The sequence below is a fragment of the Phaseolus vulgaris genome, chromosome 6 (genome assembly GCF_000499845.2).
Source record: "Phaseolus vulgaris cultivar G19833 chromosome 6, P. vulgaris v2.0, whole genome shotgun sequence".
NCBI lineage: Eukaryota > Viridiplantae > Streptophyta > Magnoliopsida > Fabales > Fabaceae > Phaseolus > Phaseolus vulgaris.
The window spans coordinates 16,444,045-16,588,223 of NC_023754.2; the positions used below are offsets into that span (position 1 = coordinate 16,444,045).

General features: G+C 31.3%; 13 protein-coding genes across 22 annotated transcripts in view; 7 read left to right on the forward strand and 6 right to left on the reverse strand.

Annotated features, from left to right (window-relative positions):
* Positions 1-747: 747 nt before the first annotated feature.
* On the reverse strand, positions 748-1,350 carry LOC137833466 (uncharacterized). The gene has a single exon (XM_068641813.1). The coding sequence runs from the start codon at positions 1,348-1,350 to the stop codon at positions 748-750; it is 603 nt and encodes a 200-aa protein (XP_068497914.1).
* A 5,354-nt stretch (positions 1,351-6,704) lies between these two features.
* LOC137831359 (fasciclin-like arabinogalactan protein 1) lies at positions 6,705-8,459 on the forward strand. The gene has a single exon (XM_068639000.1). It carries the CDS (start codon positions 6,966-6,968, stop codon positions 8,226-8,228), a length of 1,263 nt encoding a protein of 420 aa, XP_068495101.1. The 5' UTR covers positions 6,705-6,965; the 3' UTR covers positions 8,229-8,459.
* A 4,043-nt stretch (positions 8,460-12,502) lies between these two features.
* On the reverse strand, positions 12,503-16,509 carry LOC137831360 (nudix hydrolase 2-like). 3 transcript variants are annotated; one of them, XM_068639004.1, is made up of 9 exons: positions 16,306-16,509; positions 15,274-15,470; positions 14,729-14,794; positions 14,285-14,422; positions 14,075-14,152; positions 13,936-13,986; positions 13,798-13,832; positions 13,372-13,480; positions 12,503-12,942 (listed from the first exon to the last, which is right to left on the reverse strand). In XM_068639004.1, the coding sequence occupies exons 2-9, from the start codon at positions 15,460-15,462 to the stop codon at positions 12,748-12,750; spliced, it is 861 nt and encodes a 286-aa protein (XP_068495105.1). In that variant the 5' UTR covers positions 15,463-15,470; positions 16,306-16,509; the 3' UTR covers positions 12,503-12,747. The 3 variants fall into 3 exon arrangements, with proteins under 3 accessions (XP_068495105.1, XP_068495104.1, XP_068495103.1); XM_068639003.1 differs by lacking the exon at positions 16,306-16,509 and adding an exon at positions 16,140-16,259 and having other exon boundaries at positions 15,274-15,465; XM_068639002.1 differs by lacking the exon at positions 16,306-16,509 and adding an exon at positions 16,140-16,259.
* A 24,165-nt stretch (positions 16,510-40,674) lies between these two features.
* Positions 40,675-52,830, forward strand: LOC137831361 (NAD-dependent protein deacetylase SRT1). Of its 2 annotated transcripts, none has more exons than XM_068639005.1 (14): positions 40,675-40,951; positions 42,399-42,428; positions 42,537-42,629; positions 43,558-43,677; positions 43,799-43,899; positions 46,851-46,959; positions 47,827-47,906; positions 48,584-48,662; positions 49,686-49,739; positions 50,402-50,498; positions 51,062-51,144; positions 51,586-51,653; positions 51,884-51,986; positions 52,247-52,830. In XM_068639005.1, exons 1-14 carry the CDS (start codon positions 40,853-40,855, stop codon positions 52,541-52,543), a joined length of 1,413 nt encoding a protein of 470 aa, XP_068495106.1. In that variant the 5' UTR covers positions 40,675-40,852; the 3' UTR covers positions 52,544-52,830. The 2 variants fall into 2 exon arrangements, with proteins under 2 accessions (XP_068495106.1, XP_068495108.1); XM_068639007.1 differs by having other exon boundaries at positions 40,679-40,951; positions 41,080-42,428.
* Positions 52,831-63,433: 10,603 nt separating this feature from the next.
* Positions 63,434-63,808, forward strand: LOC137833467 (uncharacterized). Its single transcript, XM_068641814.1, has one exon. It carries the CDS (start codon positions 63,434-63,436, stop codon positions 63,806-63,808), a length of 375 nt encoding a protein of 124 aa, XP_068497915.1.
* A 1,429-nt stretch (positions 63,809-65,237) lies between these two features.
* Positions 65,238-67,498, forward strand: LOC137831362 (probable L-type lectin-domain containing receptor kinase S.7). The gene has a single exon (XM_068639008.1). The coding sequence runs from the start codon at positions 65,338-65,340 to the stop codon at positions 67,276-67,278; it is 1,941 nt and encodes a 646-aa protein (XP_068495109.1). The 5' UTR covers positions 65,238-65,337; the 3' UTR covers positions 67,279-67,498.
* Positions 67,499-72,006: 4,508 nt separating this feature from the next.
* LOC137831363 (poly(A)-specific ribonuclease PARN) lies at positions 72,007-76,067 on the reverse strand. Of its 3 annotated transcripts, XM_068639009.1 has the most exons (7): positions 75,572-76,067; positions 75,299-75,429; positions 74,488-74,807; positions 74,205-74,318; positions 73,639-73,765; positions 73,287-73,557; positions 72,007-73,146 (listed from the first exon to the last, which is right to left on the reverse strand). In XM_068639009.1, exons 1-7 carry the CDS (start codon positions 75,919-75,921, stop codon positions 72,321-72,323), a joined length of 2,139 nt encoding a protein of 712 aa, XP_068495110.1. In that variant the 5' UTR covers positions 75,922-76,067; the 3' UTR covers positions 72,007-72,320. The 3 variants fall into 3 exon arrangements, with proteins under 3 accessions (XP_068495110.1, XP_068495112.1, XP_068495111.1); XM_068639011.1 differs by lacking the exon at positions 74,488-74,807 and having other exon boundaries at positions 75,572-75,919; XM_068639010.1 differs by lacking the exon at positions 75,572-76,067 and having other exon boundaries at positions 74,488-74,788.
* A 5,629-nt stretch (positions 76,068-81,696) lies between these two features.
* LOC137831367 (protein NOI4-like) lies at positions 81,697-84,877 on the forward strand. Its single transcript, XM_068639016.1, has 3 exons — positions 81,697-81,909; positions 83,587-83,775; positions 84,503-84,877. The coding sequence occupies exons 1-3, from the start codon at positions 81,904-81,906 to the stop codon at positions 84,539-84,541; spliced, it is 234 nt and encodes a 77-aa protein (XP_068495117.1). The 5' UTR covers positions 81,697-81,903; the 3' UTR covers positions 84,542-84,877.
* A 510-nt stretch (positions 84,878-85,387) lies between these two features.
* LOC137831366 (transmembrane emp24 domain-containing protein p24beta2-like) lies at positions 85,388-93,872 on the reverse strand. 2 transcript variants are annotated; one of them, XM_068639014.1, is made up of 12 exons: positions 93,358-93,872; positions 92,909-93,230; positions 92,189-92,329; positions 91,842-91,973; positions 91,538-91,750; positions 91,187-91,417; positions 90,579-90,926; positions 89,174-89,674; positions 87,271-87,474; positions 86,654-86,840; positions 86,428-86,535; positions 85,409-85,660 (listed from the first exon to the last, which is right to left on the reverse strand). In XM_068639014.1, the coding sequence occupies exons 1-12, from the start codon at positions 93,627-93,629 to the stop codon at positions 85,536-85,538; spliced, it is 2,784 nt and encodes a 927-aa protein (XP_068495115.1). In that variant the 5' UTR covers positions 93,630-93,872; the 3' UTR covers positions 85,409-85,535. The 2 variants fall into 2 exon arrangements, with proteins under 2 accessions (XP_068495114.1, XP_068495115.1); XM_068639013.1 differs by lacking the exons at positions 89,174-89,674; positions 90,579-90,926; positions 91,187-91,417; ... (3 more) ...; positions 92,909-93,230; positions 93,358-93,872 and adding an exon at positions 87,885-88,092 and having other exon boundaries at positions 85,388-85,660; positions 87,271-87,486.
* Positions 93,873-108,989: 15,117 nt separating this feature from the next.
* Positions 108,990-118,824, reverse strand: LOC137831365 (cellulose synthase-like protein E1). Its single transcript, XM_068639012.1, has 8 exons — positions 118,238-118,824; positions 117,789-118,110; positions 111,903-112,043; positions 111,516-111,647; positions 111,214-111,426; positions 110,899-111,093; positions 110,289-110,636; positions 108,990-109,703 (listed from the first exon to the last, which is right to left on the reverse strand). Exons 1-8 carry the CDS (start codon positions 118,501-118,503, stop codon positions 109,146-109,148), a joined length of 2,175 nt encoding a protein of 724 aa, XP_068495113.1. The 5' UTR covers positions 118,504-118,824; the 3' UTR covers positions 108,990-109,145.
* Positions 118,825-121,700: 2,876 nt separating this feature from the next.
* On the reverse strand, positions 121,701-126,878 carry LOC137831368 (cellulose synthase-like protein E1). Of its 3 annotated transcripts, none has more exons than XM_068639018.1 (9): positions 126,555-126,878; positions 125,816-126,336; positions 125,009-125,336; positions 124,356-124,496; positions 124,098-124,232; positions 123,776-123,988; positions 123,275-123,502; positions 122,605-122,952; positions 121,701-122,385 (listed from the first exon to the last, which is right to left on the reverse strand). In XM_068639018.1, the coding sequence occupies exons 2-9, from the start codon at positions 126,088-126,090 to the stop codon at positions 121,795-121,797; spliced, it is 2,259 nt and encodes a 752-aa protein (XP_068495119.1). In that variant the 5' UTR covers positions 126,091-126,336; positions 126,555-126,878; the 3' UTR covers positions 121,701-121,794. The 3 variants fall into 3 exon arrangements, with proteins under 3 accessions (XP_068495119.1, XP_068495120.1, XP_068495118.1); XM_068639019.1 differs by having other exon boundaries at positions 126,658-126,793; XM_068639017.1 differs by lacking the exon at positions 126,555-126,878 and having other exon boundaries at positions 125,816-125,957; positions 126,026-126,313.
* Positions 126,879-129,930: 3,052 nt separating this feature from the next.
* On the forward strand, positions 129,931-135,254 carry LOC137831373 (WEB family protein At5g55860-like). Of its 2 annotated transcripts, none has more exons than XM_068639025.1 (3): positions 129,931-130,377; positions 131,469-131,679; positions 133,254-135,254. In XM_068639025.1, the coding sequence occupies exons 2-3, from the start codon at positions 131,503-131,505 to the stop codon at positions 135,036-135,038; spliced, it is 1,962 nt and encodes a 653-aa protein (XP_068495126.1). In that variant the 5' UTR covers positions 129,931-130,377; positions 131,469-131,502; the 3' UTR covers positions 135,039-135,254. The 2 variants fall into 2 exon arrangements, with proteins under 2 accessions (XP_068495126.1, XP_068495125.1); XM_068639024.1 differs by having other exon boundaries at positions 129,941-130,372.
* Positions 135,255-141,756: 6,502 nt separating this feature from the next.
* LOC137831369 (altered inheritance of mitochondria protein 32-like) overlaps positions 141,757-144,179 on the forward strand; it is a 3,568-nt gene continuing 1,145 nt past the window's right edge. Inside the window, exons 1-4 of the mRNA XM_068639020.1 lie at positions 141,757-142,221; positions 143,154-143,239; positions 143,351-143,656; positions 143,813-143,896. Of these exons, the coding sequence (XP_068495121.1) occupies positions 142,048-142,221; positions 143,154-143,239; positions 143,351-143,656; positions 143,813-143,896 (650 nt within the window). The 5' untranslated portion in view covers positions 141,757-142,047. The remainder of the gene's footprint in view (positions 142,222-143,153; positions 143,240-143,350; positions 143,657-143,812; positions 143,897-144,179) is intronic.

Consider the following 144,179-nt stretch of genomic DNA (forward strand, 5'->3'; position numbering starts at 1 on the left):
TTGAGTAAGCTGTAATTTAGGGTTTCAGCCAGTCACCACACACCACATTCCATATTTAAATTTTGAATTAGGTTTTATTAGGTTAAAATTGAAATGGGCCTTTGGCCCAAAGTTATATCTCTTAAAAATTAGGTTTAGGTATGTGCCAGCATCATCTTCCTTATGGGCGGCGCCGTCGCAGCTCCTCCTTTCTTATGTGCGGTGGCGCCGCCGCAACTCCTTCTTTTTCATGCTTCGCCATCGTCACAACGTGCGTTCCCGGCAGCGTGAGACGGCGACGACGATGTTTGCGACGGTACGCGAAGGCGGCAACAAGCACGACGACGCATTAGGGTTTTTTTTGGACCCGCGTCATGGATCGCGGAGGCCCATGGATCGCCCGATCCAACCCCTGGATCACCGGATCGCTCCGATCCGGTGAGAATCCGATCCAACCACTGATCCAACGCGTTTTTTGCCTTAAAGATCGTAAGATCGCGATTTTTACGATATAACTCACGATCTTAACAACACTGCTCTGCCTTCCTCATCTAAGACACCAGCATCATCTCGAGCATCAAAATCCTCAATTTTCTTTTTTAAAATCTCCCCTTTCAGATTAACATCTCCGAAGACGTCTCTGTTCCATACTTTTAAATCGGATTTTAGCTTCTTCAATTTTTCTTTGAACACAAACAAACCCCTACCGTAAACTTCAAAACTAAGCCATTTACTTCGAACAAACTCCCTGAACTTGTTGTCTTTTTGTCAGACATCCAGACTGCGAAAAGGTTTCGAACCCCAATCTGGACAGGAATCTTTAATTACCAAAGCACAGTGATCTGAAACAAGGACTCTATCAATTCTACTTTTAGCAGTACCATTTGGTTTATACCAAGTGAATTTCCGACCAACCATCAGAATGTCCATTAATTCAGCCTTTCCAATAAACTCATTAAAATCCCGCATTTCTCTATTATAATTCAAGCCCATAGCCAAACTTTTCCTCTCTTCCTTTGTTCTGATTGAGTTGAAGTCCCCTACTACACACCATATCCTGTTTAACTGACACGCTCTATAAGCATTAATCTCATCCCAACTCGCTTTCTTTTCCTTCAGAGAACCTGAGCTATAAACATTCACAATAGTTACTCTTACTCCGTCACCAACCTTCCATACTCCTTCAATAATCGAGAAATTATTCCTATTAACAGAACTTAATAAATGGAAACAACTCCTCCTCCATAAAGTAATAATCTCAGCAGCATTATTGATAGCCCCAATTTCAATCCAGTCTATTTCATTAGAACCCCACATATTGAAGCAATTCTCTTCTCCGAACTCAAAACACTTAGTCTCTTGAATACACATCATTCCTACCTGTTCTTTGAAAATCAACTCCTTTAGATATCTTCTTTTGTTACTTCCTCCTAACCCCCTCACATTCAAACTAATTATTTTCATCATCAAACACTACACTCTCCTTCCTTTTGAGCAACATGTTATCTCTATTCCGAGCTTCCAAGGCTTGCAAATTTTTAACTACCACTTCTTCCTTCCCAGCAAACGAAAACCCCAAAACTTTTCCCATGTTCCAAATTTGTTGGCCTTTCGATTCCTTATTTTCCAGCCAATAACGATTATTACAGTTCCTTACATCATTGTCAGAAATAGAAGAGACAACAGTTTCTAACCTTTTACCCGCCAACGAAGACGGAGCGACTTTCTTTCTCATATTCTTAAGGCTGGTTTTAAAAGAAGTCTTGCCAAGTCTTTTTCCACCTGTTGCCTCCGCCGAAAACAACATCTCAACCGCCCCTATTGACTCCTTCCCGACACTCCTATTAGCGTCGTCAACTTTTCCTCCGTCCGCCGCTTCAGGCAAGCCCTCCACCGCTGGCGAACCACCCAAATGCTCGTCGTAACCTAGACCTCTTCCGCCAGTGACCTCGAGCCCTTCGTCTCTATAAACGGGTGCCGCTTTCACCTCGTCACACGGCGACGCATTCAGTAGGTGCCCAAGAGGCGTCGTCACTGTTATCATTGACGTAACTAACACGGTATCGCCGTCAACCTTCATCTCCGCTTTATTCGACCACCCCTCCGTAGGCAGAGTATTCGACATTGTCGGAGCCACCGCGTCGTCGCTGGCTGGCGTACCACCAAGGACAACGCCGCTTGGATTCACTTCTCCGCCCACCCCAAAGTCGCATGTTGCAGGGAAACCTACATGGTCTGCCACGTCTGCAAATGGGTCTGAAACCAATGGCTGCTCCGCCCCACCAACCACGTTTACTTGGGCCAAAGTAGGCCCAACACAGAAAAACTCATCAGACCACCCCCCCTCTTCTCCAGAACTACCCTCATTTACACCACCTGACACGTGGTTTTGGACCCCATTAAATGCGCCGCCCATCTCCATTCTTTCCCATGCACGGTTTTGGTTTCCCAACCTTTCCCACTCATTGTTTTTACTTCCCAAAACAGGCATTACTCCCTCTTTTAGGTCTACATTTAGGTCTACACCAACTTTAGAAGAAAAATCTACCAACTCTGGATCTTCTAATAAAACTAAGTTGCCCTTAGCTCCATCATCTTCTCCTCCAATGTCCGAAAACACGGACTCAACCACATCTTCATCATCAGTGACTAAATAGCGTGCCTCCGAACTCCCCTCAGACAGCTGCCCCCATTCCATGCACTTACTGCAACCAAGCTGAGAAAAACGAAGGCACGTATCTTCTTCAAAGGTTATCCGACACCGATAATCATTAATAATAATACTTTTTACCACATTTGCATTCCCGCCCGCTGGAATCTTGATCCGTAATCTAGCAAACTCAAGAATCTCTCGTGCCTCCGTCGCCTCATCCACCTCAATAAACTTTCCTACTAACTCCCCAATAAGTTCAAAGCATTGTCTATTCCAAAACATCAATGGTAAACCCCTAATTCGAACCCAAGCAACTTTACCAGAGACGGAGAACGAATTATCCCATGGGACAAGAGAATCAAAGATATCCCCAAACCACTCTTTGTTATCATCAATGACCTTCGCGACAGAAATCTCACCATCACCAGCTAACAGCATAAAATTCTCTCCAAGATAGCTAAGACTTAATGAACCATAACCACCCACCACAACACTCTCCTTAACTGCCTGAAAATTAGACAGTTTCGAGAACCTCCCAATAAAACAACTCTCGAGCCACAATGATGGCTCCACATCCACCTTAAAACAAGGCAAATCAAATTCGAGCTCCTTTTGTTCACCATCACTCTTTTTTCCCTGAGACAAACTCGCACTCCCAGACATAACCACTTCTGCGAATGAACGGTGCATCTCCTTCTGGCTCCAAACTTTTTTAGAGCCCTCCACCCTCCGGTTTTGATTACGCGCTTCCTTTGGCTGTTCTTTCTTACGGTATCTGGCTATGTTCACACGTAATTTCCATAACCCAATCCTAATAGCATCCAACCTTCTTTTTAACTCACAAACATTCCTCACCCCTTGGAACCTCACAAACCCAAAGCGTTGTTTTCTATAATTAAGTTTTTTTGGGTATAAAAACATTCAGAACTCTACCCCATCTTTGAAAAATATTCCAAAGCTCCTTTTCTTCATGACCAGACGGAATATTAGTGAAGAAAAACGAAGTATCAGAGACAACCCTACCTTTCCCTCTCTCTATAACTTCTCTCTATAACCTCTCGAAAACTACCCAATTACCTAAGTGAATAAAAAAATATTGGTTTAAGTTGTGTTTCGCATTTCTTTGTAAGATTTAATCTAACTAATTCACCTTTAATCTTATTAATTGATTTGGGTTAGTCATAGTAAATTTTGGAAAGTATATTTTTTTTTTTAAAAAGTTCTCAATTTGATTTTCGTTAATTTTTTTAAAATAGTTATTTTAAAATAGACTATATAATTGTTGCAAGTAAAATTAAATATCAAAATTAAACATCCAGTTAAGTCCGAAATTAATATACATAATCTCTTAACACAGAATATAAGAAATTATATCAGTTCCAATTAAATTGTATGTAACTTAATTACAACTAAAATTTAACTAAATTCAATAGGGTTAGGTAGAATTTATGAAAAATAAACACTCATGTGTTTTATTTTATCTATTACTCTTTGAGTTTAGGTGTAGATAAGAAGTGAATACACGAAAATGAAAAGCTTTCTTATTCCCTTGAGATGAAGCTTTAAAGCACGATATCACATGGTGCTGTTTTTCCAAATTAGAATATGATTTTAGGTTACATTGCACCAAATGCTGAAGTAACATCCTCATGAAGCCACCCAGGAAACGTAGAACACAATCTTTTGTGGCATTGTGAAGGAAGAATATGATAAAAATATACATTTTCTGACATTTTCAATGCAAGATCTGTGTTCCTTCATTGGATTACAGCACTCAAATCAATGCTCATTTTCAACATTTTCAGTAAAATTGCTTCATTAACAACTCCAAAATCACAGTTATGTTGTTGTGTCCCTACCATCTGCAGAGCAAGAGAAAGTCATGGATGAGACATGTTTTAAATACAGAATCTTGTACTTTTGCCCAAATCTACATATCAACATCACAACAACACACTTATAACAAGTAACAATTTTATAATCTTATATTGCATTTGCCAGCCAAACAGGCATGATCCTTTTACAAAGGAAAAAAAAAACAATACAACATTATGCTTGTTTATTCAAAGTATAAATAAATTTCTAATAGACTTTGTGAAAACTATGCCTAATATTTATTTTACATCGGTTAACTTTTGGAGTTCAGTTTGACTTAAAATATGTATAGTCATTATAGATGTTGGTATTTGATCCATACAACTTGTTTTAAATTGCAATCTCCAACTTAAGACTATATTTGTTAAAAAAATACATTAATTAATAGTTTTAGTAAATATATATAAATGAGAAACTATTCTTATTTTATGAGTTTTTTTTTAATATAAAAAAAGGACTTTTATACTATTCAATAAATTCAAATTTAAATTATAAGATACATAAGCCATATTGTAAAATGAAAAAAATAACATATTAATTTTACCTAATTAAAAAGTTACATATTACATTTACTTTTTTTTATAAATATTATATATTGTGATATAATTTATTTAGCTTATCCCATTTGATTTTTTTTTCTTGAAACACAAGCAATGGTCCTTCTTCTCTTGAGAACACAAACAATACTTTGGAATTATTAAGAAGAAAGAACACAACCACAAATCAAGCTTCCCACCAAAACTAAACCTTAAATAAAAACTAACAATACACACAAAAGAGGTTGTCGGTGGTGCATGTTTTTGCAACATCACATGCTCCACTCCATCCACCGTCCACGTGGCACCTCCTGCACCGTTCCCCCAACTATGTTTAGTACCCCCACCCGTCATTATTCTTCTACTTTCACCTTTCAATATTGCCTTCCTCATTTGCTTTATCTACGATCGCTGCCATTCCAGCATCCACGGCTGATATTCATCCATGCATAATCTTGTTTTGTTGGTCAACGTGGAGTATTTTAAACGGTCATGATTGCGCTATAAGCTGCAAGTACTCTTATTCTATCATATTCACTTTACAAAAACACTCCCAAAAAGTGCGGATTTTCAGCTTTACAGCCACTGATTATGATTCTGTGTGCTGTTTCATATGTTCTACCTTCTATCTTATAAATGTCTCTTTTCACTTAAATTTATGTTTATATTATAAAGGTACTATTTAAGTTTTAAATATATATTAAATCTATCAAATATTATAATATATATTTTAATTTTTCAATTTTAATGGAACGTTAAAAATATCATAATTTTATAATTTTAGGTTATTCATAACTTAAAATTTATTCACATGATATTAGTTTCTTATATGTCTCCATGACTAAAATCATAAAATGTTCAGAATTAAAATATTATATATAAAATGTTGACCTAATTAAAAATGGGAAGAGTGATCTTCAATGAAGTTATTGTTTTAGATTATAAAAAATGTTAACATGATGTAAATATTATAGGAAAGTGTTAGTTAATATAAATGGTTTGTTAAAAAGATAAATTACATACCTAAAAATGTTGTTGTCTTTATAATACAGATGTTACAAATATTAATGAGGAAGAATAGTAATTAAAATAAAAACACAAAAGTAATGAATAGTTATTGTTTTTCTTTCTCCAGCGAATAAAGAACTGCTGAAGTCGCGTGACATGCTGCCTCGGCCTCTTCCTTTACTCCAATTCAACAGAATCTTCTAGAACCTCACCAGTACACGCACATCACCTTCTGTATATATTACTCGCAATACACGCGCGTGTGATTTAAATAATAAATAACATGTTTAAAAATAAAAACAAACAAATAATAAAAAGTTGAAAATTTTAGGTTAAAACAAATCAAAACTTTTAATTTTTTTTATATAAACTACATTTAAATTTAAGAAGTAAAGCAAAAATAAAATCACAAATTTCATGAACCTTTCTCTTTTTTTAAAAAAAAATATAAAAGGTGAAATAAACTAAATAAGAAAACGTGTAAAATAGATCATTTCCTATCTTTTCTCTTCCAAAATAGATCATTTCCTATCTTTTCTCTTGAACAAAATCAGAACCATTGATTACGTTGTCCCTTCTTCATTTGTATGGTAAATTAGTCAATCCAAGGGATTAGATCTTATAGTGTTTTGAGTGGAGATAAAATTAGCTTCAGAGAATCTATTATTCATTTTTTAAAACAACCATTTATATTTCTACAAAAAAAATTGGTAAAATTAGACAGAGTTTGTTACTACTGTTTGTGAAAGAATGGCAGAAACCGTAATAATCTGAAACTCGATGCCCTATTCTCTCCACTATTCTTATTAGTACCTCTGTGTCTCTGTCTCTCTCCTTCTCTCTGCTTCACTCTCCACTCTTCACTCCACTCTGTTTATCTGACGCCGCCAGATCTCAGATTCTCACACTTCACAATGCACCATCACCTCCGTCCGGCAATGATGCCGGTGCTCGCGGCGGCGGTCCTCCTCCTCGCAACCCTCTCCCAAGCGCACAACATCACGCGCATCCTCGCGCAGCACCCGGAGTTCTCCACCTTCAACCACTACCTCACCCTCACGCATCTCGCCCCCGAAATCAACGGAAGAACCACCATCACCGTCTGTGCCGTCGACAACGCCGCCATGGACGAACTCCTCTCCAAGCACCCTTCCATCTACACCATCAAAAACATCCTCTCCCTCCATGTCCTCCTCGACTACTTCGGTGCCAAGAAGCTCCACCAGATCACAAACGGCACAGCCCTCGCCGCCACCATGTACCAGGCCACCGGCACTGCCCCGGGCTCCGCTGGCTTCGTCAACATCACCGACCTCCACGGTGGTAAGGTCGGATTCGGCGCCGAAAACAACGATGGAACCCTGACCTCCACCTTCGTGAAATCCGTGGAAGAAATGCCTTACAACATCTCCGTAATCCAGATCAGCAAAATTCTCCCCTCGGCTGCAGCGGAAGCCCCTGCACCGGCACCCACGCAGCAAAACCTCACCAGCATTATGTCCAAACACGGTTGCAAAGTCTTCGCCGACACTCTTTCTTCCTTTGGCGACGCGCTTACCACCTTCAACGACAACCTCGGTGGTGGATTAACCGTTTTCTGCCCCCTCGACGACGCCTTCAAAGCTTTCCTTCCCAAATTCAAAAACCTAACAGCTTCTGGCAAACTCGCGCTTCTCGAATTCCATGGCGTGCCGGTGTACCAATCCCTTGCCACCCTAAAATCAAACAATGGACTTCAGAACACCTTGGCCACCGACGGAGCTAACAAATTCGACTTCACAGTGCAAAACGACGGTGAAGATGTCACTCTCAATACGAGGCTCACCACGGCGAAGATCACCGACACCATAATCGATCAACAGCCTCTCGCGGTTTTCGCTATCAATAAGGTCCTTCTCCCTAAGGAGTTGTTCAAGGGTCAGGCACTGGCTCCGGCTCCCGCGCCGGAGCCTTCTGCCGCTGACGCTCCTGCGCCGGCGAAGGGGAAGAAGAAGAAGAAAAAGGCTGCTGACGCACCTGCTGCGGATTCGAATTCCGACGCGCCGGCGGACTCCCCCGGGGACGCCGCCGATGACACCGCTGACGATAGTAACGGCGCCGTTATACCTGAAGGCAGAAGCTTTGGTAATGTTGTTATTGCCTTGGGTTTGGTTTTTGGGTTACCGTTAGTGCTGTGATGTGACCCTGTTGTTTTAAAAAAAGAGGGCTTTTAGGGTTTTTTTTCTTCTCTTTTGTTTTTGAAGGTAGGAATTAAGGGGATTCGAAGTGATTCTCCTTTTTTTCTCTCTTTTTTGTGTGTGTTTTAATATTTTTATTTGATTATTATTATTATTATTATTATTATTATTGTATTTGATAATGTTGTAATTTTGGTGGTGAGAGAATGGAAATTGATACCTTGTTCTGAATGTTATAATGTAACATTTGTTTAATTTTGTCCAATGAATGATGAAGGTGTTCAATGTTTATCATTATAGATTTGGATGATAATGTAGATTGTTTCTGATAAATCAGTGTTTGAACTTTTAACTTCCGTTTCTTCAACTAAGTTTGTGTTTTTCTTAATGTAAGTTTCTTCTATTGATTTAGTTTTTTAATGTGTAAATAGTTTGACTTAAATTATATTTTTTAAAAAACTAATTTGTTACCGTTGAGGGCTTGTAGTTTTTTGTTTAATAAGATTTGATGAAATCAATGTGATTGAGTGAAGCAAAGAGTTAAACCGACACCAAACGTTGTATAGATTTTTAATACCAAACGTTGTAGAGCTGAAGTTTTGTTGTTATGTATGCAATGTTGTGGAAATCCTTTGGCCATGCAAGCTTTTTTGTCTTTATTGTGTTTGGTTGTAGCAGTGGCTTGTGGTTATTGTGTTTCAAATTTAAACTTTCGTCAAATTTAAATTGCTTGTAAGAATAACTCTTTCAAATTTAAACTTTCAAAAAGCACTTATTATTTTACACATAATCTATATGAACTTCTTATATGAAAAAGTTTCTCTCTGCACCCACTTATATGAGTTTGGTATTATTTTTTCATGATTTCAAATGAAAACCTATTCCTAATTGATGGAATTATTACAAAATTATATGTTATATGTTTCATAAGATCATGTGAGTTTAATTCTAACATTTATCATTGTGGCATGTAACTTTACTTAAATTAATATTGTTTTTACTGATTTCTTTTAATGTATTGATATTGGATTTGGGGTGTCTCAATTGTTAATAAATTGTATTGTTTATATTTTGGAAAGTTTGTATTTGAAACTTTAAAGTTAATTTTATTTTGTTATGTATTTAACATTGAGTGGACCTTAATTATTTTTTATCAATTATCTCTATGATTTGATTTGCTTTATGTAAATAATAAAGGAGTGAGTATCGACCGTGATTATATTAAATTTAATTTTGAATTATCTAGTTCAACAATTTGATAATATTAATATCTTCTTTAATTATAATAATTAAATAGGAAAAACTTTAGTTACTAATTAAATACCAATTTAAAAATTATTTAATAATAATAGAAATTATTTTAAAAATCAAAATTATTTTAATCTCTAAAATATCTATAATTTAGTTACTATAACAACTAATTATTTTTTTTCTAAAAATTAATTTTTATTTTATGATTTTAGTTGTGTGTATATATTAATTTATATTTTATGAAATTTCAGTTTATTGCATTATATATTGATCTCCATTATATATTTAATTAATTGTGGTTAAATTTATGTCTTTTCTCATTTCGTGTTACTTAAAATTTATTGTGAATATTGAGACCATTGAAGATCTATGTAAAACTCTTACATCCTTATCAAGTTATAAGGATGGTAATTTATTGGTTTAGGGTTAATAAATGATATTTAATAAAAAAATGACCATTTTTTTTGATATAGTAAAGATGAAAAGTGATTTTGAAGAAGAGAGAGAAAGAAGAGTTGAATTGTGTGAAGAAGTGGTCCTTTCCAAACGTTATTAATTGCATTCGGTGGCCTAGCTCCGGACAATCATGCTCTTCTTTCTCCCACCAACTAAACCACATCTTTTCCACAAATTTACAAAAACCTCTAATTCTCATTCAAATTTATAAAAAATATCCAATTTTAAAATTTGAATATAAACTATTTAAAAACACCACTTCAAAATAGATAAATAATATAATTTAATTTTTGATTTTTTTTAAATTATACAATAAAAACTAATTTTAGAAAAAAATAATTATTATAATAACTAAATTAGACATTAATTTTAGAAAAAAAAAATTATTATAATAATTAAATTAGACACTATTTTATAAATTAAAAAAATTAACTTTTAAATTAGTTTTTATTATTATTATTATAATAGTGTTTATTTCATCTAAAATCATGCTTCATAGTAGAATTTCATATAGTTTTTGTTCATTTTTTACACGCTAACGTCTTCGATTTAAAAGAAAAATTAAATCATTTTTACTAACACGGTTTTTTCTTTTTAAATATTTTAAGGATTCATGATTTAATGCACAAGTTTCAGCAAGACTTTAGAAGGTAGGAGTTTTTCAATGTTGTTTAATTTTCAAGTTTTAAAAGTAATTTTTTTATGTTTAGTCGTGATTTTTAATTTACAAGTTTTAAAAGTAATTTTTGATGTTTAGTTGTGTTTTTTTTTTTTAATGGGTGTAATATTTTGAATTTTTTTATAAAATAATTGAATATAATGTTGTAATTTCTTTTATATAATTTAGTTAATTTAATTAATTAATCAAATACAATTTAAAAATAAAATAACAGCATTAAAATATATGTTTTTATTATAATAAAATAATTTTAATATTAGAGAAACAAATATTATAAAAATTATTTATGTTTATATGGAAAAAAAATCGATTATAATCTTTGTTATAGACAGTAGAAACAGAATGTAACTCTATTGATCCATTTTTTATGAATAGAAAAAATACTTTGTATTCCTGACTGTGTTTAAAGATTTTGACTTGTGAGGAAACATTGAACTTCATTAAAGATTCAAAGTATTTATGGTAATCTATCCCAATCAACCACATTTGTAACAATAATTCTAAGTATTTATCTTGAAAAAACATAACTAATTTGGAGCTGCAACAAAAAGTTGAATATTACAGCACAAATTTATATGAATTGACATGTATGATATTATTGCAGATGATATCCAATTGAAAGTGACGACTACTTCTTCTCCTAGACTTGAGCATGATAAACAAATGAACACCAACCAAATTCAGAAGAGAAAAATAAAGGAGGAAAAAAGCATCATGAGTGGCACCAGAACTTGCAGAAGCATTAAAGCAGAGCGTTGGCCTTCACCATAGGGCACAGGAGTGTAGGGATTTGGAGGAGCAAAATTATAAGGAGGTGCAGGAGTGCAGCACTCAACACCTGCAGGAGGAGAAGGAGGAGGAGGAGGGCAGTTGCTAGGGTTTTTCTCTTTTAGGGGAGGAGGTGCTCCATATATAGAGTAACCATAAGGTGGTGGTGGAGCACATGAAGGTGGTGGTGGTGGTGTTGGTGGTGGTGGAGGCTCTTGTTGACAAGGGTATTCACATTTGGAGCAAGTGAGACATGGTGTTGGGGTATTCACATTTGGAGTGACATCATCCCCTGAAGCTTTGAAGGCATAATTGGATAGATGTAAGCAAAGGGTAATAAGAACTACAAGAAACTTTGTTGAAAACATTTGGTTTTCCATTTGAGTAAGTGCTGGGAAAGGTTTAGAAGAAAATGAGTTTTTTCTTGATCCATTTTTGTAGATACCAAGTTCAGATATACATGAGGTGTGTAACAAGGTTCTAGATTTGTCACCCTTTTGCATATCAGATATAATGGCACATGGCAGAACATTTGTCATTATGATATTGAAGTAGTAAACAAATTGCAATAAGCTTCCATGACTCTCAATGCAGACAAATTGTTAAACTGTTCACATTTGTCATTTTTTTTTATTTCTTTTCCTTTTCAGAGTTCTTAAAACTCATCTTCCAATGCAGTAACTCTATGGTAAACAATGGAGTTTCATAGCACATGTGATAACAGATAGATGAGTTTCAAATTTTATATTTCTTTGACTGTTATGAAAATTTGAAATAATAAAGATATAAATTTTTTAAAATGTTTGTTTTGAAAAAAAAAATGTAACAATGGAGTCATGTTTTGTTTGATGGATTTTTTTACGTATTAAAAGTACAAAAATATTCACAATTTTTTATTTCCAAACAAGATAACAAATTCAGATTGCAAAATTCTCGAGTTCTGATTTTCTACTGGTATGAGTGAAATCAATTAACCAACCAAAACCCTAAATCAATTACTTGAATTAAATCACAAATATAAGAGAATTTAATTTAATTTAATTTGGTTTATTTTGAAAATACTTCTATGCCTTATGACCACTCAATTTTCTAACAGGAAATTATAAAAAAAGGACAACAGTTTAATAATCATCAACCAAGAACAACAGAGACTCTTCATTTAAGCATAAGATGAAAGACTAATCCATAATAGATGACACATACAACTTCAAACAACTAATCATCAATGGTTAAAATACCATTAATCTTGATAATTAAAATTTAATTTAATAATTAGAAAATGCTGATGCAGGAATTCCAACATTTTATACAAGAAAGAAATATCAAAATCAACTTTCATGGATGACAAAGGTTGATTTGGAAAACTTAAGAAGTCTTGTCGAGGTCATGGCTGTTCAAATACAGACAATTCAACTCCTCCACGAAATATGATGAGACAGGCCTTGGAGAGAATCCATCATACACATTTTCCATCTTTGCCAAGCATAATTCTATCATGTACTTGAAGGGTTCGTGCATCTGATTGAAAGGTTGGTCAGCAAATTCCTCGAACGGCATCCACTTTGTCAGAAAATTCAAACCACAGCAAAGAAAATTTTAGCATCAGCAACACAGATTCAAATATGGTCACAATAGCACTAGGGTGATGAGGTAAACATGCAATACCAATGAATTATATGTCAATGGTGTGGAAAGTTAGTGTTGTAGAACACCAAAATAGACTGCGTACTTACAGAAACTACAACATTCATTGGAACCAATGGAGTATGTTCATAAATGAATGTTTGAACATGTTTATTATGTAGATAATGGTCATATAATGTGTCACACTAATCAAGTGAAGTGGTTGTTCACAAGTTTTTTTGTCCTAAACATGTGTTTTCTGTTAATATTTTGGCAGTGCTTGTAGAATTGGAGTTTTGAGGTGTTTACAGTAGGAAATGCAGAAGAGAAAAAAAAACATGATTTGGCACAGTCAAATAAAAATACCTGAGCTGCCTCAATTTCCAGATCTTGCTTTTTGATGTCGGAAGAAAGAGGACGCAGCATGCAAACAAAAGATAGATCTGATTTTCCAAAGAATGAATTGTGTGTGTGTCTGAAAATCATAAACATGCGAATGTCAAAAGAAAAATTATAAAGGAAGAAAGAGAGTCAGGTGAAGAGATGTTGGAAAATTTCAATTTCTTTTATTATGACTTAAGTTTGTTAGGATGTTAGATTCCAAATCCAACTTAATGATTAGAACAGAAACAGAAAACAAGTGTCCTTAGTGTTTCCCATCAACTTAAATGCAATATAACTCAGTAAATTCTTTATGGTAGGGGATTTCTTTTCCAAATCCATGGATCTATATGAAATATCTCCTGAAAAAGTATTAACAAGACTTTTCTTCACAAATTAGAAAATTCATACCTGAATGCTAGTACTTCCACAAATTCTGTATCAATCTGAACAAGAGTAAAACAGACCAAAATTATAGACATGACTAAAATGCAATAATACTAACATTCTACAACATATATAGGAATTCAATTTTGTACTGATACTTACTCCTGTCTCTTCTTTCACTTCTCTAATAGCTGCTTCAAAAATCTCCTCACCCTGCAGGTACCAATCCAAGTTTCAATTTGCTAACAAAATAAAATTATTCTGAAGAATAGATGGATTTTGTCTTAAAAAGTGTGCATACTGCATCAACCACTCCAGTGGGTATTTTCCAAACACCAATCCCATGGAATCCACCTCTTTTTTCCTGGACCACAAGCACCTACAAGCCCACCACACCCAAAACAAAGGTAACAAACAAAGAAAAAGGAATAGAATGCTGGCATGAAACAAGGTTGATTATTTGTAACAAAAAAGTTGATCTACATAATCATTCTTTGATCTCGTTTCAGACCTCTTTCTTATCATTCAAGACAATAGCGCCAACTCCTACACAATGGGAAGCATTTGGAGGTATTGTGCAGCCAGTTTTGGGAATCCAGTAAACTAGCATTAGATAGTTTGGTTCTGCATGGTGGTACCAAAAACCCTCCTGCCAGTAGCATAACACAAAGCACATTTATATTAGATCTTACTCTAGTAGCTACCCCAAATGACAAAATTTGACACAAGATGCTTTGAATTAGAATTGGGCTAAATAAGGCTAACACACCCGATGCATTGCAGATAAGAGAATAGAGAATATTAGATCAAAGGTAAAATTTTGTTATGAAGGGTTTGTCCTATTTTACATTATAATAAATAAAAAAATCTTAGTATTGAACCTGAGATGTTGTATGCATGATGGGGAATCAAAAGTAGTTTACAACAAAACCTTAAGAAAATAGGGGGAAATTACCTTAACAGCAGTTTCGACAAGATTAACAAGCTCAATAGGTAACTTGATCCAAACACCATCTTTTCCCTGAAATGCATACCAAACTTAAATAAAGGCCAACTACAGGTCAGAGGTTTACATTTTTATGACTGAATAAATTTTAGGTAAGAAAATTACAATGTGCATGAAAAGTATGTTTTTTTTGTCTTTTTTTGGATAAAAGCATTCATCCAAAGAGAAGATTCATCTTGAGTTGAAGCGTGTGTTTGCACATTAATCAGCTCACTTCATATTGTATTATTTAATGGTTGGTTTTAAGGTGTATGGTCAACAGAATCCCTTAGAAGAACTACATTGGCTTCAAATTTTGACTCGTGTAAAGAGGTGCTCTCTAGGCAAACATATGATATCAGTCAACCCTGTCAACTAAACTATCTATTGCACCTAAAGAAAGAAAGTGGCCAACTATTACAAGTGGAAATAGGCATCACAAAGTGGATAAACCTTTTCAGATGAGAGCTTAATGCAAGAAAGTACCATTTTAGGCTTTAGATGATAATCTTCACCTGTTTTTTCCAATGTAAAAGTGAAGATCTAAGCAAAGTAGCAAAAACTTCAGAGTCCATAGCCTCCTTTAAGTCCACAATGACTCCTCCATGTGCATCATTGGTGGCTCGGAGAATTTTAACACATTCAAATCCATTCTCACACAGTCGATCCCCTAATAGTGGCGCTGGACTGGCTGAGACTGACATGGACTAAACTGCACAATAAATGAAAAAATGATAAAAGTCCAAAAGGAAGTTCTAATAAAATAAAAAATTTGAGAAGTTGAACACTAATACCACATCTAGATTCTAGAAATAGCTGCAGAATTGTTGAATCACAAGCCTATACATTGTCTAAAATTCACAAACTTGCACAACTGTACAGGTGGCTCCACCTATGCTTAATAGGAAAACTTTTGGTGGAGATTTCCTATAGAGTGGCAAGATTGTGAATCCATGAATCATACAATGAAAAATAGACTCACTCTTTATCCAAACCACTGAAACAATTTCAAGCTGCATCTTTTGTTTTGACAGTTCTAGATAACAAACAAACTATATTCAAATCAGTGCTTAAAATTGGATTCAAGGTAGTTTAACTGGGTCTGCTAATTCTAAAAATCCATCACCGAATTTGCACACTTCATGTGACAACATACCATTTTAAAATCTTTTTATATCAGTTTACTCTAGAAGTACTCACTAAGATAAAACAAAAGAAAAGGCAGATTCTAGAAAACTCTACTGTCTCAACTAAATCATATTCAATCTGAGACACACAGCACCAAAGCCAAGATGGCATGGCACAGACAAGTTCCACAGATAACTAGAATCAGCTAGCACACAGCAGTGTGACCAAGAAAAACCACACCAAAGAAGATTACCTTGAGAACAAACTCAAAAAAGAGATTGAGATTAACTGAAAACTTGAAGATTCAAAGGCTAAAAGGAGACCACAGCCACAGGGAACATACACAAAGAGAGAGCACTAGCTAGTGGAACTTGGAGAGTTACAAGTAATGAGGTTGCAATTTATAGAAGCTGGCTTACTCTGAGTTTCATAAGTGCGTAGTGACGTGTACTGCACCCCTTAGTGAACCAAGGCTTTGCCATGTCTTCAATTCATTAGTAGCCGCCCGCACTATAAACTTGGTAACTGGTCAGAGTATTAGCTGATTGGGTAGTCTTCAGCAACTCCTTGCATCAGTATGAACAAGGTTATCTCTTAGCCACATGATTTTGAAATCCCTCTATACACACACACACATATATATGTATATATATATATATATTTCAAACAAGTCCGTGTTCGTAGTTCAAACCTTAGAAGACCATTGACCCTTTGTGAACTATTTCACGACTTTACCCTTTTCTTAGGCACATGATTTTGAAAATGCTATCCCTCTGTATGTACACTTTTTTTTAGCAAGATTGTTTTCAAAGTTCAAACCTTAGAAGACTCATTGACCCTTTGTGGTCTCATTCATGAATCATGAGGCTGTTTTGTCCTCAAAATACTGTTCCTGCTCTTATTTATATGCACAAGAACAAACACACCAGGTCAAGGTGGAAGATTAACAAGCATATTATAAAATACATATACTAAAATGAATCAAGCATTAAATTAACCACCGAAGCATCTGTAGGTGTGGTGAACACTTTTTGGGACCCAGCACTTGTCCCATAATTTTCATATATAAAACTGAAGTTACTCTTGTTTTTCAGAGATGCAAATTTATTATCAGTAAAACCGTTAAAGTTTCTATGAATTAGCTGAATAAACCAGATAAAATTAGTTAAAATTTAGGTTTACATTATACATTAATTTGAGTGTCTGTCATTTGTACCACGTTTTATTACATATACACACAGAAAAACTTTAGTTTTTCATAAATGCATGATACTAGAAGTAGCAATACCACGAAATTCAAGATCACTCTTAAAAAGTTGAAAGCCAACATGGTGGCTCCTTGAACAGAAGACGGTGGTGACAGTGACACCAACCATGTCAATTGAATGTAATCCTCAATTTCTACATAATGGGTAGTATGGCACCACTAAGTCAAGAGATGGTAAGACACCACCACCTCCTCATAGTCAAGAAAAGGAGAGATGATGAACCACCACCAAGTCTAAGGCATCATAACTCCAGACCTCTTTCATATTCAACCAGATAAAACCTAATTATGGAATAGGTATTTGATAGGACTTTTTTACCAATTACGGTAATTAATTCGTAAAATTGCATCTATTTAGTAAAATATCATATTTTATAAAAGACTGAATGAAAAATTAGAAGTTAAAACTACCATCAATATCAACATAAAAATAGCCATATCAACATAAAAATAGCCATGTTTGGATTTTGTTCAATCAAAGTGTTCTTAGAAAAGACTAGAATGATATTACAAGATTATGTTGTATTGAGATATGAACTTTAAGCCTAATTCAATCTTATGAAATCAGTTTATTAAGATATGAACTTTAAGCCTAATTCAGTCTCATTAAATCAGTTTATAAGAGAGGTTTATACTCACTATATATTATGAAATATATTATGAAATGTCTTAATATCTAGTTGATGTGGGATCTTTAACACACTTCCTCGAGTGTTGTGCCTCTCCCTCTATTTATACTACTATGGATGGACTCTGACTGTTATGGGTCTGCTTTTGAGTCCAGTTGGATGTCCAATTGCACTTTAATCATGTTTTGCGCTTAACCTAGTTTATTCTCGTCTAATCATGTATTTGATTGTTACTAGTCGGCTTTTCGGTCATCCGGTAGTACACAAACGACTTACCGTACAAAACATAAATATAAATAAAAGTTTGACTAATTCAACACGTACAAGTAATGATTACAAGAATAAGTAAAAGAATTCATACATACAATTTATGCAATGTAACGTTGATAATGGTGATAATGTAGTAAGGTTTAAATATTATTGTGTGACATGTTTGAATGATAAAATATTGCATGTTACAATAAATAAGGAGCATCTTTTGTGTGATGAATTTCTTTGAATACAACATGCATGTGACATGATAAATCATTAGGTATGTCAAATGGAGTAGTTTTCTAATTCAACCATGGATGTTATATTGAAAAACATGATTTGCGATGTTATAGCACAATATTTTGCTTAAGCGTATGCGTATGAAATATGTATAGTGATGTAAAGACTTTATTGTATTTTTGTTCAAGTAAATTCACACGATCAACAATTGTGATAAGGTTAATGAATTTAAAGACAATTAATGGGTGAATGGATAAAAGACACATGTATTTTGGTTGTTGATGGACATGTTGCAGAAGGAAATACACTATCCAATTGAAATTATTAGGAAAAAATGTTTTACATAATCGGTAAAAAGTATAAAAGGCACATGCATAGTGTAATATTTATATTTTATAAAGAAAAAAGTTTGAAGAGTTAAAAAGATGTCTCAAGTGTCGATCTTCACGTTACAGGGTAAATGATAATGACTAAGACAATAATAAGGAGGTGACAAAGGACATTTTGTCTATGAAAGTTGTTTGATATCTTTCAATGATTTAAGTTTGGTGTTTGCTTGTGAATCTAGGTGTTGCTAAAAATCTTTCATGGTATGCAAATAGGAGGAAATGTGATAAGGGTAGCCATACAAATTGACTCACCCCATTTTGACACACTTCACATTTGATATGCTAAAAATGGATTAGGATCGTTGGCTTACATGAAACTTTTGTAGGCTAATATGTTTGACTCGTCTTGCATAGATGTGGCCTTGTGGGGTGACCCACACACATTTTAAAAAAATTGGAAAAAACAACCTTCATTAGCAATCTTTTAATCCTTTTAAGTATCTCATAAAAAAATTTAGACGTCATATGTGTGAATATTAAATGTTTGGATATCGTAGATTTGTAAAAAGGTTTCACCCATATGATAGATTGAAAAAAAAACTTATAATACACAAAAATGATGACATTTGCCTTACTTCATTAATTGGTTTTGAAATTTGTGAAAATGTCAAACACAATAGTGTTGTTTTTTAAACAACAAAGAAGAAGACAATTGTGATTGATATATGAAAGAAAAGTTTAATATTCTTCTATCTTATCTTTTGTATTGGTTCATGTTAGATGTAAGTACTATACAAATGCAATGTATGCGAAAAAAAAATGGTGTTTATTTGAGATATTTCTCAACATAGAAAACAATATGACATATAGTTTGAATGCTCTCATTTATATTTGATTGGAATTAATATACGGGAGGAATTTACACTAAGTAAAGTTGGTAAGCATGCACACTTGATTCCGACATGTTACACTTTGTCTAAAAAGGAGAAAACAAATTTCATTCAAGGTCTAAAAAATGTGAAAGTATCACAAGGATACTCTTCAAATGTTAAAAGTTTGTTATCTATGCACAATCTAAGTCTAATGATTGTCTCATCTTGATGTCATAATTATTTTACATGGTTTTTCATGTGAAATTTTACCTACAAATATGAAACATATTATAAATTTATTATGCTTGTTTTTATATGCACTGGAGTTATTGATCTCCAAAAGTTAAATAAACTTGAAAAAAGATTGTTGTTATTTTGTGTCAACTAAATATTTTTTTCTCTCTCTATCTTGTTTTGTCATCATGATTTCATTTCTTGTTATTTTGGAAGAAAAATAAGATTATATGAATTAGTTTATCCAATATGAATGTATTGTGTTTAAATATATATATATATATATGAAGATTTTAGAAAATCATATGAAGAATCAATATCATATTAAAATTTCTATTGTTGAAAAATACATTATAAAAAAAGATATTGAATTTTATTTAAATTACATATAAAAAACAAAACATAAAACTTCCTATAAAATGTTTATAATTTTGAGGATGACTCATGAGATATACCTATGATAATCAAATATTGAAAAAAAATTATGTGTATATTAGATAATAAAATATTAAGAAAAAAAATAATTAAAACAATTTGAATGTTGATGTAACGTAAGAAAGCTTTAATAACATGTTTAAATAAAAATAATAAAAGCTCACTTAACACTTGAAGTAACTCAAATATATTTTATGAATATAGATATATTAACATATTGTATAAATATTTATAATAACATTTGTAAAGTAGGTATAGTATAAGCAAAAAAATAAGATGACTGAAATGGTAAAAACAAAAAAAATACAAAATGTATGATAAAGTTTAGTTTAAGAAGTGAATGAGAAATTGACGAAGTGGGTTTTTCCACTTCCCTCCCTCTCTTACAGTCTATTCGAGTTCCAATCTTGATCTTTTTCAGATCTCTCTATGCACTCATCACAATCCCAATCTCGATCTATCATCTTCTTCTTCACGAATTCACCAATCTCATTTCGTTTCATCATATTGAATTGTGAATTGGAGCTCAATCCAATCTGATGATGGCTTTCCCAAACAACCACCACCCAAACACCAACACCAACACCCACCCTTCTCCTCCTCCCTTCGACATGCACTCCTTCTTCAACCCTCCGCCCCCTTCGTCAAACCCTAACCCTAACCCTAGCCCTTCATCCTCATACCCTCTACCCTTCCCAGCTGTCGCGCCCTTTCACTTCCCGGCCTTCGATCTCCCTCTCCTACCCACTCAGCCCATCCCTCCGCTCCCTCTCGGGTATTCAGTTGTATTGTGATGAGTAGGAGAAGAAGGTTGGTTTGATGGAGGTTCAGGTGCATTGTGATGAGTAAGAGAAGAAGGTTGATCGAGTGAATGTTGGACAGGAGTGGGTAAAATACCTTGTAATGGAGGTGAGGATTGTGTCTGTGACTGGCAGAATGGGAAAACACTTTCATGGAAGATGACATCCCGACTTGTATAAAAAGTGTCTACATCTATATCAAATAATTTATATGCTTTTTGACTGTGAGGATAACCAATGAAGATGCATTATCAGGCGCGCATATCAAATTTTTGCTTAGGTGAAACAACAATAGTTTGCGTAACAGAGGCAACCAAAAGTGAAGGTGATTTGATTATATAGTAGCTCAAAAGGTGATTTATTTTTTAGTAAAGGTGATGACAAGCGATTAATGATATATGTGGCGGTTAAAACGCATTTTCCCCAAAATTCTAATGGTAAATTGGATTGAAATAGGAGAGCTCGTGCTGTGTTTAGACGCAAGTGCGTTGACATTCAATACTTTTTTGAGAAAAAAATCATACATTGAAATAAATTCCAGTCCGTTGTCAACGCGGATGGTTTTAATAGATGCCTGAAATTGATACGTGCAAATGTAATGAATGACTCTAAGAGATGTTGGGTTTCAGATTTGTGATTCATAAGAAATTGAGAAATAGTCAAGTACATCTAGTATAGTCATCGACTATAGTGAGAAAAAAAACGTTTTCCAATATGAGTTGGGGTTTTATGAGGACCCCAAATGTCACAATGCAATAGATTAAATGGAGAATGAGATTGTATTGTGCTTAAAGGAAAGGGTAACCTTGTCGTTTAGCTTTGGGACAAATACTACAATTATTATGAATGGTAATGAGATTTTTAATGATAGGGATAGGTAGTAAGGAAGATACAAGTTGTAGACACGCGAGAGAAGGATGTTCGAGGCGCTTGTGCCATAAATCAGGATCGGGGTCGATATTTGAGATGCGTGGGCTTGTTTTGGAAGAGGGGTGGAAGAGGGGACATGTAGTATAAGTCTGCGTGTTGTTTACCCGAGCCAATCATCCTCCCCGTAGCCAAGTCCTGTAAAACGCAACCGTAAAAACGACACAACAATTTAGTGAACTGATTATGTTACTAATGGACATGAGATTTAAATTAAAAGAAGGAACACAAAGAACATCTTTGAGAGTGATTTTGTCATTGAATTTAATAATTTAATTGTGTCGGTAGATGAGATGGGCGCAGTTGAGTACGTGGGCAAATTAACATTTGAAATAAATGATGATGGAGTGCGTGTGAAAAATTGTGAATCAGATGCAATGTGATCGGTTGCTCCGCTATCCAAAATCCATGGTTTCGTAAAAGCATAATTAGGAGAGGAGTTATGGGCAAGCAGACCTGCAGAGCTAACAAATGTGTCACTTTTACCGTTATTGTTGAGCGAGTAAATAGACTTTGCCAATTGCTGAATTTGTTCGGCACTGAAGCCTTGTACGAGGTTTCTATTGGACTCGTTACTGATGAGTTCTTTTTCAGACATGATTTTTATTTAGGGGATAAAAAAAATGGAAAGGTTGTCAGGACACCAAGATTGGTGCTCTGATACCATTTAAGAAAATGATAAAAAATAATAAGAAGAAGAGATGTTTTTATTCTCTTATGTATATAATTACATCACTTGATGTATAGAAAGGAAAGGAGTTTCTCTCTACAAATTACAATTTAATTAGGTAGGATACTAATCATGAGATTCTATCATTATTAAATTAATTACATATAATTGGATACAATATTACATACAATAATTACATATAATTTGATAATTATTATTTTCTTAATATTTTTCTTTCAGGTTATTCTTGCAACTTTTGGGTCTTTCATTATGTGAAAGAAACATACTTGTCAAAAATAGGCTAAAAAAAAACAGATAACCACCAGCAAAATATGGTAGAGTCTTCCCGAAGGGCAGAAGAACATTGATAAAAATTTGAATGGCCAATTGGCTGGAGGCGTGAAGTAAAAGCGCGGGTTTGGAATCACCGTCCTTGCTATATGGTGATAAATGTCAAATACCCAGTTTCTGCTTTCATTGTGAAACTAAGACAAACCAGAAAAGATAAGAAATATCGCTTAAGATTCATGTATTTATTTAAGTCGTGGACACTATGATTACCGTATTTACCCAGTAATTAATCAAAGACAATTTATTTTTTATATTTCTATCTTATGAATTTTGTACATTATAATACCGATTATAATGAAGATATGAGGGATAAAAATATAAAGAGTTACTTAGATTTAGTTAAAAAAAATGATGTGTTTTATAGAAATATAATTTTAAAAAAATAGTCTTATTATATATATAATTAGGATATAAATCTTAAATTACAAATAGATTTTTTAAGATTGAATAAAAAAGTTTTTAGTGAATTAACTTTGAATTTTTCATTAAAGTAGTTTTTTATTGGACTTAAAAGGTGTGGTCCCTGTGATTGGAAATTGAATTTTAAAACTTCAAATCAAATAGCAAATAGCAAGTCACCCTAAAAAATATAAGCTTCACCAAAAGGCCTAAAGAAAAAAAAATAAAATCCAGCACATAACCTTATATGACTTAACACGATTTTACTTCAAATTTTACAATAAAACTACAAGGAATACAACTAAAAGAAATGCAAGCATTACAAGATATAAACTTAGATACCACACATTATTTTGGCTTATTTGATTACAATAAATATAAGGATTACATCATATCATCCTATCAACTTATAAAACACATTGTCAAACTGGTGGTTGTTCTTTCCAAAATGATTTTTTAAATGGAACACATATTATTAAGGAAATAATAATTATTATATGTAATTATTGATTATTGTATGCAATATTGTACCCAATTATATACAATTAATGTAATAATGATAGAATCTCATGATTAGTATCCCTATCTAATTAGATTGTAATTTGAAGAGAGATGATGATGACCATGTTTACTGTATATATAGTTATTTCTTTATGTTTTTTTTACGTAGTTTGTTATCATGGTTCAATTATGAGTTTTGAAATCACCACACAAAGAGATTGAATATCAAGTAACGCTAGTTCAAAAGAAGTAACTTTTTATATCATTAGCAAACTAAATGACTCATGATAATACTTTATACCATTTATGATTTTGTGTAAATGTATGCATATATGTGTAAATAGAGTAAATAATAAATTTGGTAGAAACATTGTCACTTCAATATTTGAAAGTCACTTTAGTCCAATCTCAAAAAGTCACATGGCTTATTTATAATAATAACAAACTTTTGATGACTAAAGTGATGATGAAGTTAAATTTATCAATAAAATCTTGAGATAAAAACTTATTTTAAACTTTTTTTATTTTCAAAAATTAATATTACAAGGCTTTACACTTTCAAAGATTAAACCATGGTTTTATCTTATGCATATGTGCAAGCTTCTTGTAATGCAAACTATTGATTTTTGTTTCTAAAATTGATTTTTATTTAAAGATTTTTTTATGAACTACCTAATATTACAGATAAATATAAAAGAAAATTCAAGTATTTAAATAAAATTTAACTAAATCTAACTCTTATTTATATTGTAAAAGATAAACTAATCATGGTTGTTTTATGTGCATGATATTAACATAAGACAAAGAGAGGTCTATATATTAAAGAAAATTAGAATAGTTGACTTATGTTAACGTTGATTATTATAAAAGTAAATATATTATTTTTGGTTACGAATTAATGGTGACTTTCATCATGTACCATAATCAATGAATCCTTTTTTCTATTACACAAATCATAAAGCAAATTAAAAAAATATTTTAAAGTTTACAAAGCATATGCATTAAAAAAAAAATTGATCTTAGAGTAAATAAACTACAATAATCTTATTATATTTCTTCTTTAAAGAAAATATACCTATAAGTTTATAAAAGAAGGATAAGTGAAGAAGGGAACCAATAATACAAGGTTCCGCACTGCAACTGGAGAGAATATTAATGGTGAAGGAGGAGAACTATTCATCACACGTCATAAGTGCAAACTAGTGGACTTTCAAATATTTTTAATTCTTTTTATTAGTGTCTAAGGTCTACATAAACACAAAATAACACATTTTACATCATATAATCTAATAACATAAACTTCATAATATTTTTAAAATTGTGTAGGTAATTATTATTATTATTATTCATCTTAACAATTTTTTTTAAAAGAGTATATGTATATACGGTTTTGGAAGGCGAGTATCCCTAAAATGATATGATCGTTATAGTCTCCATATATCCCATAAAGACTCATTAAGACAACATGAGTAACGTAATTATGACACATAATTTTATCTAAAATTCAAAGGTTAATTTGGTAACCTAACTTAGAGATCAAAGTACCATTACGATTTTATAAATAGGTTTACTAACTAAGACAAAAGTACACATTAAATCATATTTATTAGACTCACCTGCCTCACACCGAGCATTGACTTAGACATCAAAGAACCTTTTGTAGGTACACCACCCACACTGATTTAAGATCAAAGATCACACGACATCATCAATCAAGATCAACAACAACTTAGACAATAACTTAAGGGAAGATCGAAACTTTTCTAACCTTTTGTAAGTACAGTATCAAATCCATATCTCACGAATAATATATTACATTATAAATTTATAATATTAGAATTTTATTGAATTAATATATAATGTAAATTTATAAATGTTATTACAAATTTTAATATATATATATATAAATAAAACATTAATTTAAAGTTTAATAATCTTTTTGTAACAATAAATTCTTTTTATTAATTAAGAGAAAATAATTAATGTTCATGTGTCTATTTAAATTGATATACAATTTATTAAAAGTAGTTTTTTTATAAATAAAATTATTTATTAAATTATCTATACCTATATATAAAGGGGATTCTCCTCTTAACTGCTCTTAATTTTTTTTCCTATTTTATCCTTATATTAATATTTAATTTTATTATTGTATTATGGTCATTGTGTCATTTCTTATTCCCACTTTAAATGCTCTAAATTGTTTTCCTACTTTATCCTTGCTTAATATTTTGTTTTATCAATTTATTTTGGTTATTTGGACATTTTGGATTCTCCACTTTAACTGCTCTAAATTGTTTTCCTATTTTATCCTTACTTAATATTTTGTTTTATTAATTTATTTTGGTTATTTGGACATTTTATAATTTTAGAAGTTAATAAAACAGTTTTTAGAAGTTCCAAGCTGTGATGCTCAGCGTGAGCAAACGCCTTCATTGTTTACCCTTCCAACATCTAAATGCAAGCGCACAGAGTCTTCCTTGACTGCCACTATGCCTCCCGCCTCCTCAAAATTCATCACCGCCACTGTTCCTCTTCACATTTCATCACCGCCACTTCACCATATATTCCGTCTCCTCAATGCTTCAAAAACTCTAATTTTTAGATTCTGAAATGTGTATTGCTAATTTTCTTTATTAAAATAATATTACATTTGATTTATTGTGATAAAAAAATATAATTATTTAATTATTTTTAACATATTTAATTATATATATATACCTATATATAAAGGGATTCTCCTATTTAACAGCTCTTAATTCTTTCCCTATTTTATCCTTATATAAATATTTGATTATATTATGGACATTGTTGTCATTTCTTATTTTCTCTAAAATATGTAATATATGTGGAGGAACGATTTTAAATTGAAATAGAGGTTGGAGACGATTTTGAATTGAAAAGTGGTTACTTTTCAAACAGTTGCATAGAAAGAAGAATGTCTCTTCAAAATTGACAGTGGAAATACGGGAGAAGATAAACAGTTTTGAATTGCAAAAGTGGTTAATGTGTGTGACATTCCTAGGAAATAAAATTTGTAAAGAATAAAACACTTAGAATGATGATCAATTACTTGCATTGGTTAAGCCAATTCACACAAAGTATAATAATTTTACATAATAATGATAATGTCATTTTTTATTTATAATATACTATAAATTTATATTGTTAAGATAAATGTGCAAATAATAATATTATTTATTCAAATTTTAATATTAAACATAAATATATATAAATGAAAAAAATAAGAAATGCGGATACACAGGCGCGTGATCGCCACGCGCCTGTGTTCCCGTAGTAAGAATAATGACAATGGAGTATATTATATTTTTAAAGGATAAGTTATATATATGTAATCGTTATTATTTCTAAAAGAAAAAGTTATTTAATTACTTTTTTTTAAAAGATGAATAGTTGCATTCTTTTCTTTTGATAAAACATTATTATTATAATAATTATTGAAATAAAAGTATATTATTAAATTATAAATATACTTTTATTAAGCATTATCATAAAAACAAATATTTTTTAAAATTTTGTTGTATGTAATTTTTTATTGTGTAGCTTATTTTTAATTCAGAAGAATTATTTTAATTTAAAAAAAAATAGTTATTTAAAGTGTAAAATTATAAGAAATTGGATTCTTTATTTTCTTTAATTCAATTTTTTATAAATTTTTAAAAATTCAAAATTTCAATTTAAAATAAATATTTGTTAAATTTGTTATATTTTAATATTATAAAAGATAAAATTGGAAAACAAAATGTGTAAAAAAAATCCTTTTTATATTGTTATAGAATATTATCATCATTATTACTAATAATAATAATAGTATAATTAAAATTACTACTAACAGTAATAATATTAGTACTATTAATATTACTAATTATTATTATTAACACAAATATTATTATTAAAAATATTATTTTTAATATTATTACTAAAAATATATATTAATATTATTAATAATAATAATATTAGTAGTAGTACTATTAATATCAAAGTAATAATAATATTATTATTATTATTAAAACTAACAATAAAATTCATATTAAAAAATAATATTCATAATAATAATAATAATATTAATAATATTAATAATAAAAATAATATTAATAACAGTCTACGTAGTTCCACTTTCTACACTTACTTTATTGAAATATTTTCAGTATATTGAGTTGGTTCTGAATAAAAGTATTCAAAGGGAAGTTCTTTATAATATAGCTTCAATTGTGGATATGAATTTGTGTATGTTTTTTCTGATGTTAAATTATACATATACAAGAAGTTCTTTATAATACCTAATCATGTGTTTGATGTTGTGTATACACATGTGGCAATCAAACACAAAAAAGCACATTAAAGCAACATAGAATAATTTCAAAGATGTGTTCCCCTAAAAGTATGATGTTGAACAAAACATTACTCTAGTATGTCGTTTAAGTCAGGTTGAAAAAGTCATAATGCTTGAGAAAATATTTCTTTAATCTCATTAACTATCATATGTTTTGAGAAACATTTTCATAAATGTTCTAGAAAAGGAAAACATAACACAATAATAAATATAAAAATTATTTTTAAAAAATGATAAATGATATAAAATCTAAAAAAATAGATGTTAAAATTATTATTGTAAGAATTTCTTGTTATTGATCTACTTTGTTAAATAATATGTCGAGGCGGACAGATGTTAATTTTTTTCAAATTTTTTGTTTATGTACATTAATTACTATTATAATAAATATTTTTTATTTTAATAGGAAGATTTTGAAAGTAGATTCTTTCAAGCATTATTTGAGTCACAATCTGCGTCTACCTCAATATCTACTCCATTAGATCATCTTAAGGAGGAAAAATTAAGAAACAATTGTTGGTTACAAGTTGTAGGTGGAAGGTACAAGGAACGAGTGTATAGGGTTGGGCGTGTCGATCGTTAGGACGACTGTGTTGATCTACCTACAAGAAACACAACCATCTTTTAGTAAGAAAGTTGGTTCATAAGAAATTGTTGAACTTAGACAATGACTATCAACAAGTGAGGAGCATATTCGACACATGAATTCTCGGTTTCAATCTTTTCACAATCTTATGATTCAATATCTACCACCTGGAGTAGTAACAGATGTACAACATATTTTTCAACAACCAAATACCCTGCAACTAATGACTCAACATAATCAGATGCGAGATAATGATGATAAGCAACAAAATTCACCTAGTTAAGATTATAATAATTATTATAGTTTTCTTAAAAACTTTGTAATGACTTGAATTTACTTTTATTAGATATTTTTTGTTTGTTTTAATGAAATACATTTAGATATTTTGAATATTTGGAAATAGTATTGTATTCTATCATACTTTTCAATTTATGGGCAGGTCTGAATGTTGATGAATATTTGTCTTTGAATAAATTCTATTGAAAACATGAATGATTTTTGGTATATGCAGGCGTGGAAATGATTTCCATTGCTTTCAAATATATTTAAAAAAAAACGAATTACAGTTACATACGGATATATCCGTATGTAAACTTGCACACACTTACATACGGATAAATCCGTATTTAATTACATAAGAATCTCAAATTCGTATATAAAAGTTACCTACAACCGTTTTAAATACGGATTTTTGTTGGTATGTAACTATGTTTTACATACAAATTTAGTGTCTTACATATAAATTTTAGTTATATGTAATTCCAAATTTTTTTTTAATGTTTAAATTGGAGGAGAGACACTATAAAATTGAAAAGAGAAATTTAAATTATTATCTTAATATTATATGTTGAGAACTTTGATTAGTCAAAATTCTCTTATAACTTAATGGAGCTAATACAACAATTCATAGACATTATACATAGCTGTTAGAGCATTTTAATGATGTGTTATATTTTTTTGTCTGATAATTTTTTTTATCAGTGTTGAACGCAAGCACCAATACACAATAACTTCTTGGTAAAATTGGATTTATGAAAGTGAAGTTAATGAAATTCAAGTATATGTGCATTAATTTGGAATAACTTTTGAAAGGCTGTTTTGCAGGAGAGAAGCATAAAATGGAAGTGGGTGATAAAGTTGCAGTGGATGCAATCATGCTACATATATAATATAATTCAAATTATTATAGCAAAAAGCTAATAATGCTCATCACTTAAATCTGTTACTTACCCATTGAAGTAAAGTAATCTTAATTCTTTATTTATTCACCATGAGATTGGGTCCACTTCTGAATTCACAACAAAGTGAATTAATATATGACTTATAAATAATAGAGTAATTAAGAGAATATCTATAAGAAATGAAAAAAAAAAATTGAGTGTTTTAAAATTTTATATGCATCTTATTTTTCATGTTTTAAAATTTTGTAAATTTTAGCATTTGGCTATTTTATTTACATATTTTATCATTTATATCTTTAGGTTAAATTATTTCCTAACTTTATAATTTATTGACAATATTTAATTATAACTTTGAATGATATATTTCCAACTAATTCTTTAAACTTATATAAAGGATTCTACCACATGAAAGTATAATAATTAAAAGTTATTAGTTTAGGGTTTGGTGTGACATTAGTGGTTTCAATGTTTTTCAAGGTTTGGTCACTCACCATTAACACAACTTTCTCACCATTGAACAATATAATTAATATAACTTCAACTTTCAAAAATATCTCAAATACTTTCTCTCTCTATTACATGTCATATATATTTAATATATACTCATTTTCTTACAAAAACTGCAACAATTCGGCTTAAGGTCTAACAAATATTTATTAGTTATCAATTATTTAATATCTATTATAAAAGATAATTGGTAATTGAGAAAATATTTTGAATTGGCCCTGTTAAGAAGTATCTTTTTTTTAATTTATGAATAAAGCAATTCAGAATCATATTATGTAATAATCTATTCAAAACTTTTTTATTATCCATAGTAAATGGATTGAGTAATTTTACTAAATTGTGATTTGTTCAATATTTAACAAATGTTTATATCTTATATGTTATATTTGGCTTATAATAAATATAGGTGTCGTGTTAACTCATTAGATATTATATTTTAATTTTAATTTTTTATTGTATATTTGTTTTATGATTGTTGCATTCTTTTTATAATAGTCATATGTTTAATCAAATTTTTTATTATATTATATAGTTAAATATAAATTTCTTATTAGTAATTAATTTATCGATATTTGGAAGACCAATCAATGTATATGTTAATTGTGATTGTGACTTCCACACATTATCTTCAGATTCTATTCTCCATCATCGTTGTTTCTTGAGTTTTCTCGCAAGTCAAATGGATAATCATATTTTCGAGTTTTTGAAACAATTGATTATAATTTTTTCTTATATTTTCACCTTTTTTGTTTTCGGGTAAAAAAAACTTGACAAATATACTTCACTTATAAAACTTCTTGAAAATATATTAACTATAAAAAAAATGTTTTACCTTAGTCTTTAAAAAATATCATTAATATTTCTTTGAATTTTTTCATCTTAGTAAACTATAATTGATATAATCATTACAAGAAAAACATGAAATAGAAACTAATTTTAGAAGAAAAAAAATAGTTACTATAGTAACTAAATTAGAATTTTTTTTTTATTATAAAGTTTTCGTGTTAGGCATCACTATGCAACTTGACATCTCAGCTAACCTGACACCTCAAGAAACAACAATCATCTGCCATCACATGAAAAAAAATATTATTAAAAAAAAGAAAAAAGAAAGAAAATACAAAAATATGGGGGACTAGACCAAAACCCATATGTTAACACAAACGATACATAGGTAGATTATACCTATTCATAAAGAATTCTAAGAACAGACTAGCTGGGAGTCTATTATACCAATGAAAAGATTCTCTATGAATAAATCCTAAATTAGCCAACTTATCAGCACACGCATTCCCTTCACGAAAAATATGAGTTACCCTAAACCTGATTGTCCCACAAAAATTAAGACAAGTATTCCATCGATTCTGAAGCATCCACGGAACATTAGTCCTAGCAGTAAACGCAGCACAAACCAAGGCAGAATCACATTCAAGCCAGACATTAGTAAGTCCCATTTTTTGAGCTTCCTCCATAGCATGTATAACTCCATAAAACTCAGCAACTAAAGCAGTTTGAACTTCAAGAAACGCTGAAAAAGCACCAATAAATTCTCACATACTCCCACGAAAAATACCTCCACAAGTAGCAAGACCAGGATACCCCCTAGCAGCCCCATCAGTATTAATTTTGACCTAGCCTGGTGAAGGAAATTCCCATCTAATAGGAAGAGGACGAAGAACTTTACCACTACGAGTCTTAATACCGAAAGACTTAATCACGTTGAAGTCCAACATATCATTCTTCATTGAAGCTTTAGACGAATTTCCCACTAGACAAGTTAAATCTTTAATTATCGAAATAGCCTTAGAAATCCCAATCTTATCCTGAAATCTAGCATAATTCCTCATACGCCATATCATCCATATAGAAAAGGTTATCACCGCAAGCTTAATCAATTTAACCAAAGGACTACCATCACTCTTAATAAAAGAAAGTAGATCATCCTTATTAGAGAAATGAGAAGTAATAAAAATTTGTCGTACCCAACTCCAAATATGCAATGCGTTAGAACATTCAAAAAATAGATGTTGAATAGATTCCTCTTGCTTTTCACAAAGCGAACACATAGAACATATATGCAAACCCTTATTCTGAATATGTTGATCTGTAGGAAGTCGCCCATGAAATATTTTCCAGAGTACTAGAGTTTTGGAAGGCGGAATAGATGAAGACCAAATGAATTTACCCCAACCACCTGGAACTCCTGGTTCCAAGAAAAAAGTCCTAGCCGATTTAAGAGTGAAACGACTAGACTCATTTAGAATCCAATTAGGAATATCCTGTTCCTCTCTAATCATGATATGATTAAAAAAAAAGAGGCATCTGCTGTAAAGAGAAGGGAATATTCCAATCACAACCTGTCCAAAATTGAGAGACTGTATCCGGAATGCTAACACCATCAGATAACCCTGCAATATTTGCTAAAGAAGTAGTAAAGCACCATTTATCATTCCAGAAATTAATAAAAGAACCTGTACCAACAGTCCAATAAGTATAGTCAAGTATGGTAGAATAAAATTGCTTAATTCCAGGCCAGAGAGAGGAAGATCTATAAACCGTTCGAAATTCATATTTTGATTTAAGAACCCTGGCTTTCAAGAGTAAAGACCAAGGTTTGTCACTATAAGCAAAGTTCCAAGCAAGCTTAAGAAGATATGCATTATTTTCATGATGAAGATTAATGATATTCAAGCCTCCATCCTCAAGAGGTGAACAAATTTTCCCCCAATTAACGGTAGCAATACCTTTTTTCATAATATCACCAGTCCAAATAAAATTCCGACACCACTGCTCAACTTGCTTAATAAGTGAAACAGGCCACTTATACATATTAAAACTATAAGCTAGAGATCCAGTAATCACTGTATTGACTAGCTGAATTCGACCCATCATGCTAAGAGATTTACCTTTCCAAGATGCTAGCTTCAATTTAACTTTATCAGCCAAAGGTTGAAGAAACCGACACTTTGGAGCACCAACAAAGATAGGCACTCCTAAATAATGGAAAGGCAAACAACCATGACTAAAGGAAAGAATATTTTGAATTTTGGTGACAAATCTTGGAGAATTATCCATGGTGAAGAAACTACTTTTAGAGTTATTAATATATTGACCAGAAAAATCACCATATGTTTTAAGAAAAGAACTCAAATTTCTAAGAGACTTAATATCCCCCCTACAAAAAATAAATATGTCATCAGCATACAAAATATGAGAGGGAGTGAGATAACCGTGCGGACTGACCATATTTAAAATCTTCTTATCATTCACAAGCTTAGAGAGACCTCTACTAAGAACTTCCTCTGCAAGACAGAAAATTAAAGGAGACAATGGATCACCTTGTCTTACCCCTCGACTGCAAGGAAAAAAACCCACCAAACTACCACTTATTCTTATAGAAAGCATAGCTGAACGGAGAATTGTACTAATCCAACCGACAAATGAGGGGTGAAAACCAAAGCGTTTTAAAACTAATAATATGAACTTCCAACTTAGAGTGTCAAAAGCTTTATGAATATCAACTTTGTAAGCCACATTACCTCCTCTAACCTTTTTAGAAAGCAGGTTAATAGTTTCAGAAGCAATACCAATGCAATCCTGAATCTGTCTACCCTGCACAAATCCATATTGATTAGGAGAAATGATTCTAGCAGCCACAAGTGCAAGCCTATCCGCCAGTATCTTGGAAATAATCTTAAACTTGAAATTAGCAACAACAATTGGCCTGTAATCTTTAATGGAATCAGCACCCTGAACCTTTGGAATAAGAGATACCACATTACTGTTCATTCCAGGGAGAACCCAGTTTTGTTTAAAAAATTGTTGAACAGCATTGCAAACATCTGTCCCAATAATTTCCCAGCAAGAATGATAGAAAACACCACCAAAACCATCAGGACCAGGAGCACTATTACCGTTAAGATTAAAAACAACATTTTTAATTTCAGAGAAATCTGGACACTTAATCAACATCATATTCTCCTCAGAGGAAACCATCGCAGGAATATAAGTACCAATAAAATCTTCCATATTATCAGTATCCAGAACATTAGAAATAGACTCAGCATAAAGATTTTTATAAAAGTCCAAAATATGATCCTCAATGATTTTAGGATCCTCCGTAACCTCATTATCAATCCGTAGACGATGAATCCCACTAGAATTATATCTCCTTTTGACCACCGCATGGAAAAAAGCAGTATTTCGATCTCCATCCTTGAACCATAACATCCTAGCCCTTTCTTTCCAAAACAAATATTGACAGTGAAGAGCATGATCAAGCTCCTCCTTAGCAATCTTTTCTTGACAGAGAAGTCCATCACTATCAGACAAACTAGCAGTCTCTAAGCTTTTTTGAATACCAAGAAGGATGCCCTGCTTAAGAAGAACTCCATTATGAACATTACCAAAAGAATTTTTATTCCAGTCACGGAGCTCAAGTTTCAACCTTTTTAACTTATGTTGCAAGATAAACATAGGACAACCAACAACCTGATTAGCCCAAGAATCATGAATAAGCTTTAGACACGAAGTGTCCTGAAGCCACATCGAAAAGAAACGAAAATTGATAACCTTCCGCAAAGAATTACTAGCAAGAATAGGGGAATGATCAGAACAATTTTTAACAAGAACCTGATAAGAACAAGATTCCCATTCATCCAGACACACTCCATTACATAAAGCCCTATCCAGTCTTCTGTGAATTCTATGCAACCCTCTTTCCATTACACCAAGTATAACAAGATCTAGTAAAAGGCATACGAGAAAGATCATTAGTATTAATCCAGTCCAGGAATTCATTACAAGAAACCTGATTAGGAGCCGCCACCCCTTTACAGTCATCCGCTGAGAGCACAACATTAAAATCTCCCAGAATACACCAAGGCCCTGTGAAGAAACTAAGATCCCTGCATAAAAATCGTCTAGACAAGTATGTGTTAGCACCATAAACACCTGCAAAGCTAAAACTTTTATCCTGCAGACGACAAGTTACAGAGATAAATTGATCATTAACCAAGAAATTTTGAACAAGATTAGGAACCGACAAACACCAAAGTTTAGCAACTTTATTAACAATAGGAGACGTAGCCACCAAATGCATATTAACAGATTTGAAAAGGACGTCGAAAGCATTAGTGTACGACATCATGGGTTCAGCAAGAAAAACCAGGAGAGGTTTATGTAGGTTAAGTAAACTAAGCAACATCTCCACAGTTTTGTGGTTCCCCAATCCTCTGACATTCCAAAAAAATAAAGAGACCTTCATTGCGACGTTGTAGAGAGAACTGCCTTAGCAGTTTTCCTGGATTTACCAGTCCCCTTAGGTGGTCTCCCTGGTTTTCTTTTAGTGCAAACTGTTTCCTCCCCATTATCATTGTCATCCTCCTCCATGTCATTAGAGTCAGTCCAAAATTTTGAAACAACCTGATTTTCAATATGATCAGATTAATTCCAACAATGGTAGGCGGAATAGTTGACGCTCCAATATGAGAATCAACTCCCACATCTGTAGTTTCCAAACCATCAAGAGAAGAAAAGTGATTTTGAAGGACCAACGATATTGCTTTAACATCCCCAAGATATTTAGCCTTTCAAGGGGAGGGATGAGGCGACTGAGATGGTACAGTCACAATAGCAGAGACCTCCACATTAGGAACTGGTGCATTAGTATCCGCATGTGATTTAACCCTCCGAGGAGAGGTAGTACGCAACGGAGAAAAATGTTTCTAAATTAGTTTTTATTATTGTTAAATGATTTCTAAATTGGTATGTAATTAGCAACTCAGGTTTTAACTACCAATTATTTAGTTCCTAAATTGCTTATTATATACCAATTTAGAAACCATTTAAAAATAATATAAACTAATTTAAAATCCAAAAATTTTTTAGTCTCTAAAATGGTCTCTAATTTAGTCACTATAGCAACTAATTATTTTTTGTCACTAAAAATTAGTTTTTATTTCATGTTTTTCTTGTAGTGAATAATGAATTCCATCAACTTCATTCATAGCATGAAATATGCATACTTCCTTTGATAAATTTGTTCAATACTCCTCGTCCATTTGTTAAGCTCACTAACAATGGAAGAGGAAAAAAATTGTTGGCAAGATACTAAGGGTAACCTTCTAGTAAAATCTAAAGCATGATTTGTTAAGTAGCTAGAAATAATGGCTCAATCAAACAAATTCTTATACATTAAAAAAATTATTAAATAAAAATTAATTTTATAAATAAAAATTAATTTTATAAATAAAAATTAATTTTATAAATAAACATTAATTAATTATTATATTAATTAAATTAAATGTTATTTTAAACATTAACAAAATTATTGGCTTTTAAAATATTGTTATTATTAATAAAATTTATAAATTAGTTTCTAGATTGATATCTAATTAGCTACAAAGAATTTAATTACTAATTAATCTAAAATCTAAATATTTGATAGCTAAAACTTTGGTTTCTAATTAGATACAAATTTAAAAACTATTTATCAATGATAGAAATTAATTTAGATATAATAATTTTTTAATTTCTAAAATAGTATATTATTTAATTAATATAACGATAATAGTCTCACTATGTTAAACATGTTAGACGATCTTTACATGTTAGACTCACTAGACAGTCTTAGTGGAGTACAACTTGTGGATGGTCACAAAAGACACATCAGGTTAGATATTATATGCTTCATGTACACATTAGACGATCTAATCTTTATTTTTTCGATAGACGGTCTAATGTAAGAGAGTTTACAAACTCAATTTTTGTGTTAAAAAAATGTTTATTAATGATTATGGAATATTTTCTAAACTCGTTTTAATATCATATAAATCAAAGTTTTAGTGAAACATCCTGATTAAGTTTTTCTAAAAAGTTTTTGAAGTACAAAATTAAAATAGAAGCTTTCAAAAACTTAATATCTTTGTATTCTTTATTCTATCTTAATGAAATATATTCTCTAAATGAAATATATCCCATTCAAATCACTGATATGCATCAACGTTTAAAAACCATACCAATTTAGAAGGTTTTCAAAAACAAAGTGTTAAACAAGAAAGGTTTAGAAAAATAGAGACATATTTGACTACAGATGCTACTCGAATTTGAGACAATGTTTTGTCAAATTAAATCTTAAATAAGGACTGATATACTTTAGCGTTTAAATTTATATTGCGAAGTAAAGTTTTTGAATTTATGTTCCTAGCAGTTTTCTGATGTAAAAGGTGTTTAAACAATATTAAATATGAAATTAGTTTTGATTGAACCTAATTGATTATTTTAATTATGGTATATTTCAATCATATTTGAATTATTTCTAGAAGTTGATTCAACACTTAAGATGCGCAAAAAAAAATCAAAGCAAAAAGTTTTTTTTACCGTCTAATGAAAAAGCGAAGAAAACTATGCACAAACTTCAAAGTATAACGTATTCAAGCTTCAACATTAAAAAGTGTACCAGTATAGAAGGTTTTCTAAGTTCAACGTTAATGGATAAACGCTCAGATGCACAAGAAATATTCATATTATAAGTTTTCATTCATTTGGAGTGTTCAATGCCAAAATGAAGAATTGGAGTTTTAAAAACTTGCAATTATGAGCTTCAACAATCATTATTTATGAGTACTATATAAAGAGCTTGAAGTTGTAAAAAACCACAAAAAGAACGATTCAAAAAATCATTACTTATAGAAAAGTTTCAAAACACAAGATTCACATCAACATCTAGTATGTTGGGTTGTGATCAAAACATTATAATTCTTTCACTTTGAGAAGTATATCTAATGAGTTTTTATTGCTCTATCTTTTAGAGTGTTTTTCTCATATCTTGCGAGATCTTAGTTTTTGGGGGAGATTAAGATTGGTGTAACTGAAGATATCTAAATACTTGTTGTAAATCCAAAATTAAAAAACATACATTTCAGAAAAGAAAATTCAGAACAAAAAATATGGAAATGCATTATGGAAAATAATTTTTGAAATTAAAAAATGTATTATGGAAATCCAAATCCATAAATATATTCCGGAAAAAGGTTTTAGAAGTAATTTTTTTATCAACACCCTTCTTTCATTTACGGCGTGTTTGGATTGAGGAAGGGATGTGTTTGAATTTGAGGGAGTGAATATATGAGGATTTTAGATAAAAGTGTGAAGAAAATAAGTGTGTTTGGATTATGGTATGTTATAGTAGATGTGTGAGGAAAGTTTATTGAAATTTTTGAGTAATGAGATTTTTGGTAAGAAAATTTTGAATTTTTTTAAAGATGTAAAATGTAAGTTTACAAATTTACCATTGTCTTTACAAATATTTGAATAATTAAATATGAAATATTTTTGTGTAAATTTGAGTTAATTAAAATTTTGTAAATTTTTTCTAATACCATTGACTAATTATTTTTAAAAGAATATTAGTTTCTTATCATTAATCTAGGGTAAATTAGACAAATCATCAATGTTGATGTATCTTTCTTCAACATCCTCTACATGTGAAAAGGACAAGATTTTTATTGTTCACGTGAATCTTCTTCCTCACATTTCTGCATACATCTCTAAATCCAAATAGCTGATATCGTGTTCAACCTCTTTCGTGAATAGTCTCTCCATTAAAACAAATTGAGACTTAACTTGATTTTAAGGAAGATTTTCGTTATTTTATTGGAAAATGAGGGTGAAAGTTTAATGTGGAGGAGAATTCGCCCTTGGTATTTTGTTATCCATAGTGAAAAGAAACTTTTCTATTGATTATCTAAAGAACTTGCAATGTACCCGTCAATTTCTTTGACATAAAGAGTTTTATAAGATAAAATTGATGGTGTTGGATGATTTCCTTTTTCTATTATATGTTTAGTGCATCCTATTGTTTTATTTATTGTTTGATATTCTTTAGAACCTATTATTATTTATATAAGGAAAAATTTATTCGAGTTTTTTTATTCCAAAATAAATAGGGATTAACATTCTTACATTATAAGTATTTTAATTTTTTGTTTTAAATATACTTTTTTTTCTTCTACTAAAAATACTTCTTTACTTTAATTTGAAATCTATTTCAACTTTTTCTAAAATTATCCTTTACATAAAATTATTTACTAAAGTACGAACACATACAGTTATGAAATACTTTATAAATTTTGAAGTGTTGAAAAATGACTTTATTTTTGTGAGATCAATTCTGTAGCAATCAGAATAATGACTTGACATATAAAACTTAAATTTGTCACTGACAAACACTGAATGGATACTTATTTTTGTTCAAGGTAACTGAAACATCGTATCAAATAACATGGTAAGTGTCTTCAATCCCATTTTGGGTACTTTGAGGTGGATAAAAAACACAAATAAAAATAAAAAGCATAAACTCATGAGACTTATACATACGTAATATAATAAATGTCTAAGACAAATAAAAAAAAAATTAAATAAGCTAAAATTTCCAGGAAATAAATTATTATAAATAAATAAAATCTTGGTAAATAAGAGAACACGTGATTCAGTATTGAAAATAGTTCTTAAATATATATTGATCCAGCATAAGAATTGAATTTATAATATATTTTTTATTATGATATTAATATGAATTAATCCTCCGACTCAAAACCTTTATACTTTGTTTGATAGAAATTATTTATTATTTGTACAGACATAGGAGAATTGAGTTGACATGATTTGTGAATATTGTATGTATTTAATTTAGATGATTTGTTAGATTTATTTGTAGGAATGAAAGATAAAATAAATAAAAAAGTGATGAATTTGTACACATTATTTAGTAAATTACTAATTTATTTTTATATTTAAATTTGATTTTTGTTTTCATCTTTTTATAATTATTATCAGAACTGAATAATAATATTTTTAAATAATTAATATTTTTTAAAACTAATTTATTTTCATTTTTTGAACCATTTTTCAACCAAAAAATATTTATATTTTAAAATTAAATTTAAGGATAATTTTAATAGTATACATAATCTACTACCCTTAATTAATTTAATCAAATTAATTAAATAAACTTTCTACTCAAACTCATAATCTTTCCATTAGATGAAATCATCCTAAAGTAAAATGATAATTTTTATCACAAAATTTGAAGAGGAATTGTTTTGTTAAATCTTTGTCTGTATTTGATTTTTTTAATGAAAAAATTGAACACATAGTTGTTGGTTGTATTTACAATAGTGAATTTTAAGAAATATTAGAAAAAAAAGATTAAGATTTGATGTGCTTTTATAACGTTGCAGGGGATGATACATTGTGTATGAGAGTACATTGGCCTTTTGGGGTCTCCTTAAAAGAAACAATGCTTCTCTCTTTCTCTCTCTGTATTTGAAGAACACAACACATTTCTTCTCAATTTCCTCTGAGAGGGAAAGAAAGCGAGGGACTTGTACTGAATTTCTGGCTGCACAGCACATTGACTCACCAAACAACTATGTCTCTTGGGTATGCCGAGAAGCTTTCCTACATAGAAGATGTGGGCAACGTTGGAATGGTCGAATACTTCGACCCGTCTCACGTTTTGCGAGAGAAAGTGTGTTCCTTGTCTCCATTATCCTTCTAGAATATTCTATGCCTTGTAATTGTTCTCACTGTTGCTTGCCCTTCTGCCCTTATTACATGTGATAGCTTTGTTGGGTGATGTTGATCTCTCTTGTGCAGCTTTTGTGTCTGTGGGATGCTACTTGGAGAGGCCCTTCTCTGCCATGAAATTGTGCTTGTGTTTTTTGTTGTTATGTGGTGCTAAAAATAATGCTTTAATTTAGTGGTGCTTGTTGATTAGGCTGAAATGGATGGAATTTGGAGGTGTTTATGTGATTACATGCATGATTGAGTGTTTGTAATACTGTATTAGGGTGACAAATAATTTGGAACAGAAGTTGAATTGTGGCTGCGGATGCGATTTTGTCTCGATCTTTGTCATTGCATGAAATTGCAGGTAAATGCGGCTGCAATTGTGGTTGCGGTGAGCCCAAAAACCTTGATGTTGCGGCTGAGATCGCCGTTGTAGATCATTTTTTAAAACCATGCTTTGGAATAGTTAACCTGTATGAGGATTTTGATGTAGTGAATATGCTTTGAAACGTTTATCAGGAGGGTGCTTAGGTATTTTTGGGATTGTGTTTCACCTCAATGCGGGAAAGCTTTTTCATAGACATTGGTTGATACTCTGAAGATGATTAATAATGGTGTTGCTATTGTGTGTAACTATTAGACATGAGTTGTTGTCTTGCATAAAGTTGTATGTTTACTGATTACTTTTCTCAGTATGGTTTTCATCAGAAAGGGAGGTGCCATTTGGAATGTCATGGCCAAGGGGATTTCAATTTTCAACCTCCTACTTAAGGGTTGAATTTCATTGAAATTTTGTCATTGATGATATTGCTGGGGGTTGTTTAGGCTTTTCATTTCTGTTTGCATCGTTCCTCTTTTTATTAAACAACTATGGCCTGGCAGATACAAGGGTTGTCACCATAGTTTTCACCAGCTGGGCTATTACAATATATATAGTTTCATTATCAGGTGGCTTTAGTACCATAATCATTAGAATTGTTAAGCATGAATACTTGTTTTGATGTGTGATGTTCCTATTCTTTGTGGATTTTCTGTGGTATTTATCCACATTGTGTGCAGTACTTTGTCGATGCAGATATGTGTAGTCAAACATTTGAGTCATTTTTTCAATATTGTTTTCTTTTATTATGCTGGATGGTCATTAAATTTTATGGCATGATTCCTTATGTTGTTTCTTTCAATCATTTCCCTTGATATATACTTTCATCTGCTAGGTTAATTTTCTTTCAAATTTTCAATTGTTTTTCTTATTTTAAATTAAAATATAGCATACCAATTTATCACCTAGTGAGAAGTTTCCTTCATTTAACTAAAATAGTATACATTGGGTAAAAAAGAGGAGTCATTACCTACCCTCAACCAAAGTCGATGCTTCATATGCTAACATAACTTTTCTTTCTTGGCAGATAGATCAACTTGCTATAATGATAAAAAAGGTATTGCTTGCAGCTACTAACTAATGTTGATATTAGAGAGTTTTCTTTCTCTACTTTAAGTTTTTATATAATCAGTGTTTTTTATTTGTTTTCTTTTCCTACTTGCAGAGTAAGCATCTAGTGGTATTTACAGGTGCAGGAATATCAACCTCATGTGGTATACCGGATTTTCGAGGTCCCAAGGGAATATGGACGCTTCAGGTGATGATTTTTTAAGCTTGGAAATGCTTCTACATTAATAAAATTTAAAATTTTATTCGTTTTGGTGATTCAGAGTGTGAATGTATGTTTGACTATCTCAGCAATTTCTATCATTTCGAATGTAAATACCAGTAAGAACAGTGTCATTAATTTTTTATAGTTACAATATATTTACTATGAATTTTTTTCTCCAATTCTTTAATTTAGGATTATAACTCTCATATTATTAGTAGAGAAGTTGCTTAACCAGTTTGAAGTATACATATATTTTTTTGTATTGATGTGAACCGAATAATAAAGTGCATCTGTCTAGAAGTAACCGCTTCTTTTATTCCAATACATACATAAAAGATCACAGTATATTCTAACAATTTCGACTAGTATTTCCTAGTCAAGAACATAATGTTTCCAAGTTTCTATGAATTGAAGTAAATGTACAAGAGCGTATCCCATCAAGAACTTTTGTACAACTTGAAATTTTGTTGGGAATTGGTATATGAGAAATTTTAACTTATGTGCCCATTATTCTTGTGCTTGCTTAAATGAACGTTTGAAGCAGTAAATATAAGTATTTATTGTTGTAGCTGCAGTTGCACTTGATTATCCTCTCTACAGTTTACATGAATTTGTCAGCTACCCTTACAATTAATGACACCAATATTGTCTTCTATAGTTTCTGTAAGGAATTTGTTCTCCAACAGAAAGAAAGATGCTGGTGTGTTTGAACTTTGAATTTAGATTTTTCTACCACAGCAAGAGGCACAACATAATATAATAACTGATATAATTGTGGCACTGCTATAAAAAGGAAAGTCAGATTCTATTACATTTGCTAGTACTCATTCTTTCAGAAATCAGAATCTTCTTTTCTTGATGTTTATGAATTTCACATGGGGATCTGCTCATCTTATTATATTTGTTGCTGCAGCGTGAAGGTAAAGCCTTGCCAGAAGCATCACTGCCATTTCATCGTGCAGCACCAAGTTTGACACACATGGCTTTGGTTGAACTAGAAAAGGCTGGCATTTTGAAGTTCGTCATCAGTCAGGTAGAGTCATTGTGTTTTTTCTTTTCCTATGTATATTCTCACTTTCTTTAGATGTGAATTTTTTTTAGGTAATAATTTGTTGAATTGTTGTTTTAGCCATCTTTTTATTTTCTTATGATAGAATGTTGATGGTCTCCATCTTCGATCCGGAATACCAAGGGAGAAATTAGCTGAGTTGCATGGGAACTCCTTCATGGAGACATGCCCTTCTTGTGGAGAAGAGTGAGTTTTGATTGCTCATTAAATTCTACTTTTGCATAAGCTTTCTCTCAGTAGGGTTTGATTACTCTTGCACATTCAATCATATTTGTCCACAAAGCTATGAATATTTATAAAGAAAATGCTAGTACTAGAGAAAAATATACAAGAAAAGGTACTTGAGAGATCTTTTTTAGATCTCTCCGTGTGTGTATGTGTATCTTGCAAATAGAATTACATAGAGAGAGATTAGGAAACAAAATAAAGTTTGCCCCTGGGACTATAGATATGACATATAGGTACAACATAAAACAACTTTTACAAAGTTGCTCAGTAGCTAATATCGACTATTCTAACACTCCCTCAAGTTGGAGCATATAAATTGTATGTACCCAGCTTGAAACATATAAATTGAATATGAGGTCCGCCTAAGGATGTTGTCAAAATATCTGCAAGTTGATTATTGAAGCTAATAAACTAAGGATAAATTTCCTTGAATAATAGTCTTTCTTGAACAAAATGATAATTAATTTTTGTGTGTTTGATCTTCTCATGAAACATAAAGTTGGAAACAATGTTAAGCAATTGCTTGATTATGACACATCTTCATTTGCTTTCATCAAATTTCAGTTTTTGATGAAATTGTTTTATCCAAACAATTTCAGAAGGGAGTATGCCAATGCTCAATATTCAACTTCAGCACTTGATTGGACAACTGCATTTCGTTTCTTGCTTTTCCAAAAAATGATATTCCCTCCTATGAAAACTCTATCTAGTAGTGAAGCATCTATCTATGAGAGATCCTATCTAATCAATATCAGAATACCCAAAGATTTGGATATCTTCTTTATCTTCATATAACAAACCTTGTCCTGGAGCCTTTTTTAGGTACTTGAGGATGCAAATGATGACATTCCTGTGATTATTATGAGGAGTTTACAAAACTGACTGTTTACACCAACTGCAAAAGGCAGGTCAAGTCTAATAATAGTGAGATAAATAAGTTTTCCTAAGATTCACTTTGTTTTGCCATTAATTTTTTATTTGGATCCATAGAACTATATGTGAGTCTATAATCAATCATGTGTGTTTCTTTCATGAAATCTAAGGAATATTTCTTTGAGATATTACAATATACCTTCCTTTGATTGAATCACTTCAATGCCCAAAAAGTATTTGAGACGACCAAAGCCTTTGATCTGAAAGTGGTAACATAAATGCTTCCTTAGGTGAGAGATTTTAGCTACATCATTTTCTGTAATGACTATGTCATCAACGTATTCAATTAAGTAAACCCATTTTTTAGGAGAGACATGGCAGGAAAACAAATTATTTGATTCACTGTGTCTTTGTCCTAAGATTTGAACAATGCGGCTAAGTTTTCCAAACAAAGCACGTGAAGACTACTTGAGTCTTTAGAGAGACACATGCAATCTACAAACTAAACCAGATTTCCAGTGAGCAAAAAACCTGGAATGTTGTTCCATGCAGATTTTCTCCTCCATATCACCATGAAGAAAAACGCTCTGAATATTTAATTGACAAGGAGACCAATGGCGAATAACTGCCATGTCAAAGAAGAGTTTGACTAGTCATTTTTGCCATAGAAGAAAAGGTATCACCATGATCAAGGCCATATATCTAAGTGTATCTTTTTGGCCACTAGTCTAGCTTTAAGGTGATCAATTTCACCATTTGGCCCAACTTTCATGGTGTAAACCAATCGACATCCAATATTCTTTTTCCCAAGTGGAAGAGGAATTAATTCTCATGTTCTATTATCTGCAATTTAATAATCATGGCTTGTGACCATCTAGGATGATCAAGTGCGCTTTTTAGGAATCATAATAGAAGACACAAATAAGATAACTGACAAATAGAAAGAGATAACTTATGATAGCTTAGAAAATTGTATATATGATTTTTCAAAGAGCAATGAGCCAACCTAAAATCTTCATTATTAGGAACCATGGTATTGAGTGATGAGGTGAAGGATTTGATGAAGAGGACTTACCATGTAAGATTAGATTAGCCATTTGTGTCATGTGTTGGTAGCTGATAATAGGTGGCAATGATGGTTTGGTGGACATAGAACTTTGAGCATTGCTTTGATTTAGGGTGTCATGGACAAGTGATACCAAAGGTTCAACTAAAGGGATAGGGAAGACTTGTTGGACAAAGTCATCATCATGTATGAAAGAAGGAAAGAAAATAGTCTTTTCAAAATGGTGACACTAGCAGACATGTAATACCTTTCTTATTTTAGAAGAATAACATTGATTCCCTTTTCGGAGACTAAAATATCCTAGGAAGACGCATTTGATGGCTCTTGTCGAGAGCTTGCCCAAACTTGGGGACACATCATGTAAAAACAAACAGATAACGGGGAGAAATATGAAGAGGTTCATTTGGAAATAAAATGAAATAAGGAATTTTATATTCAAGAAAAGAAGAGAGTTCTATTGAAATGAAAATAAGTAGTTGGAATAGCAATACCCTAGAGTAACGAACTGGTGTATTAGCACCAAGTAATAAGGTATATGTAGTTTTAACTAAGTGTCTATTTTTTTTTTCTGCAATACTATTTTGTTGAGATGTGTGAAGACAAAATAACTATTGTAAAATGTCATTTAAGCTTAAAAGGTGGAAAAATTAGAGAAAAATGTTTTTTTAGCGTTAACATACTTTAACATTTTTAATAACTTTGTCCAAATTTCTTTTTGATTTTGTTAAAGAAAACATCGAGATAGACAAAAATTTAGAACCATCATTCATTAAATATACCTAATTACATTTGGAATTTTCATTATTATTACGTGTTCTTCTGGTGTTTATGTGTGTGATCTTTTATATTATGCTTTTTTCTAGGTTTGCTTTTTTGGTGTTTATTTTATGTAAACTATCACACTGTCATTTTCTAAACATTATGTCTTAAAAGAACTGTAATCTAATTTTATAATTGGAACCTCTTTAAGGTACTTTCGTGATTTTGAGGTAGAGACTATTGGTTTAAAGGAGACATCAAGGCGTTGTACAGTTGCCAAATGTGGGACAAGACTTAAGGATACTGTCCTTGACTGGGAGGTACTAGACTGTTCGTTTTCTTGATGGTAATTCGGTTGATTCCCAACAATTATAATTTTGGCTGCAATTTGTGTCACATGGGGCACTTTGTTAGAGACACGAATAGGTGTTTTTACATGTTTATTGGGCCCTTGCTTCATCTATAGACAATGAAAGAGAGTATTATGACTTCTTTTTCTTCAAGATATGACACTGAGACAAATGCTTTTCTGCTGTTTTTTTGCTGAGACTAGATACAATTATGTCTCCCCCATTTGATCTTCCCTGAACTCAATGATGAATAAAAATATGCATGTGGGTGAATTGTTGATCATGCTGTTGCGAGGAATATTGATTTGCTAACTGTTGTAGTATTTTTGAAAACTTAAATATAAACGAAAAGTGGTTTCTGTTTAAAATCATCCAACTATGAAATAGTCTGTCTTTTCTCCGTTTTTCATGTTGCCACCATTGTCCTCTTCTAGGCTGCTTTAAATTTGGAATCATGACGAAATGTTTTAGTATTTTGGCTTGATTTTATATCATTGGTTGTTGGTTCTACTAGCATTCTGGTTTTATTGATTTGTCATGATGGCTAGTGTTTCACTACCAGGTCCCAATGATATAATAATAAGTAAGAAGGACAGATAACAGAGTCTCTTGCTGAAAAAGAAAAGATTTTATTTCGGGGGTCTAGTTGAAGTTGTACATTGAGCCTTCTTGTCCTTAGCCAAGTTAACCATTAAGTGGAACTGACTAGCTGTTGATTCATTTGTTGATGTTTTGGAAGTTATTGTGCCAGGGAGATGATTATGGACACGTTGATAAACTTTTTTGGCTGCGTAGCCATGTTTCCCTTTAAACAAGTCTATATCCTTGTACGTGCAGGATGCATTGCCTCCAAAGGAGATGAATCCTGCTGAGAAGCACTGTAAACAGGCAGATATAGTGTTATGCTTGGGTACAAGGTAATAACATGACTTTTTTTTTTATCACCACAACATTTTTTATTTTTATTATTTTCCTCTGTTTTTTTCAGTACTTTGCCATCATTATGCCTATTTCTCTCTCCTCGCTTGTTTGTCCACATTGTAGGAGCCTAATTGCTCATTATTAAATGGGTAAAAATGGAACAAGTCTTTATTTCTTAACATACCTGATAAACATTGGCTTAAGTTTTGTGGCAAAAGCTTTACTGCTGTAGTAATTCCCAAGTGTACAGAGAAACTGAGTTCTTGCATTAGAGTGGTAAGTGAAAAAGATCTTTAGGTTTTGCTTAGTCTTTTCCAAAATGAACAGTCCCCGATACCCTTTTTTAACATAGTTATATGTAGAATCCCACTTGGTATGTCTGGTTAAGTTCAATTGGTATCTTACTACTTTGGAGGGCCTTTTTGCAGCATGATTGGAATTTACTGCAATGGATTTGTATTGTTAATTTTATCACCACCAAATGGCTAATTATGCTTGCCAGATTATGTTGTGATACGTTTAACCAGCTCAAAAATAAATCTGTGGGAATATTTCATGTCTTTGAAGGGAATATCAATGAGTCGTGCATGATCAATTTTCCATACCTTTCAAAAATGTATTGCTATGCTATATTTTTCATGTGATATATATCCTGGCTAAACTCTCAATGCAGTTTACAAATAACTCCAGCGTGCAACTTGCCTCTGAAAGCACTTCGTGGTGGGGGTAAAGTTGTTATTGTAAATCTCCAGGTATGTCGCTCATTTTTTTTCTTAGCTTACATGTTAATTAATTTTGACACCATCTCCTAACTTCTACCGTGAAAATTTATTTTCTGTTTAATGAGATTAAGAGCACTTACTTTTCTACCCTTTTTTTTTTGCAAATATGAAATTATAATAGTTAAAGAAAAAATATCCCGCCGTTTTGCTTTAAGGGAACAAAAGCTCTACTATTCCACTTATGAAATTACCTATTGAAATCTCACGGTAGAACATGTTAGTTGGTATTTAGTTCATTCTATTTCGGCAAAAACTGGGTCATTGGATACAAAGGATCAGCTGCTACATCACATGGGTCCAAGGTTTGGAGAGTTTACACGAGGAAGAATAGAGGGAGGAAAGGCAGAATGTTAAGTTGGCAGATAGGGAGAGGGAGAAATAAAGGAAGGTAGTTACTGATTTGTGGTTTACACTAGTATATGGGTGGGAATGTGGGGTAATAGGGGTATTACAGTTTAGTTATGACTGGAGAGAAATAGCTCTGTATAGTAGCTTGGCTCTGTGCAGTAAAGGAGTTATTCCACTGTATTACGTTTATTAATTCTCACAGTTAATACTTACTCATTTCTTTCTGGTTCAGTTAATTGCTGTTGAATCTATCTGTGTGGTTCTAGTTTGCATAATTCTCTCTAGAATAATTTACTTTATGTTAAATTTGATCCTTATGATTGTCTCATCTGTCACTGCAATCGAAGTTCTTTTTAGTACTATGTAATAGATCTTTGGCTTACAATCAGCGTATGCATGTTGTAAAAGTAATCAAGAGTGCCCTAATTTACTGGAAAATTCACTAATTCAAAATCAACTATGGCCAGTGGTCAAGATATGCTGCCTTAAAATTCTGGGATGTTTATGGTTGTTAGTTAGAGCTATTATGGTACCAAAACTTTAAGTATGTGTGTGGATTCTAAGTTTCAGAGCTTTTTCCTTCATACTTATGATTTTTTGTCCACTATTGTTTTCATCTAAACTGTAAATGCTTGGACTCTACAGAAAACTCCAAAGGACAAAAAAGCCAGTTTAGTCATACATGGGTTTGCAGATAAGGTATTTGTTCTGAATCGTTGCTTATAGATGTTTTCTTTTCCACTGTTTTTTGTATTATAGTCTTCACTGATGTTAATGTTGCAAAAAAAGAACTGATAGAAACATGTACATGTAATAAAATTGCCTGCATTATGACTTGTATTGTCAAACACTCAAACTACAATTCAATTCATTTTAGTCTTTGAGTTCAATGGAGTTGTATGTTATGGGCTTTATTATAAAATTAAACTAACACAGACATGTACAGACTTAGCAACAGTTTATCCTTTATTAAACTTCTATTGATATAATTTGTAATCTTTTTATAATAATTCTACAGAAACTATTATCTAGTGACATTACTAGCATTCCACGAGAATAACATTAGCAATACAATCAGCGAGCACTATTTTCCTTCTTTTTAAAAAAAATAAATAAGTATCATTCAGCTCCTTTTGACCATGTTTATGAATTCCTTTGTGGTCTAGTTTCTTAATGTACATGACATGTCAAGTTATCAATCCTTATCTATTTTCTTTATTCAAGAATTTTCTTTTGTTTTCATATCCTAAGATTTTCAGGTTGAGGTAGATAAGTGGTTTGGTTTTTGAAATTGCCATGAAGAATAAAAATGCAGATATGCTTTAATGCATTTTGACATGCATTAATTCTAACTGGAGCAGGTAATTGCGGGTGTCATGGACCATCTTAATATGCAGATTCCACCATTCGTCAGGATTGATCTTTTCCAGATTGTTCTAGTGCAAGCTTTGAGCAATGGTAACTGAAGTTTGATTGTTACTTTTAAGCTACATCTCAGCATGTTCTTGAATTCAAATGCATTCAATATGTTAATTTACATTCACACTCTTGATTCTTCAATGCTCCATGGTGCTAGCAAAGCTGTGAAAAATCATGAGTTGTATTCTTGGATCTAGCTAGCAAACTCTTGGATAAGTTTCAATTCATTTCATATTATGATGGGAGAATATTAAAGTTGTTAATAAAGCTTTCAAGCTTCAATAAGAAATGTTCTATTGTTTTTTATTGTAATTAACATCAGTTTTTCTAAACTAAAACCAACTGCCTCCCTGATTTCTTAGTTGTGTTGAAATTACTGGACAAAGCTTCCTTTTGACATAATATTATTAATGTGTCATCTAATTTCGGATATTTTCTGTCAACTCGTTTGATGCTGTATAAAAATTGGTTTTCTTGTTCATAATCTCGCAACTTTTGGTTTAGCACTGCACACAACGAAAATACCAGGATATTGGATTGACTAGCTATTGCATGAGGCATTGATACATATCTCTTACATAGTCTGTTAACTTGCATGGCAGATAAAAGATATGTGAACTGGACTCTCCAGATTGCCAGTGCTCATGGACAAAGAGCGGCATTGCCTTTCATCGAGTCTGTTGAGGCGAGTTCATATGTTCAATCTCTTTTTTCTCTAATTTTGGAATTTCTTTAGAGATGTGATACAATCATTCATTTGCTTTCACCCAACAACTTATGTTTTGGGGGGGAAGGGGTGTTAGTATTTCAGGATTGTTTTACTATGAAAGGGGCTTTGCCTACTACGTTAAGGATGGCCTTGTACTGAGTTCAAGACTTAGACTTGATTTGAAAATTTAAATTTATTCTAAATTTCTGTTTTTCCCTTTTCTGATCTTTATATTTCTCTCCCTCTCAACCCTGCTAGTTTCCTTTTAAGAGAGAGTAAGAATGGAGGTTACTTGTTCGTACTTCCTGAACTCAGGACTGGCATAGCTTCCTTCCCTTCACTAATCTCATGTTTTTTGTGAAAAAAAGAACTGCAAGAACTAGAAAATTGATGAGGGTATCTGTCCTTGTGCTGCAGGTCTCCTTCTTGGACAGGGAAGATTACAAAGCTGCCATTCTAGATAAGCAACCATTTCGGCTTAAAAGGTTTTCACCCACTATGCAGTGTGTTTCCTTGTGCCATTAATCAATTTTACCCAATTTATTTATTGGTCCTTACGAACTAGATCTGATAAAAGCTGATTTGAGAGAATTGTGAAAATCTAGATGAAGTCTAGAATTCTGGAAAAGAATTCTTCATTTCTTTGTGTTGCTTAATTTTAAATTCTCTCAGCAGGGCTTGCACCCTCCTTACATTTTGTTGACTGATATCTCAGGAGAACAGCATATAACAAAGCATTTGAAATGGTTCTGAAACTCAACTTCAGTGATGGCTGTGGTTGCCCATCCCTTGAAATTGATGTCCCGGTTGATTTTAAGGTGAGATGTGTTTGCTTAAATTTACCTATATCTTCTCTTATGATGTCTCACTTTCCATAGGTAACTTAAAAGTGACAATGTTAGCTTGGGAAACACCATTTATTATTTAAAAGTTCCACTCTTTATGAAGATGGAGCTTTTCTCATTGTTTCTTTCATGTCCAACGCTATTTTCTTTCATCCAAAAATGATTTTATGAATAAAATTTGTCTGGGGCAGATCTTTCTAGCAAATGCCTTACCCGAAAATTCATGGTGGCAGGTTTCAACTGACTGTTTTGACTTTGATAAGGACTACATATTCCAAAAGCTGAGAGACAAAGCAGTTCTTGAATCAAGATGTGGTCAGAATGGTGTTATTGAGAGAAAGACCATCTTGACACCTAGAAGTGATGTCACTACCTATGCCATTGTGACCAATGTTGTTCAGTACAGCAAAACATGTAAAGCAGCCCTTGATTCTCTAAGTAATGGTGATCACAAAAAAAGAAAAGCTAGTGTGACTGGTACAGGATCATCTAGGAAGCGTTCAAAAGGGTCCTCCAAGTGTAAATCCTGATCAGGGAATATTAGGAATCATATGTAGGTTTTGTAAGAAAAGCATTAGAAATTCACCACAGACTGAGTGAATTTTGTTAGATGTTACACTCAGTCCCCTAAATGGTGTCCCTGACACTAAAAGGCTTTTGATACCATATATCACTAATATAGCAGGTATTCTTGGTGTGGCTATTGGAATGTTTCTTTTATGAAAATTCCAGACAAATTCATGTGAATGATAGGTGTACAAGGAAATTTAGTTTGAGAAAAGCTCAACTGATGTAAAAATGTCCTTTTTGTTCTTTATCTGATAGGGTGTTGTTTTTACCTTGAATATTTTCCAAACTTGCCAAATTTATCTTATTTGGAGTTTGAAATGCCAGTGGAAATTGCTGCTTGTTGATGCTGAAATTTGTCAATATTTTTAATCTCAGGCAAAAATGTTAACCATTGTCCTAAAAGTTGACACTGGTTATTAAAGAATTAAAAGTACTTTTTTTTCTTGAGACTTGTGAAATCATTTAGTATTTTCTCATAATTTTCAATATAACAAATTACTTTTAAATTTTTAACCAGTGTCTTAATGGTGAATAATCTTGTTTAAGTTCTTCCTTAAATCTTCATTATGTGGAACTTGTTCCTCCTTTTTTGGGTACTCTCTTATCTAGATATTGTCTAAAACTGAATAAATAATAATAAAATGATGATGATCGTGATGTAATTAAAAAGAAGTGTATGATGCTTTAAACGTCAAGGATTGGACATTTGAGAAAATTTACCCGATTACAAGAGAAATCAAGAAAGAAAATCAAGCAAAAACATGTAATTTTAGAAGATGAACATCATTCTAATAATAAGTATTAAATATGTTTTCGATCCTTGAATATATATATATTTGGAAGCAATTCTTAATGGAAGCTTCAAATTTTCTCTAAATATTCAGTTAATTAAGAAGTTATATTTTTATTTGTGGTGAAGGATGATCAAGTGAGATAACTCTTTAAAAATAGAGGGAAAAAGGAAATATAGAATAAAATGTTTGGTTAGATAAGAACCGAAAGTCCTATCTAAAAGGCAATTGCTTCCTGTCCTATATCACTGCACCCAATCTCAGCAATCTCAGCGGAAAAGACGAAACTGTCCTTAAAAGAAATTTCCGAAATATGTGTTTTGGATTTTTTTTCCGGAACGAAATTTTATATTACGGATTTTTTTATCCAGAATGAGTTTTTTTTTTTTTTTTCTGGATTTTCATTTCCGAAACACAATAATTTTTTTTCTGGATTTTTTTTTCTGGAATGTATTATTTTTCAATTCTGGATTATTTTATCCAAAATAGAATTTTAATTTTTATTCCGGATTTTTATTTCCAGAACTCAATAATCACTTCTAGATTTATTTTTCCGAAATATATTATTTTTAATTCTAGATTTTTATTTCCGGAATTAAGGACATTTTTGGAAATTCAAAAAATATGTTGGGTGCAGGTTAAAAATAATTGGGTGTAGGAAGCATTTACCTATTTAAAAATAGATTAGAAGTCTAACTGTTCAAAACTAGTTTAAAGTATAATGTTACAAATATACATTTTAAACCTTATTAATAAACAACGCATAATAATTAGTTATCATAACTTTAAGCCAATAAATATAAAAATAAAACATCTTTTTGTAAAAGTTATTAATATTCAAAATATACACAAAAATCTAAAAAGAACAAGTCATAATAGTTAAGTTTGTAATGCATCCATAAATCTAATATAAAAACATCCATGCACATATATGGGTTTGCAAAAACATATAACTATATATATTATATATTATGTATAACTTATCAAATCAAAAAACATTTGTATAATGATATATATTCCTATGCAATAAGATAACTATTTAAATATGTAGAATTATTTCCTTTTTAATGTAAAATATGATAATCATAGTCATATAAATTTAAACAACAATCAAAAGTAAGTTAATGTAATTCAATTAAGGATATAACAAACATCACGTCATAATTCATCATTATATTACTATAATAATTATAAATATTGCCAATCAAAGGTTTTTATTTTCAACTAATTTCTTATGGCTGAATTACAATTAAATCTATGAGTCTACGTAGAAAAAAAATGTATTAATACTAAAAATTAACATCTGATTCAATAAAGATCTACTCACTTATCGAATTCCACAAATATAAAAATCTCTATATGTTTTAATCCATAATATTATCATCTATATGACTTTAAAATTATTGAAGTTTGGATATTTATTTGCACAATGGTTCTATTGCTCATTATATATTACATTACATATCTTACACATTACCATCTAGATAATTTATCTTTTTTATTGATGACATTTAATGAAATTCAATGTGTTGTATGTTCATGTGTGTGTGCATGTGTAGAGCATCAGTGCATGAGCGTGTATATGGACCGCGTGCGTGTGTGCATGAATGAATGTGTGTATGTGTCGATGATATAAATTCAAATAAAAAATAAATTATTTAAATAATTAATATATATATGAAAGAAAGAAAACTAGGAAGAGAAAGAAAATTTCACAAACACATAGAAAGAGAAAAACAAATAACTAAAAATATATAATTTTTTTATCAGCAAGAAAAAAATAAAATATGAATCATTTTAGATGTGATCCAACTCTTATACAAAACTGAAGAGTATAACATCTCTCCTTAAAAGTTTACCACAAATATTCTACTTGAGTAACTCAAAAACAAACTAACAAACCGAAATAAAGACACCTCATAAACAATAGAACACCTCATCTCAACCTTCTAAAAACTAAATATATATAATTAAAGGAATAAATTTAATCATATCAAAGTTATATTGGGTAGAAATTTCAATTCTTCATTATTTCCTAGTTAATGATTTTAAAAAGAGAAAAAGATGAGAGATGATTTAAATTTTTTTAGAAAGAGTTCACAAAGTATGAATTTTAAATTAATAATATTTTTTTATATATGATTATGAATATTATTTTTTATTTATGTTTAAGTTTCAATCATACACAACAAGTTCTCATATAAGAAAATATAAAGGTCTTTAGTTTATTATTATCATTTTAAGAAAAAACATTAAAGCATTATACATGTTAAGAATGTTTAACAAAGTCTTCTAAAACGAGTTTTTACCATACATTTTGTCAGGTTGTGTCACATTAGTAAGTTTTTTTTTCTCATACGTGACTTATTCATATCATATTTTAAGTACGTCTACCAATTAATCCATATTATTAATTTTTATTTTTATCATAAAGAAATGAGACTCTCAATAACATTTCTATTTTTACTCATATTTATTAATATATATGCATGCAATATCTAATTAACATATACTACTTTTTCATATTTGTATTTTAAAAAAATATCCCTCTTCATAAGGATTTAATATATACATCAAAAGTTTTAAAAACAAAAACAAAACATTCAAATTAAATCTATTCAATCCTCCAGCTACTCGCAGCAATTTCATCTGCTCTCATGTAAAACACAATCATTACAGATATAGAAACAAACACAATCAAATAACATGGTAAGCTAGTTATAAAAATTTATATATAATTTCAATTTAAAAAATAATCAACATAATCCATCAAGTCTCATAAAAATTCTCAAACTATCAAGTGCCTACTAAAATGCATAATGCATCTTTCATATATCAGACTTCTATTGACTCACAACAGATAGACACTTGACTCTACTTCCGGAAGATTCATGCGTTGAATTGGACTCAGAGATCTGCACCTATCATACTATATCACTGTGAAATTCACACAGTTATGCGCATAAAATAATCTCAATATCATCTCTCCTAGTATGACAAGGTTAATTCATATAAAAGTTCAGGTTAGTTATCTTTCAAACAACTGGCCTATTCATCCGAACCTCCTTCAACTCTCACCACCTCAATAACTTCATATATATGATTCCATTATTTCAGAAGAGTCAGGATATCTTCTTCTAGACGAATCCCTAGTTAATGCACATTCTAAACAATCTTAACACGATATTTTCTTTCCTGAAAATACTATGTCTTGATTAAAATTCATATTATGAACCTCAAAATATCCAACATCAAACAAATAAATCATACCAAATTTGAGAATTTCCAAAATACAAAACGATTCATTTATTAATCTTATAAATGTCAAATTAAAGAAATTTTCAATTAAACATACATGAGATAAAAGTCTACATAATTTCTAAGTAAAGCTATACATAACTAAATAAACCAACATCTTTAAAGCCAAAATAACTTTTTTTTTAATTTTTTTTTTTTTAGAGATTCTAGCTTGAGCGAGAATGGGTCTTGCTCAAGCGAAAATTCTCTCGCTTGAGCGAGAATCAAGCTGAGAGCATCCAAATTTTCATCCCAGGTCTTGTTTGAGCGAGAATTCTCCTACTTGAACGAGAATCAAGCTGAGAGCACCTCCCTTTTTATTTTATTATTGCTTGAGCAAGAATTATCTCGCCTGAGCGAGATATGCAGAAAAATTCTGCATAAACCTCGTTATGCCTGTTAAATTATAAACCAACATTCCATCAATTGATAAATTTATAAATCTACACATTACATTAACATTTTTTGCTCATAATTATACAAGCATTCTCATTAAGTCGTTGAACTAGTATATCAATCTACACATATGTATGATTTCTAAATCAAAATCACTTAAAATCAAACAACCAAATTTCATCAAACATTTCATTAACTCGTTTAATTCCAAACTCATATACATTCTACAACATCTACTATATCTACCATTTCACACTTCAATTTCACTCAATTTCCAATCGACTCAAAACAAGAAATCCTGCAAACCAAAAATTTGGAACTGGTGACCACGTCACCGCACATCCAGATCTTCTAGCCTAGGGTTCTATTGAAAATTTAAACTAACTTCCCTTACCTTTACTTGAGAAGATGCTCATTAAGAGCCTCAAGTCTACCAAAAGCTTCAAGAGTAGTTTAACATGTACCACAGAGTCTTGATTAAAATACAACTATATCACTAGGACTCTGAGATAACAAAGACTAATCCTAAGGCGAAAAGGGTCACATGCATAAACTTAGATCGAGATAGATCTACAAGTTCAAAATTTAACTCAAATAGAAGAGTAAAAATTGAACTTACTCTATCAGAGATTCTGTTTGCAGTCTTGTAGTCCTTGCTTTCAAGAGTCTAATGGTGGACTTCGATCCTCAAACGGATGAGTGAGGAGGTTAGAATCTTAGAGAGAAGGGAGAGGAAAGAAAAAGAAAACTTGTAGAGAGATGGTAGTTCTTTTAAAATGAAACCTGAATAATTGAATTTTCTATTTATATGTCATTTTCATTTTATTAATAAAATATTCAAGAGTCATTTAAAACATACCACTTTTATTCTAAAGTAATTTTCTACGTCCTTACACCCTCTTAAAGTTAAAGTAAGGAAAAATATAGAATATATGAATATAAAAATAAATACTAAAAGTTTTTATATTAAAATCAAAATTTTAACATGTTTCATACACAATATATCATAATAACTGAAACTTGGTTTTAGTTTTCTTAAAAAATTTGTGTGCTTTAAATGTTAAATTTGTGTGAAAAAATTCCATGTTTTTACGTCATATATATTAATTCAATAAAATTATAATTATTATAAATATCTATAATAAAAAACAAAAAATTTAACAATATTTAAAAAATTAGATACAAATACGCACGCATGAATTTCCCCACTGGTAATTATAAGATAAATGCGACTTGATTTTCTCATCTAATAAAATTTTGCACTCCTTTTTTCCCATATTTTTTTTCAAATCCATTTTTTTTTTCAATTGTGTGGACCTTTTTCTTCATTCAAGGACAAAAGAAGAAAGGTATAGTAATTATAATAATTAAATTTAACAATAGTAATTATTATTATAATAAAATTGATTAATACTTATGTTGAAAAAAATAACTCCCTTGACCAATTTTTTTAAGTCCCTTGACCATACACTAATGATAAGATATCTTCTAAATTAACTAACATGTTCTTACTTAATGAAAAATTTAATAAAAATGATGTTTTCATAGTATTTGCCTAGAAATGAATATAAAAATTATTTCAATGGTAAAAACAAATAATATTGTAGCTTCCCATATAACCCCAAACACCTTATTTCATTTTTTTTTCTCATTTTTCAAATGTATTCCCTTTTTTTTCTACTTTTTGTTGGCATTTTCATTAGGAACAAAACGAGAAAATATGATATTTATTTTTAATTATGCATTTTTATTTTATAATACAAAAAGAGATATAAATGATATAACAAATTATTAGATTTAGCAAAAGTAAGCACACAAAACAAAAGAGTGCTTCCTTTTCAGTATGAAAAAAAAATGTATTACAGTAATATTTGTTGAGTCATCACTTGCATTTAACCATTCTCCCCAATAGTAAAAAAAGAAACAATGTTTATGGTCTTAGAGAGAAAAAGAAAAGAAGCTATTTTCAAGCATTATAGAACAAAAAAAGATATTTACATATAATAAATAGTAAAATTTTTAAAGTAACAAATAGTAAAGTTATTAAACCATTTTCTTGTTTTTCAATAATTAAAATTTTCAGTATTCCTTAAATGAGTCAAATTATTTAAAAATTAATTTTTTTTAAAAACTAATCCCAACACTTTAAGTCAGTCAAACTCCTGCATCAAGAACAATAAAACTTTTTTTTTTTAGATGAGCATTAAATATAAAATTTAATTTTATTAGGAATACGTATAGAATTTTACAAATTTAGACATAGAAAATTTTGGTATGTCATTTAATCTTTAGTTTAACAAATACTATTCTAGAAACAATATAAGGAATTAATTAATTACTTTTTCTGAATATTAAATCAATGAAAATATTTATATTTAAAAGTGGAATTAATACAATATTTCATTAAATGCTGTATAAAGTAAACACACAAACTGTCTATTTTTTTACTCTGGTAATAAATTTAACCAAAAAAATATTAGGGGGGAAATAAATTAAGCATTATTTATATTGCATTAATCACCAAAACCAACAAGGTAACTCTTAATAGAACCAAAAACTGTGTACTTGGACTACATTATAAATTCAGTAGTTGAACTTCCATAGTGTCACATTCAAGAGTTCAACCTCAAAATCTCTGACCCTTTTTTGTAGCTTTTAAGGAAGAAGAAGTTCAGTGTTTTCAAAGGCCATGGAGCATGGAGGTTCCTTCTTTCACATTGATCAACAAGTGAAATCAAGTTCTGGTAAATACTCAACACATCTTTTGTATATATCTATGTTTGCATACTTATAACATACCATTCTAATACTTGTTTTTGTCATCATATACTTGTATTTCTACTATTGATATACATAATTTTTGTATACCAAGGGATTGGGTTGAACCTAATTCCTCTTTTTGTTCTAATTTCATGTTCATCAAATGCATGTTTTTGTATATTTTGAGTTTATATAAAAGTTTAAGTCCATGATAATGTTATCAGGTGATTTAATGGTTAGCTTTGTATACTTCATAGTTTATGAAAATCTATTTAAGAAAATAAATGAAAAAAGTTATTCTTGAAATATATTTATTTGTTAATTTAAAATGATTTATTTTTTAGAATGTTAACATGATATAATTTTGATTATCTTTCTTTTATCACTTAGAGCCGTGCGAGATGAAAGTCTCATGCACGGTTTTGAATAAGAGAAAGAAGTGAGGAATCCTCTTTTCGACAGAAAAGATATAAGTTGTTAAAATACATTTTTTTATAGACTAAAAAAAGAGTTAGCTCATATTAAAAAAAATATTATTAAGATTTCTCTTTTCAATTTGGTTTTTTTATGTTTCAAATTTGTTTATTTAATCTTAGTTGTTAAGAAAAAATTATTATATATAATTTTTTTATAGTGAGGAATAGGAGATGAGATGTAAGAGAAAAAAAATATTAATGAGAATAATGAAGTAATAATATTTTTATAAAATATTATTTTTTCATTTTACGTTTTTTAAATATGTTTTTGACGTGTCTGACATTCAGATAATCCAGATAAACATTATTATTTAACCTTTTTTAAATACGTTGAACATCCTTTGACACGTGTTTAAGAGACTCACGATATTATAGAATAGCGTGTAATAATATTTGTCGTGTTTAATATTTTTTGAATATGTTTTTGACACATGTTTGACATTCTTAAGTTGTGTCATAATTCAGTCATATTGAAAAAAATTTGTGTCCATTATTTTTTATGTTTTTTTTTCTATCTATGTTTTAAAATATATTCATATTAATATTTTAAAAAACTAATAAATCAAAGTTAATATATTTTGAAGACACTTTAGATGAATAAGATTAAAAAAAACCTAAAACCTTGTAGAAAATCTAAACTCTATGATATGTATTTATTCAACCTAACATTAGTAAAGAAAGTCAACTCCTATTTTTGACTATTTTTTTTAACATTATTATCATAACAAATGTAAAAAGAATAACTTTAAAGAAAAACAACTCATAAATTTTTACATCTCAACTTAACACTTTCTATCATGTTTGATTTTATAAGAACCAACCAATTATTTAATTTACTATTTAATATATTTCTTAAATTTTATTGTGAGGGTCATTATCATAGAAAAATTAATGTAAAACTTTACAAAAAAAATTTATAGTGTGAATTATATAGATTTTAATTTTCATTTGAGATTTTTATCATGTTAAGATATATTAGTCTTGTTACCACGTGGACATTAATTGTATTTCGGTTTCAATGTTGTTTTAGTGTCAAAGTTGCTTCATTGAGAAAGAATATCATAAACTATAGAATAAAAGTGAGATACTAACAATGGTGGAAATATTTTATATTCCAATTCTTTTTTTCAATATCAATTATTTAATTAGAAATATTATATATAACTATTTCTTATTAATTATGGATTGTCACAACTTTTTCACTAATGTGAGGTAATTGTTCCCTTAAATACTACCTTATCATATAGATTTTTGTATTCTTATGAGCATAATCTTTATAGTGTAGAGTGTTTTTTTTTTTTAATTTACTAGTGTTAGTTAACTTGTATAGAATTTCTATATACCTTTATTTTTATTTTATTTTTTTATCTTAAGACTTTGTGTTGGAATTGAAGGTATCATATTCATGTATAATGTTGTATTATTTACTTTTCACATCTACATTAAATATAAACTAATTTTAGAAAAAAAAAATTAGTTATTATATTAATTAAATTAAATATTATTTTAGATTTTAAAATTTGATAATTACTAATTTATAAACTATTTATCAATAATAGAAACTAATTTAGATACTAATAATTTTTTTTTCTAAAATAATATTTAATTTAGTCAATATATCAACTAATTATTTTTATCTCTAAAATTGATTTATATTTAATAAATTTTTTATTGTAATATATATGTATATATATATATATACTTAAATTCCTATTTATACCTTGGTTAGTGCAAATTTTGTATTGAAGTGGTGATGATAAATGTATATTTATATTATTTAAATAATTAATGTTTGCACTGGTCAATTTCTAACTTTTAAGAATTTGTTTAACTAAATGTAATGGTCTACACACAAAGTAATTTCAAATCAAGTTGGACATTTTTTCTAAACTAAATTTGTAATTATTTTAATAAAAAACAATTAATGGTCATGGTTGTGTTTTTTTTTTTTTTGTTTACTTCGATTGAATAAAGTTCTAATTCAACAATTGTACTTGTCTTTATGTGTTCATCCTGTGTCATAATTGTGTTGCATATAAATTATTAAGTTTATTTTTCATGAAGGGTGATTTTTTTTCATTTTTGTATTCCAATATATTTGTTCTATTTATGAATTATTTTGGTTTTTGCACTTGAAATATGATTTTAATATGTAGTTGATCTTTCTTGAAGAATTTATATTCCAATTTTATCTAATAATGAACCTGAGGGTTGCAATATATTCCTTTTATACGAGAATGCATGTATACTAGTTCAAGGAATTTTTTTTACCATTTTTTAACAAATACTTAAAAAAGAAAATATCACAAAAAAAAAGTATCATTTTGTAATTAATTTATAAAAGTAGTAAAAAATTAATTTCTTCTATTTTATTTAGTCACTACCTAGAACTAATTGTTGAATTGTTGGTAAAAAAATTGTCAAAACTTATATCCTTAAATGTTGTATAGTACTCTTATAAACCTTTATAAAAAAAAGTACACAAAATCATTCAACACACATTTACTAACTAGTTATTTGATAAATTAAATTAATTTTCTTAATTTATATTCTCAGAACATTCATTAGTGATTTTCTCAAGACTAAGAACTTGGTTCTTTGCAATTTCATGCATTAACTTCTTTCTTCTCTTGTGTTCATTTTATGCATAATTATGTTACTGGTTATTGACATGATGTTATCTTGATCTTAAAATTTTTGTTTCCCTCACCTTGTTTGATGCTTATATTACTATGCTTCTGAGGTATAAGAATTTTAGGTTTTCAAGATTGTTTTATATATTCATTTTAAAATTTGTAGTTTTGCTCTGAGTTTCAAAATCCAAGATGATGAAATATTTGGTTTGATTGGTTCTGGTTTAACAGTGCCTTTGCAGCAAGAAAACAACTATGCAAACACAGAAATTGCAGCACCAGCAAACTCAAATGGAGGTCAAAACCCTAATTTGATTGGAAGAGATAAGAGCAAGATGCCAATTACAAATGTGACAAAAATCATGAGAAAGTTTCTTCCAAACAATGCAAAAGTCTCAGATGGGGCCAAAGAGATGATTCAACAAAGTGCTACAAACTACATTACCTTTGTAACCAAAAAAGCCAAGGAGAAATGCCTCAGTGAGTACAGAAAGATTATGAATGCAGATGACTTGTTATGGGCCATTCAAAATGTGGGCTTTGATGAATACATTGGGCCTCTTGGTACTTTCCTCCAACGTTGTCGCAACATTGAAGGAGGTACTCACGGGCCTACTTTTGGGCCTGGGCTTAACCCTATGGAGATGCCTCACCCTCCTTTGCCACCACCTCCTCCTCCACCACCACCACCACCACCTCCACCAGCAGCAGCAGTTTATTCATCTGGGTTGGATTTTTCCATGCACCAAAACACCAACCCTGAAATGTTTGACACAAATGATGTGGGTGGGTACCTAGAAGCTGTTGGTTGCTCAAGTAATGCTTTTATCAACTTTGATCCTTTCTCTCTCTTCCAACAGGATCAGCTGTGAGATGAGAATGATGAACAGAGAATAAATAGTTTGTGTTACCATAAAAGACAATGTAGTTGAATTGTGATTCTCATTGTTGGATGTTTTGAAGCTTTATTTCATGAATCTCAAGTTTGAAGATAATAGTTTATATTTAGTGATGATGAATCTCACATTTATAACGGCTATGTATGAATGAAGTAGGTTGAATTTATATGCTTTGATTTGTTTTGGATTGTACTTTCATGAGATGGTGGGTCAGAGAACAGAGTCACTCACATGGCCTTCAAATTTCAATGATTTCACATAGGAAACTGAAAGATTTTGCTTCAATCACTTCACATATTTATTAGACTTTGAACCCCTCTTTGACCACCACTTGTTTGTGAAAAAACATTGATTTTCTTTTTTTTATTTCACACTAGCTTTTTAAAAAATATATATATTTTATAATTTTTTTAATACTAAAATATTATGTTTTCTTAATAAAAAGAAGGATATTTTTTACACTCTATTTTTTCTATACAACTAATAATAATATTATTTTATGTTTATTAATTAAATATAATATTTTATTAAAAGGGGTTGTCAAGTAAAAATAAGAAAAAAAATGTTGAACCAACATTAAAAGTAACTACTTTATAATTATTTTTTAAAATATTATATTATAATAAAATATTTTTTTTAACTCGAATGAAATTGATATAAAAATATCATTAACTTAATAATTAATATAAAAAATATATTTAATTGTTAAGTCAAGTAGAATCATTCTTCAAAAATAAAATTGCCGCATATACGAAAACCCCATAGACTCATTTTGCTCGTTCAAACAATGCTTCAATATTTCATTGATGAAAGTTGGGATGGGTCTACATAGTTTTAAATCAAATAGTAAATTTAATCTTTCAAATTATACCCCATTATTCAACCAGTTTCTGAAGTTAAGAAAAATTAAATAAATTTATTAAACCTTTAAGACATCATTTAATTATACCCTAAAAAATTAATAACTTTTGTAGTTATTTGATGATGATGATATACATTTAAGACCCAAACAAAAAATTTAATTTTAAGAAATTAATTCAAAGGCTTATATAATATTTTCGTTTCAAAAACCTATTTCTCAATAAGAAAAAAAATTAAAAATTAAATGAACCATTTATTGAATAAATTTTCCTAATTAACACTCATCTTTTTTTTCAAACGTTAAACAGTCATAAACTTCTCAATCTGTATTACTCTTTTGTCAATATATTCAAATTTGTTAATTTAAAGTAAAGTATTGTTAAATAATCTAAAAACATCACATGTTCATACTAGGTAACAATTTTTTTGCCGACACTCCTCAATCCTTTTCTGAAAAACATATGATTTGAGTGACATAATCATAACATAAGCCACTTTCTTTAGTTGTTCTTTTCCACTTTCCCACTTTGCACAACCGTTATCTTCCCACATTCCCACCCTTTCCTTATTTAAATCCCATCGTCACTTCCTCACTTTCTCTACTTTCACACATTCATCATCTTCAATCTTACAACAACACCATGTTCTTAAGAACCACCACCACCATCATCATCTTCTTCTTCTTTACAACAACAATGGCTCTCTCTCACAACAACACAAACTTCTTTTCCTTCTCCTTTCCCTCCTTCACCCTCCGCAACATAACCCTCCTTGGTGACTCCTTCCTCCGCAACGGCCTCGTCGGCCTCACCCTCTCCACCACTGTCCCTGCCTCCTCCTCCGGCACCCTCCTCTTCAACAACCCCATCACCACCACCCCTTCCTTCTCTCTCTCCACTAATTTCACTTTCTCAATCACCAACACCACCACCTCCGCCACCCCCTCCTCCACCTTCTCCTTCTTTCTCAACTCCTCCCACACCCTCCTCTCCCTCCACTTCCACCCCAACCAAAACCATCTCACCCTCGACCTCACCACCACCTCAAACTCCTCCCTTACCAACCCCACTTTCGTTGATCTCAGCACTGACACTCCGATCACTTCTTGGGTTGATTATCACCATGCTGACAAGAAAAAGCTCCAAGTTTTCTTGAACTACTCGTCACCAGCCTCTTCCAAGCCTCAAAACCCTGTCTTGAGCGTTGACCTTGACCTTTATGAGTATTTTAAGGATGGTTTCTATGTGGGGTTTTCCGGTTCCACGCTAGGAAGCACCGAGCTTATCCAACTCATGAGTTGGAGTTTGGAGTTTGAGTCAAACTTGTACCCTCTGATCAATGGTTCTAGCAGCCCTTCGAGTGTTGCGGTTGAGGGCATTCCTGTTTCTTCAAATTCAACCAAGGGTAGTGGTAATAACCGTGGTAAGAGGTTTTTGTTTGGTCTTTGTGTTGCTATTGCTGGTCCTGCTTTTTTCTGCGTCCTGCTTGTGGTTTTGGGGTATGTTTCTTTTCTGAAATGGCGTGGTTTGAGGAATAAGAAAGGCTTTGGGACAGTGGGATGTTGTCCTAAAGAGTTTGGTTACAAGGAGGTGAAGTTGGCCACTAAGGGGTTTCATGCTTCAAGGGTAATTGGGAAAGGATCTTTTGGGACAGTGTACAAGGCTTTGTTTGAGTCTTCTGGGACCATAGCTGCGATTAAAAGGTCAAGACAGTACGACGGGAAAACCGAGTTTTTGGCCGAGTTATCCATTATAGCTAGTTTGAGGCACAAGAATTTGGTTCAACTCCTAGGTTGGTGTGTTGAGAAGGGTGAGTTGTTGCTTGTGTATGAGTATATGCCAAATGGAAGCTTGGACAAGGTGCTTTACCAAGAATGTGAAGGAGGTAATACTAACCATGTGTTGAGTTGGGTTCATAGGGTGAACATTGCTGTTGGGTTGGCTTCTGTTTTGAGCTATTTGCATCAAGAGTGTGAGCAGAGGGTGATTCATAGGGACATCAAGACAGGGAACATATTGCTAGATGGGAGCATGAACCCAAGGTTGGGTGATTTTGGGTTGGCCAAGCTTATGGACCATGACAAGAGTCCTGTTTCAACACTAACTGCTGGGACAATGGGGTACCTTGCTCCTGAGTATCTTCAATGTGGAATGGCAAATGAGAAGAGTGATGTGTTCAGCTATGGGGTGGTGGTGCTTGAGGTGGCTTGTGGGAGGAGGCCAATTGAGAGGGAGGGGCAGAAGATGGTGAATTTGGTGGATTGGGTTTGGGGGTTGCACTCTCAAGGGAGGATCATTGAGGCTGCTGACAGGAAGCTGAATGGGGAGTTTAAGGAAGGGGAAATGAAGAGGCTTTTGCTCTTGGGGTTGAGTTGTGCTAACCCTGATAGTGCTCAGAGGCCTTCCATGAGAAGAGTGTTGCAGATTCTCAACAATGAAGGAGGAGTGTCTCTTGTGGTGCCTAAAGAAAAACCAACACTTACTTTCTCCTCTGGCTTGCCTTTGAGTCTCGAAGACATTGTTTCTGATGCGGAGGAAGACTTGAATTCTGACCAAGTTGTGTGTGAGATCAAAATTGATTGAAGATGAAGAATTTCTTGTTATTATTATTCATTTGATTCTTTAGTTCATTATGGACACTTAGTTTCAATGACATTTGTATTTGTAATTGTAATCTGACATATAGGGAAATTCAAGGTTCATTCACTGGAGTTCAAGCTATTACATTGAACTTCATGGCAACAATAATGTATTAAGACAAAGCAAGCACATTATATACCGAAATCAACTTTGTTTCTGGTCATGTACTAGTATTTCTCAAGCTTGCATTCTGAAACAATTGTATTGTACACTCTGGAATGAAATATATTCTCTCTTAAATCTTTAATGGTGTTGCAACTTTTGAGTGAAACATGTTCAATATGAACACAGAAATCTGTTCATTAAACAAAAACATTTATTATTCCTATGTTTGAGAATCTGAATCTGACACCAGAGCGCCAACATGTGTTGGCCTGTGTGCTCCATGGTCTGCTGTATTATTTGAATCATTTTTCTGTTCTATGCATTAAGTGCATAAGTCTAAGCAATTTTTGTAAGCAATAGATGCTTTTTGGGACTTTGATGCAGTAAAAAATGGTTATTTGAATAGTTCAATCATCAGATAGTGTGCAAAATAGTGTAAAAAAACTATATATTTCTTATTGAAGATTATGGTAACGCTCACAACGTATCTATATCTGTAGAAACATTTGTTGACTGATTCAATCATAAGTTAATTTGCATTATTGGCAGCATTGCCTGGCCCATGTGAGATTGACTTATGCAACGGCTATTTGAGGCAAACTCTGGAACCATCATCATCATCTTTGACCAGAACGCCAACAAATAAATTAAGGAAAAAAGATTAAGCTGTCTAAAGAAATAACATTGATTAAACCATTTAATTTGCTTTATGTTTAGAGAAATGCCCACAAAAAATATATAATATAGTTGTTAATTAATTCTAACATAATTAATTAGATGTTTAAACTCAAAAAAACATTGATTAAACTGAAATAAAAAATAATGATTGTAATGTGTAACTTTAATGTATAAACAAGATTGAATTTTGTGGCTTGGAATAGTAATAATCTATCTATATAATGTGACAAACGTTACTTATAAGTATTGTTTTCATAAATCAAACATGTGAGATGAATAAAAGAACACAGCATGTGACATTGAAAAGCAAATAACGATAAAATGTCACAAATGAAACCTTTGCAACGGTCATTAGATGGAATCATTGGTATGGAAATAGTAGTATTGGACCCCATCATATGTGGAAAATACACTTTTCAGATTAATTTTAATATTATTGGTGTTAAATTTTTACAAGAATATATTTAATTTAACAAAAGATTTGTACAACAAAACTTTTTCTTTATATAATTTAGTTGGAGTTGTACTTCAAACCTAATTACTGTAATTATGCACAACTACATAAATATCTTTAATTTCATAATTCAATTATTTTACTCACATCTCTCAAGTAGCATAATAACTTTCTGGGACCGGTCTCTTCCTCCTTCATAGGATTATAGTGTGCACCATAAAAAAGTTTTGGGGTATAAGAGGAACTTCTTAAAAACACAAGATTATTAATTTACCTTTACAAAATAATCATTTTTCAGCAATCACTTTACTTTAGGACAAACAAATAAAGTCTCTTATATTAATTATTTTTAAGATTGAAATACGGTTAACTACAAAAAAAATTATACTGAAATAATTAGTAAAGAAGAATTTTAGTCACATAGATAGTTTAAAAGATAAATTTATTAACATCAATCAATTTTAATCTAATGAATTAGGTATTTGTGTTTCATATATAAGAATGGATGGAATAGTAATTCTACAGAGTTACAAGATAATGTTTTGTGTATAATAATTTTGAGAAAATATTTATTACTTTTTAATTGAAAATGAACAATTTTTTAGCTAATAATATAGAAAAATATAAAACGAAAGTGTAATAAAGGTAGGAAGTATTCAATATGATGTACAAAATTTGATATTAAAATAGTAAAATTTTAGTGTATTAGTTGGACAATACGAAAATGATAAAAAGAAAATAATGTGTATGGTTACTGTATATGAAATATATAGAAATTTCTCTCTTCAAATTACAATCTAAATCAAATTACAATCTAAATCATGAAATTCTATCATTATTAAATTAATTGCGTACAATATCGTACAATATTGCATACAATAATTACATATAATTTGATAATTATTATTTCTTTAATACATATGGACAGAACAAAAATAGACAATATTGAACTTTAGTTCTTATTCAAACTTGAAATGGAAGCTAATATATTTCTTTGCATTGAAACTTGAAAAATTACACAATTACACTGAGTTGGCTTTCACATCCATTTCATCATAATCGAAGTTTTTCTCTGGCTTTCCTTCCTCTATTTCACCTTATGTCGTCTGTGCCAAAGGTCATATAAACAACAAAAGTTATTAGAGTTTCATCAACACATAAGGAAACCAATTTTTACAAAAAAAAAATCAAGTTAAAAAAATACAAGAACCCATAATCTTGCCAGAAATAGGCAAGAAGGTAGCCAATAACTACAATTAAAACGTAGCAAAATACTGTATAGTAATAGAAGTGTCATTTCTTTGGCAGCAAAATGTGAATAAACCTTTGGAAGGCAATCTGTCCAGATGCATGAAGTACGACCCTGACAAGAACGGATTTTTGCTTTACTGAAATTGCGATGCAGAAACCTATTATCCATCCTTTGGGAGATTCCATCTTCCATCTCCTTAACCGCTTGAGCGGAGTGTTGAATCTGCCATGGAAAGTAATGGAAGGTCCTCACTAATTGAATAAATGATAAAATCCTAATAAAATCCTAACTAATTAAATCTTAACAACCCAACAATAATATTAATCAAATCCCAAAACTTTAGGATATAACCATGCCCTTCCCTCAACAACATTCTTGCCCTCAAGAATAGAACAATGGGTACTTCGTCTTTAAATGAAATTATCCTTCTTAAGAATATCAGGGTGTAACAATGACGTCATACCCACGGACAAATCTATAATATCCAGCTAAGCCCAAAAACCCTCTTAACTGTTTTTAAGGTTTGTGGTAGAGCCCAGCTTACCATGACATTCAAATGGGCAATCGTATCAATTATGCACCCATATTTTTTTATCCATTTGGGTATCTAAGAAATTATGAGTGCTGCCACTATTAATGAGAATATGTAAAGGTCGTTTTTTATGATATCCAACTATTCTCATGGTTCTAAACCCAACCACTATGGTTAATGCGTTGACTGAGATTTGTGGCTCCTTCCTTTGCAATAATTCAGTCACATCACTGGGAGGACTATCATATGAGTCATCTTCCTTTGTCTCCATGACGTGAAGCTGTAATTTCTTGTGTATCCTACTATGCTCCATTGAGTAGGGTTCAACACAAAAATAACGAAGGTCAGGTCTTTGGTCCTACGTTCTGCTATGAACTCCGGTGGGAAGTGGTGTGTTGGTTTGGGTTTAGGGGCCACATTGATTGAAGCAGACGACGATATAGGCATTGGTGTTGGACCCAAGACTCCCCTGTGGAATTTGGCCATCGAATTGCTTGAATTAGCTCCTTTATACGTCCTGGCCAAGGTAAACGCATGTTGTAGAGACTGAGGTCGGAACATCCTTACCATCATCTGGATTTCTTTCTTTAATCCACCAAGGAAGCACCTTAGAATATGATCATCAGATAACTTCAATCTTGTAATGATTGAATTGAACTCTTCATGATAGGCATCAACTGAAGTCTTTTGTCGTATACGCAACAACTCAACCATGGGATCATCGCCAATTGCACCAAACCCCATGTTGTCATTGGAGAGGCCATGGGGTCCTTCTCCTTGAGATTGAGTAAGTAATGTCTTTTATAGAAAGAGTCAAGGTTTCCTTCAACGTATTCGCGAGTTCCAGAAACCTATTATCCATCCTTTGGGAAATTGATACCAATTGATAAGAAAAATAACGATGTGATCAACATAGAAGATTTGTAAAACAAGCCGCCTTTTGGAAGACAATCTGTCCGGATGCATGAAGTACGACGTGACAAGAACGGATTCTTGCTTTATTGAAATTGCGATGGATAAGAAAAATAACGATGTGATCAACATAGAAGATTTGTAAAACAAGCCGTAATGTACACACTGTAATGAAGGTCAAGTATCCCACGTATTCCTTCATTATGTAAGTAGAAAACGAAAAAGTTAAAATGCGGATTGGAGTTACATCTACTTATATCAAACTCGGGTTCACCGTTCGAGTTTACGAGATTTCAAGTCCTTTTGCTTTTCGGTAATATATTTCTTTGCATTAAAAGTTAACACAACAGGATATTTTGATATGCATTTCACAAGCATTTCAAAGCCATGTGATTGGATGACTCTAGTTTAGTTAAGTAGCATATTATAAGTTGCATTAACAATGTAAAATTAATCCTATATGACATTAGTAAAAGAAATTAATAAAAATAAGTTTATAGAAAAATAAAAATTACATTGGAATTCTTATACAAACTACTTATCAAACTAATTACCAGCATGAGAATATTTTTAACTAGCCATTTTCTTAGGGTGAAAAATTGTGCTAGAAATTGTTAAGCTTGATACTTTGACAACATTTATGAATAGGGGTGGTGACTGTATTAGAACAATTGTACTTGTTGAAAACAAAAATGAACATATGACGGGGATATTATACCTAGTTTTGAAAAATTTAAGTTAGAAAAAAATCATTTCTTTATAATTTGATGTTATTACGGACAAATTTAATGACTCTGAGACATGGGAGTCACCCTTCATTCGACAGAATAAGACCACTGACTACATTTATCCATCCAAGACACTGATGTGGAAATCTGAGGTGGAAATCTAAGCTGGGTTAAGGTATGGAATTTTCATCCTATGACTATCAATTTGTTAAATTTTCTGGTGATACAACACCAGTCCAAAGTATAGGTTGCTTTGTAAAAATTTAATTCGATATAATATTATATCTTCATTCTGACCTTGTACAAGAAGTCATTAGCCAGAAATCACAAGTTGGCTTCTGCAACACAAGAATCTTCAACCTCATGTGTGGAGACTTGTCTCCGAAATGGAGCATTTCTCAATTGATCAATTGTGTTTGGCTTGGTCATTTTCACAGTCTCCATAGCAATATTTACATTACCTACACTTGGATTTTCATGTTCTTCAACCCCCAATGCTATCTTGAATTCTGGCAATTTGGTCTTCCACTTTATACCAACTGCTTTTACCTGATCAGCAAACAGGCATTCTGATAAGGGTGAACCACAAATTTCTTTGTAAGTACCATAATTAGCAGCACATGTATTTCCACCTTCCAAAAGTTTTGACAGTGGATGCAAAACCAAGAGTGCACCATCACTTCCCTCTAAGGTGTTTTTCAATGAAAGAAAATCAGAAACTAGTTCTGTTTTGCTAAACTGAACGAATACTGCAGTTGCATCCAGGTGGAAGACAGAAACTACAGAAGTTGGTCCAAATACTTTAGATATGCACTCTCTTACTTCATTTGCCTTCAGCTTAGAAGGAAATCCCCAAATAATAACAATATTTTCAAACAAAATTTTTGGGTACCGCTTCCTGAGGCTATAGCTGGGTGAAGAATCTCCAACCTTATTACCAGTACTTAGATCAATAATGTCCCCATGCATCCAACTAAGATATAGACGATTAACATAATTCTGCAGTTTCTCATCAAGGGCTAATTGTTTTGAAGAATCGTGGAGTTTGTAATCGATACCTAAATCACTGCATAACTGGGCAAAGATGCATCCAGTCATGAAGGCATCATATCCTGCCTCATGCTTGCCTCCAGGGTTCCAGCTGGATGATCTGCAAATACACATCTAATGTTGGTATTGGAAGTACCTTTTATCTAAAGAGACAGGTCGGAGAACATATGAAATGCAAGAGAACAATACTTAAATCGCAATAACCAGGCCAGGACATATAAAAAGGGAACAGCGACAAACCTCACATCATCAACTTCAACTTCCACTTTCACATGTGAGAGTGAACCTGGATAACTGCTTGTGGAGCCAGCTGCAATTTGTGGGCAAAATGACGTGAATGCAGCTGCCAGTGATTTTCTGGATCTTTTCATTTTTTCGTGGAGCATAAAATTAGTGTTAAGAAGTATCTTGGTGTCAACAATGTGCGGAAAGCACTTGTTAACAGAGGTAACAAACTCTTCAGGAGTATCAGGAAGGGGGCCTATAAATTTGCTGTAGACATGAGCAAGATCTGTACCATGGAATGGTAAATAACATCTTAGGGTCGTGTGAAATTAAATAGCTTTTCAAGGATTCAGAATGTCGCTGTTACCTAGAAAACAATTGTGACCAACAATCAACTTCTGCTCCGATGAAAGGAGATCAATAACATGGCGAAGTCCCACAGCAGCTTGGATTTTCATTTTTTCTGCCCCATGATTTTCTTCTTTCACTTTTTTCTGTGAGATTAATTGAAAAGAATACTACAACTAAGAATTTAATGAGGTGGCTGTGGTATCAATGAAACTCTGCTACCACATTATATTTTAGTTCCTCTAATGTTAGATATAAACATAACATACCAAATTATATGCTAACAAAGCATAAACATTATATTTTAATATACATTAGCATAAACATATCATCTTTTAATATTAATTGTGTCCAATATCACTATAATTAGGGTTAAGCTTTGTTTTAAGAGAATGCTAAGCAAATTACAGTCAGAACTAGAAATGATGATAATATTAGGTCCATTCTTTCAATGGTAAACAAAAGACATAGATCACCACCATCATCATTTCTAAAGTGCAGAAGGAACAATTATATTCAATAAACTATTTCCAATGTAAAATCACACGTCACAATTTAAAGGGAAAAAATATCAAGATTTAGTACCAGAAGTGAGTTTAATTCATCCTTTGAGTCTGTATACACAACCAATTGCTGTAAATTAGAAGCCTCGCTATTCACACTGACATAAGAAAGATCTTTGAAGTGTTTTCTGATGACCTGAAAGTATTTAAGCTTATGGTGAGCAAAACTCAGTACAAACTCAATAGATGTAAAGTACTGCTATGTCTTGAGGCAAAGGATACTGATAAATTACACAATCAAATACCAACGAGAAGAAACAAAAACGTGAACATATCAGTTAGGGCACAAAATATATAAGCATTACCAACTGAATCAATTTAAGCTGGTGAGAGGTGAATCCATTAAGCCTAAGAGCAGGATGCATCTCAAAAAACATCTCTTGAAATTTTGAGTCTCCAGTATCTCCTTGAATTTGGTCTTCTAGATTTTGCTCATGTAATAACCCATCACGCCATTCACGGAATTTGTTTTTCATTCGTGCAGTAAACAAAATGTCTGCTGCACTGAGCAATGGCATGTCCCTAACATCTTTTAATTTACAAATGTCAGACCACTCACTATCATACGTAGAATTCAAACTCCTTAATGCTTTCCTTTCTTGTTCTCTGGATAAATAAGATATTCCTGACATTATCAAGGGTGAAAATTCTCAAACCACATAAACTATAAAAGTCAAGATGAGGTTACACGTGCAGTCAAATACCTATCCTAAGAGTCAGTGACCAAAATGGAACATCAACCAACACCAAAATGTCACCAGCAATTCAAACTATGGCTACTGGTTAAGGATCATAGGCCTTCAGCATCTTTGATGATCCCATAGTTCTATAATTTCCTATAACTCTATAAGCCATATATATATATATAGAGAGAGAGAGAGAGCGCCCTTCCAGTTTACAAATAAGCTAAAAAGTAAAATACACAGAGCTTTGTATATTACCTCTTTTTCCATTGAACTGCTAAACATCTAAGTTATATACCTAGAAGTGAAACATAGATATCTTACTTTTTGCATGTATAGAAATAAAACATGAAAAGGCCAAACTCCTTTCTTCTATTAGCTTAACAGTTAGAATAAAATGCAGTGGCAAGAAATAAAAGGAAAAGTAAGCAACCTTCGTGTATGCAAGCATTAAAATCAAACTGGTATTTAGCCAAGAAATCCATCGAAGTGGTCTGCCAGAGAAATTCATCGCACGGACCCAGACCTGCATGCTCCTGTCGAGGAAAAACATAGAAACTGTGCCTGCCACGGAGCAATTCTCTATTCAAACCAGCCTTAAAAATAATGTACAAATATACTTAGCCTAAAAATAATCCAAGAATCAACAACGGAACCGATAGTATAAACTATTCACAGTCCAAGTAGAATAAATGAAAGAACATACGGATACGCGACGAAGGAGTTGTTAGAGGAATCCCAACGGAAGGGGCAAACGCCAAATTGAACGACGGCGAACTTGGTGGCGGAGTCTCGGACCTTGAGGTAGCGCACGTCGGAGCGGTCGAACTCGAGTGACTCGCGCCAGGGAGCGCTGGTGATGCCGCTCATCTCGAGGTCGATGGCCACGAAGTCCGACGACCGGACGTGGCGCCGGAGCTCCGCCAGCGACGGTTCGAAGTTCGCGGTGGTGACCGTCTTCGAAGGAAACGCTGAATCACATTGCGTGGTGGTGGCGGGGCATAGGGCACGTGCGACCGCACGTGATAATGACGGAGTGGGAAGTTTGTGCTTCATTTTTTTGGTCAGAGGTTTAGAAGAGGGATAACGAGAAAGAATAGAGCCAGGCGCGGATCTAATAGGCGTTCGTTATTCTGTGTTACGATTTTGGGCTGCTTCTTCCTGCACCCCTAGGCTCATGCGGTAATTGAAATTGTGCAATTACCTTTTTGTTTTTCAGTTAAAAATAAATGATGAAATATGTGTTTCTTTTATGTACTTTCACTCAAAATTGATTTTCGTCTCTAATTTAAATTTTAGACCTCTTAGATACTTGTATTAAGAAAATTATTAGAATGGATCTTTGTTAGTTTTCTTTTACATAACAAACAGATTTTCAGTGTATTATATAATTATAACATTCACAACAACGATTAGTCAATATGAAAATATCTTCACATCCTAGTCCATATGAAATTTTGTATCTTGTTAATGTAAAAAAACATATTGGTAAGGATTCATTCCAATAGTTTTCTTACTACAAGTATCTAGAACATTTAAAGTTTGGACTGTGAACAAAAACTAATTTCATGTTAGAGTATACGACCCATTGATGGGGACCGAGACATGGTATCGGTCGATCCATTGATGAGGAGACGTATGGTCAGTGTACGAATCTCACCGGTACACTTGCTCCCTAAACTCGAGAATGGTTAATCCGAAGAGTCTTTGTTTAAGACTGATGTGACTGTCGGGCTTCCCGAGACCTAACGTGGCGGTTAGGTTTCTCGAGGTCTGACGTAACGTTTGGCAGCGCTTGTACGCGTGACCTGACATGTATTGATGAGGGTTTTTTTGTGTCATTTGATGAGGGTCGTTGGATCTTGGGTGATCTAACGATTGAGACGACCCCAAGTGCCGAGGAGCAAGAGATTTATTCTCTTTTTGACCAACTCCCAAGAAAACTCCCTACACAAAAGTTGTAGGTCGTGTACACGTCATCACTCGGCCCCCCAAGGCAAAAGTAAGAAAAGACCGAGGGAGAAGGGTAACATAGCCACTACCAAAGTTATCAAACTTTAGGGTTAACTCGTAAACCCTTACGAGTTTAAGAGTGAGGTGAAGGTTGACGAGTCGAATCGGGAGTAAACTCATTTTTGAGTAAACTCGGAGTTGACTTGGTCAAACTCGCGAGTCGAAGGTCAGGTCAACGAGTTACAGAAAAAGGCTCCAAAACAGTGCGTTCCATTGTGATTAGGTTAGATTTTAGGGTTTCTTTACCTAGTTTCATTCTTCACACTCACGATGCCACCTTCTTCACTGCCGCTCATAGAACTGCACTGCGTCGCTCGTCGCACCACAACACTTCGCTCGTCGCACCATACCGCTGCTCGTTGCACCTCGCCTCGCATCCTCGTGGCACCGCTTTTCCTCACCGTCGGCCATTCGCGATGTTAGCATGCAATCTGAAAATCTTAGCATGCAATCTGAAAATAATGTTCATGATGTACTTGATAATACTGTTGAAAATAATGTTGACATAATGTTACTGCTTCTCCTAAAAGGTCAACTCGCAACAGAAGAATGCCTACTTATGACTTTGATGTATCCAATATCAGTAACAACAGTAAGTACTAAATACCCAATTCATTATTTTTTAAATTACAATTCTTTGTTTGATAGTTTCAAACATACAATCATGTTGATTTCTTTTGTTGAGGAACCTCAAAATTTTGAGGAAGTTGTTATGCACCCATCTCGAGTCCAAACAATGAAGGAAGAACTTAAGGCACTTGAAGACAACAAAACTTGGTCCATAACCGAGCTTCTTATAGGGAAAACTTCTATTGGATGTCGTTGGGTGTATAAAGTTAAACATAAAGTAGATGACTCTATTGAACATTACAAAGTCTGTTTGGTAGCAAAGGGTTACACTAAAATGAAGGACTTGATTTTTTGGATACTTTTGTTCCTGTAGCAAAGTTAACCACTCTATGGTTACTTCTTGCCTTGACAACAACTCAGAATTGGACACTGTAGCAACTTGATGTTAACAATGTTTTTTTGCATAGGGAATTAGATGAAGAAGTATACATGGTTTTGCCTCCAAGACTTCACTTTTCATCCACAAATATAGTTTTTCGTCTAAAAAAGTCGCTCTATGGCCTCAAACAAGTAGAAAAGCAATGGTATGCTAGCTTTCAAACTTTCTGCTTTCTCATAAATATAATATTTCCACTGTTGACAATTCTTTGTTTTTGAAACATGATGGCAATCACACCACAACAATTCTGGCATGTGTGGATGACATTGTCCTCATTGGGAACAACATCACAGAGATATCCAATATAACAGATTTGTTGAATAATTTCTTTTATATAAAAAAGCCTTGGTGATTTAACCTATTTTCTAGACATTGAAGTAGCACGCAATGCCACTGTGATGTGAGTTTATTTTAAGATTGCACATTTTATGGGTTGCATTTTGTTTATGATTTTTTTTAATTAAGTAGAATAAGGTGAGACTCAATGAAGATTTTCACTGAACACAAACTTAACCAAGTGGTTAAGTAAGTGTAAAAGTTCTCTTTAAGAGAACAAAAATAAAAACACAATATAAGGTGAAGATGACGATGAGATGTAGTATTTAAAGAACATAAAAGATGGAATGAAGCAATACGAAACCGAAATAAGGAAGAGATAAAGAACACCAATGAAAATGGAATAATGGAAAGGTGCAAATGAAGAAAAGGAAAAGATGAAGAGAAATGAAAACTTATGGATATGGAGCAAGGAATCACACCACTTGAAAGTGGTGAGGAATTCTAATATGAGTGTGAGGAGCTGCCACTTGAAGTGTACCACACTCAAGATAAGACCCAAAATAAGAGAGTTCTCAAGACTCATTAATCACTCAAGCAAAGTTCTTTTTTCTATATTCAAATTCAAGTGATTTACAAAAGGGGAGACACCCTATTTATAGATATGAGTGCCTTGGATAGGAAAAAAGGAAGGGTAGGGGGTGTAAATGACTACAAGCTTCTAGAAATTAGGTCAAATGTGAGCACATGGAGGAGTCTTCTAGAATCTAGGTCAAAGGTTAACACATGGATGAGTTTCTAGAAGCTAGGTTAAGGTGGGCTTTGACACAAGCCCAATTTACTAAGTACACCCTCTTCAAGCTTATTTTTCTAATTGAAGCTCAAAGGGAGTCCAATTTATTTACTTAACTTGTCTTGTAAGAAGACTAAAAGGAAGAACACCTGATATTCTGGTTCATGTCCGATTCTCCCTCTACTGAGGCTATTTTGAGATTTGGTGGGACATTGTCTTGTAAGTTGAGATGACTGACCTAGTTGTGAAGAGTCTATGATGTCCTTAGTCATTTGCTTGTCGAGTTGGTTTGTATCACACTAACATCCACTTAAGTCAAAGGAAGTACGCCTTGGATCTACTCAAAGACATTGGAATGCTTGGTTGTGCTCCTGTGCCTACACATATGCTTCACATCAAAACTACCAGCAACCAAAGGTGTCCCTCTTTGTGACAAGGAAGTCACTGCATATAGGCGTCTCATTGGACGTCTTATCTATCTAACAAATACTCGGCTTGACATATCTTTCTCTGTAAATCACCTCAGTCAGTTCGTCTCCAAACCTACAAGTGAGCATCATCAAGTAGCCATGCATGTTCTTCGATATCTGAAGAATGCTCTTGGAATTGGTATAATTTTTTATAGCCAAACTCCTATTCAATTAAAAGCCTATAGTGTTTCTGATTGGACAACTTGTCCTGAAACTAGAAAATCTACAACTGAATTTTTGTTTATTTGGAAGAATCTCTTATGTCTCGGAAATCCAAGAAACAACAAATATCAAGAATTTCATCTGAAGCTAAGTATCGTGCCTTAGCTGCCACTACCTGCGAAATCCAATGGATCACATATCTGCTAGCTAATCTTCACATCAAACATCTGCAACCAACCTTACTCTACTGTGATAATCAAGTTGCGATTCAAATTGCAAACAACCAAGTGTTTCACGAAAGGACAAAACATATTGAAATTGACTGTCACGTGGTGAGGGATAAACTCAACACTAGGCTTCTCAAACTTCTTCCAATATCATCCTCTCTTCAAGCTGCAAATTTCTTCACCAAACATCTTCCTACAACTCAATTCAACATTCCGCTTTTCAAGTTGGGAATGAGAAACACTTACTCCCAGCTTGAGGAAAGTTGATAAAATATTTACTTTTTCCCTTTCTATTATGTTACATCTTTGTTATATTTTTTGTTGGGTATATAATCAGTTTTGATTCATAGACTTAGTTATTTTCGTTTTCTCTTTCTTTACACCATTGAATAATATTCAGTTTTTCACACGAATGTTTTTTTTTCCCCTCTTCTCTATTCCTTTATTTTCTTTACACCATTAAATAATATTCAGTTTTTCACATGAATGTTTTCCTTTCCCTATTCTCTATTCCTCTATGCTTCCATGCTTCTTTCAAAATCATCAAAGATTTTTTTCTCTGCTTCTATAAATGCCACTCATACATGATGATTAAAACCTATTTGCTGTTCTATAATAATAGCCACACTATTTTTTTTATTATAAAAATATTAGTTTCTATATCAATTAATTTTATAGCTAACTTAAGAAAAGTAAGCAAAGAAAACAATTCTCATATAAACTAAATTTTTGGGAATTCTATAATCGTGACCGTCAAAATAATTTTATTACAGGAATATCTAATTTCACCAGTCGAGTACAAATATGATTTTTTTTTTCAAGGAAAAGTTTTGTGTAGCATTTTCAACATAATATTTTATTTCCCTTATTACTATATAACTTTGTTTCTTTAACTTGCTATAAATTTATTCGACAATTTTGATTGTACAATTTTCTTTTCATTGTATTTGCATAGTCAGGGGAAATCATGTAACTAGGACATAATTAATTGTCTATATTTTGTTTTATTGTATTTCTGTAATTAAAATAAATAAGAAATTGTGAATGCGGATCTTAATTACATTCTAACTAATTATTAGAAGTAATATTTAACTCTCTATATTTCAAGTATATAAGTTTAGATCCATTAACTTGTTTTAAGGCCTAAATATAAAGTACGGAAAAAATGTTTTCATTAGATAATTAAGTTTCACATATTTACCTTTTTTACACACGAATTTCACACACTTAAGAAGAAAGAAACACCTAAGATATATAATCTTACATTATAAACTACTACATCTAGAAATAGAATTCAAAATTTGATCATACTTAAAGTAATATATGCTTCAACAAGTAACATATAATAATTTAAATTTCCATTACATTTAATATTTAATTATATTTCAACTAAGATTTTCTTAATAAATCATAGACGTGAGAAACCCTCATAACATCCAAATAAAAAAGGCTGGCTTAATTATAAGAAAAATGAAATAAAACTACATAGGATGTATCTAATAATTATGATTAAAATGATCACATTTTCTTAAATTCAAATGCACTCATGAACATTAATGAAGCATAATGCATTAATTTTTTTTATACAAATAAATTTGCTTAATTGAAAAGGTATCTTTATACTATCATCATCAAAAAAGTGACCAACTCAGAACCAAGTCGCTCCCTTCCAAGAAAGAAACGCATCGAAAAAAAGAGAAGCCAACGGCACCTCACGCCGTCACCGTTTGCCAGCTCACTCTTCCGTCCCTTTCCCCACGCCACGTCACCACTGACGCTTATTCTAACGGCATTTGTTCTGTCCCCGCGGAACACGTAACGACGTTCCACCAATGCCGTTACGAACTCCGTAAGGCCCACTTTTCGGCCCAACCCCAAGTCACAACAAGGTCTTCTTCTTCTTCTACTGCTGTAGCTTCTTTCTCTCTTCTTCATCGTCATCGCGCACTTTCTCTCTCTAACGCTCTTTCTTTCTCTCTCTCATTCTCCTTTTCTCTCTCAGAATTTTCTTCTCTCTTCGATTCCTCTCATTAGTTCAACTTTTCTCGCTCCTTTACTCTTCCCTCAAAACACTTCCTCTTCGTATTGATGTCGGTACGTGTTGTTCTTTCTCTATTTTTGTTTTTTTGGTTGGTTTTACAATGATTTGTGTTTTCTCAATTGATTTGGTTTTCTCTCTGATCATTGTATTGAGCTGTTGTATGCGATTCTCCAGTCGTTGATTCGCGTTTCCGATTTTGTTTTTTTTTTTTTGTTAATTTTACCCCTTTTTCGCAATAGTTTTATTATTTATTCTCTCCTTTTTGTTTTACATTTCCGGATTTTGATGCTGTGATCCTTCTTCGATTATTTTAGTTTCGGTTTCGTGTCTTTGATTTATTCCGATTAGCAGGCTTTTGTTCTTTAGTGGAGCCTGTGTGCCTTTCTGATTTCGATCCTCGTCGGTTGTCTAAAAGAATTGAATAGTCTTGGGATGTTGCTGTTGTGTGGTGGTTAAGTAAATAATTTAGATGTTTTAATTTATGTTTTGGTTTTGCCTTAAATTGTGTGGTTAATCGAAGTTTGTTTAAATATGCCGTTTAACTGTTGTATTCTTTCTATATTTGGATCAACGCGTGCCTTGTTTGATTGGATTGTTACTGTTTGGAGTTTTGTTTGTTTTCAACTAACTTCTCAATTGTGAAGGCTGTTGTTGCTTATTATCAGTATAGGAATTGTTCGTAGATCGGATATGTTATAATTTCTAGTTGATTTCCTTTCTTCTTTTTGTGTGGGGGTGAAGTTATGTATTTTCAGTTGTTTTGTTCTGGTACAACATGGCCTTTTCTGAATTACTGACTCATGGTTTGTTGTATTTTTTCCCTTTTGTTTTATTCGTGAATTACGACATGTGAACTCTGTTATTGTTGCTTAAACAACTTGGCCAGGGGACTTTTTTTCCCTTTTCTTTTAGATTGAATTTTATTAGAAAGGGCGATAGGGAAGTTTATCACTTAAAAACAAGTAATCCGAGTAAAGAAAATCAGAGTGCTAAAAAACTAATCATAAAAAAGTGAAAATGAGCTAGGGAAAACTAGACAAATAACTAACAGATTGTACAATGTCATAGACCTCTATCCTGTTTGATGTCCCCATAATATTTGAGAAGGTATAGGTTATAGAAGTTGTTCCATTTTCCTAACTAGCAGGACAAATCCAATATTGTCCATAGATGCCGAGTGTGTAAACCATAGATATTAAATCAGTGGGCAGTGTGGGAGTGAATGACTGTTAGTAAGGGAATGGAAAAACCAGAAAGTCGAGGGAACATTGTGTGGTTTGTGGACGAGCTGAAAATCACATGTAATTAGTTATAGCAAAAAAGCTGTCCAAACTCAAAATGATGACTTGACCTTTGTGGGAATGGTATATCATGGATAAGCAAAAAAGGGTATTGTAATTAGAACCAAGCCTCTTTCTAGAGATTGAATAAGAATTCGGAAGAACAATTTGCACGAATAGACCTTAGAATTATCCACATGGCTTGTCTAGCATTTAGTTAAATTTCTCTGTTTTTATGTGTTATGTTTGGTCTTCGTTCTTCTATTCTTAATAGTCACCCATATAATCTATACTAGTATTCACGTCAAGCTTAAAGAGTATGTAGAAATCTTATTATATTATTAGCTTTCTGCCTAGAGCTTATAATTATCAAGTCCAAAAGAATCTTAAGGAATTAATTTAATTTATTTTAGTCTTTATTTTGCATTGGCTAATCTAATTATCACACAGGAAAAGGGTCGGCCACTACCAAAATTTGGTGAATGGGATGTCAATGATCCAGCCTCGGCTGAGGGGTTCACAGTGATATTTAATAAGGCCAGGGATGAAAAAAAGACAGGTGGCAATCCTGAGTCACCAGCAAAGACTGCCGCTGATCCTCATAGCAAACCTGCAGTAGATCCCGGCAAAACTCAGACTGTAAGATGTTGTTTACTAAACCTCTCTCATTAAACTGACACAAACTAGTTTTCTTATTCATAATCTAAACATGGCATATCTTTGCCCATCTACAAAAGTAAGTTTAAGCTTGCAAAAAAATGTTGATCGTGATGTGTGTGTACCATGAGTTAGACGTATGCTTCTTGTGTTTTTTGCATGAATTGAGAAAGTATTGGATGACATTTTAAGTAACTTAATATGTATGTTGACAAGATATGCTAGACTAAGAAAACAAAAAGCTCTGGCCTACTAAATCCAAGATGTATTGAAACCATGATTTTTTGTTTGAGTTATAACCTTGGCTGAGTTTTCTGCCCCCCTCTTTGTGGAATCAATCTCTGTCATTACTAGTATTTTATTCTTGCTTAAAATATATTTGATCCTTATATCAAACTGTGATTAAGATGAAGTTAAAAGGATTAGAGTGTCGAAATCCAAAACAAAAGAGGAAAAGATCCGCTTATATTCTATTTGATTTTATTTGGACTAATAATTTGTCCATGGTTGGCCAGCCTAGCACTGATTATTTGTGAACCTTTGAAATGAAGTATGTTTGAGCAGATTGCTCAGAAATTGATTTGCATTAGATTGTGGTAAGTTTATATTGTCATATTGAGATGTGATTAAGATGTGGAGCAGTAATATTCATCCAGTCAGTTTATATAGTTGTCATTTTCTTCTCATGAATGATTTTACGTGGTTTCAGAAAAAATGGTTTTGCTGCATGCAACCTTCTGCGGAATGATGCATAGTGGTTGCTCCTGTGAAAAGCCTGAACAGAAGAACAATGTTTATGTGTAACTAGCTTCACAGTATTTTCTCAAAGATAAGAGCTGTAGAGCCATAAGCGAATTCTACGGAATTTATATTATGTGCTGTAAAAGTGAGCTGCAATGGGGGAAAGAGAAGAAGACAGACTATTATTTGTGTGTGTGTATTAGTGTTGTGGTTTATTATTAGGAGCCGGGGTTGCTTCCTGTTTTGCCTTGTCTTGCGCTATGAGCTAGAGCGTTGCTTGTCACATTGTATTGCTTGTATTATCAAACAATTCCTATTTTATGAACTCATTTTATTCCTTTCATTTCGTTGCTCCCATTAAGTTTTTCAATTTCGCATGTCTTGCTATTTGTTCTTTTCCAGTGCGAACTCTTCTTCCAAGCTGGGAAAGACGAAATAAAAAATAAAAATGAATAAGACAAATCTGTGCCCATGAGACATGACATGTTCCTGCGTGCATGTTTATATTACATCCGAAGTTCCATATGCATTTGTTTTTAACGTTACTTTTATCTGTACTCTTTTTATGTTTTTTTGTTGTAAAAAAGATACAAAAAATGTTAGTATATTCTAAAATAGATTGCCAATAAGGAACCTGATCACCAAATGACAAATTACACGTAAAAAGTTGAGCATTATTTGTAGTTCAAACTTTTACAGAAATTCTTTTCAAAGAATTCAGCTGACTATTATTTATGATTTATTTGGTCCTCTTTTGATGCGAAAATGTGAAGAGGACTGGACTAACTAGTAAGGTCGGAGGCAGGAACGTCAACATGACTGTGTGCGGCATTAGTGGGACATGATTTCAAAGCATGCCCATGTGCCTAAATAGAAGAGCCAAGCTACTAAATAATCTTCAATTAGGTGGTTCTGTTCCAGCTTCCGATGCATGAAATGTAATTGTTGCCTATATAAAGGCCAAAAAATTTGATTATATTATTGGCAGTTCATACTTGATTCTATACTGTAAGCTTTCGTTCAAAGAGGCGACGAAGAAGATAAACTTGGAGAAAGCTGGCACCCATTAGTGCTGCTGATTCAAGTAGGGCCTTGTGAATTGTTCTCGTGCTCATTGCACTGCTTACTGTAATTGCAAATGAACAAATAAATTAAAATCTTAGATATGTTTTGTATCTTAGGTATTTTATATGAAACCTGTCACTCTGTAAAGGATATTCTTGGTGACATGAGTGAGCAAAAAATATTATCAACACATTGTTGGGAATACTTTATTCTAATCATCAAATCTGAAATGCCATGCTTAAAATACAATACCTGTTTTTGTGAGAAGATAGCATTACGACAGGTAAGATTATCTATTAAATAAATTCTGCACGAAGAAAAAAATGCTAAAGTTGTTTTAATTTCCTTTAAACCAAGTCCCACCTACAGGGTTTTATTCTCTTGCTAAGCAGCAAGACGCAAGGAGGCCATAAAGTCAAAATGAATGTCAGTTTCTGTGGAAATTTGAATGTTTCCAAAACCTAACTAGACTATTTGAGTTGAACATGAACATGAATGAATATTAGTTCAACCACACTCGGGTCAAGTTTAAAACAGTTTTTTCTAACATATAGTTCAAAGCTTTGAACTAACAATTGTTTTTTGCTTTTTCACAAATATCTTCCTTAAAACTCAATCCCCTTTAAAACTTGAATACTTGTTGGACAAAGTTAAAGTTCTAATCTTGATTACTAAGATTAATCCCTTCTATTAGACTCAATCCCGTCAGTAACTATATCAATTTATCACTATGCTTCCACACTTTTATTCAACTGTAAAAATTTGGAGTTCTTAGACAAGAATCCAAGAAATTAAAGCAATAGAACCTCATTATGATATGTGATGTACCTATTGCCTGGCGTTCTGTCTGAGCCTCAAGCCAATGCTGTTCATACTGAATGTTGAAAAGAGCATGTTCTAACTTTACTATCTGTTCTAACAAAGGAGTTACATGCTCTGCAAAGATGAACAACATGTAAACATTAACTCACCAATTCAGGAGGGTTCACAGTTGCAAAAAATGTACCAACATGGACTAAACTGTATGAAATTCATCAGTTCATGAATATCTCACCATCTTTTGCATGCTGCTCAGAAAAATCAACGTGGTCAGCATGGATATCAAAATCAATTGTTTCATGATAGGGAGACCTGTTGGTGAAGCAGAAGCGATAGGGTCCTGAGCTTCGAGCCACAAATTCGAATATTTCACTTGCCATGTCAACAAAATCTCGAATTGGTTCACCAGAAGGTCCCCTCACCTAAAGATCCAACAAAAACTATTCAGTCAATAGTTGATTTCTCAAGAACTATAATGTAACAAGACATGTAATAATTTCTTCTGACTTATAACTTTATTCTCACATGAAAAGCAACTTTAAAAAACATGTTACAATCCCACAAGAGTTTAACAATTTCTATGTGCTGTTCTGTGAAAGATTTTACCACCTTTTTACACCTTATATATACAGTTCTAGGCACCATTAGACAACTTAAGACTTGAAATTTTTAAACTTGGTTTATGGAGTAATACACAACATTCAAACATTATTCCTAGTCAAAGTGATGTTTGAGTTTTTCAAAATCATATATGATCCGAACAGTTGATTTTTGAAAAATGAGGAATTAATCTGTATGATCAGAAAATCAATTTCACACAAAAGGGTCCGAAATATCTTTCACAGTGCTTACCTCAAGGTCTACCCCATCATTAGTATATTGCCAAGATGTGTCAATCTTGATGACAACAAATGAAGCATGAACCTTATCTCCTTCGTACTCAACAAAATGAGAGAAGCAGTCATGTCTGTCAATCACAAATCTGATCCCAAGCACTGCATTCAGGCTGGAAAAGATTACCAATGCAGTGGCAAAATTTGACAGTCCTAGCTTCATCTCTATCACTACCTTCATTGACACATTCAACAAGACTCATGTGAGTATGCTTAAAACTTAAAGTGCTTTATGAGTTCTCCAATCCCATCAATTATATGTGCACCATTTTCCATCATGATTTTCCTTAACAATTCTTACAGTGCATGACCTTGATCCATTAGTTTTATAAGCTACATGATTTGATATGATAAAATGGTCCTTTGATTTCCATGGCTTTCACATTCAACATAGAGACTTTTAAAACACAAAACAAAACGTTAATTGCAAATATCAGACTGATTATAACTGGATTAAAGTATATCAAAATGAATTCCAAATTGAGAATTTAACCATTCAATGAACGGATCGCATAAGAATGAATCAACATGATTAGAAGCATACATGCAATAATGAAATTTGAAGAATGCTACCTTTTTTTATCAATATTTTGCTCCAAAACCAATTCGAAAATGAAAATGGAAAGGGTAGGATTCCACGAGGAAAAACTACAGAGGAACGTAAGATGGGTTTGTTTTGTGGAGCAGTTGTGGAAGTTTGAGGTATGTGAATCATGTGATCCACTGCTATTCGAATTTAGGACAACACGTGTTGGATCTATGATGTCTCAAATTGGTTTCTAAAAAAAATAAATATTCATTTACACTTTTTATCTGTTTTTAATTAACTATATAAACAAATTGTGTCAATAAGAATGAATCGTTTTCACAACTTAAATATTAAAGTTGAAATTACATTAAAATTGTGTTAGTGACATGATCTTATTTTTTTTAAAATTAATTAACATTATATTAAAGTCATGTCAACATACAGTAATTTCATTTTCGTGAAATAAAATTGTGCTAAGATAACACATTTTTTTACAATGAAACTATGTTACCAAGACAAAATTTACCTATTTGGATAGTTTTTGAAAAACCTATCTATTTTAATAACAAATATAAAAAATTATACCAACTTAAAATTAAAAGCTATTATCCATTTGACATACTAAAATAAAAGAAATAGGAGATAGTAAATTGTTGATATATGGTAAGAAAAAAAGAAAAATAGTGAATGTTAATATTTGGAGTGGAGATTGGTGGCATATTATTACTTGTTTTCAAAATTTAAATTATTTAGTAAATAATATTTGAAATGTACCGATAATAATATTTGATTAACAAGTGATCATCAATCTCTCTTTATCTATAATAATGAGTAAATTATGTTAAAATAAAATAAACGATACAAATTAAAAGTAACTCTTGTATCATTAATTTTGGAATAACTTTTATTATTGCTATAAAATTTTATGAGTTTCCATTATTATGTAATCTAATGGCTTTTTTTTTGTTTGACTACATTAATATCCCTCATAAATAAAATTAAATGGTGCAATATTTTCAAACAATTAAAGTAATGATTGGTAGGGTTTTTTAAACAATTAGGGTAAATATTGGGGAAAAAAGAAAATTTTGTATTTTCTAACACTGAATGACAAATACAAATACAAAAGGTAAAATTATTCAGCACTTTAATAAAAACACCACACTGTGGGTGAATTGTGATGATTAGGGTACACATTTTCTATATTATTTCACTAAAGAGTAGAACTTTGTAAAAATCAAGAACATTTAAACCAAAACTGAAAGTATAAAACATCTTAACTTATGGAAATAAAGAGTAAACATGCAGTTAGAGCTAATGCTGTGGATTTAGCTGCAACAGATATTGGTAATCTTCCTTTGTCTTTTCTTAGGAAGAGTCCTTGGTACACAGGTACGTTGATGAGAACCAAAACCCCACTTAGTAGAACTTGCAATGCCATTGTATCAAAGATTCTGAGACCATCTTCATTGATGAACACTTGCTTTAGGAGCATGCCAAGAAGGCAAAACAAATTGAGCAATGCAAGTGTTGCTAGCAAAGTGAGCATTGGGGATGAGTTTCCAAACTCCATGATTTCTTTCTCATATCGTTGGGAAACTTTTTCTTCAGCTACCTTTGAAGATACTATAAAGGTTGATTCTGAAAACCCAAAAAACTTGAAGATGGTATCAACAAATGCAAAAAGGTAAGAGGTTGTTCTTTTGTATAGGCATAACCGTAGGTCATTCCACCAACCCTTTACTGTGCCTCCTGACCACAAAAACTCCATCAGGCAGTAAGAGGAATCGCCAAGCATCACATATGCAAAAGGTATGAACCATGGACTTGACATCTGATGAATGCAACAGGGTGGTAAAAGTTAGAAGTTCCGAAGTAGATACTAAACAATTGAAACCAAATCACATGTTACATTTACTGTCTTCTTCCCCACTCCTCCAAAGTAATTAAAGCACATAATTTTGGTACAACTCCTTAGATGATTTTGGTGTTTTTTTTTTAACTAGGATCAGTATGTTGGTATAACACAAACATTGAAACCAATACTGATCATCAAAGTGAAATTCTAATTCTGATTGAAAAACACTATAAAAAAATACATGAGAAACTAATATAAGCTTTGTCTAATAAAAAGCAATTTCAACGAAAACTTTTCAAGTATAGGAAGAGTCTTACCTTCTTTTTTCAAGTTTTGTCATCTTTTAATTGGAGAGCAAATGGAAACAAGTAATTTCAATCTAAAATAGATCCCAAGTGGTAATAAACAAACTCTTAGTGCAATATATTTGTGTTTGGAAAAAAAGGGTGGTGTGCCACTTATAATTAACCAAGATGCTAAAGCACTGATATGGCCAATGGTAAGGGTAAAAAAAGGTTAAAGTATTTATCTTTTTGTTATGTCCCTGTATTAAACTGCCATGTGGTTGAAGAACAAAGATTGACTAAGTTTTTTGTTGTGTAATGACGACACTGAGCATCTTAAGCAATTTCCCCAATCATACCACTAGAATGACTTCTACTGGATTGAAACTTAATTAAGAATAATGACATGAATGATCAAACAACAAATAATAGAAAGAAAGAACTCAGAAGCATTGAAGTCATCAAATTTTTTATAGCATGTCAAAAAACTAAAAACACAAACATTCACATGATTTTATCTGATAGCTTAAAAGAGAGATTCAGTTCTTCTTGACAACCATACTTGTGTAGTGCTGACAAGAAGGTCAACTTCATACCTGAGGAAACAAGGGAATGCCTTTGAGGAGATAGAGTGAAGGGATGATGCAGCAATATAGAGTTGGCCAGGAAAGAAACACCCATAGGTTATAGTAACAATATGCCATTTGGAGGCCTGGACTGATGAATCCATAAGCATACCATGCAGGACTGTGCTTAGAAAGCAAAACTTGAAAGCCTCCTTCAGACCATCTCTTATGTTGAACTAGTGCTTGTGGCAAGGTGTTTGGAGCTACACCTAAGAAAGCTTTCCTTTGAGGATTATAGTACACTGATTTCCATCCTCTGCATTTAATAGACAATCCTGTTATAACATCCTCTACTGAACAACCATATTGCAGTCCCATCTGCAATCAAATATTCATATAGCTTCAATAGATTAGCCACTATACTATTATAATCACTTTTTTATTATTGTGAAAAAAAAACTATATATCTAAGTCATATCATCATACATGGAATATTAAAATTAAAAGCCAATTATTGATTGCATGACCACTTAAAGAAATTGCTTTCATTTATCTATTAATCTTGATCGTTTAAATATGACACAATCACTATCACAATAACAAGAGATGGAGAGAGGGACAATGAGAAAATTTGTGACCTCTTTCCCCCATAAAGTGTTTTTCTCAAAGGTACAACTAGCAAGAGCCTTTGATTTTTCTTCTAGTTCATGCAAGCTTGCTTCTTTCAAAAGACCAGTATTCTTGTATTCATTCCAATCTTTCTTGTATTGGTCATTGAACTTTTTTCCACACAGTATCTCTCTTCTGTGAAAACAGCCAGTTCCAATATACAAAGGCCCACCAAGTGAATCCAAACCAGGGAAATCCACCTTCACATGTTCAAAATTCAAACCATCACAAACTTTAATTAACGTAATCTATAAAGCAAAGTGCCTAATTAATCACGAACAACTTTGGTTTGATAAGAAAAAAATCATGAACTAATTTACCTCATAAATTACTTGTAGCGAACCACCATATAGATCATTCTTCGTGATATTCTCAAAACACTGTGGAGTCTGCACAAAAGCAATCTCTTGACCCTTATCTTCATCCATGAAGAAGCAAAGTGCATCCCTTAGAGATTGAGAATTGTTTGAGTACATATCACAATCTACATTAAGAATAATATCCCCATTGCTAATCATTGATGACACTCTTATCTGCATTTAGGACCAAGAATACATAAAACAACCAGTATGATTAATTTCACAACAACAAGCACAAACGTTATCATAAATGTATACACAATACCAATGAATTCATGGCTCCAGCTTTGAAGTTATGTGCAACATGAGGTCTCTTCTCACGAGCCAAATATACCAATATGGGCATAACATTCCCATCTACATCTTTGGCACTCGAGTCCTTTCCATCAAGTAATATCTATAAAGAAAATAATACATACTATATTAGGCATAAGTATAGCAATAAAAAGGAAAAAAAGAAAAGTAAAGTATCATGTTAGCCTCTATAAAGAAAAATTGAATATTACTTAATGAGAATAATGTGGAACTTTATTAAAAAAAAATATTGTTATTACATTAATCATCAGAATAGCTTGTTAATAAACCAAAAGGGCTTAGGAGAAAGTGTCATACTTGAATAATTGTGTCATGGTCTGATCGAGAAGAGTATGAATCCCACTGTGAAAACCCTTTATGCTTTGAGTGTACTTCTTCTGGGACTCTGCCCATATTGGCTGCATTTTCTATTCTACTTTCCATATCTTGGTACAATTTCTGCACTTTAATTCCATACATTAATGATTCATTTTATGGTGATATGACAAGGACAGAAACAATTGCAATCAATAATTAAACCAAAAGTGGATAAGGCTTATGGATGCCACAAGCTTTGGGATTCAATCTCACATGCATAGGTGTACAAATTATGGGCTTTTTCCTTTATTTGGTTTGAAGCATTGCTCAAAATTTATTCATCTATGAAAATTTCTTGCCATTCTTTAATCAAAAAATGATATTTTTTCAAACTTTCATGTATATTACTTATATAACTCAATAAAGTTGACCCAGTGATGAGGTAATAGCAATAGATTTAAAACTCACCATTAAAAAAAGTTGATATTATAAAAAGTATTTCCATATTTCATTTTTAGTATAAAAAAATATGTGTTTAATTATCTTAATTAAAGTAGTCAAAACAAAATTAACAAAATCTCTTACAAAGACAATAATTTTTTTTATTGTTTTTGAAAGATAATAACTTTTTTTATTGTTTTAGAAACAAAATGTGTGAACAGTAGCTGTATTCAACCGACTAAGATAAATTAGCAAATAAAATAGCAGATAAGAAGTGACCTTGATGGTGTGAAATTCTTTGGCAGGAGCATTTGGATGAGTGGATGAGACAATAGTTTTGAAATAAGCAGCTGGTGAGGTGGGGTCGACCTTGAATTTCCTGCAGAATGGAAGCCATTGTTTGGCAAAGATGGAAGCCTCTAAGAGAGCATAGAAGGTAATATCTGATGCAGCATCATCTGAAAGATACACACTCAGTTTCTCTGTTGGATACTCATAAGCCATAACTGATAGCACTGTGTTAATAACCATCACTGCTGGTTCAATTCCTGGATCTGCTGTACACACAAAGATGTCCACCTTTGGTAACACCTTCTCATATCTGTTTCAAAATCATACACTCATGTCATGAAGTTTGGATCTGTTTTGATAGTAGAGAAGTAAAAAAAGGTGCAGAAGAAGTGAGTGAATGAATGAAAGAAGAAAGTGATAAGATGAGTGCATGGTACCTTTGAGATAGTCTATGTCTGAAAGGTTCTCTGAAGAGGGGGTTCCATCTGAAGGGGTGTCTGAGGAGCCAGTAAAGACCAAACCATAGTTCAGCACAAAGCAAACCAATCCAACCCCATTTCCCATCTTCACTTTCTCTTGGTATATGACTCACTCTGAAAACCCAGATGAAGCAAATCGCCACAAACAATGACAAAGAAAACACCTTGTAAAACAACCTTCCTTTGGCTCTCTTTGTCTCAAACAATGGTGCACACTTCTCCTCTGCCATATCTTCTGCTACTTTCTTCTCTCTACTTTACTAATTCTTCTACTATTTATGTACAATACATAACACTCTGTTATGGTGAAGAAGAGCTGTGGTTGAGATTCAACTGCATAATATTCCTGTGTTGTTGATATTCATATACTGTATATAGTCAAATCAAAACAATTCTACACTTCATTCACCTCAAAAATGTCTCTTCCTAGCTAATGAGAGGACATCATCAAAGTTTGTATCCTTTTGATAAATGATAACAATGCTTGGTCCAAGAAAGAGATAAAAAAATCACTGGTGACCATTTTTATGAATATTTCCCTTTAATTCTCCTATTGTAAACATTCTCACTTGTTTGTTTTTTTCATTAATATTAGCAAAGGCTTAATCTTGTATATGTTTGTTTCTACTTTGTTATGTTTCTAATATAACACAATCTGGACCTACAAAAGGAAAAACGGCTACTGACAATGACATATTTGAAATTTTTAAATTTAGATATAAATTAGATTTATCAATGTATTTAATTCTTAAAATTTTAGAAAATGTAATTTTTTATTCAAAATTGAAAAATCAAACATTTTATTCCCTCAAACATTAAAATATTTATTAAGATGTTATTAATTAATGAAAATGGTTATGTGAGGTTGGAAAGTAAATAAACGTGTAATACAAGAACTTATCTGCATTTTTCCACACGACACTGCTGAGATAAGCACTTATTTTTCTACATAAGACCATTTTTTATTGGTTCTCATGCACCACCAGGTATACCAATTTCTAGGACTGGTTATGGTTAGTGCTTAGAGTCTTATTCAAACAATTCTTCTCATTACTTCAAAAATAACTTCAGATATTTTTAGACAATTATGCTCACAATTTTTTATTTTAAATAAATTATTTAAAAACAAGTCTTTGAAATATAAAATCAAATAAAAATGTCATTTTAAATAACAATTCAAATAAAATTGCATATTAAAATATTAGTACAAATAAATTTAATTTTTCTAAAAAAAATTAAATAAATTATACCAAAGTAAAAGTTTTAAAGAATTAATCTTTCAAAAACAACTTTAATTTCATAAATTTAAATAAAAATTATAAATATATAAAATTAAATTCTAATTTTTTTCAATGATTAATATTTATCAAATTAGTAAATTTATTTTAATCACTTAATTTAAAAAATATCTAAATATGATTAATTAATAATTACTAAGTTTTAAGTATTTATATCCTTGTCGTGAGTAATTAAAATATCTCTATCTATTTTACACAAGTATTCATTAAAAAATATCTATTTACTATCTATTACTATGGAAGATCAACTAATAAAGAATTATAAATATGTAACTTAAATTCAAATTCGTAAGTTATTTTGATAATAACTTTCAAGGATGTGTATGTGAGGTGAATGATTCAATTAATCTAAACTCCATTTCATTGGATGGATAGATAGACTTTCAAATGTGGTAATCCAAATCATATCCTACCATTGATTATTTTAGTATTTAGATTGCAGACTTTTTAGTTCAAAATCTATTCAAATCATTTCAAATTAAGACAAAGTGAACACTAGCACACTAATTGTCAGCTAATTTTTTTTTATTAATTAAGTTTAATTAAATATTGCCAAAAAATATTGTGGAAATATAGCATTTTTAATCATTCAAATAAATTCACATTAGAAAAACAGGGAACTCATATCAAAAGTGTCATGATTTTCTTACTAATATTTTTAAAAGAAAACAAAATTGTTTGGGTGAATTATTTGGTGGAAGCCAAATTACACTTCTGTGCAACCACTTTGCATGGTCTATTAGCAAAATTTAAAGTGTGATACCCTAACTTACAATATATAACTTTTTTTTTATGTAATGCATTGTATGAAATTGACATGTGATTCTCTTTTAATATTAATTATTATTATGAAGTAGATTATAAAATTAGCTTACAAGTGAGGTTTGTACTCATTAATATACTACGAAATGTTCTAATTTCTAGTTGATGTGAGTTATTCAACTCATCCTCATACCGAGGTTATCAACTCATGCATAAGACTATATATTTATGGGTGATTCAATAGCGACTCGATAGCGGGTGACCTGATAAGCCCAACAAACTCTCGATAAGATAGATTCTACATGACTGATATCATATTAAGAAATGAACTTTAAATCAATTTTATAAGGTTGAATTAGACTTAAAGTTCACTTTCTTAATAGTTATCTCAATCTATTTTCTATGAATTAGTAGGATAATAGCAATGATAGTAATAGTATGAATTAGTGGGATAATAACAATGATAGTAATAGTAATAATAGTTATAATGATGATAATAATAAAAGTGGTAATATTAATAAAAATAATAATGAAAATAGTAAATGTGATAATAGATTAATTAAATATTTGTAAAATTTATAATAATAATAATAATCTTTGGATGACAATTTAATGAATACTTTTGTCTTTTAAATATTTAGAAACAAAATTGCTTAATGATTTATTTAGTAATAATAAATTAAGTTTTTATATTTTTCTGAATGTGTAAGTGTACCGCCCGGGACTTTCTCGGGCCTATGGCCTAACAGACCGATCCAAAAAGTAGTCCGATAAACACTTGTATTATGGCCCTGACACGAAGGTCTGTCTCGGACCAGTATATGGTTGAACGAGGACTGTTTCTTCCTGCACCTCCATATCTTCTTCTGGCACCTCCATAAACAACATGAAAATACAATTTTATCCTTCTTCCGCCACCCCCATAAAATAGCTTCCGGATTATGTAATCCAGACACGCATTTGAAAAAAGACTTCCGGATTACATAATCCGGAAGTTAAAAAAAACTTCTGGATTATGTAATCCGGAAAGTAATCATGCATATGAAAAAAGACTTCCGGATTATATAATCCGGAAGCTAATTACAAATTTGAAAAATGACTTCCGGATTATGTAATCCGGAATCTTACAGAAGGGTATTTTAGGAAATACGAAAATGTATGGAGGTGAGAGAAGAATATGGAGGTGTAGGAAGAAGCAGCCTTGAACGAGCCCAAATACAGTAAGTTGTGTTTAAGCCCAATTTGCCAATTTGTCCAAGAAAAAAGGAAGAATACAAAAAATAATGATAAAACCAAACGTGGTATCTAGTAACTAAAATCTTTTCAAGACACAATTAACATTCTATTAACAAGGGCAATTAAAGTGATTTTATCTGCGTAATATCTCTTATTATATTACATAAATGTTTTGATTTATTTGCGCATTATCCCTTATTATATTACATAAATGTTTTGATTATATTATGAAATACTCCGATTTATATATAAAACCTGGAGAAACCAGTGTCAAAGATCCAAGCCCATAAAAACTTATAAATAGATAATCACTTAGATGGAGTAATCTCAACGCATATCTTGCACTATACTCACTACATATACAAAATTTTATGTACTTTAGTCGAAGTACTTTAGTGGAGCCCCCCTCATTCTTTAGAAGTTGAATCATTGGAGCTTGAAGGAAGATCACTCGAAACTCATTCGAATTCTAACCGATCTCATCTTGGTGAGAACCGTACATAGAAACGCTAAGTGTGGTAATGTAAAATTAAAGGAGATTACTACAAATAATACTTAGACATCTCTTTTATATATATATATATATTTATATATATTTATATATATTTTTTGATTTTACGAACGCTTTAAGAATATTTTATTAACAAGCTCCTTATACACTTTCCTATTTCAATTCAAAATTTAAATTTGTTCTTTCTACAAATTATATCCAAATTTTGGTTTTGAAATTCTTCTTGAAAATATTAATAATATCACTAGCTATTTTTAATTTCTCAATTTAAAGATTCATACATATTGTTTCAAGGTTAAATATTAGTGGAAAAGAATGTTTAAGTGTATAACGTTCCAAAGTGAAAGCTTATAAATTTTCCAATTTATAGTTTGCTAAAGAAATTCAAACTAAGATGTAATGAATTAGACACAGTATATATCTCTATACTAATCTAAGCGTCTACTTATATAAGTTGTAGGGAGAGTCTACTGGTTTATGTATTTTATAAAGGAGAACGTCTAATGTATCATTTACTAAATATTAACAACAAAAATCAAATTTTAACTTTAGTAAACAATAACATTGGATGTTTGAAGAAATTAAAAGAATTTTAAGTATAATTTCCAACAAATAAATGCTCGAAAGAGGTTTAAAATTGACTGAGATATATTAGAAATATCAAATTGATAGAAAACTAAGACTACAAGAAAATCATGAAATAGAAACCAATTTTTAGAGACCAAAATAATTAGTTGCAATAGTAACTAAATTATAAACCATTTTAGAAACTAACAAAAAATTGATTTCTAAATTAGTTTCTATTATTGTTAAATAGTTTTTAAATTGGTATCTAATTAGCAACCAATGTTTTTGCTACCAAATTTAGAAACTAAATAATATCAACAAGATGTAAATGACAAACACTTATTAATGGTGTCACCAAAGATATGTACACACAATTGTGCATCACCTCCAACATTTATATACTTTACATCCGGACAATATCTAGATGATCATTTTGAAAATCTATTAATAGGTGTCTTTTGCTCTTCTATGTCTTTAAGATATAACCTAATAAATAATATTCCCTCTAATTCTATTTTGACTAGAAGATCACCAAATTGAAAATATTCATGGTAGAAATCATACATGTTTTTGTGTAAAATAGGTACTCCTTCAATATTCAAAGCATTATCAATATTGTATATAATATCCCTTAAAACTTCCAACATAAAAAAAGAAATTTTCGGTTGAAACTCAACTATAAAAATACAAAATAAGTTAAATATGAATGAAGTGTGGATGGAATAAGCACCAACTCAAGTCTAATAAAGCTTCTTCATATAAACACAACCTTGTATGTAATATTCTTAAACTCTTTCGTACTCATCAACCTCGTACATGCAAAAATCATCATTGGCTAAACCTTCAAGTTAAGATGAAATAAGCCCAATTAATGTCGATATAAGTTGAGTTGGACCCATGTTGGTCAGGTCGGGTAAAGTTTAGGAAAGGTTTAGTCAGGAAAAGCCTAAGTATGCCTGAGTCAGTTCTACGATGGTATGAGTAAGGTGTGACCCACCACTATAAGAAAATCTCCAATTACATACAAATATTTACATACGGATTTTATTCCATACGTAAATAGATATTACATACGAAAAAAATCGTATGTAACTTTGGCGCCATGAAGCGGGAATAATTACATACGGATAAATCCTCATATAACACGATTAATGTTAAAAGAAAACTACAATAGACAAGATTCAAAGCCAAATTCCTTCAATGACCAGAGAAGCATTAACCAATACTTATTATTATTATTAATAATATAAATAATATTAATATTATTAATAATATAAATAATATTAATATTATTAATAATATAAATAATATTAATATTTTTATATTACTATTATTACTAATAATATTAATATTATTATTGTTAATAATATTAATATTATTAATATCATTTATCTTATTTAAATTATTAACATTATTAATATTATTAGATATTTAAAATATTATAAATATTTTTAAACAATTTTTAATATTATTAACATTCTTAATATTATGAATATTATTAAATATTGTTAATGTTATTTAGTATAGTTAATAAATTTATTTATATTTAGCACAATAATATTTTCTATTATATTTTTTCATTTTTTTAATTGTTTTTACTTATATTTTTATGAATAATATTAATATTATTTATATTATTTATGTTATTTATATTATTTATATTGTTTATATTGTTTATATTATTTATATTAGTTATATTATTTATATTGTTTATATTAGTTATATTATTTATATTATTTATATTGTTTATATTAGTTATATTATTTATATTATTTATATTATTTATATTATTTATATTATTTATATTATTTATATTATTTATATTATTTATATTATTTATATTATTTATATTATTTATATTATTTATATTATTTATATTATTTATATTATTTATATTATTTATATTATTTATATTATTTATATTATTTATATTATTTATATTATTTATATTATTTATATTATTTATATTATTTATATTATTTATATTATTTATATTATTTATATTATTTATATTATTTATATTATTTATATTATTTATATTATTTATATTATTTATATTATTTATATTATTTATATTATTTATATTATTTATATTATTTATATTATTTATATTATTTATATTATTTATATTATTTATATTATTTATACGATTTATACTATTTATACTATTTATATTATTTATACGATTTATATTATTTATATTATTTATAAGATTTATACTATTTATATTATTTATAAGATTTATAATATTTATATTATTTATATTATTTATATTATTTATATTATTTATATTATTTATATTATTTATATTATTTATATTATTTATATTATTTATATTATTTATATTATTTATATTATTTATATTATTTATATTATTTATATTATTTATATTATTTATATTATTTATATTATTTATATTATTTATATTATTTATATTATTTATACTATTTATACTATTTATACTATTTATACTATTTATACTATTTATACGATTTATACTATTTATATTATTTATACGATTTATATTATTTATAAGATTTATATATTTATATTATTTATAAGATTTATAAATTTATATATATTTATATTATTTATATTATTTATATTATTTATATTATTTATATTATTTATATTATTTATATTATTTATATTATTTATATTATTTATATTATTTATATTATTTATATTATTTATATTATTTATATTATTTATATTATTTATATTATTTATATTATTTATTTATATTATTTATATTATTTATATTATTTATATTATTTATATTATTTATATTATTTATATTATTTATATTATTTATATTATTTATATTATTTATATTATTTATATTATTTATATTATTTATATTATTTATATTATTTATATATTTATATTATTTATATTATTTATACTATTTATATTATTTATATTATTTATATTATTTATATTATTTATATTATTTATATTATTTATATTATTTATATTATTTATATTATTTATATTATTTATATTATTTATATTATTTATATTATTTATATTATTTATATTATTTATATTATTTATATTATTTATATTATTTATATATTTATATTATTTATAATTTATATTATTTATAAATTTATATTATTTATATTATTTATAAGATTTATAATATTTATATTATTTATATTATTTATATTATTTATAATATTTATATTATTTATATTATTTATATTATTTATATTATTTATATTATTTATATTATTTATATTATTTATATTATTTATATTATTTATATTATTTATATTATTTATATTATTTATATTATTTATATTATTTATATTATTTATATTATTTATATTATTTATATTATTTATATTATTTATATTATTTATATTATTTATATTATTTTATATTATTTATATTATTTATATTATTTATATTATTTATATTATTTATATTATTTATATTATTTATATTATTTATATTATTTATATTATTTATATTATTTATATTATTTATATTATTTATATTATTTATATTATTTATATTATTTATATTATTTATATTATTTATATTATTTATATTATTTATATTATTTATATTATTTATATTATTTATATTATTTATATTATTTATATTATTTATTATATTGTATATTATTTATATTATTTATATTATTTATATTATTTATATTATTTATATTATTTATTTATATTATTTATTATATTTATATTATTTATATTATTTATATTATTAATATTATTTATTATATTTATATTATTAATATTATTTATTATATTTATATTATTTATATTATTTATATTATTTATATTATTTATATTAATAATAATAATAAGTATATTAAAAATCAATATTAGAAAAATAATAATAAAGTTACGAAGTGTCAAATTATTTAACCCTATGAAATAATAATAAATTATAAAATATAAATTATTTTATGTTATTATATTTGATAAAATATAATTTGAATTAAATATATACTAATAGAATCGCTTAAATATAATTTAAAGATTTTTTTATTTTTATTATTCTTTAAAATGAATTTGATTGGATAAAATATGATTTGATAAGATATTTCATTAAATATAATCGAATCAAATATAACTGATTAAATTTAATAATAAAAATAATATAAAATTTGAATATCGGTTATTCTGTGTTATCAATGACATCTCTATAAATAAACTATTTAGTTGTATATCTTTTATGTCTACCATTTTCTATTTCCTAAATACCATCTACCTTGAAAACCTATCTTCTTAGGTCTTGAAAACCTATTTTCTTGGGTGGTAATCAAAAGGGAATAAAAGTGTCCTAAAAACGGTATGTTTTTAATCAAGAGTATCAAGTTTTATTATACAAAAATATAATATTTAAGTTTCAAATTCATATGAATGATTTACATTACAAGATATATGATTATTTTGATTACTTTTTTTAAATTTCACTCACAAATATTAATTTTTGTTTTCTATTATTTTTTTTATACATTTTCATTCTTTGAAAGGAAATATTATTTTGTTCTTTTACCAATTTTGTAATGACTTTTTAAAAAAAAAATTATGAAATACAACAAATATTTTCATTTTAGAAAGATGGTAATTTTACTTCATTTTCAAATTTAAATATCAAGATTTTTAAGTTATGGTGCTTACTTAAAATTTAAATTTATTTGTAGTTTACTCTTCTTCATTTGTTGAGATTTTTTTAAAAAAAATCCTTTAAATTTTTTGAGAAATTTTTACAAAATTATAGTGTAGAGACTAATTTTCTCTGTATTTATTTTGTGTTATCTTGGATTTAAGGTTGTGACAATGATGGAACTAGTTAGCAGAAATGAAACAATACCAACTTATCAGTATTGGTTAAATGATGGATGTAATAGACATCATCAAAGGTTTCCTTATAGCAAGACATCCAAAACGAGTGTTGTTAAGACTTGTTTGAAATCATCAATTACATGTAAATATTGGAAAAATGGGAACTGCATGTATGGTGATCAGTGTCGAAATTTACATTCATGGTCTGTTTCAGAGAAAACTTCTATTGGCATGAAAAACACTGTGAAGGTACATGATTTACCTTGTTATTATGAAGTATCATTTAACTCTTTTAAGTTATTAATTTATATTAAAATGTAAAAAATTTGATAGGAGAAAAATATAAGACCTTCAAGATTAATTTGGTGGAGACCACCTTTTGAAGGATTTGTCAAGATTAATTGTGATGGAGCATTTACAATGCACGGAAACAAAGCAGGCGCAGGAGGGGTTGTGAGAGATTGGAGAGGAAATTTTATCTTTGGTTTCTCTAGTGGTTTGGCAAATTGTTCAGTACTAACGGCTGAATTAGAGGCAATCAAGATTGGAATTGAAACAACAATCTCCAAGGGATACAAGAACTTGATGGTTGAAAGTGATTCTAAAGTTGCCGTCGATATCATTACTAGCTTGGTAGCCCAACAAAGCAATGACGATACAAGACAAAGTCAAGATGTTATCTCTTCAATTATGGAGATATGTAAGACGGCTAACATGATTTATTTGAATCATGTGTTCAGGGAGGTAAACGCAGCAGCTGATGGTCTTGCCAAACATGGGTTGTCATTGTGTCCCGAGCAAGGTGTTAAAGTTTTTGAAGATCCTCCCTATTTCATTGAGAGTCATTTGTATCTAGATAGAACTGGAAAAATATATCGTCGATGATATATTAATTGAATTTTGATGTATCTTACTTACAAAATAATAATAAAAAATCATGTGTTTAAAGAGTAATTCAATCAAATAATCATGTATCCTATTGATTTTGATGTTGCTTTATGTTGTTATTATTATATTATTTTATTTTCAATGATTAAAAAAATATAATAACTTTTTTTAATTTTTATATTTGTCGATAAAATTTGTTAATAATTATTGATGTACATAAATTTATCAGTAACATCTAAGTACTAACATACACAAATCTATCAATCAATATATTTTATAAAATAATATTCAATTATTCATGAAGAAAATTTGTTAACGAAACCAATTCATTATGTGAATTGTTTACATGGTTTATATTTCAATAGCTTATATTGGATAATAACATATTAAGTACAAGTAAAAATGTTTTCATGTTGAATTTTTTACTTAACCTTCCCATGCACTCTGAGATGTTAAAGTGAATTATTTTGTTTCTAAATTCACGAGTTGATCTCCGGAAAAAATAATTGGAATGATAGAAAATATAAAATATTTTTATATTAAGAAATTTTAATACATATAACATTATGATATAAAAGATGAAAATCTTAATATATTTTAGTTTCAACTCAATCAAAATTTATATTCTAAGATCAAAATTTAAAAGAATTTATAATGAGAATTTTGTAAGTGGAAGGGTATAATTCAAGGTTTTCAAAATAGAACTAAGTTTATTAATGGATGAAATTTGATTAACTTTAAAAATTGATTGAATTAATTAACTTTTCAAAGTGTGAAAACAAAGTTAAATAATTCAATAGTTATTGGAAGAAGTTATCAAAAACTAAAAACCACCTTATATTATAATTTAAAATGTAAAATAAATATAAAATAGAAATTTTTTATATAATATTATTTATTAATATGTGTATTATAGAAATATAATATTTATTATATAAAAAATAAACATTTTTTCTCATTAAGTATATAGATGTATCCTTCAAAATCGATCTATTGTTTTTTTTAAGTGATGATGAAATTATCTTTTTTTCAAAAACAATAAAAAAATTAAGAAAATTATTTTTAAGTGAAACATGCTATGCTTTTTCTCACTATAGAAATTATTTTAAATATGTTTAATTATTATAAAACAATGATAATAGGTGGAACAAAGTAGGGATGATAATGTAGAGCAGGTTATGTAGGCTGACCCGATGACCGCTACCAAAAAGCATGAGACGGGTTCACTAATCTAACTCGTTGATTCGCTTAGGTTCGTCCCGCATAACCTGAAGCATACATGGACCAACAATGGGGTGGGATAGTTTGACCTGCTGACCCGCATAAATATAAAAAAAAATTATTTTTTTAAATCAAAATCATACCACATTCATTCATTATTGTCATGTGACATTTATTTTATTTTAAAGAGTTTCTCTCTACAAATTACAAGTTAATAATGTAATAATCCACTAATTATGAGATTCTATGTTTATTTAATTAATTGCGTACAATAATTACGTATGTTGAAGCTCAACATTGTAGGAACTAATTGAAGAAAATAAGAAAAGACAAAAGGTTATAGCAACTGATTAAACGTAATTGCATAAAATTGCAAAACTGATCTTATTCATTTTGATTCACTCAATCATATATATATATATAATAATTACAATTACTGGAAGCTATAAACTAGGAATATTAACAGACCTGTAAATTGACCATTAATGCAATATAACGGTAAAATAGTTTAAGGGTAATAAAATCTGAATTAATAATAATAAAATCTGAATTAATAACCAACATCCTCCTTTAATTCTGATTTGGAACAATCTTCCCAATTTGAGTCATGATATTGTTTTTCTCAATCGCCATCAATTCTTCATTCATAGCCTTTTGCCATTTGGGGTGTTGAATGGCATTGACAAGTCTCACAGGTTCTGAATTAGCAAGAAAAGCAAAGTGAACCAAATCTCCATTGTCATCAACTTCATCATCAAGATTTACTTCGCAATCTTGAAGATGTACAGGTTATCGTTGCTACCTTCTTGGTCGCTCCATCATAGTTGCAATTGGAGTTGCAATTTCAGGTTGAATTACATCTTCAGGTTGAACTGCAGGTGCTTCAGAAGTGACTCCATCTTCCACATCATTATTCAAAACATAAATATATCGTTTTTTTGAATCCATTTCAGTTGCTGCATTCCATTGTCATTCCTCATCTTCGGCAAATGTAACATCACGACTGATAATCACTTTCTTTGTCATTGGATTGTACAATTTGTATCCCCTATGCTTATATCCAATGAAAATGGTCTTCACTGCCTTATCATCCAACTTTGATCTTGTCCTCATCCTTGCTTTTCAATACATAAATCTAGGTTTTCCTTGAAAAATCATCAATAAAGGTTAAAAACTACTTATTACCTCCAACTAATGATATGTTCATCGGGCCACAAACATCTGTATGAACAAGCTCCAAAGGAAATTTTGCACGCCAAGGCTCCTTAACAAATGGTATCCTGTGATTCTTTCCAAAAATGCAAGTCTCACACAATTGATCAGGGTGATGAATATGGGGTAAACCATTCACTAAATTTCTTTTGGAAAGATTTTCCAAACTCTGAAAATTTAAGTGCCCAAAGCGTAAATGCCATAACCACGATTCATTATTCACTATTGCATTCAAGCACTTGAAATCACCCATATGAATATCTACTGGAAACATGCGGTTTTTTGATAAAAAAGGATTTAAGAATCAAACTACCTTTTTTTATCAAAAATTGATAATTTATTTTCAACTATGTGCATCACATAACCCTTCTCGGCCAGTTGCCCCATACTCAACAAATTACTTTTCATATCAGGTACATAGAAAACATCATAGATGTAACTGTGATCACCATTCTTCAATGTGATAAGAATTCGCCCTTTTTCAGTCACCGGAACGAACCTGCCATCACCGAATTTCACTTTTGTGCGAAATGAGTCATCCAAATCTGCAAACAACTCCTTCTTACCACACATGTGATTTGTGCAACCTGTATCCAAATACCAAGTATGATTGTTTGGAGTTTCATTTGATGTGGCTGCCATTAGTACTGCATGATCCTCTTCATCTTGTTCATGATTACTGTCTTCTTGAGCACAATTGGCAGCATGATTATCACCTTTTGATCTGCACTCATTTGCATAATGGTCACCTTTATGGCAATTATAACACTCAACATTTGATTTATTATAAATGCCTCCTCGTCCTCCGCGTCCACGTTCACCACACCAAGAGTTATTTGAACTTGGATTGTGATTGGAACCAATGTTGTTTTGCTCAGCGCCTCCATGATTCTGGTCACCACGACCTTTACTACAATAAGTACCATGTTTATGATAGGATCTACCAATTGAGACTTGTGCTTGTAAAGCCTGTTCAATTGGTTTTTCAATTTTATTGTCATTCATCCGCTGCTCATGCGCTCGTAGGGAACCAGACCATAACCTTACTGTCATTTTTGAAATGTCATTGGCCTTTTCAATTGCGACAACAACATGTTCAAATCTGGGAGTTAAAGATCTCAAAATCTTTTCCACCTTTGCCTGCTCCGAATGTGTTTCACCATTGCTCTTCATCTTATTTGTCAAGGCAAGAACTTTGTTTATATAGACATCAATAGTCTCTCTGTGGTTTCCATCTGCAGCAATTCATATTGGCATCTTAGGGTTTAAAGACGCACCCTCTTGATCTTATCATCACCTTTATAATTGGTTGACAAAATTGTCCAAGCCTCACTAGCAGTTGTTGCTCCTTCTATCTGTTCAAACGTCTCGTCATTCATCCCTTGATGGATGAGATACAAAGCCTTATTGTCTTTTTTCTTTTGATCACGATGCGCTACTCGTTGCGCCTCAGTTGCATTACCAACTAATGCAGATACTCCACTCTCAACGACATCCCATAACTCATGATAATCAAACAAAACTCTCATTTGCACACACCACCGATTGTAATTTTTTCCATCAAGGATAGAGACTGATAATTGGGTAGAGTTCATGATAACAACCTAGCTCTTGATACCAGTTGTAGGAACTAATTGAAAGAAATAAGAAAAGACAAAAGGTTATAGCAACTGATTAAACGTAATTGCATAAAATTGCAAAACTGATCTTATTCATTTTGATTCACTCAATCATAAATATAATAATTACAATTACTTGGAAACTATAAACTAGGAAATACTAACAGGCCCGGTAAATTGACCATTAATGCAATATAATGGTAAAATAGTTTAAGGGTAATAAAATCTGAATTAATAACCAACAAACATTTGTTAGATAAACGTGTACCATATGAACACTATGGAAAAAAAACTTGGAAATTCAGTACAGGGAAAGGCATACCAAATAACTATGATATTTATCAGTGTGTATGGCTCTACAAAGATATATTTATAAATGGTTTTCAAGCGTAGTCTCAGGACAAACACCCGACTATAAATATTATAATTTGAATAACTTTGTTCACCATTTGTTCAGCATGAAAATAAACCCCTTAATTCATTTCAAGCATTCGAATGGAAATTTTTCTTAATTTTTTTCTTGTCCCCAACCCTCTATGTCTTAATATTTTTTAAGAAAATAAGAAACAATTATCTTAAATGATGTATATTTTCCTATTCCAATTATACAAAACAGGAAATAACCACAAAAATGAACTTAGTTCCTAAAAACAAACTTCCATGTGAATGAAAAACATTTTCAATATAATTTGTGAATGAAAAACATTTTCGATATTTGTTTTAAATTTTTTTTTAATACAACAATTCTATTAGAATTAGATTTAAGATTATATTTTTTAATACACAGTGTTCAATGATATTTATTTTGTTCCATAAATTATCAAGGGACTTAAATACGTGAGTAAATTCGAAAGCTAAAATTTACATTTTCAACGTCAAATAGGCTATTACTATTTTGTTTAACTATACTTTTCAAATCAACTACCTCTTTTTATTCTATAGAAGACAATAACAAGTAAACTTAAATTTCATTCTTTAAAGTCTCATTTTCTGAATTGGTGGTTGTTTTTAGAAAATTCTCAGAATTGGGAAAATACTACTGATTTTATTTATTTATTTTTGAACAATTTAAAAGGACTTGATTGGAAAATAACGCGTACATACCTAAGGTCACATCTAATTATTACAAAGGACAATCTAAAGGACAATCTGAACATATCTTATTTGTAATTATAGATTGATTGGTGGTAGTTGAAACAACCAAATAATTATCTAGAGAGGGGATTGACAATGTCAATTATTTGACACAATCATTAGAAATGAATGAATTACGTCTGAATCATATAGTACATTTAAAGTCTTTCCTGTAATGTAATAAAACATGTACCTTGAATCAGATCATGATTCTGAGTGGTCTGTGGCCTTGTTTTGAGTGCAAAAGGATTGAATTGTGATTTATGCCATCCACACTCGGAAAAAAATAAAATTATGTATTTTCTAACAGAATGACAAATACAAATAAAAAAGGTGAAATTATTCAGCACTTGAATAAAAAGCACAATAGTGTTGGTGAATTGTGATGATTAGGGTACACATTTTCTAAATTATTACACTAAAGAGTAGAACTTTGTAAAAATAAAGAACATTTAAACTAAAACTAAAAATGAAAAACATCTTAACTTGTAGAAATAAAGAGGAAACATGCAGATAGAGCTAATGCTGTGGATTTAGCTGCAACAGATATTGGTAATCTTCCCTTGTCTTTTCTTAGGAAGAGTCCTTGGTACACAGGTACATTGATCAGAACCAAAACCCCACTTAGTAGAACTTGCAATGTCATTGTATAAAAAATTCTGAGACCCTCTTGATTGATGAACACTTGCTTTAGGAGCATGCCAAGAAGGCAAAACAAATTGAGCAATGCAAGTGTTGCTAGCAAAGTGAGCATTGGGGATGAGTTTCCAAACTCCATGATTTCTTTCTCATATCGTTGGGAAACTTTTTCTTCAGCTACCTTTGCAGATACTATAAAGGTTGATTCTGAAAACCCAAAAAACTTGAAGATGGTATCAACAAAAGCAAAGAGATAAGAGGTTGTTCTCTTGTATAGGCATAACCGTAGGTCATTCCACCAACCCTTTACTGTGCCTCCTGACCACAAAAACTCCATCAGGCAGTAAGAGGAATCGCCAAGCATCACATATGCAAAAGGGATGAACCATGGACTTGACATCTGATGAATGCAGCAGGGTGGTAAAAGTTAGAAGTTTAGAAGTAGATACCAAACAATTGAAATCAAATCACATGTTTTATTTACTGTCTTCTTCCCTACTCCTTTAACTTAATTAAAGCACATAATTTTCGTACAACTCTTTAGGTGATTTTGGTGTTGTTTTTTTAACTTGGATTGGATCAGTATGTTGGTATAATGCAAACATTAAAAATCAACATTGCTCATGAAAGTGAAATTCTAATTCTGATTGAAAAACACTATAAAAAAAATACACGAGAGACTAATATAAGTTTTGTCTAATAAAAAGAAATTTCAGCAAAATCTTTTCAAGTAGAGGAAGAGACATACATTTTTTTGCAATGTGTCACCTTTAATTGGAGAGCAAATGGAAATAAGTAATTTCAATCTAAAATAGCTCCCAAGTGGTAAGAGTTGAAGCATTGAAGTCATTCAAATTTTGATACCATGTCAAAAACTAAAAACACAAACATTCACATGATTTTATCTAATAGCTTAAAAGAGAGATTCAGTCCTTCATGACAACCATACTTGTTTTGTGTTGCCAAGAATGTCTCACATTCATACCTGAGGAAACAAGGGAATGCCTTTGAGAAGATAGAGTGAAGGGATAATGCAGTAATATAGAGTTGGCCAGGAAAGAAACACCCATAGGTTATAGTAACAATATGCCATTTGGAGGCCTGGACTGATGAATCCATAAGCATACCAAGCAGGACTATGCTTAGAAAGAAAAATTTGAAAGCATCCTTCAGACCATCTCTTATGTTGAACTAGTGCTTGTGGCAGAGTGTTTGGAGCTACACCTAAGAAAGCTTTCCTTTGAGGATTATAGTACACTGATTTCCATCCTTTGCATTTAATAGACAATCCTGTCATAACATCCTCCAGTGAACAACCATATTGCAGTCCCATCTGTAATCAAATATTCATATAGCTTCAACAAATTAGCCACTACACTATTATAGATAACTTTTTTAATATTGTGAAAAAAAAAGCTATATATCTAAGTCATATAATCATAGATGGAAGATTAAAATTAAAAGTCAGTTACTGATTACATGACCAGTTAAAGAAATTACTTTCATTTATCTATTAAACTTGATCGTTTAAATATGACACAATCACTATCACAATAACAAGAGCTCAAGATATGGACAATGAGAAAAATTGTGACCTCTTTTCCCCATAAAGTGTTTTTCTCAAAGGTACAACTAGCAAGAGCCTTTGATTTTTCTTCCAGTTCATGCAAGCTTGCTTCTTTCTTGATTTGGTCATTGAACTTTCTTCCACACAGTATCTCTCTTCTGTGAAAGCAACCAGTTCCAATATACAAAGGCCCACCAAGTGAATCCATACCATGGAAATCCATCTTCACATGTTTAAAATTCAAACCATCACAAACTTTAATTAAGGTAATCTACATAGCAGAGTGCCTAATTAATGATGAACAACTTTGGTTTGATAAGAAAAAGATCATCAACTAATTTACCTCAAAAATTACTCGTAGAGAACCAGCATATAGATCATTCTTCGTGATATTCTCAAAACACTGTGGAGTCTGCACAAAAGCAATTTCATGGCCCTTATCTTCATCCATGAAGAAGCAAAGTGCATCCCTTAGAGATTGAGAATTGTTTGAGTACATGTCACAATCTACATTAAGGATAATATCCCCATTGCTAATCATTGATGACACTCTTATCTGCATTTAGGACCAGGAATACGTAAGAAAACCGATGATTAATTTCACAGCAACATGCACAAACCTTATCATAAATGCATACACAATACCAACGAATTCATGGCTCCAGCTTTGAAGTTATGTGCGACATGAGGTCTCTTCTCACGAGCCAAATATACTAATATGGGCATAACATTCCCATCTACATCTTTGGCACTCGAGTCCTTTCCATCAAGTAATATCTATACAGAAAATAATACATATTATATTAGGCATGAGTATAGCAGTAAAAAGAAAAAAAAAGATTAATATTCAAACATTAGTTTTAATATTAGAACATTAAGTAAAGTATCATGTTAGCCTCTATAAAGAAAAAATGAATATTACTTAATGAGACTAGTGTGGTACTTTATTGAAAAAAATATTGTTAAAATTATACATTAATCATCAGAATAGCTTGTTAATAAACCAAAAGTGCTTAGGAGAAAGTGTCTTACTTGAAGAATTGTGTCATGGTCTGTTCGAGAAGAGTATGAATCCCACTGAGAAAACCCTTTATGCTTTGAGTGTACTTCTTCTGGGACTCTACCCATATTGGCTGCATTTTCTATTCTACTTTCCATATCTTGGTACAATTTCTGCACTTTAATTACATACATTAATGATTCGTTTAATGGTAATTTTTTTGCATAGGACATGATTTTTTTAAAAATCTAAATCCTTAACTATTTCTTCAAGATTAATATATTATCATTATTTTTTTTAATAAAGATAAGTGACAATTACTAAACATAAAATGTGTATTCAATTATCTTAATCATTAAGGTAGTGAAAACAAAATTAATATAGTTAAAGTTTTTTTTAGAAAGATTGTTCTAAAAACCAAATATGTATTGATGTTAACATATTTATTTTTCCATTTTAAATTATTGGGCTTTGTTTGTTTGGCCCAACCTTCCTTTTCTGTTTCAGCTAAGTCTTAATCTTTCTCTTATATATACACCATGTATTTTACTCTATAATACACAAGTGAATAAAAGTTTATTTTATATTTAGTTTTCTCTACAATTAGGATTTATCAAAACCTTTTTTTTTTCTCCATTACGACTACGTGCGATTACGTTCGTTATATTAAAGCATCACATCAGGCAAGGAATATTCATCTTCATTTACTGTAATATGGTATCAGAGTCATTTCAAGCCTATCCTAGCGAGTGTTTGTGTTGGGCCTATCGTGCCACCCGCTATCGGGCCGCTATCGGATCACCCATAATATATAGTCCCACGCACGAGCTTCTATCTATCACTCTCGGCGTGAGGGGTGTGTTGGAGATCCCACATCGACTAGAGATGAGAGCCTTTCATAGTATATAAGTGGGTGCAGACCTCAACCTTATGAGCCGGTTTTATGGGGTTGAGTTAGGCTTAAAATCCACTTCGTAATAGGGTATCAGAGCTCTTCATCTTCGAATGAAGAGCTCTGCTGCGCTTCTCTCTAATTTTTATTTCCCTCTTTGTTGTTCTTGGTTATTTTTTTTTTCTTTCTTTAAAACCTTGTAGGCGATGGCTGATGAAATCCCCACACCGACTTCCTCTTCAAATGGAAACCCTACACCGATGACCCTTTTGGAACAGCCGATGAACAACTTTCTATACTTACACCCAAGCGAGAACCCTGCAACCTCGTTGGTGTCACCTGTTCTTGATTCAACAAACTACCATTCGTGGAGTCGGTCCTTCATCACTGCTCTTAGTGCCAAGAACAAAGTGGAATTCATACTTGGCTCACACCCATGCCCACAAAGGAATGATCCCACTTTCTCGTCTTGGACACGCTGTAACAACATGGTTGTCTCTTGGTTAGTACACTCTGTTTCAATCCCTATTAGGCAAAGCATTGTTTGGATGGACATAGCCTTTGACATCTGGAATGATTTAAAAGTTAGATATTCACAAGGGGATTTATCTCGCATTTCTGATTTGCAATTTGAGGCTATTTCTTTAAACCAGGGGATATGTCTGTCACAGAGTATTTTACAAAATTGCGTATTATTTGGGATGAATTAGAGAATTTTAGACCTAATCCTATGTGCACATGCCCAGTAAAATGTTCTTGTTCTGTCATTTCTATTATAAATCAAAGAAAGTGTGAGGATCGTGCTATGCAATTTTTAAGAGGATTAAATGATCAGTATAAAATATTTGTTCTCATGTTTTGCTCATGGATCCCATTCCTACCATATCCAAAAAAATTTCCTTGGTTGTTCAACAAGAGAGACAATTATCCACTGTTGTTCCTGCCCCTAGTCTTCATAGTCTTAACAGTAGTCGCACTACTACATGCAATTTTTGTGGTAAGTACGGTCATACTGAAGCTGTTTGTTTTCGAAAGGTGGGTTTTCCTTCTAATGATGTTAAAACCTCAAAGTTTTCTTCTACTAGAAAAATTTGCACTTTTTGTAACCGTCTTGGCCACACTGTCGACACCACTGTCGACACCTGTTATAAAAAACATGGGTTTCCTCCTGGCTACAAATCCATCAATAGGACATCCCAAGCCAACAATATGTTTACTACTAACCCTTCTTTTGAGTCTTTTTCTAAAGAGCAGGATGTAAAGGGGATTCAACTTACACCACAACAGTGTCAATTCCTGACCAACATTTTGCGTCAGCAAAACCTTGAGGATCCTGCCCCTCACGCTCAAATTAATCAAGTCAGAACCTTCTCGGCAGATAAAATCACCAATACCGAGCAATCTTCAACGGGTAAGTTTTTCTCTTCATTATCTGCTATAAAAGAATCTTGGCTTGTTGATTCTGGTGCCACTGATCATGTTTGCCACAATCTGAGCGCTTTTACTACTTGGACTAAAATCAAACCTGTCTTAATTAGTCTCCCAAATGGTCAAACTGTTTATGCCACATATTCTGGTTTAGTACATTTTTCGGCCAAGTTTTATTTGTCTGATGTGTTATATGTGCCTCATTTTCAATTAAACTTAATATCTGTTTCTAAACTCACACACCAACTTAAATGCACTTTAACTTTCACTTTAACTCACTGCATTATACAGGACAATCTCACCCAAGAGAGGATTGGTACAGTTGAAGCCACTGGTGGCTTGTACCCTGTCACTACCTTGCCTGCTTCTAATCGCTCTAAACCACATAATTTTGCTCCTCTTATTAATTGTAATATCACGGACAAAACATTGTGGCACTATAGACTGGGGCACCCTTCACATGAAAGATTACATGTCTTACGCAAACAATACCCTTTTATTACTATTGATACTCATCATGTATGTGACACTTGTAGTCGTGCAAAACAGAAGAAACTTCCTTTCACTTTAAGTACTACTGCTACCTCTGCTATTTTTGATCTTGTACACTTTGATATTTGGGGACCCTGTTCCATAACTTCTATGCAAGGTTTTCGTTATTTCTTAACTATTGTTGATGATTACTCGCGCTATACTTGGGTTATTTTGTTGCATAATAAATCTGAAGTGCGTCCGCACATCATTAACTTCACTCTTTTTGTTCAAAATCATTTTCAAACTAATATCAAAATGATTCGTACTGACAATGGTGTTGAGTTTGCTATGTCAAGTTTTTATGCTTCAAAGGGAATTATACATCAAACATCTTGTGTTGAAACACCACAACAAAATAGCATTGTGGAACGTAAACATCAACACATACTAAATGTAACCAGGGTCTTACTTTTTCAAGCAAATCTTCCTTCTATCTTTTGGGAATTTGCTGTAAATCATGTTGTTTTCTTAATAAATTCTATTCCTACTCCATTACTTAATAACATCACTCCTCATGAACAATTGTTTGGAAAACCGTATGACATTTCTTTTTTAAAAGTGTTTGATTGCCTATGCTATGCTAGTACCATTACTGCACATAGGAAGAAATTAGATGATAGATCTATCAAAGGTATTTTTCTTGGTTTCCCGCAAAATACAAAAGGTTATATTGTCTTAAATTTAAAGTTTCATCGCATAGAGATATCAAGACATGTAATCTTTCATGAAACCCATTTTCCATATAAATTGGACAGTGGCTTGCCTAGGGACCCCAACACTTTATCTCTCCCTATTTCTAACGCATATAATTCTGCTCTTGATTTTTTTTCTGATACTGCACCTCCTGCCGAGCCGTGTGCCTCTACTCCTGCACCTTCTGCCGAGCCGTGTGCCTTTACTCCTGCACCCAATACTGCCCCTCCACCAGCCTTATTATCCTCTGATTTTCCGGCAAATAATGTCTCTGCTCCTGCATCCAACACTGCACCTCCACCAGCATCATCACCTCCTGCACCTCCAGGAAGCACCTCACCCCAATTTCCAAGAAGATCAACTTGTCCTCACTGACAACCTGCCTATCTTGCCGATTTCCACACAGCAACCAACACTGTAAGTAGTCGATATCCTATTCATAATTACTTGTCTTACAATTCCTTATCTTCTAATTTTAGAAATATTATTTCCTCTATCAACTCTCATCCTGAACCTCGCACCTATACTGAAGCCTCCAAACATGCTTCTTGGCAATCTGCCATGCAAGCTGAGCTTCAAGCTCTTGCTGCTAACAATACTTGGCAACTTACCCCTCTCCCTCCAGGAAAGAAAACTATTGGTTGTAAATGGGTATATAAAATTAAATATCATTCTGATGGCACTGTTGAGCGCCACAAAGCTAGAGTTGTTGCCAAAGGGTTCACCCAACTTGAAGGACTTGATTTCTTAGACACTTTTGCACCTGTTGCTAAACTCACTACCGTCCGCCTTCTCCTTGCTGTTGCCACTACCAAAAATTGGGTTTTAAAACAACTTGATGTCAATAATGCCTTTCTTCACGGTGATCTCCATGAAGAGGTATACATGACCCCCCCACCTGGTCTCTCTCTTCCTTCTCCCCAGCATGTCTGCAAGCTTCAACGGTCTTTGTATGGTCTTCGTCAAGCTGGTCGTCAATGGTACGCAAAACTTTCTACTTTTCTTTTATCAAATAATTACTCTATCTCTGTTGCTGACCATTCTCTTTTTCTTAAATATAATAATGATAAACTCACTGTTATTCTTGTTTATGTTGATGACTTGCTCTTAACTGGTGATGACACGGAGAAAATCAATACAATTACTGCATCCCTCCACCATCACTTCAAGATAAAAAAATTTAGGTAATCTCACCTACTTTTTGGGACTGGAAATTGCTCGCAATAGTACTGGTCTTCATTTAAGTCAACGCAAGTATACTCTTGATCTCCTTCAAAAAACTGGCATGCTTGACTCTGCACCTGTGGCCACTCCTATGACTCACACCTCCCGTCTCTCTCCCGACCAAGGCTCACCTCTCGATGCTGATGCCACTTCCCAATACAGAAGACTCCTTGGACGTCTCATTTACTTAATCAACACGCGACCAGACATCACCTTCGCTGTTCACAATTTAAGCCAATTCATATCTGCACCCACAACTCATCATCAGCAAGCTGTCTCCCGTCTTTTGCGTTACCTCAAGGGCACCCCTGGTGAAGGACTATATTTTTCTCACACTAGTTCAGTTTTAGTGACTATGACTGGGCAACATGCCCTACCACACGCAAATCTGTCACTGGATATTCCATCTACTTAGGCGACTCCCTAATATCATGGAAATCAAAAAAGCAGCCAACTATCTCCCGCAGCTCCTCTCTGAAGCCGAGTATAGAGCACTTGCCACCACCACATGTGTCCTACCTCCTTCAGGATTTACATCTTCCTCTCTCCCAGCCTGCAAACCTATATTGTGACAACAAATCTGCCCTTCAAATAGCTTCCAATCAAGTTTTTCATGAACGAACCAAGCACATCGAAATTGATTGTCACCTAGTTCGTGAAAAACTTAACTCTGGTCTCCTCAAATTGCTGCCCATTACTTCTGCAATGCAAGTTGCTGACATATTCACCAAGCCCCTTGCTTCCGCACAGTTTTCTACTCTCAAATCCAAGCTGGGCCTGACAAATATCTACTCCCCAGCTTGAGGGGTGTTAACATATTTATTTTTCCATTTTAAATTATTGGGCTTTGTTTGTTTGACCCAACCTTCCTTTTCTGTTTCAGCTAGGTCTTAATCTTTCTCTTATATATACACCATGTATTTTACTCTATAATACACAAGTGAATAAAAGTTTATTTTATATTTAGTTTTCTCTACAATTAGGGTTTATCAAAACCTTTTTTTTTTCTCCATTACGACTACGTGCGATTACGTTCGTTATATTAAAGCATCACATCAGGCAAGGAATATTCATCTTCGTAATAATTGAAACAACTATTTAACAATGAAGATAAAATGAGCAAATAAAATAGCAGATAAGAAGTGACCTTGATGGTGACAAAGTCTGTGCCAGGAGCATTTGGAGGAGTGGATGAGACAATAGTTTTGAAATAAGCAGCTGGTGAGGTGGGGTCGACCTTGAATTTCCTGCAGAATGGAAGCCATTGTTTGGCAAAGATGGAAGCCTCTAAGAGAGCATAGAAGGTAATATCTGATGCAGCATCATCTGAAAGATACACACTCAGTTTCTCTGTTGGATAATCATAAGCCATAACTGATAGCACTGTGTTAATAACCATCACTGCTGGCTCAATTCCTGGATCTGCTGTACACACAAAGATGTCCACCTTTGGTAGCACCTTCTCATATCTGTTTCAAAATCATACACTCATGTCATGAAGTTTGGATCTGTTTTGATAGTAGAGAAGTGAAAAAAGGTGCAGAAGAAGTGAGTGAATGAATGAAAGAAGAAAGTGATAAGATGAGTGCATGGTACCTTTGAGATAGTCTATGTCTGAAAGGTTGTCTGAAGAGAGGGTTCCATCTGAAGGGGTGTCTGAGGAGCCAGTAAAGACCAAACCATAGTTCAGCACAAAGCAAACCAATCCAACCCCATTTCCCATCTTCTCTTGGTATATGACTCACTCTGAAAACCCAGATGAAGCAAATCCCCACAAACAATGACAAAGAAAACACCTTGTAAAACAACCTTCCTTTGGCTCTCTTTGTCTCAAACAATGGTGCACACTTCTCCTCTGCCATATCTTCTGCTACTTTCTTCTCTCTACTTTACTAATTCTTCTACTATTTATATACAATACATAACACTCTGTTATGGTGAACAGTTAAAGTAATTCTTCTACTATTTATGTACAATACATAACAGTGTTATGGTGAACAGTAGTGGTTGAGATTTAAATGATAACAAAGTTTGGTCCAAGAAAGATAACAAAAAAATCACTGATGACCATTTTTATGAATATTTCTTCTTTAATTTTCTCCTATAGTTAACACCCTTACTTGTCTACTTTTTGTCATTAATACTTTTTTTTGGCTTAATCTTGTATATTTCTACTTTTTGATGTTTCTAATATAACATAATCTGGACCTATTAAAGGAAAAAGGCTACTGACAATGACATATTTGAGATTTTTAAATTTTAGATATAAATTAGATTTATCTATATGTACTTAACTCTTAAAATTTTAGACAAATGTAATTTTTCATTCAAAATTGAAAAGTCAAACATTTTATTCCCTCAAACATTAAAATCTTTATTAAGATGTTATTAATTAATGAAAATAGTTATGTGAGGTTGGAAAGTAAATAAACTAATACATAAAAATTTTAAATAGACAAAAAGTAGAAAGTTTAAATTTACTCTTTATTTTATTAAAAAAGTTATTCCTAAACTCTAGTTTCTCTGAACTTGTTTGAAATATAATGGTAATCTAAATAGTGTTGTACTGAGAGACAATACATAATAAGATAAAGTACTTATTAGATCATTGATATGGTGATAAATTTGATTAAATTCTTCTTAGTGATGATACCTTTTATGATGGTATGTTTGGTTTGGTCAATAGAGTACAACTTGAAGAACTTATCTGCATTTCCACACGACACTGCTACCACTCATTATTTGCACAGAAGATTCTTCAAGGATTTGTATGTGAGGTGAATGATTCAATTAATCTAAACTCCATTTCAGTGGAAGGATAGACTTTCAAATGTACTAATCCAAATCATATCCTACCATTCATTATTTTAATATATTAGATTGCAGACTTTTTAGTTCAAAATCATTCCAAATTAAGACAAAGTGAACACTAGCACACTAATTGTCAGCTAATTTTTTTTAATTAATTAAGTTTAATTAAATATTGCCAAACAGTATTGTGAAAATATAGTTTTTTTAATCATTCAAATAAATTTACAGTACTTATTGAGATAAATTATACATTTCGAGGTGTGGGTGTAAGTAAATATCATAAAAATCTTTGAATTATTTGTATTTATAAAAAATTCTCCGACCACCAAATCAATAAGAATAAAGGTAATTTCGTAGGCGAGTAAATGAATAATAAAATAAATCTACAAATGAAGATATTTAAAATTCTTATCAAAAGTGTCACGATTTTCTTTCTGATATTCCCATTACTTGGGTGAATTATTTGGTGGAAGCCAAATTGCACTTCTCTTCAACCACTTTGCATGGTCCCATTAGCAAAATTTAAAGTTGTGCATGTGATACCTACTTTTGATGTAATACATAGGACGAAATTGACTGTGATACTTACTTTTGATGTAATACATAGTACGAAAATGAGAAATACTCTTTTAATATTAGTTATCTCAATCTATTCTATACTCTTTTAATATTAGTTATCTCAATCTATTCTATATGAATCAATTGGATAATTCACTATTAAAAAATCATCACATAAAAATTTTAAATACTAAAATAATTAGTTGTTATAATAATTAAATAAATAAAAAAATTAGTTTCTAAATTAGTTTTTATTATTGTTAAATAATTTTTAAATTAGTATTTAATTAGCTATCAATGTTTTAACTACCATTTTTTTTTAATTTTTAAAATGATATCTGATTTAGTAATTATAACAACTAATTATTTTTTTCTCTAAAATTGGTTTCTATTCATATTTTTCTGCTAGTGATTGTAATGATAGTAATAATAATAATTATAATAATGACAATAATAAAAATGGTTTACTAATAAAAAAATAATAATGAAAATAGTAAATGTGATAAAATAATAATAATAATAATAATAATAATAATCTTTGGATGACAATTTAATGAAAATACTTTTGTTTTTTAAATATTTATATTTGAAAACAATATCATGATTGATTTAGTAATAACAAATTAAGTTTTTACATTTTTTTCCTCTTCATTTTTTTTTAAAATTAAAGATAGGATAATTATTTCTTCTTCTTTTTTAGTTCAATGTTTCTTTAGCAAATCAAACAAACATGTAAACTAGAAATAGATATATAAACTAGAAACAGAGTATAAGTAGTGAGGGAACTTCATCTCATAAATTTGTTTTGTAGATGAAGTTAAATACAACTAAAAAAGAGTTTAAACATATTAAAGAGAGATGAAAGTTATCAAGTCAATTCTTTGCAAATGAATGTTGATGAGGAAAAGAATACTTACATTGTTACATGGATTTGCTGCTAATCATCTTATAAGCAAGAATTTCTTTCTCCTAACAAAATTTTGGAATAGTCGACAAATCCAATAGAATCTGTAAAAGGAAAATCACGTGATCATGTAAAGTTAATGCTGTGATTGTTTTTAGGTATGTGGAGGAAAGAGAGAATGTGTTTCTTATGTTTGTTTTCGTGGTTTGTGAGGAAGTGGGTAGGAGAGAGAGTGAGAATGTGAAAGTACTTTTTTAATTTTTCATACTGAAGATATTTGTACTCATTTCATTTACAAATAATGTATTTTAACAAAATACCTTATTTTATTATAATATACAATATATAAATTAAATATTACATAAATTTATTTAATAATTTTAAAACTATTTATTATCCTATTACTAATAACAACATATAATTATAAATAATTAAAATAATAAAATAAAATTACAAATATCAAAACACGTAAATTGTTATGTAGAATAACAAATGTATATAATAATAAATATTATTTTTATAATTTTTAATATATTTAATAAATTTATTTCAATTTAACACAAATATTTTCTATTATATTTTTAATTTTTTTATTAAAAAATACAAATAATTATGGATATTATATATTAAAAAAAATTAATTAATTCAAATCTACAAAAAAAATATCATAATACATCATTTAAATATTTTTAATAACAAATATTTTTAATAACAAAGATAAATATATAAGTTTACATTTTATATCTTTCAAATAATTTTTAAATTTTCTTTCAACTATCACATCACAAATTTCAAATTTTAATATTTCATTCTCGCAAATCCACTCTATCATCATTCAATCAAAAACACATCTTCAATATTCTCTATAAATCTCACAAATCTACTTTGTCCTGTACCCACAAATCCCCCCCTCCCAATCCAAATAGAGGCTAAAGGAGATGAATACACATAGTGCTAGTAATATTGATTTGATGGCAACAGAACCAGGCAATCTTCCATTGTCCTTCCTTAAGAAAAGTCCTTGGTATATAGGTAAATTGATGATAACCAAAAATCCACACAATAGAAATTGCAAGGCCATTGTCTCACAAATTTCAAAGCCACCTTCCCTTAGGGCTGCATCCTTCAACACACTCAGAAAACAGAACAAATTGAGCAATGCAAAAGTTGCTAATAAAGTGAGCATTGGAGAGGAGGTTCCAAACTCCATTATTTCCTTCTCATGGCGTTTGGAAGCTTCTTCTTCAGTAACCTTAGTTGTGATTATAAAAGTTGAATCTGAGAATCCAAAATGCTTCAAGATGGTGTCAATGCAGGCAAATAAGTAAGAGCTTGTTCTCTTGTACAGCCATATCCGTTGGTCATTCCACCAACCTTGGAATGTGCCCCCACAGAAGAAAAACTCCAACAAACTATAGGTGCCTTCCCCAACAATGATATATGCAAAAGGTATGAACCATGGACTTGACATCTGATAAATCCACCAACAATTAGTTAAGCACATGCATGCTCAATTATGATGATGTATTTGTTTAGAAAAAGGACATGCATAATCACAAATGGCATGTTTTTCCATTTTTGTTTTGCATTTTCTATTCCCAAAAGGCCAAAGTAAGCATATTGATATCCCAAAGTGTGAAAAAAATGAAATGAAATGAATTTATATGTAACAAGGACTATTGTTTGTTACCTTTGGAAACAAGGGAATGCCTTTAAGGAGGTACAATGAAGGGATGATAGAATAATATAGTGTTGCAAAACAGTTAGGTGCCCATAAGCAATAAACACTATATCCCATTTGTTGTGCCAAACTAATCCTTCCAAAACCATACCATGCAGGGCTATACTTAGAAAGCAAAATTTGCAAGTCTCCTTCAGACCATCTCTTGTGTTGAACAAGTGTTTGAGGCAAGGTTGTTGGAGCTAAACCTAAGAAAGCCTTCCTTGGTGGATTATAGTACACTGATTTCCATCCTTGGCACTGAATAGCCAATCCTGTTATCACATCCTCTACTGGACACCCATACCTTAAACCCATCTGCAATTGAAGAAACAACAATATATAGGGTCTCTTCAGAGAAATCCTCCACAAACACTTTTACAAGAGAAAGCTAAAACAGAATGTAAAATACATCAATTAGAACTTATATTTTGAAGAAGCTGGTAGGAAATAGTTTCTATAACTACTTCATGCATAAACAAAGTTATGTTTATAAAGAAGTTAATCTTACCATTTATTCTTATTTTTCTCTGCTGAAAATATTTATGAAAAGTTTCTCCAAATATATCTTATTCTTGACATCTCTCAAGTAACATTATAAGAAGTGTATATGTTTGTGTGAGTGAGAGAGGGAGAGAACCTCTTTTCCCCATAGTGTATTTTCCTCATAGGTGCAACTTGCAAGAGCCTTTGATTCTTCTTCCAGTTCCTTCAGGCTTGCTTCTTTAAACTGATAATCTTCACTGGTATTCCAGTCATTCCTATATTGATCACTGAACTTCAATCCACAAAGAGACTCTCTCTTGTGAAAGCAGCCACTTCCTATATACAAAGGACCACCACAACCGTCTGCACCAGGGAACTCCACCTATTTTTGCATAAGAAAATTAATTGTGCATACAAAGGGTGCATAACTAATTGATCATCATCAATAATAGCTTAAAATTAGGCTCTGCAGTAGTTTTATGTGAGATACATTTGTCTTTTGAAACAAAATTGAATACAAATAAGAAAAAATAAGTAGTTGCTTTCACTAGAACAAAATTATATGTAGATGTTAAAACATAACATGACAGAATAAACGTCACTTAAAACTGTTTTAATAAAAGATAATATCTTAATCAATCCACAAGATACTCACCTCAGATATTGCTAGTAGACTACTCCCATATAAATCATTCTTAGTGACATTCTCAAAAATCTGAGGGAACTGCACATAAGCAATTTTGTGACCTTTTTCTTCATCCATGAAAAAGCAGAGAGCGTCTCTCACAGACTGTGAATGGTTTGAGTACATGTCACAGTCTACATTTAGAACGATTTTCCCATTACTGATATTCGAAGACACCCTTAACTGCATGCATTCATACCAAAGAATTATATAAATTTACACAAGTATACAGATGAAAGATTGACCAAAATACATAAACTAACACCATGCAAGAATTGTATATATTTTATACCAATGAATTCATAGCTCCAGCTTTGAAGTTGTGGAAGTATTGGGGTCTCTTCTCGCGAGCCAAATACACTAGAGTTGGTAAAAGGAATCCATCTACATCTTTTGAATTCTCAGGATCCCTTTTATGAACCAGTATCTATTAAGAAAAACAAAACTTGAGCAATAAGGGGTGTGTGATGATGACAAATGTCAAAAGCTAATGCACTCAATTATTTGAACTCGTCATGGTTAAGAAATAAATTGATGTTAATTAACTTACTTCAAGAATTGTGCCATGATCACGTCGAGAAGAATATGAATCCCACTGAGAAAATCCCTTGTGCTTTAGACGTACTTCTTTGGGTACTTCACCAAACTTGGTTGCATCTTCAATATGTCTTTTCATTTCGTGGTACAATTTCTACATCATTAAATTTAGGGGACTATAACAGTAATACCAAAAAAAAAAAAATTATATCTTATTCATACAGCAAAAGTTTTCAGAAAATAAACTTCTTTTAAGAGATCAACCTATAAGAAACTAATCAAACTAATTCATATTGTGAATCAAACTCTGAAAATCATAACCATTAATGACTATGACTGTGGCCTCTTTAAATGGATCAATGATTCATGTTGAATTTTCACCTATGAAAATTTTGTGACTATTTCCTTCCTCGAAAATTTTAAATAAGTGAGATCTATGTATATTCAAGAAGAGAGGAATAAATACAAATATTTTACAATGTATGATCATATAAAAATTAAATAAGACCAGACACATAATCAATTGATTAGTGGTCACATTAAGGATGTCTAACTCAATTTGGTTCAAGAGTTTACATGACCTGTGACTTGAGATAAATACTTTATATCTGTATTAAATTGCTATGTATTAAATAATTGAGATGGAATACTCAACTAATTTTGTACCTTGATAGTTGTTAGCTCTTTGACTTGATCAGAATCACTAGAGTAACCTGATGAGTCTATACTCTTAAAATATGCAGCAGGTGACCTTGGCTCCACTTTGAATCTTTTGCTAAATGGAATCCAATATTTTGCAAAGTTTGATGCTTCCAATAGAGCATAGAACGTGATTTGAGATCCAGCATCATCAGAGAGATACACATTCAATTTCTCAGTTGGATAGTCATAAGACATAACAGATAGCACTGTATTAATCACCATCATTGGTGGCTCAATATCAGGGTCTGCTGTGCACACAAATATGTCCACTCCTGGCAACTTTTTCTCATATCTGTTCCAAAAAAACACACAAATTTTCCAATTGTGTTGCATATCAATGTAAAACTTTGCCATACCTATTACCCAGATAGATTTTAGTATATTTCAATGCAAGAAAGCTAAAAAGGTAAATGAGAGTAATATAGCATAACATTAATATATGGTTTATATGAAGTATATATATGAGCAAAAAAACGTTACCAAACATATTCTGTCTTTTCATTTTTGAACAACATATAAGTTCTAAGAATTGATGAGCCTTAAACCAATCCTTAAGTATAAATTCATCCATCTACTAACTGATCAATAGCACTGTTAGTTCATTCTTAACTCATAACTTGCTATCATCATAAGATAAACTCTCATGTTGATGTCACTAACAGTGAGTGGATCTAGATTGTTTAATTAGTTTGATCAACATAGAATCTCAACCAGAAACATTTATAAAAATAGAAAGTGATGGAAAATAAATAAAATAAAAGTAGGTGGCACCTCTGAGTGAGTCTGTTTCTGAATGGTTGTCTGAACACAAGGTTCCATCTGAAGGCCTGAGTGAGAAGCCAGTAAAAGCCAAACCACAATTCAGCACCAAGCATACCAAGCCATGCCCATTTGCCATCTTCACCCTTTGAATCTATTATATGGCTAAATCTGTAAATCCATATGAAGCATATGCACACAGATAATGAAACTGCAAAGGACCTGTAGAGGAGTCTTCCTCTGCCCTTTTTTGTATCAAACAGTGGAGTTTGCTCAATGATTTCCATAACTCTGATGATTCTGTATCTCTTGTTCTACTCTTTGTTCTCCGTACTATATATGAATTGCATTGCACGTTTACACTGCATTCACACTTTACAACCATTGTCAATGAATTAAAATTTGGATGTTGAAAGTTGGTACATTATTGACTTGTTGTCGCGCGGGCCATATTTTTTAAGGATAAATTTGATGCAGGAGTCGAAGTGGCGGCTGGAATGACCATAAAATGAGCTTGCATCATCAAGAATGACCTGATCAATACTGAAGAATTAATTTTGATATTTAATTTAGTTTTATTCATGATAATTAAATATTAAATACAAGATAGGACGTGTAGCTGAGATGTTAAAATCATCAGCACTAAGATATCATACGCATATCTAAACTATATAATCTTATTTAAATGAGAAAAGAATGGTAGTGGAATAAGAAAAAAGTGGATCTAGTTGAAAAAGAAAGTGGTTCCCACATGTAAATGGTTGGCACAGAGTGTGTATTGAAATGAGGAATTTCCGTAAACAAAAGCTGCATGCAAACAATATAGTAGTGCCAAAAGAGTCTCAAAGCTCAACATTAAAGCAGATGCAGTAACAGAACACGTTGGGAGCAAAGGTGAGGGATCTTGCTGGTGGCGACTGTTGTGGAAGGTGGAGGAGACTCGTGTCGGTGGAGAGAGTGACCGGAGATGATGATGGCAGAGGAGTAAGAAGAGGTTGGCGGCGGTTATGATGGTGATGGCGTTGTCGGAGTGGTGGCAGGTGAGAGAGTGATGGAAGTGAGGATGGTTGTGCTGGCGACGTGTGTCGTGTGTACGTGTTGACTGGATGTGTTTTGTTCGGCCAGGTGTTAAGATATCATCATCATTTTCCAACTCTGATGATACCTTCATACTGCATGCAATAAAAATACACTTTTAATAAACAAATAAATTAACATTTTAATTATGTTCATTTTAATTTTAAATATTATAAATTGTTGTTGAATAGGATTATTTATTGTGTACAGTTTTAATAAAAATATTATATTTAAAATAAAAATAAAAAATAATAATAATAATATATTTGATTATGAATATAATTAATTTATCATTACTTTTACTCTCTTTTAATAGTTTAAGTGTATAATTCTACAATAATAATATAATAATATTTTTAATTAAAATAATATATATATATATATATATATATAATTAAAACAATAATTTATTAGGTTGTGAAATAATGTGTTTTAATTTGTAGGGTGTTAAATCATCACCGCCATTTTTTTTTCTTGTTATGATTAAGCCTTAAATTTATTTATTTATTTAAAAAAAATAATAATAAAAATATAACATACTGTTTTTTATTAAAAAGAAACAAAAAAATATTATTCTTCTGATTTCAAAATATTTATCAAAACGATTTTATTATTTAAAGATTTTTATATTTAATTTTTCTAAATTTTCATTTTTTTGATTTAATTTATTTGTAAAACATTATTTCCATTTTTATTTTTCTTAAATTAATTAAACACATTTTTTAATTTTATTTAATACAGATTTTATTTATCGGATAAATTAAGTGTTGAAAATAATATATTAATTATTAATTATGTTGTGGCAAAGTCAAATCACAGAACACGCAAATTGACTTGAGGAACTTATCAAATTTGGTGACAATCACCATAAAATCATTTTTTATATCCACAAGAACTCGAAAGAAAACACTTACATAGTTTTCTTATTTAGAAATAATTTTGAACCGTGCATGTATTCAAAATTAGCAATGAATTTATATGGTCCATAATTTTTCATTGGTTTAATATTATTTTTTTCTAATATTTTTAACAAATTCTTATATAGTCTCAATTTTGTTTAAATAACTTAATTTGATTATTTTATAATTATAGAGTGATCCATGACACGGTATGTGATAAGTTGAGGTGAATATTGTGTGACTTCAGTTATTTTTTGAGTTGGAAAGTACATTATTTTTTTGAAGATTGAAGACAAAAAAAACATAGTAAGGTTTTTCTTGGTCCAATGTTTATGAGATTTGGAGACAGGATTATTGTAGTTTATTGGTGTTAACAAAAGTGATTACTACACTACAATTGTAGTTTTGACCTTGATTTGTTCAGTTGCGATTTTTCATCTAGTTCCTAAAAGTGAGAGTTAATATTGTCATATTTGGTTTATGATTTTACGGTGGAATTAAAATATTGTTTTGTTTTGTTTTAGTTGTTTTATACACTTAATTATATAGTGTTTTTTTTTTAAATTTTATTGCACTTTGTAATTTATCAGGTTTAGGGTCTCACCACAAGTAAATGTTTGCTTCATGCGATCCACCGTTTCTTTGCACATGTGAACCAATCCATAGTGACTCCTTTAAGAGATGTTGAAAACATTAGACATATAAATTATTTCATTTTTCATTGTGTACAAGGTGTTATGGTACCTATCAATATGAGGTTTTTCTAATTTATTGGGATTAATGTTTTGGAAATTTTTATTTTAAAAATAATATATTTTATTTTATTTTATTTAAGATAATTCATATATATATATATATATATATATATATATATATATATATATATATATATAATGCAAGAATGAGTAGAACATTGTTTCCCAAAAATACCTTTTCGAGACAACCAAACGAAGAATATGCGAAGCTATGCTATTGAGCATAGCTCAATCTGAAGATATGCTTGGCTGTTATTAATGAGGATAACTGAATATGTTATTGAGCTTTTTTTTTATGTGAGGTTGTTTGAATATATATTTATTTTTTGTTTTTACATACTTCATCGAGGTGCACGAAAAAAATCATGGAAGTGCAAAAAGCAATTATCTTTTGTAAATATCTTAAAGTCCATATCATGAATTGGGCTTACTAATCAACCCACGTGTTGACCCACGACTTTAGACGTTGAATTAAGGTGTAATATGTGAATACTTCAAAACAAAGTCATTCTCAAGATATATTAAAATGTACTATTATTGATCTTAAAAAAAAGCCTTGAGTCTCGTGTACGAGAATTCAGCACAGACAATTCCAATAAACACTAATAACCTCATTCATTGTATAAAAATAAAGATATATTGAGAATCTATTTTTTATATATAATTATATTACAATTTTTAATATTATTTAATTATAAATTTTTCTTTATTATATATATTTATATCTAAATCAATCATATTAAAATTATATACAACTCTTATAGTTGTGAAATTATCATTTCATGTAAAAACATTTTACATCATGAAAATATACTTTTTGTTCTTCACTTGTTTTTGGAGTGGTACTTAGAGACAAAAGCAATAGGAAAATGAATAAGCATAATAACAAAATCATGGGACATAGTAATTAATTTTGGAGGGCATGGTGATGATGATAAGGAGATGGAGGAAAGAAACAACAATAATAAAGGAAGTGTGAATAGAGTTTAGGATTGAAGGTCCTCTAAAATCCAATTGTAGGTCAAAATGGCACTATCCAAACCCCACAAATAGCTTCATCAAAGATCAGAAAGCGATGTATGAATACTATAATATCATGTTATCATGCAAAGGTTTCACCTTTCGGCACCCAAAGAACCCTAATTCAAAAAGAATACAAAACAAAATGCTTGCAAGTACTTCACCAACAACTACCCAATAACCCTAACATTAAGATATCACATGTCACACACAAATGAGCTATTCAGGTTAAAAGAAATTAAACTTATGAGATTAACATGTGTAAGAATTTGCGGCTTTATTTCATCCATTTTCTTGTACTTTTTTTCTTTCTTTCTTTTTTACTTTAATCTATTTTCTCTCAATTATTGGAGACAAACTCAGAAAAACAAGGAATGAAAAAAAAAGATATTTATTTTTTGCCTTTTTGCTGTCTAAAACATTTCTTTCTCTCACCATCTCTTTCGTTTTTCCTATTGGGGTCATCGTCGTCACCTTAGGGTGTTTTCTTGGACGGTGCCACCGGTGACGTGGCGAACCCTCGAGCCTTGTCACAAGGACAAAAGAGTCATTTCGCCAAAAAGGAAGAAGGGTACAACGCTCTGAAACGAGAAGGGAGAGAGTCTTAAAATACGAACGGGTGCACGCGATTCCGCACTCTCATCTCTTTGAACTTGACTACAGCTGAAACAAAAAATTTGTCTCGAACAGCTTTCGGATTTTTCAAACCCACCCATCACTTTCTCTCTCTAATACTTTTCACTTTCTCTCTCTGGAGAGATTCAATATCGGAGCTTGTCAAAATTTTCAGAGTCAGCTTTGTGAAGAGGCCGTGAAGGGTGAGGTTTTATTTCTTCTCTTTTGCTTTTTTTTTTGCGAATTTCGTTTGGGATTTAGTTAAGGTGGAGGCTTTGATGGTTTTGCGATTCTGGGTTTTGTTGAATTGTTTGGAGAAGTCGCTTTCGGTTTTCCGTTTGTTTTTGTCGTTCGTCGGTTTTTTGCTTCGTTGGCTGTCGTTCAATTCATGCTCTGTTTGCGGCGTTTGATGATGCTTTTCTGTCGTTTTCGGGTCGTTTTGACCGACTTGAGGGGCTTTTCTATTGCAATGTTCGCCAGTCTGCCGTGTAGGTCGGACAAATTTCTGTTCATGTTTTGGAAAATAAATTTTCAAAAGTTTTTATTTTTTTGGTGGTCTTTTTATTCTGAAGGGGGTTGTTTGGACTGGAAAACCCTTTGGAAAGAAAAAAGGTTGTGGAATTTGAAGTGTTTCGGTAGTGTTTTTTTGCATGTAAAGTTTGGATTGCCTGAAATCTTTGCATTTTGTATTTGGCCTATTTGCACTGCGGACTCCTAAATTCATTCTGGCTCTGTGAATGGACTCTTAACATGCATTGTGCAATATGCTTGATTCTTTGGTTTGTTTATACTTATGCATTGAGGGGGGTTGTCGTGTGGATACAAGTTGGTTGCTGTGTGAGTGAGGAGTATTTTTTTTAAGGTTCTTATTCGATGGAACTGGGATGTATTCTGGAATCTTGTAGGCTGTTGGAGTTTAATCCAAAATAAGCTATTGATAATGACAGTTCAAAACTCAAAAGTATGTTTGAGAGGGAATCTTACTGTTTCAATATACCCAATTTCCGTTGTATTACTGATTTTAGGGTTCTATCATGTCTCCTGATTCTTGACACTACACAACATTAAGTATTTTACTTTTTCCACTTGGTGGGAGAATGATCATGTGTCCATCACAAAGTCGTTGTGATAGACTTTTGGTATATGGAGTTTTGCCTTTTTAACTTGGTTTTCTTTTGTCTGTGTGCTTAGAATTTCTTCAAATAAGGAGTTTTTTTTTTTTGACGTTTCTAATTTACTAGTTCATGATGATGATTCTTTTATTTTAATATCTTTCTGCTAACTTGTTGTTTGCAACAGGTTGGTTTCAAACTACTTAATATTATAAGTCACAATGGTAGCAAAAGTCCGGCAAAGTGCAACTGAGTCTCCTAATCCAAAACCTGAGGTTGGAGAGATTGACACCAGCCCACCTATTCAGTCTGTTAAAGATGCTGTCTCTCTATTTGGTGAAGGTGCTTTCTCTGGTGAAAAACCAATTATTAAGAAGGCAAAACCTTATTCTGCTGAGGTAATTGTTGTTTTTGTACTTGTGTGTGTTCATAACCATGTTACATTGGAAGTTGCATGGTGTTGCATAAACATTGTATGATTTTCAAGGTAGTCTTTTTAGCCCTTTAACTAATAAAAGGAGATTTTTTTTTTATGAAAGATTGATTATATGCATTTGATGGAGCAGATAGTTACCCAGTTTACTTAATAAAAACTTTTTACACTATTATATTGTCCTGAGTTTCTCTCCGTTGCAAGGAGGAACTTCACTCTAGAACAATGCCAGACTAGTTATCCTTATTATATAGGACATGAAAATGCAGACTCAATTTTATTGAGGACCTCTGGAAATTTTCTCTGCACTGATAAAAGTATGGTATGAATTTCAGTTCTGCGTACAAGGGTATCCTCCCTCTTTCTCTCTATAAAAAACTTGAACGGAATAAGTCATGGAACCTAAGGAAACCTTTATGACCAGAGGCCCCAAAACCATACTCATATCATGATTAACGCTCTATTTCTTCCCCTTACTCAAATCCTTCATCTCCTTCTATCAGTGCCATCATCATTCTGTAATGCTGTGGCTTGATAGAATCAACGTTGTGAATGTGTAAACGATCAGTTTGGTCCTAAACTTGTAGCGTGTGATTACATTTTTCCCTGAACTGAATGAAATGAAAAGAAAGTTCTTGAAAGTGTAACTCACAATCACATTTGTCCAAAATTCAAAAAATTGTGTTATTAAACTGATAAAATTAAATGTATTTAAGAACTAAAATGACGTTAAATAGTTAAATTTAGGGACTTATTTAACATTTTTTTGTCAGGACTAATATGACAGTGCCTACCACTTTTCAGGACTGAAGTTGTTTTTTCATGGTGTCACTCTTATGTTCACGGGTCTAGCAGTAGACTTTCAAAATCTAGAATATATTAAGTCATTGAATTTCCCTTTTTCTCATCACCTTTTTCCCCTGGAAGTGAAGACCCTGTTCTTCTTTTTACAAATTGAACCTTTTGTTTTAACTACTTTGCATTTTGTGATAGCATTTTCATTAGTTTTAGCTTTTATTTAAACAATGATTATTCTGAGTTTGACTACATAAATGGTTTGGTGGATAAATAAGGTTCCTAAAATGGTTCTACTCAAAATTGTGTGTACATGTATATAACATATGGGTATCTGAAACAAGAATTCCGGGTGTCTCAACAATGTTAATGGTTGAAAGATATTAAAACTACAAAATTATAAGTTTTTGTCCAGTTTTTTTTAAAGATCTGAATACAGGAAGATGTTTTGTTTATCATTTAAGAGGGAATCTCTTGTGCTAGAATGAATTGGTGCAAGTTTCAATATACTCAAGTGCAACATTACATTTTCAACGTAACATTATGCAAATCTATATCCCCCATTTTAGATAATCAATTACCATAGCAATCTGTTTTAGTTGTACACCACTTTGTTCTAGTAACACCAGCTGACCACTAAATTAGGTTATCCAATAATAGTTTTCTATCTCCTTCTTTCAAGATTAGATTTCATTGAACATTGTCCTTTTCAATTTGCAATTTACAAGTTTGTTCTTTCTCTAGAGAGTATTGGCCAAGGAGACAGAACTTCATGTAGCCCAAAAACAGCTGAACAAGTTAAGGGAACAAGTAAAGAATGCTGAAACTACCAAGGCTCAAGCTCTTGTGGAGCTTGAAAGGGCTAAAAGGACAGTTGAGGATCTGACACAGAAGATAAAAGTTATTAGTGATTCTAGGGAGTTAGCAATTAAGACTACCGAAGCTGCAAAGAGTCAGGCAAAACTACTTACAGAAGAAAAGTATGGTATCCCTGACGGGACAGATGGTGCTTGGAAGGAAGAATTAGATTCTGCAGTAAAAAGGTATGCATCTGTCATGACAGAACTTGATGCAGCAAAGCAAGTATTGAGTAAGACTCGACAAGAGTATGATTCATCCTTGGATGCAAGAAAGTCTGCTTTCAAGCGAGCAGTAGAAGCTGGAGATGCATTGAAGGAAAACACAGAAAGAGCATCTGAGCTTTCTAAAGAAATTTTATCTGTAAAGGAGTCAATTGAGCAAGCAAAGCTTGCATCTATCTTAGCACAACAACAACAAGCAATGATTTTGGCCGAGAAAGATGTTCTAAGACAATCCTATAAAGCTACTCTGGAACAATCTGAAACAAAATTGCTTGCTTTAAAGAAGGATTTCAGTCCTGAGCTTTCCAAGAATCTTGAAATGCAGCTGGAGGAGAGAATGAGTGAAATTGGGGCTCTGCAAAAGGAAATGGAAAATAAAAGGACATCGGACTTGGACTCTGTGAAAAGCGTCACTTTGGATCTTGATGATGCCAAGGACTCACTTCAGAAAGTAGCAGATGAGGAAAGCTCTCTTAAAAGCTTAGTAGAATCTCTCAAGGTGGAACTGGAGAATGTAAAGAAAGAACATTCTGAGTTGAAGGAGAAGGAATCTGAAACTGAATCTATTGTTGGAAATCTGCATGTCAAGCTCCGCAAAAGCAAGTCTGAGCTTGAAGCCTGCATGTTAGAAGAATCTAAAGTTAGAGGTGTATCTGAGGAAATGATCTTGACGCTTAGCCAGCTGACATCTGAAACTGAAAATGCAAGGCGGGAAGCAGAAGATATGAAGAAAAAAACAGCAGATTTGAAGAAGGAAGCTGAAGTTACCGTACTTGCATTAGCAGAAGCAGAGAAAAAGCTTAAAGTGGCACTGGAAGAAGCAGAAGCAGCAAAAGCAGCCGAGAAAAGTGCTCTTGACCAGATTACAGTTTTAACAGAAAGAACTACTGCTGCTCGTGCATCCACATCTGAATCTGGGGCTGTGATTACAATCTCAAAAGAGGAGTTTGACTCCTTAAGCCATAAAGTTGAGGAGTCTGACAAATTAGCAGACATGAAAGTGGCTGCTGCCAAGGCACAGGTGGAAGCTGTGAAGGCTAGTGAAAATGAGGCTCTCAAAAGGTTAGAGACAACTCAGAAGGAGATTGAGGATATAAAGGCTGCAACACAAGAGGCTCTGAAAAAGGCTGAAATGGCTGAAGCAGCAAAAAGGGCAGTGGAGAATGAGCTCCGAAGATGGCGTGAGAGGGACCAGAAAAAGGCTGCAGAAGCCGCATCCCGAATTTTGGCTGAAACACAGGTGTCAACAGAATCATCTCCTCAGCACTACAGGATTCAAAAGCAGAATCCTCCTCATACAACAGTGGAGGTGAGGAAGTTTGAAAAGGAGAAGGTTCCAGTTTCAAAAAAGGCCCTCTTGCCTAATATTAGTGGCATCTTCCAAAGGAAGAAAAATCAGGTTGAGGGTGGCTCTCCTTCTTATCTGCCTGGTGAGAACCCTCTATGAAATATGTAATGTGTAGCAGTTTGTGCAGCTCTTGAATGTGAGAGAAACATTTATTTGTGTGTAGTTGAGGAATTTGATCAGATTTTGTCGTTGTAGTCGGTTTGAAGGAAAGGATTGTGTAGTGTTTATAGTTTGGTGATAAATTTGGAGATGCATAATGTAAATGGAACCAGAAGTAAGATTAAAATCTATTGTTTTTTTCCCTTTTTCTGTTAATACTAAGCTTTCATGTCTGGTAGTTTGAACTATATTTGAAGTATTGTGTAATGTATATAGTTTGGTTACAATTCTAGGAAATGCATAATGAAAATGGAACCACCAAAAGTAAGATCAAGATCTGTTTCTTTTTTTGTCCCAATATGGAAAGTTTAGTAAATAAGTTTGTTGACATTTTTTTATGCGATTTTTTTTCATTCCAAGTTTTAACATCGTGAGAGCAAGTTTAACGTGATTATTAGTAGATTGTTTTTGTCTAATTCACGTTTTAATCCTTTTTTTTTTCTTAAACACTATACTTCATTTCAGTTTGGGGCTTTTGCTTCCTGCACCCCTTGTTTGCTAACTGCAGTCTCATAGGTTATGCAAAAGGTCATAAATGTCGTTGTGATTTCATCGCTTACCAGAATGGTTATTCCGAAACAATTCTCCAGAACGTCTATTATGGAACAGGAATCCAGAAATACAGTTCTAGAAACATGTTTCAGAACGATTTTTTACGAAGCTGTTCTAGAATCACCATTCCAGAATCATGTTTTGTTAAACTCTATCTTAGAATGAGTTAGATAATTAACAATTTAAAACATTTATTTTATGTTTTGTTGTTATTTTAATTTTTGAACTTGAAATTTGTGGTGTTTTGATTTGTTGTTATTATTATTTAAATGTTTAGACATAATATTATTATTAGTTATGATTTTCTTTTTCATTATTTTTGCATTAAAATTATAGTTTTGGATTTTCAATATTTTTTTGTTATCCGATATCGATAACATTGTTCTCAATATGATTGTGTACAACCAATAACGTCTATACGACTAAGAGAGTGAAGGTCCGAGTGACATTGGTGAAGATGACTACACATAAAATAATATTGTAATTATGAAGTCTCATGGAGGAGTATTATGATTATCCAAAAGGGTCAATAGATACGTCATTACTCCTTAATTATGAGGGAGATGTAGCTCGTCATTTGTGGGATGGAGTGATAAATAATTATGTTGATATATATGTATTTTAAATGCTAAAATAATATTTATTGACAATTGTAGGATCATGGCGAGTTGAAATTGATATTTATGGTAGGAAAATGAATAAGTTAGGACTTCAAAATAATCGAATAAAAAAAGTTGTGGTTGAGTTATTGGGGTTTAAGGTCTTATTCGGGCTAGCTACGAGACTGCAAATAAAGGATTATTGTCTATCTTTGTTAAAAGGTGGCATGATGATACAATTTCTTTCCATTTACCCACTGGTGAGATGACCATCATACTTGATGATGTGTCTAGTTTGTTGTACCTACCTATCGGTGTACATTTATGTAACTGTAGATGTGGTTGGAGCGACAAAGTTGTTGGTAGAGGCCCTCCATGTTAATCGTGTTGCGGCAACTACAACAAAAGTCAGGGGTGATCACATGTACTTGAATTGGTTTAGAAAGGTTTATGAGAATGCTTGTAGTAAAAGGTAATGGACCATCGTTCGAGCTTATTTGTTGAACTTGGCGGGTTGCACCATATTTGTAGATAAAAGTGACACCTTAACCATTGTGTCATACATAAGGCTATTTATAGGTTTACGCTTGACTGAAGGATATGTTTGGGCGACAGTTGCTCTGACCACATGTATGAACAATTGGATGACGCCAACTATGCAAACACGAAGTAACATGCATGGTACGCAACTTTGCTGTAAGTTAATGTAAGTTAATTCTTATGGATGTTTTACTATATGAAACATGATTATATTTTTATACGAACATAGTTATACTACATTGAATCTTTAGAACACAATATCTTGTAAGTGTAGATTTATAAACATTTTTCAACCATAGGCTTGAGACAGGTGGTTTTTTATTATACAAAGGATGCCCAATGATGCATGAGGTAAGACTGTTTGCAATTGTAATAGTCTAATTTCAATTATATAATCTTGTATTGGTCGTTGTTCAATTTAGCACATACGATGGTCACAAAGAGGCTCACCCATTTGAGTGAATCTTGTTTTAAGGGTATGTTTTGTTGGACACATGAACACAATTGCACTTGCCTGAATGTGTCATACTACAATATAGATATGTTCAAATTGTAGCACTCCTTATGTAGTTAGTGATAGGAATTCGTCAACAACAGAAGTAGATTGTTAGTGGTTATATTTCCAAGAGTATGTTGTGCAAGAGCTTGCATTACAGGATATACCAATTGGTTTCATCGTGTCTCACATCCATATATCTTTCAATTGGATGAGGATGAGTGTCCAAGAGTGATACCACCAGATGGATGTGCAAATGTTTAAGGTGACGTTGATGAAGATGACAATCAGACAAAGTATCATGTTGTGATAAAAACATGTCATTTATTATTTACATGTTTAATATAATTTTAATTTACTTTTATTTTGTAGGATATGTGTCATAGGATCATGGAGACACTATAGTTGATGGTACGAATGGCAACGGAGCAGGGGCAGGACAAGTGCAATTTTGACTATCTCATCCCCATCTTCATTTGAAAATGAGTATACTCGTATTTGTCCTTTTACAATTTCAAATATTAATTAAATAGTTTTTGAACAAAAAATAAAAATCACGACAAATGAAACGTGATATTATCAAGTATTCAATTTAAAAATGATATACATTTTCATTTTTCAATGTGAAATATATAAAAAAAATATAATTGTATCAATATCAAATGAGAGTATCAAATAACAACTGAGTATAGGTCAAATAATTATAGAAAAAGTAAAAGTAATCAAATGTATGACTAATAAATAAGTTAGTAAACTAAGGATCAAGGAAAAGTTAATATAAGTCTTTTAGGATACTTAATAAATTAAAAATGTTTTAATAATTTAAAACAGGGACGAAGATAAGTATTAGGACGGGTATGGGGACTCATGGGGATGAGTTCCCATACCCAATTTAAAAAGTTGGATATTATCCATACCCATATCTGTACGCAGTCAATGTGAAGATTTTTTGTCAAAATTGGGACACGTTCGGACATAACTTCCTAATTGTTTTGTTTGCACAAAACAAATATCCTTCAATTGATCGTATATATGAGTGAGTGTTACAACTCTCCATGCATACCCAACACACATCGTCAGCTGTCTAGCTTACACTTAAATAAAGATTCACCTCTAGTCATGGATATATCTCTAACAATAATAATAACAAACAATCAATCAATATTTTCTTTTAAATTAGTATATACATTCTGAATTGTTAAATCAAAAATATATTTTTTTTATCTAAATACATATATACATTTTGAAATATATAGACATTTTGAATTATGCACTTTGTAATATATTTTCCCAAAACCAGATTACAAATAAAACCACAAAGAAAAAAAATACATCTTAAAAAACTTACATTTTCAACAGGAGTGTAATAATGATGTGACGAGAACCTCTCCCATTCACAAATGGAGGAAGAAAATTGTGAAGTGGTACAAGAGATATAACATATAGGATAGAAGAAGAATATGTGGGAGAGAAGAATAGAGAAATAGGTTAAATATAAATATAAGGAGTATTTTCATCTTTTCACAAAAAAAAGTACTAAGTGCTGTTGAGTTTTATGAAGTTGCAGCTAGGTAAGTCTTATGGGAGTGCAGAATGCAAAATCCCAAAAATGATGATGATTTTAATGCACCCTTCAACCAAAAATGAAAGAGTTACTTTACATTCTCTCAGTTAAATTTTCCATAAGGAGTAAAACTAAATACTTTTGTGCCCAACCCTTCTCTAGCTTGTCATAAATAACTCAAACAACAAAGCAAAGCTACTTCTAACCTAACCTTTCTCCATTTATAGCCATCTTGCACCACTTAACATTAACTACTCATTTTTTTATATAACACATCATTTTTTCTTTAATTTCTCTACCACACACCCTCTTTGTAAATGGAGTAATTAGACCACCTACCACTACACAATCTTCAGAAAAAGCTGTAGCATCCTAATCAAAATCTAAGAAAATAACAGAAGATTTATTGATTGATATATATTGAATGTTTAGCTACATGAATATTAACCCAGCAAAGTTCTGATTATGAAAAATGCTTTATTAAAAATGTAAAGTTTGCAATGATGTTGACATTTGGAAGAGATTATACTTGTTCAACTAATATGAATGTTAATGATGTAAAATGTGAAGATCATTGAAAGCATAAGAACATCCATGGCTTCCTTTCACCCTATTTTCATCCTTCATTAAGTGTATAATCTTCATTACTCTCATGGTTTTAATATATAATAATCACACACCTACCTTAAGAAATACAACAAATATTAAGCAAAAATTAAATATTATATTTCAATACTTTTCACCAAACTTATACATTACACATGTTAAATATGTTAAATTAGTTGTCACCTTTATTGAGATACCAACTCAAACCAAATTTGATACCATTTTAGCTTTAGAGAACAAAAAATAACAAAATATCTTTTAGAGACCAAAAGTGATTAAGAAGGATAAAAAAAACATATATTATTGTAAATGTTTTTTATACTTCTAATTTTGCTCATCAAATACTTCACTTGTTTAAGAAAGTAACTGACTAAGATTAAATTTGACACATTTTACTTCTGTAAGGAGAAAAATACATTATTTTTTTAAATGAATTAAAGGTGACTAGAAAAACAAAACCATGTTTCACCCATCAAAATAAACAATTGAAAATTTATAAGAATGTTTTAAAGTTTATTTTGCATGACATAATATAACTATTAGTTACAGAGAAAAGTAAAGTATTAATTCGTTTAAAAAATATAGAATTTAACTTAATATATAACAATAATTTCAATTACAATTACTTCAAAGAACTTAATTAAAATATTTTTTATAACAATTCTGTTAATATTTATCACAATTAATTTAAAGGTTTCATAAGATAATTTTTTTTATCAATTAATAATAGAAAATATTCTATACTGATAATAAATAAAAAATAAACTATTTTTATTTTATTTTTATAGGTGGACGAAAGAAAAAACTAAAAAAAATGTAATCTTGCTGTTAGAAATCCCACATCGACTAGAGATTAGAGTCTTTCATTGTATATAAGTGGGTGCAAACCTCAACCCTATAAGCCGGTTTTATGGAGTTGAGTTAGGCTTAAAATCCATTTCGTAATATGGTATCAGAGTCATTTCGAGCCTATCCTAGCTAGCGAGTGTTTGTGTTGGGCCTATCGTGCCACCCAAAAGAGAGAATAATCATAGTTTATTAATGAAAAATATAGTAAAAATAAAAGTTAAATAAAAATATGTCGGTAATATCTATCATTATACATATTTTTTTTAACTTAAATTTGTGGCAAAATAAAAAAATATCATATTAAATATATAATTAATTGTTTTGATATTTTTTTCAAAGTTTTGTAAAATAAATGCAACTTCAACATTTGCGACTTCAACTTTCTATTCCAAAGGACACCAGATTTTGAAAATCTTATCCTTAGTTCAGTTTTTTCATTCTTTTAATTATTTCATACAAGTCATTAAAATTTTAAATTTTAAGGATTTCAAATATAATAATAAAATATTCCACGCTCACTCATTCACTCCTTCGCCGTCATTCTCTTTTTTGTCACAAAAGATTCAAACTTTAGCATTTAGACGAAGATACTTTAACATTTAGACGAAGATGGGATGGCAAAGCGGAACAGGCCGTGCGGCTCGCTGGTAAAAAACGTGGGGCAGACTGACCTTTTCAACCCGCTAATCCGCATTAGCCCGCAACCCGCGCGGGCCAGTAACGGGACGGGCTGGTCCGCTAACGCGCAAGAAAAAAAAAAATTGGCACTTAGTAGCAGCAGGGCAACGTACAAAAAGTCTACCACTAAAAAATTCGTACAAACTCAAAACAAAGCCGTACAAACTCAAAACAAATCCAATACAAACTCACTGCAACCATAACAAGGGGCAAAAAGAACAACAACCTTTATCCACCAACCCAACATCCCACAAAAACCAACAACCATCGAAATAGAGATACCTATCATCCTAAACTGGGTCATGCCAATTAAATCGATTTCAAACACGATAAAAGGATCAAGACACCAGTCAGAAAAGGAGAAGCAAACAGAGGGTATTTTAAGAGTTACCCATGACCAAGCCAAAAGTTATCTTATTTTTATTGTATTATTTTTATGAAAAATTAATTAATTAATTGTCATTGTTTTAATATATGCAGATAACGGGAAAGATTATAATTATGAAAAAATGGATGAAAGTTCTTTGCATCCAATGTTATTGAAATGGAAGAATGTCAATAATGGTTTATGTTTAATGTTTTTGAATTAATATTTATGTTTAATGCTTTGGAATTAGGTATTTTTAATGTTTTGAAAGTAGAAGAATAGTGATATTTAATATTTATCTTAATGTTTAATGTTTTGATGTTTAACTATATTTGAAAATTGAAGAAAAAAATAAATGAAAAAAAATACGGACTGACCTGCAAACCTGCGACCAGCTCTTATGTTCTAACCCACAATAACTTTACGGGACGGACTAACCCGTCCCGCATCTTTGCGGACCAAGCGCGGGGTGGCCCGCTTTGCCATCCCTAATTTCATTATAAAGACAGTAGACCCGACCTCACAGGAAAAGAACTTCTCTACCAAAAACAAAACATCACCAAAGAGAAAGCTTTGCACAGACATTCACAGTGCACACTCTTGCAAGTTGCAATCACTTCCACACTCACTCATTCACTTCTTCGCCGTCATTCTCCTTTTTTGTCACAAAAGATTCAAACTTTAGCATTTAGACGAAGATGGGTAGTAGCAGCAACGCCTCCTCCTCGGATTTCTTCTACCGCCGGCACGTGTTCCTATGCTACAAGAACCCCGCCGTGTGGCCGCCGCGCATTGAGGCTGCGGAGTTTGATCGCTTGCCCAGGTTGCTTCACGCGGCCATCAATGCAAGAAAGCCTCATATTAAGAAAGAGGTTCACTTTTGTTTTTCTTCTCATCATTCTTGGTTTGCTTTGGTGTCTTTTTGGTTATTATTTGTGATTAATTTTCTGTTTAAAAATGTTTTTTTCTTTCTTTTCTTGTTTTTTTTTTTGGGATGGAGTGTAGGGTGTCAGGGAAAGAAGGAGAATGCTAAAGGTTGTGATTCTTGTTCTAGCAAGGGATAATGTACTAGTTTAGTTTTGGGATCTTTTGTTAAGCTCTTGTTGAGATGGGTTTGGTGTTTTTATATTTGTGCTTTTTTGCCTAGGACTGTGAAGGGATGAATGTATGTCTGTGAGAGGAATAAAATAAAGTGTGTTGTTGGAAAGTAATGGAAGCAGCTTGAAATCAAGTCCACATTCTGTTGTTTAATTATTTTTTATGATAGAATGACGAAATGGAATGGGAAGGGTTTCCATCCCATATTTGGATAAAACAGAAGCATAGTATGGAGTGGCTTGTATTTTTGTTTTAAAATATCCAAATCATGTGATCAAGGCCATGTTTGGATAGGCATTTCCATAACTGAATTAAGTTTGTAAGATAAACTGGAATCAGCTTTTGCATTTAACATTTTAGAAGCTTTCTTCATTGCTTCCCTGAAAGCTAATACATGTAAGTTGATTCTAGTTTATGGAGAAGTTCAATGTATTTTATCTTCTTCTATAAATACTTGCGAATTTTTTTTATCCAAGTAGGTCCTGCAAAAATGTTACCTTATATTTGTTCTGTCTGGTTCCTATTTTTGATTCCTTGTTTTCACCATTTCATTCACAATTCTAGAAGCAGGAAATTGAACAAAACAAAGTAACATTGGTGTAATTATTAATGAAAACTTACACAGAAAGTGAATGTTAAAAGTGAACCGAAATCCCCTTAGATTGTACTGACTATGGCTAATTGTCTTGGGTTCATCATTTACTAGACCTGCTTAACAATATGTGAGGGGCATGATGGGACTGAAACATCAAATGGAGATGTATTAATCTTTCCTGACATGATCAGATATAGGTTAGTACTTATAGTTTGAGTTCTGTTTCACAACTTCTATTTCCCCTATAAATGTTCTCTCTTGTTTTCCTTTATTCCTTATCTGCAGTAGTAATTTTATTGAAATTGCAGGAGATTAACCCATTTTGATGTTGAGACATTTGTTGAAGAAGTTCTTGTCAAGGAAAGAGAATGGCTTCCTGGAAATCCTGAATCCTTAAAAGCTTCATATGTTTTCGTGTGCTCGCATGGATCACGCGATCGTAGGTGTGGGGTTTTTGGACCTGTCTTGGTCAGTAGATTCAGGGAAGAGATAGGGTTACATGGACTTCAAGGCAAAGTGTTGATCAGCTCCTGCTCTCACATTGGGGGGAATAAGTATGCAGGAAATGTTGTTATAATTGGATCGAGCATCAATGGCGAAGTCACAGGCCACTTGTAAGGAGGAGATTTCCCCTGGTTATTAACATATCGTTTTTTGCCCACAGAACTTCCATTTCTTCTTTAAACTTAGGAAAGGAAATACCTTTATAACATTGTTTCTTTATCTTTTATATTAATCTGATCAGAATTGTTATTAATTAAACTATGTAGGTATGGATATGTTACTCCAGATGATGTGCCTTTATTGTTTCGCCAGCATATCGTAGCAGGGGAGATTTTTGACTCACTATGGAGGTAATATTTTTCTATGACATTGTTTAGTATTAAATTTTAAAGGTTATTTTTCTATAACTCTTGCTTGATTTTTGGAGCAGAGGCTGAGTCTGTGCAGTTAGAAGTTAATTTTAACTTAAAAAAACTGATTTTAATTCTTTTCAATTTTTCTCTTCTAAAAGAGTTGATGGAAAAGTTTCTCCAAACAGTCCAATAAAGATTGTTGTCATTCTCAAGTTTGAAAGTCTAAACTAATGAAATGTAAGGTTAAAAGGAGTGCAGTGGCAAATTTCATTGACTTTTC

Coding starts and splice junctions, on each gene's coding strand:
- LOC137833466 (XM_068641813.1), bottom strand. CDS start 1,350: ATGTGTATTCAAGAGACTAAGTGTTTTGAGTTCGGAGAAGAGAATTGC.
- LOC137831359 (XM_068639000.1), top strand. CDS start 6,966: ATGCACCATCACCTCCGTCCGGCAATGATGCCGGTGCTCGCGGCGGCG.
- LOC137831360 (XM_068639004.1), bottom strand. CDS start 15,462: ATGTCAGTCTCAGCCAGTCCAGCGCCACTATTAGGGGATCGACTGTGT. Junction 14,795..15,273: donor TTTTACATTGGAAAAAACAG/GTGAAGATTATC, acceptor TATGCATTTCAG/GGAAAAGATGGTGTTTGGAT. Junction 13,481..13,797: donor GTGGAAGTACTAGCATTCAG/GTATGAATTTTC, acceptor TATGATTTTCAG/ACACACACACAATTCATTCT.
- LOC137831361 (XM_068639005.1), top strand. CDS start 40,853: ATGTCTCTTGGGTATGCCGAGAAGCTTTCCTACATAGAAGATGTGGGC. Junction 42,429..42,536: donor TTGCTATAATGATAAAAAAG/GTATTGCTTGCA, acceptor TCCTACTTGCAG/AGTAAGCATCTAGTGGTATT. Junction 42,630..43,557: donor AGGGAATATGGACGCTTCAG/GTGATGATTTTT, acceptor TTGTTGCTGCAG/CGTGAAGGTAAAGCCTTGCC.
- LOC137833467 (XM_068641814.1), top strand. CDS start 63,434: ATGAATGCAGATGACTTGTTATGGGCCATTCAAAATGTGGGCTTTGAT.
- LOC137831362 (XM_068639008.1), top strand. CDS start 65,338: ATGTTCTTAAGAACCACCACCACCATCATCATCTTCTTCTTCTTTACA.
- LOC137831363 (XM_068639009.1), bottom strand. CDS start 75,921: ATGAAGCACAAACTTCCCACTCCGTCATTATCACGTGCGGTCGCACGT. Junction 73,766..74,204: donor ATGAATTAAACTCACTTCTG/GTACTAAATCTT, acceptor TTAATCTCACAG/AAAAAAGTGAAAGAAGAAAA. Junction 73,147..73,286: donor GTTGAAGTTGATGATGTGAG/GTTTGTCGCTGT, acceptor GTGTATTTGCAG/ATCATCCAGCTGGAACCCTG.
- LOC137831367 (XM_068639016.1), top strand. Junction 83,776..84,502: donor ATCCCGGCAAAACTCAGACT/GTAAGATGTTGT, acceptor ACGTGGTTTCAG/AAAAAATGGTTTTGCTGCAT.
- LOC137831366 (XM_068639014.1), bottom strand. CDS start 93,629: ATGGCAGAGGAGAAGTGTGCACCATTGTTTGAGACAAAGAGAGCCAAA. Junction 92,330..92,908: donor AAGAATTTCACACCATCAAG/GTCACTTCTTAT, acceptor ATTAAAGTGCAG/AAATTGTACCAAGATATGGA. Junction 91,751..91,841: donor CTGGAGCCATGAATTCATTG/GTATTGTGTATA, acceptor TCCTAAATGCAG/ATAAGAGTGTCATCAATGAT.
- LOC137831365 (XM_068639012.1), bottom strand. CDS start 118,503: ATGGCAGAGGAGAAGTGTGCACCATTGTTTGAGACAAAGAGAGCCAAA. Junction 118,111..118,237: donor AGACATAGACTATCTCAAAG/GTACCATGCACT, acceptor ATTTTGAAACAG/ATATGAGAAGGTGCTACCAA. Junction 109,704..110,288: donor GCATTCCCTTGTTTCCTCAG/GTATGAATGTGA, acceptor TGCATTCATCAG/ATGTCAAGTCCATGGTTCAT.
- LOC137831368 (XM_068639017.1), bottom strand. CDS start 126,188: ATGGTTGTAAAGTGTGAATGCAGTGTAAACGTGCAATGCAATTCATAT. Junction 124,233..124,355: donor ATCATGGCACAATTCTTGAA/GTAAGTTAATTA, acceptor TTTTCTTAATAG/ATACTGGTTCATAAAAGGGA. Junction 123,503..123,775: donor GTCTACTAGCAATATCTGAG/GTGAGTATCTTG, acceptor ATGCAAAAATAG/GTGGAGTTCCCTGGTGCAGA.
- LOC137831373 (XM_068639025.1), top strand. CDS start 131,503: ATGGTAGCAAAAGTCCGGCAAAGTGCAACTGAGTCTCCTAATCCAAAA. Junction 131,680..133,253: donor CAAAACCTTATTCTGCTGAG/GTAATTGTTGTT, acceptor TTCTTTCTCTAG/AGAGTATTGGCCAAGGAGAC.